The sequence below is a fragment of the Bacillus rossius genome, chromosome 8 (genome assembly GCF_032445375.1).
Source record: "Bacillus rossius redtenbacheri isolate Brsri chromosome 8, Brsri_v3, whole genome shotgun sequence".
Classification (NCBI taxonomy): Eukaryota; Metazoa; Arthropoda; class Insecta; order Phasmatodea; family Bacillidae; genus Bacillus; species Bacillus rossius.
The window spans coordinates 53,110,601-53,254,779 of record NC_086336.1 but is presented as its reverse complement, the minus strand read 5'-3'; the positions used below and the strand labels follow the sequence as shown (position 1 = coordinate 53,254,779).

The window sequence follows — 144,179 nt, the reverse complement described above, 5'->3', positions numbered from 1 at the left end:
TTTCCCCGACCGACGCGACGCGACGCGAAGCACTCGCCGATCACCCCGACGACGACTTGACTCGCTGTCCTGCCCCACCTCCTCCCACGTCAAGCCTTCCACCAACGTCCTCCAAAGAACCACTTCCCGGAGACGGAACGTACCGGATGCCAAGCCAGAAACTCTTCCCTTTTGCCTGCTCGCTTTGTGCGCCCGCCGTCTTCCTGTTGACTTTCTTTAAACCCTCTCCTCCTCCCTTCTTTCTTCCCCCGTCTCCCCCTACCCGAACCACGAGTTTGTGCGGAGGATGGGGAGAGGGGAGGGGGGTGGTTCAAAGTTCCCAGACGCGAAGCGACGGCTCTGTTTGAATTTTCCCGTTTTGCCGACGCTTGGGGAAAGAAAAAAAATTGCACGAATTTAATAAGATCGCTGCGTTTTCAAAGAGGAAGCCACGCCCGCACACGCGACTTCTTGTCTGAAGCCAAAGGGCGCGTTTAATTAACACACCGCAGTAGCTTCTACCTTCGGGGCGCGGCGAGTGGCGGTAACACAGACGATGTGTCTGTGTTGTGAGAATAGGTCCCTCCCTAGCCCGGACCCCTCCTACAAATTCACTTAGTTTTAGTTAGTTTAGGGGGAAAATAATTAATTATAGCTGTCGGTTGATTTCTCAATCCTGAATATGCCTGAAGTAACACGGAGCGAAATGTCGGTGCAATTTACCACTTCGACGTGCAACAACCTCGAAAGCCAATATAATTTAAATGAATCCTGGTTGGTTTATCTCAACGTTCCTATTTTCGGGTCAGGAGTAACTGGTCCTAGCTCATGCACATATTTCTGAAACACGTTTTACGTTAGTGATTTGTGATATGATAAGAGACCGGATAAATTCGCGTATTAATTTCGCGATAGGCTAAAATTCAAATACATATACCTTTGAGCTGCTTTTGCTATTGGCTCACTACTTATTTGAATGACTCTGGGCCAAAGAGAAAGCTAAACCAAAGGAAATGTTCAATCGCAGACAACCCAGTTGAGACTGCTCGCATGTCAGCAACCAACGAACCGGCTTTATTTGCCTGAGTGTACTGTGTAGTCCACTCTGAAAGTTATTAAATCCTAGAATTTTTTTCGAGTCTCTGTTTGTGATACATGATGCTTGTAATCGTAAACTACAGAATATTATTTCCATAACGCAAAGACCATTCGCCCTTCGAATGTCTTGCATCTCCTCGCTGTAGGACGAACGTAGGGGTGACTGTGTTGTGTTAATTAAACGTGCCATTTGGCTTCAAACAACCTCGAAAGCCAACATAGTTTAAAAGACAATGCCCGTGAAAGTCTGCGATCCACTTCCAGGATACATTTCAATCCCCAAATTGCGGAAGCCCTTGAGGTGTGTGTGTGAAAGAGAAAGATAAAAAAATGGCCAGTCATGGGGACTGTCAACAGAAGTGAAAACTTAAAACTTTGTTTTTAAATGTGTAATATGACATCAATTCTACGTCAAATTTACGTAAGAAAATGATTTTGGTATTATATCAGTACGATGTCAGCATGATATCATTTATCCTTACATCATTTTTTATTCACAACAGATGTCAGTGGTATGTAAAAATTACGTAAAAATTCATTACCTAGCTATGACTTAGCAGTGATGTCAGACCTAGGTCATGTATTCACGTGGTAAAATTAACTTCACGTACTGCTACTACAGCATGTCGGTGTTGCGAACTCACAAGATTTTACCCATCCAAAAAAGAGTCCAACAGGCACATGATACAGTCGAGTATATACAATGTATCAGTGTATACATGCGTATACATGTACACAGGCCGCTGCGATTCGCCAGTCTGGCGCAACACGTCACTAGCATGTCGGTGACGCGAACCCATAAGTTTTGCCCCTACCAAAAATCGCTCAACGCGGCTAAAGAAGTTTTCACTTCAAAAAGATATGGAATATTATGAACTGTTCGACAAGAAAGGCAACAAAGTTTTGTATTCTTAAATTGAACAAGTTTTTTGATATAATTTTAAAAAAAATGGCGATTCATGATTTGGAACCCGCCCTTTTCAAGTAAAAAATGGGGTTGTCCTACCTCTGTAATAAAATATGTCCAGCAAATTACTGCAAGAACTAATTGTGCATTATAAAACGTTATGGCCTAGTTTATAAAACAATCTTGGAGCGACTCTCTTGTTACAGTGGTCGAGAAAAATTCTTTTAATCTGATCGGAATGATAACAATGTGGTAACAAACGCAGTAATTTTTGTTTTAGTGGCATTTATTGTACCAAAATTGTACAAATATTCAGATATCTCACTTTACATTTGCCGGTTTATAAGCAGATTCATAGTAACTGTTCAAAATGTTATACTCATTGCAAGCGTTCACGCAGCGCGGTAGAAAGTGGCATATGCATGTGACATGTTTGTCTATTTCAATAACGTTAACAGTGTTGCACCCGAACATAATTTTGTTCAGTAGTCTCGACTTTTTCGTAGTAAAACACGTGCAATTATTTGTCGAACATATTCTTTTACAATTACAAATACAGGCGTACCACACCCCAAGTGTGTACATTATGAGAATGAGTAACACATACACCATCGCCATTTTTATCCGTTTTATTTCTTCTTTTCAGTATTTACTTATAAAAATACTTTTTTCTGTATTTTATCAAGTCTTCTGTAAATATCCAGGATATTACCCAAACTTCCATCACTTGTTTTTTCCCCAAACTGCAGGAATACGCGCCATAAATATTCTCGACAACAAAAAGTGTATGTACATACGTCCGTACATGTACTTATATATATATATGTGTGTGTGTGTGTGTGTGTTCCTATTACATAGCTGCCTTCCTGTGCACAAGTCACAGTTGAAGAACTTTGAGAGCTCCAGTTTGCTTTGAAATTCCAAAAACCATACATAACTTCGCAGCACACACAAAAAAAAATGCGAACAAAGAAGATACGACAAAGTTTTTTAACTAAAGACTCTTATTGTTTTTTATTTGTAAATAACTTTTAAATAAGGATTTTGTTGTGGAAGTGTGTGTGGTGTAAAATATGTGATTAATTTCTTTTCTTTTTCCCCTCAAGTAGCAGCTAAGTTAGTTAGTATCGTTAACGTCCTTGTCCATGAAGACTGCGAGTATTGTTCTGCGAACTTTGCGCGCGTGCAGTTACGACGCTGTTAGCGGATCAGTTTCCCGCATTGTCCAGGCTCTGGCTCGGACAAAGTTTGCGGACGAGGGTCGTCCGTCCCGGGCGCAATAGTCCTAAAAAACAAAAGGCGTTACTTCCGCCGCGCTAATTAAAGCTCTGAAGAATACCGGCATGCCGCTAGTGAAAGGGGGAGGGGGGAGGGAAAACAAATTGGGTAAATTTTAAGCTGAGTAATACCCCCCCCCCCCCCCCCCCCCCCCGTGCGCGTCATCCCGCTTAACGAGGAAATCTCATAAAACAAAACTGGGAACGTGTGCGAGGCGCCGTAAATTCCTGTTTTTTTTTTTTCTTTTCTTTTCTCCGGTGCGTTTTTATTACACGCGCCCGCTATCTCCGGCCACTTACAGAAGAGCCGCTCCAGCACGATACATTATGCAAGAAACAGAAGCCTTTTAGTAACGAGCTTTCTTTTGCGCGAGGGGTTTTATTGTCTTTCTCCTCTTCTTTTCCCTAAGTGGTGACACACGAATAACCCCTTTGCCTTTTGTGTCGCGCGCCCCGTGCGTGGGATAGCGCCGCTGAACACGAAACGGAACGATTCTCAGCTCTCGTGGTCGAGCCACGAGCGAACAGAATGAAACAACTTTAACAGTCCGGCCTTCTCTCTCTCTCTCTCTCTCTTTCTTTCTCCTCTCTCTTTCTTTCTCTCTCTCTCTTTCTTTCTCTCTCTCTCTCTCTCCATTTTCTCCGCGAGCTCGTTTCTCGGATAGAGCATTAGCGAGAGAGAGAGAGAAAAAAAAAACCCAGGTGCACGATAGAAACAAACAAAAAAAATAATGAACAAAATGTTTTTTGGAGAGTAGACGAATAAATCACACCAGGCAGTGTTGCCAGACTGTAGAAGCTGCAAACACGCGATATTTAAAAGAAAGTCTTTTAAGTTCCCATGCGGCTAGGCGTGCTCATCCTTATGTGAAATCGCGATTCACCTAGAGGTAAAAAAGAAAAATGCCCAACGCCTGTGAATTTCAAGCCGTTGAAATTCTCTACGATTATGACTAAACGAGTGACGCAGTTCAGAATGGTTGCTTGTCGATTTATTTAGATAACAGGCCCACGCATAGCCAAAGGCTTTTATGGGGGAAAAAAAATTTTTACCTACTATTAGAGCTAAATTGGCTAGAAGGACATTTGCTCAGTGTATGTCGAATATATAATTATTTTTTTTAATAAAACTTGTAATTTGAGTTATTGAGAGCCTACCTGTTAAAGCTTAAATGAAAGCAATTTTCAGCTATGCGGATTAGCCTTCATGGTGTCACATTATTTAGTTTAAAAACGCACTATGTTATTGCAAAATCGTTCACTTTTTATTCGGATTTTATCTTGATGCACATTAGTAGTCATTAAGGTCAAAGTTTCAAAATTTTACGAATGTTACATGGTATCATAAGTATGAAAATTCTTTAAAGACTACTAAAAAAAATTAAGATGTGAATACGCCTAAATTAAGAGCTGTAAAACCTTAAATATCAGTCCTTTATTTAAAACCTATCAAAAATTATCTCGTCGAATATGTCTTAGAATATCTCATAAAAAATTGTAAAAGAACCTATACGTTTGTCATTTGTTTTTATACTCACCATAATGTATTTGCGTCAATGTTGATATTGCTGTAACAAATATTTAAAAAAAATACTTTTTGGTAAAATAAATTATATACGTAAAATAAATAATTTTTTTCATTAGTCGCAAGCAATAAAAAGTGCACTCATATTCTAGTACTCATTATACTTTATATTCATCACGGTAGTTGCAATTACCGGAGTTAAAGGATTGATATGGAATTCCAAATTCTCTTGACATAGGTAAAAAAACATTTCAGTTATTTTTACTGCAGCCACATTCCTCACAGCCGTTTGTTTTCATGAAATTTAATTTACATTTACGATACTTTTTACTATACCACTCGCGACGTGAAACAATGAAAGTGGAGTAAGAACCAGTTTTGTATTCTTACGTTTACATTGACACGAAAATCGTTATGTCCAATAATTATTTTGAGCGTTACTGTCACATTCAGCGTTTATAACTTTGTGCAAAAGAGTAATGGTTTGAATCCAGCCCGTGCGACGTTATTTTAGCTCTGATCACCAGAAATAAGTGGCTGTAATACGTCTTGAGACCCCGAGTCGTATAATTATAAAGTTCGAGTTGGACTGTGAGATCGCTGTTTGATAAACGTCCTGGTAGCGTGCCAGAAGACTTAAGAAAATTATATGAAATGTAACTTTTGACACTCTGTGTAAAATTGGAACTGAAGTTAAGAATCCGTAGGCTTCTCTGAGGGGTAGTAATTCAGACTCTTGCAGCTTTCGCTTCCATCGTTACTTAATATATTTCTGAAACTCATTCACGAAAATATTTACGTTATTTTATTTTTTGATGTTACGGTTTACTTTCTTTCTTTTTAGCTTTTTCTAGATAACAATGGTAATATTGTTCTCATAATAAAATGTTTATTGTCATTTTCACGCTATGAAATTTCATGAGAGATGATTCCTATTGTAAAAGATTACAGTTGCTCGTCAAAGTTGCCAATATTTCATCAATCGTCATGAGTTAACGTTTTGGTGACGCCGTTTGCGTGAACCTATCGAAGTCGATCGTAATCACATCAATTTGCTTCCGTAAATTTTTTTTTTTACTCGATCGTGCAAATTAAATTATTATTTCGAAGTTGTTTTACAATTAATTATATTTGGATAGAATAATGGTCAGAGGTGCATAGCATTACACCTCTAAAACTTATCGTCGTTGCCAAATCGCTTTGCTACTGATACACAAGATGCTCATAAGCTTAATGCGTTGTTTGAATTTGCACTGAATTTTTTTTTTGACAAAACGTTCACGTTTCCTCAACGTAAGACGTTTATTATAACGTATTTCATAAATTCCTTTTTTATTATTGTAAGGGCCGGTTTTACGATCTCCCGTTAAAGCTGAAGGATATCCAACCGACATCCAAGCTAACCTCCGGTTGAAAAACGAGTGGTGTTTTACGACCCATGTTTAGCCGGAGGATGACGAAGCATGTGGTGTAATATTGGATGTGTTGGTAATAAAAATGAACCAGAATTTGGTTGCATTTGTTTTTTAAGTGTTTCAAGACATCTCTCGTAGTTTGATAGTCAGCTGTTTGAATTTTTTTTTTTTGATTTATTGTAAATTTCGGTATCGTAATTATGACGGCTGCAAAAAAATATGTTGTAAACTTTATCTGGCAAAAGAGTTGTATAAAATGTAACAAAATTTCTGTGACATCTAAATTGCTTTGCATTCTGGGTAACATTGTCCGGTTTCTTGTATTCAACGATACTCTTGTATTTCAAAGCATTGTTAGGTTATGATAGGTTAATTTAAGACAAAGCAAGCGGAAATAAGTCTTCTACAATGATGGTGACAGTGACTCTGAAGCTTTTGACAAAAGCAAAGACTTTGATGTAGCACCTAAAGCTGGTAAGATCGAAAGCTGTGTTGAACCCCTGAGACCGAAACGATGGAAACAGCGTGTTAAAATAAAATATTCTGGTCAAGCTTACGATGAACACTGGGATGATAGTGATATAAATATTAATAACAGACATTCCAGGAAGATGATGATAGCAGAAGAGGTTGATTATTCTTCATGGGAAGATCCTAACATATTGTTTGGTCCCCTGAGACTATTGGTTGCATCTGTTCGTAGAGGAAACTACTCGCACATCGACGAAGTAGCCTGCATACTTAAAGAACTGAGGGAAGCTGGCTGCGTACAGTGATCACTTGCATAATATTGAAAAATTAATCAATTATTTAGATTTCAAAAAATTTTTTGTTTTATTTCTTGTAATCTGATAGCTACGACTAAGTTGTCATACTACCGTTTTTTTTTTTTTTTTTTACTGTGCTTCCAAATGCGCTCCTTTCGTTGATTTTGCTTCCTCTGTGTCGAATGTGCTTCCTTTTTTTATTGTTCTTCCTTCTCGTTGATTATGCTTTCGATTGTGCTTCCTTTTTGTTGATTGTTTCCAATTGTGGTTCCTTTTCTATGATTGTGCTTACATTTCGTTGAATGTGCTTACTTTTCGTTGATTGTGCTTCCTTTTCGTTGATTGTGTTTCCGATTGTACTTCCTTTTTGATTGTTCCAAATGTGTTTCCTTGTGGATAGTTGAGTCTGTACTCAGGACATGATTGGTTTCGTGGTTCGTGGACGCTTGGTCTATACACCTAACATTGACAATATCTGGTTGGAATGTATTACAAAGAATCGAAAAATTAGACGTCCATGGTAGGCACAGCGACAACGTATTTTATTCGTCCGACAGTTTTCTTGTATAAAGTCTTTTTCGTAGAGTGAATGATTAATAAACTCCACGAAAGGTAATGAGAAACATAATTTCAAATTTATTTTAAGCTTTAGTTACTTTTATCACTGGCCGAGAATCAAACCTAGGACGAAAATCTATCTAGTCAATCTTACATTAAAAGACAATTTTTTTTAATAATTGTTAGAATTTTTCCGAATTCCTAGATCAAATATTGCAAATTTTCAAGATGGCGGCGAATTTGTCAACCAAGGCTTGCTGGAGGCTGGTATACTAGGAAACTAATCTTCTGTTAGGAATTTCCACCAAATTTATTGACATTAATATTTTGTTTACACAAAATGAAATATTTTGCATCGATCCAAGTATCGAGCCAAGGATAAAAATTGATTAACCAATTAGTATATTAATTTCAGATTTTTTAATGAGTATTGGAATAGCTTAATAATTACGAATGTCCAAGATGGCGCCAAATTTCAAGATGGCGGGTGCCACCGAAATAAATTATTATTGCACTCTAGCGAGTAATAATTGAACTAGTATGGTGGTAGTGGCCTCTAGCAAACAAAATCAATATGGCGGACGTGACGTCATATTAGCTGGTGATATATATAGGCCTATCTACTACTAGCAAACCCGGCGAACTCCGTTTCGCCACCAAATGGCTTCGTTTTATGTAACATTTCGTTTGGTGATTAAAAGATGAAGAAAATTTTTTTTTGTTTTATATTTGAAAAGGAAAATTTTTATTTCATTTCACAACAGTAATGAATTCATTTCGATTACAAAAATGAAGTGTTATTTAGTTGAACTTCTCTAAGTAAATGAAAGTGAATCCAAAGTAAATACTGAATCGAAGCGTTATACGAGTCCGCAAATTATCCGTTTCATTGAAGTGCTCTTTGGTAAACCACATTTTTTGTTTTTTGGTCTGACGTTAACACAAACAAAGCGGATGGTTTCCCAACTCGTGAACACGCAACGTATAACTGCCCATGTGAAAAACAATGATTTTCTAAATTTATTCCGCAAACACTAAGCGATTGGCCTTGCGACTTGTTAATTGTCATTGCGAACGGGTTTTCCTTCCTGACGCTATAACTCCAGAACGCACGAACCGATTTCCACGGTTTTGCAGTCGTTGGAAAGGTCTCGGGCTCCGTGAGGTTTATAGCAAAGAAAATTCAGGAAAAATTCAGGACAAACCAACATTTTAAGTAGATGGCGCCGGTGCGTGATACATTGTTTGACAGCTACTCATTGTTCTCTGCTCAGTTAATTTCATGTGACAAACCGGTATTGTGTTCACTGTGAAATTGTGAAAAAAAAGAAAAAAAAATAAGTTATTCGTTTCCTAACATTTCAATTGGAAACCATCAAATCAACTACTTATTGTTCTCTGCTCAGTTAATTTCATGTGACAAACCGGTATTGTGTTTACTGTGAAATTGTGAAAAAAAAGAAAAAAATTAGTTATTCGTTTCCTAACATTTCAATTGGAAACCATCAAATCAACTACTCATTGTTCTCTGCTCAGTTAATTTCATGTGGCAAACCGGTATTGTGTTTACTGTGAAATTGTGAAAAAAAAGTAAAAAAAAAACATATAACGTACTAGCAAACCCGGCGAACTCCGTTTCGCCACCAAAGGAAAAATTTTATTTCATTTCACAACATTAATGAATGAACAGTATTGCATCGCTTGCGCATTCAAACGAATAATCCTGACATCCAAATAACCGATGAAATCTACAATGAAGGATTGATTCTGATTGAGGATCAATGCTTGATTATTGCAAACAAGCTACTGATTGAAGTAGGAATGATTGCGCCAAATCGATCGATGCACGATGCATTCAACCAAGAATTAAATCGAGAGCTGCAATACAATGTTGATACATTGCAGGAATTCGTTCGAAATAATGTGCCGTTGCTGAATGAACAGCAAAAACAAGTATACGAAACATTAATGCAAGCGGTGGACAATAATACTGGTGGTCTATTCTTCCTGGACGCGCCTGGAGGAACAGGGAAAACATTTGTCATTTCATTGATTTTGGCCACTATTCGATCAAGATGTGACATAGCTTTGGCGTTAGCATCATCTGGAATTGCGGCGACTCTTCTAGATGGCGGTCGTACTGCACATTCTGCGCTTAAGTTGCCACTCAATTTAAACACAATTGATACTCCAACATGCAATATTTCCCGATCCAGTGCAATGGGAAAATTGTTGATGCAATGCAAGCTCATTGTTTGGGATGAGTGCACAATGGCACATAAGAAATCACTTGAAGCACTTAACTTCACACTGAAGGATCTTCGTCGAAATAACAACATCTTTTGCGGCTTGATGATATTGTTGGCAGGCGATTTCAGGCAGACGTTGCCAGTAATTCCCCGTGGAACGCCTGCAGATGAATTGAATGCTTGCCTGAAGGCATCACCTTTATGGAATAACGTAAAAACATTATCGCTAACCACTAATATGAGAGTTCAACTTCAAAATTATCAAAGTGCTGCACAATTTTCCAAACAATTGTTAGATGTTGGAAATGGAAAAGTCCCAGTTGATGCGACATCTGGATTAATTACTCTTACCAACGACTTTTGCCGATTTGTAGACTCTCAATTAGCTCTTATTGAAAATGTTTTCCCAAACATTAGTGAGAATTATCAGAATTATGCTTGGTTAAGTCAACGAGCAATTCTTGCTGCAAATAATAATGATGTACACGCACTGAATTTCACCATTCAATCAAAAATTTCTGGCGATTTGGTGACATACAAATCCGTTGATTCCATAACAAATCCCGATGATGTAGTAAATTATCCAACGGAGTTTTTGAACTCTCTGGAGTTACCAGGATTTCCACCACATAACTTGCTACTCAAAGTTGGTACAGTTATTATGATATTGCGTAATTTGAATCGACCGCGACTTTGCAACGGTACTCGACTTTCGGTAAAAAGACTTATGCCGAATTTGATTGAGGCAACCATTATTAACGGAAAGTACGCAGGTGAAAATGTATGTATTCCTCGAATACCAATGATTCCGACTGATCTTCCGTTTGACTTCAAACGATTGCAATTTCCAGTTCGCCTTGCGTTCGCAATGACAATTAACAAGTCGCAAGGCCAATCGCTTAGTGTTTGCGGAATAAATTTAGAAAATCATTGTTTTTCACATGGGCAGTTATAGGACGTTGCGTGTTCACGAGTTGGGAAACCATCCGCTTTGTTTGTGTTAACGTCAGACCAAAAAACAAAAAATGTGGTTTACCAAAGAGCACTTCAATGAAACGGATAATTTGCGGACTCGTATAACGCTTCGATTCAGTATTTACTTTGGATTCACTTTCATTTACTTAGAGAAGTTCAACTAAATAACACTTCATTTTTGTAATCGAAATGAATTCATTACTGTTGTGAAATGAAATAAAATTTTTCCTTTTCAAATATAAAAAAAAAAAATTTTCTTCATCTTTTAATCACCAAACGAAATGTTACATAAAACGAAGCCATTTGGTGGCGAAACGGAGTTCGCCGGGTTTGCTAGTATATATATATATATATATATATATATATATATATATATATATATATATATATATATACACACCTTGTAATTAGTGGTGGGAGGTCAGTCTGCCAGTGGCTGACGTGGAGGAATGATCTGTCGCTATTTTTATTTTCACCCTTACCGGGTTCTAGTCGAAGACTCCATGGCGTAAGTGCGTTTTTTAATTAAAATTTTTTTAGTTAGATTTTATTAAATTTATTATTTTTTCGATTTATTTTAATGGAAATTTCGAATGTTAAAGGTGCCGGACGTGATGTCATCGAAGATAAAGTGCTTTTATTAAAATTTAATTAATTATTTTTTTTATTATTAGGGGTGCAAGCGCATAGGTTGAGGAAATGGGTTGTGATTGTGCCGTTGGATTTTGTTCGGCATTTGTTTTATGTTCTGGCAGCGCAGTTGAGTTGCAGAGCCGTGAAATCCTATGAAATGAGCCTCATGTGGCTCGCGAACCGCGGTCTGACAACCCCTGGGTTATCGTAACTAAAACAAAAGGTTTGTTAGGTTAGGTTAGAGTTATTTAGAATACTCTTATGATCGTAAAATATACAAATATTTTGCAATATCGTGGAGGTATTAGTCTACGTACGTAGTGTGTGTCTGTTCTGAAGTTGAAGTCAACTGGTTAGCAAATAAATAGCAAAACAAATCGTACCTGTATAAAAGCTAATATGATATAAATTTGTTTAATAGCTTGAAAATAACTCGCTAGGAAGAATCGTTAAGAAGCCATCGTGTTGTGAATATTGCTATAAAAAAAACCAACACATTTGCAAGAAATTAATGTTAAAGTTCATTATGAAGGGCAAGGGGTCGTTCTCATAAATTTTTTTTACTTAAAAGTATTACATGGCCAAGATTGTACACACCAACCTTTTACTTCTTACCTCCATGTGGTGTTTTTTTAAAGAGCGATCGGAAAACTTCGGAGAAGTTCGGAACTGTTCGGGTGAGGCTCTCGTCCCTGTGAACTGTAGGCTTTCTCCACCCCTTCCCCGACCCCCCCCCCCCCCCCCGCCCCAAATAATCCTTTTTTGTAAGCTTTTTCCCAGAACCTGCGGGCGAACAGATGAAGCGCGCGAGGAGGAATCGATGAGTGAACAAAAGACGGGCGATAACGTCACTCCTGGATGCTGGCGCAGCCACGCGGATCTCGTTCGAAACTTCTCCCCCGCTAGAAAGAAGAAGAAGAAGAAGAAGAAGAAGAAGAAGAAGAAGAAGAAAATAAAGATTAGGCTGTTTGAACAAAATACGACAATTAACAATCGTGTCAGTTGGATTCCGCTGCCGTGTTGGATTTTTCTCTTTTTTTCTGAAATTTCATGAAAAAAATATATATGTTTTTGAAACATGGGACTACAAACTTGTATTGATAAGGTACTCGGCAAATAGCACAACAAATAGCAGCTACCGCGAAGAAAATATCTGACGACAAAATTTCCAACAAAACATAAAATAAAGTTCTTATACAGTAGAAAGTCTGTATCAACTGTCATGAATAAAAATTATGAAATGTAAATGCAATCAATACGGCGGTAATCTTGGTGTCTTCAAAGTTTTGCTATAATTTATTAATTTTTTTCTAACTTTTCATCAAAATTATTGAAATGACGGGGTAAAGAAATTTTGTTTTAATTTAATGTTTGAATGTTTTACTCTGATAAACATAGACTTCTTCATACAACCAACCGGTGAGAGTAAAACTGATTATTTTCACTGGGTTATAGTTACACAAGTCCATGAAAGCTACCTCGAAACGAGTTTCCACATCTAGATCCTGTGGTTACGTTAGTCGTAAAATTAAATTACTAATCCGCACAGCAATCCGTGTGACTAGTATTTAAAAAAAAAATCAATAACTTCTTGAAAAGAAGTATCTTGGTTTCTGGGCTGTAGCCGTGTCCTTGGCGAATAATTCACCGACGTTTCGGTCGACATTACAGTCGCCATCATCAGGGAGCATTTTTCCTACTGAGGTTCTTACCGCCGATCCATTATACAGCCATCCGGGGGCATTTAGTGTGTGCGATACCAGAAACCGAGGTTTCTATGACTCGCTCGGTGCATAGTATATCAAGATGCACCCCACACTTGTGTTAGAATCACTTGGATCAACGGGCGGGGTGCGTGTCTTGAGGGATAGGTCTGACACACGGGTCTGTGTAGTGTAATGCTAGAGAAGTCACGTGTACCTGTCGTCGGCGGGGGAGTGAGAAGCTCCCCACCAGTCAGATCGGCCAACTGGCGTGATGTAGTGTCGTGTTGCTGTGCATTAGAGGCTTGTAAGTGTGCCTGAAATGTCAAGTGGCCTAGTTAAACTCGGGTGTGGCGTGTAGTGCAGAGCTGCGCGAGCCGCTCCAACGCGACCCCTGGAACACAGGACATGGGTGAGTGGTTAGCCCATATATGTGCAAGTCACGGGTGTCTCAGGCCGACATTCGCACAGGCCGGGGACGCACCACAACGCCGAAATACCACAACGCCGACAGCTAGAAAACTGCTGTGTACCACAACGCCGAATTACTACAACGCCGAATTACCACAACGCCGAAATACACTAATTCCGAAAAATGTCATTGCAGGATTGCCACAAAGGTTAGGTTAGGTTAGACTAGGTTAGGTTAGACTAGGTTAGGTTAGGCTAGGTTAGGTTGGACTAGGTTAGGTTAGGCTAGGCTAGGATAGGCTAGGTTAAGTTAGGTTAGGTTATATCACGTTAGGTTAGGTAAGGTTAGGTTTGATTGTGGTTTTTCGGCGTTAAGGTACATTTAAGAAACACACAGAAATTCATTCAGTTGTTATTTCGGCGTTGTGGTACACAGCAGTTTTCTAGTTGTCGTCGTTGTGGTCAATTTTGACATTCGGCGTTATGGTATTTCTGCGGTGTGGTAACGACCCGCACATGCGTATCATCGTGTAGTCGTGTTGGTGAACGGTAAATAAATTCACATGGGTTATTACACTTCTGGCTGCCTTATGGACGGAACTGTTGCGTTCCAAAAACAGTTTCGGACAAAAGTTGGCCAAGCCAGTTGCTGCGTAGAGAGCCCTGAGGGCTGTTGTCACCTTATTCCTAGAACAAAAGGATCCATGTTATTTGTTATCCTTGTACAGGTCGCAAATTGTAATTCAGGAAAAAAGCCTTCGTACATTATTTTTTTATTTTAATATATTATATATATTATTTTTTTATTATTTATATTTTATATATATTTTTTATTATTATCTATTTCCTTAACCTAACTGTACAATCCCCCAGAGCCCTGCCCTGACAGGTATGCATGCCTCTCGGCCTGGATCCCCAGTGGGGGTTTGGGGCAGAGCCCTCTACCAGTTTTCCTGCATGGCCCTGCCCTGACAGGGTGCGAAACGTGTGTGTTTGGGAGAGGAGGTTGTACGCTCCACACGCATGTTAGCGCGTCGGGACTGCCAACCAGGTTTGTTTGGAGGGGGTCGCGCTGTGATTGGCCGGCAGGCTACTCGGCCAATCGCGTGTCAGGACGGTGTTTGCTCGTTGTGGATGAAGTGATCGTGGCCCCGGGGAAGGGAATATTTAGATTTTAAAAAAATGGTTGTCTGTAAAGTCGGTTTACGGACGATAGTTTAACGTGACAACGTCATAACAAAACATTGATGAAATGATTGATCCAGAAGAAAAGGAAATATCATATTCTGCCTGAGACTGAGTCGTAATAGGTTTTTTGCAACCAAACTATTTAGGCATTAAAAATATTATATTCTTTGAGGAAGAATTTTTTTTAATTTTTCTATCTTTTGTATGATAAAATCTACCTCTGCATATTTTTATGAATAAAATTGAATCATTGTTATTGAATTATCACTATTTTGTATGGATACAAAGGAGTGAAATGTAATGTACAATTTAATTAATAAATTTACTTTTATTTGCATTCATTATTCAAATATATTTATTACTTTTGCAATGTTACGTGCGCCGTATTTATTTTGAAAAGTCAAATCGATGGTCGTTCCAATCGAGTGGAAGAGAGATGCCACGCATGCGTACAATGAGCAAACAGGACACATCCGTAGTGGGACATCCGTAGTGGGACACTTTTTCGTGCGTGCAGCCGGCGTTCATCGATTTATTAGACGTCACGTCAAAAAGAATTAAATATTGGTGGCTTTGCTGAAATTTTTAGAAGTTTAGGCTTATAATTCAAAATCCCATGCCTTTCCGAAACGTAACCGGCGCCAGACAGGCGGGCCACTCCCTTCAGACATAGAGAGTCAGCCTTAACACAACAAGCAGAGAACCCGAGGGGGCCGATCATACACCTGCGTGTTTCGGACCATTTTGAATTTCTTAAACAGGGTGGTATAGTTGATGGAAAATGTTTAAAGCAGAGTCGCTTCCGTTTTAAATTTTAATTTAATCTAGGTTTTTTTTTTGTTTTCGTTGTTCGGACGGGTCATAAATCGCTATTGAATTTATTAAGATGTTTTCATGTTGCGGTAGATCAAGGTAAAATTTGTTATTATTATTTGTGGTTACTTCTTTAATGTACGGAATTTTGAGTGCATTTTGTATGGCTTCATTGCTGGTGTGTCGGGTGCAGTTTAAGATAGCTCTTAAGAAGTTATTTTGTATTACCTGGAGTCGTTTGATATACGACTGGGCAGCTATGCCCCACGCTGCAGGCGTACGATTTGGGTGTAAAGTTGGAGCTTTTTCCGGCGTGGTAAATTTTGAGCTTTAAGCATCGGGTATAGATTCCTTAAATTTCCTGTTGCTATATTGGTTGATTATTTAATTTGTTTATTCAATTGCAGAAATCTGTCTAGTATAAGGCCCAGGTATTTGGCCTCGGTGACATTGGGAATAGTCTATTGAAAGATTTGCAGTTCCCTGTCGGCTCTGCCTCTGCGTTTTGTTATTATTAGTGTTGATGATTTGGTTGCGTTTATTTTGATTCGCCAGCGAGTGTAGTAGTGTTCCAGAGTTGTTAACTGTTGCTGAACACATATCATGGCATATTTTAAATTACCAGATTGCTTAATAATTGCTGTGTCGTCCGCGTACATTTGCACATAGGCGTTTTCGTGCGGGATGTCAGCTGTGTATATATTATAAAAGAAGGGGAAGAGTGGAGAGCCCTGAGGTACCCCAGCAGTTAGGTCTCGTGTGGTCGATTTAGCCCCGTCCAGAGCAACATAGAATTTGCGATGCCATAAATAGTGGGCTACCAGGTAAATGTATGTGTCGGGAAAATGTAAAGTTATGAGTTTTTGTAATAAACCTGGGATCCACACCTTGTCGAAAGCTTTTTTTCCTCATCTAGCATGGTCATTACTGTGTATTATTTTGAACGATCATTTAAACCGTCAGTGGTGTCTTCAATTATTTTTATTAGAGGGTATTGTGGATTGGCCTTTTCTAAATCCAAACTGGATGTCAGGAATTATGTTATTTTCCTCTGCATGTTCTTTTTTAAACGCGATAAAAGTTCTTTTTCAAAAATTTTACTCGTGCTATTTAAAAGACTAACAGGGCGTCTGTTTTCTGGGAGTCCAGGGCTCTTCCCTGGTTTGGGTATAGTTATTATTTTTGCGAGTTTCAAGTATTCTGGGTACGTTTTATGAGTGAGAATAGCATTGAATATCGCTAGTAAATATTCAAGCGCTTCTAGCGTAAGTTTTTTGAGAGCTTCGTAGTTTATCTTGTCGGTTCCTCCTGATTTATTATTAGGACTGGCTTTTATTAGTTTAAGTAGTTCCCTTAATTCAATGGGTTCTGTGGCAGATTGCGTGCCTGTTTGTAAGTAATTATTTACAGCCTGTGCTGCCGTGAGTGTAAACTGCCTGTCATTTACATCGGTGTTTGGAGAGAATTGTTTTTCCAGCATGTCTGCGATTGCATTAGCTTTGTCCTCGACTGTGCATTTTGCCCCAGTAGCTGTTATGATAGCCGGGGTTGAAATGAATTTAATTTTTACTGCGGAGTCTGCGAGTTAACCGCCACATCTCCTGTGGTTTTGTAGCTACTTCGGTGATCAGGTTCCCAAGTTGATTAATTTTTTTTTTTTTTATTTTGAGTATTACTAGATTATTAAGTCGGTTGTATTCAGCTTTAGCTGCGGGAGTGCGGATCCTTTGTGCTCTGTTTCTAGCCTGTCGTATGAGAGTTATGCGAAAGTCTAAATCAGGGTAGTTTATCCTAGTGAAATGTCTCTTTGTAACAAAGCGGGAAGTGTTTATGTATTGCGTTGTTTACTGTATCGGTGAAAATTTTTTACTTGTGGGTTTATGTCTCCGGGGTAATTTATTTCTGGGGGCTGATTTAATGTGTTTATTAACTCCTCTTTAAAGCCACCCCAGTCGGTAATTTTCAAGTTATTATTAAAAATCTGTATATTGTGGATGGCATTTAATTTTAGTTGTGTTAGTATTGGCAGATGATCTGAATTTATTTCATTAATAAATACCTATAAAAATGTTGTTGTTACAATTGGTCGTGTTGTATTGAAGGTGGCGGGTGTCGGTCTCCAGTGTGCTCGACCAAAGGCTCTGGGAGTCTGGGGATCGACGGTCGTTGAGCTTCGTGTCCCAAGCTTCCCGCCTCGTCGGGACTCGGGCGTCTCCGGGCGTCTCCGGGCGTCTCCGGGCGTCTCGACGGCGACCGAGGCCCGCGCGAGAGAAGTGTGAGCGCCGGGATCGACTCACTGTGACGTCACGCACGATCACGTCTGCCGGGGCCCCGCGCATGTTCACACCGCTCTGCAAACGGAACAGGAACATTCATGAAGAATTTAAAGATATTCGTAAAATTTTTACATTTACGCGGAAACAACACTGCATCACTACAAGATAGCGTTCGCAGTAATACGGATGGGTTTGGTTTCTTACCCGGGAATTTACGCTTCGTGTTGTCCCAGTGCCTCCAATCAGGGGCGCAACAACAGGGGGGGGGGGGCAGCAAGGGTATTTTGCCCCCCCTCTGAAACCTTGAAGTGGGGGCAAACGGGGGCAAAGAAAGTGCTGGTAATCAATTTTTAGATAATAAAACTACTTAAATAGCACAATTTTCCACCTTCAAATACAAATTTTCCCGGGGGAGGACCCCTGGACCCCCCGCTTCAATAGGGGGGATCGATGATTCTTTATAAAAAGGTATATTGCCCCCCCCCCCCTTTGGAAATTTAGTTGTTGCGCCCCTGCCTCCAATGGTTAAAAGTTGTTTGTAAACAGTTCCCTGATTAGCTTTACAGTATCAACTGCACACATAATAAGCATGAAACAACAAAATAGTCGAATAGTTGACTATTCGGTTAGGTTTTCCATGGTAAAGAAATTATGCCTGAATGAAACCTCAATGAAATATAAAATTAAGTGTCATTTTTAGTAAGAAATGCTTAGTATTATCTCGAAAAAAACGTATTTAATATACGCAAAAATAACCATAGCCATGTTTTGTAGACAGGCACGATAGTATTACAAACTAGTTCTTGACAACTGGTTTCGAAAGGAATCTTTTGTAAAAAAAAAAAAAAATTCTGTGTTAAAGCTAATTTTTTTTTTTTTGGCAGGTGGGAAATGTGGCGGACTTTGTCTTGAGCCGGTGATTTTATTTTCTTCGTGGCTCTTTTCAACCCTGCCTGTAGTCGGTCAATGCTCCATTTCCATCACATAACCCTTTTATAATCTCCAACGAACCCAATGCCAACGGTACGTAAAGTTATAACGCCTTCATTCATTGCAGGTACCCAGGTAGAGGTACTTATGAACTTTGAATTTGATAGCGTCCAACTGGGCGACCCAGGTAGTCTTTCTCCAGGAAATGTTTGAAAATGAGCTTATTAAAATAGTGTTTTAATGCAAATATAACACTAAATTAACCAGGCAAATATGGCGATTTAAGGACACTTTCAGTAATTTAAATAAAACAGAAATATGCCTACTACCAAATATGGCTGCAAATACCACAAATCCACGAAAATTCATTTTGTCAGAAAACATAAGAGAAGATTAAATGGTAAAAAATGATAACATACTTGAATAATAATAAAAAAAATATTTGTAACAGAGTAAATGAATACTAGTGGTGCTGCCGTTGTGATGTTCGTACTCTTGATGTACCTTATTGAGTGGTAGCCGGATAAAACGTTTAGATTTTGTATTTATTTTTACTCATCTCCCCTCCGTACGTCTTCCATTGGGCGGCCACAGTGTCAGCGGAGGTTACATTCGCTCGCTGCTCACTCCTCCAAATGCAAAGCGAATATCTTGGGTAACTTAAAAAAAAAAAAGAGTAAATAAATGGAAGAAGAAAAAAACAACGCAAACTGCATCACTCGCGGATCAAAGGCTCGCGACGACGCGCTATCAGCCCGCGAACCCGAGTGGCGCTACCCCAGCCGGCGGCGACTTACAGACGGCAGCGACCTGCTGTCCAAGGTCATCTGAATACGGCGCTCCTTCACCGGCGACTACTGCTGTGTTAGGGGAGGGGAGGGGACAGGCGAACGGCTGAAGCTGCTCCAGGGATGCTCTCTCCCCAATTGGCGACGGAGGGGTGTGGGTAAGAGGAAAGAAGGGCCAGCCCTATGGGTGGAGGGATGGAGGGAGGTGGGGGAAAGATGCAGGAGGTATAGAGTAAAGCAGAGTGCTTTCAGCAGAAGTCCGCGGGGCTTTCAGAGACATGTCGCCGGGTAAATCTTTAAACACGGGGCCCCGGAAGGAGGAGTAGGGAGGAAAAGGAGGGGAATCCGGGTGTAAGGGGCCGAAGAGTTGCCCTCGGTAATGATTTGCAAACAAAGTTTATTTCTCCTTCCCCCGTCGACGATGGCCTTTGGCGAGGGTGGGGGGTTGCAAACTCGCAAAAACTAATCGAGTGCCATGGCACGTTCGCTAAACACGGCCGCGAAGACAGAAGAAATATATATATATAACGGTGGCAGGAAACTTTAAATGGTGCTTTCTTTTTTACCCCCCTCCCCTTCCCAAGGGAGAAGCTGATTCCCGTTCTTGTTGATTCAGACGATTATTGTCTAAATGAATATATAATTTTTCTTTTTGTTACTTCGTACGCACACAATCTTGGGGGTTTTTTTTTCCAGCCACGGAAATCTTATCTCCAAACACAGGATCGCGAGGTGAGTTTTTTTATTTTTTTATTTATTTTTTGAATCAGATTATTTCCAACAACGCCGAGACACGAACTGCTTTCCCAAGTACTTTCTGGAATGGTTCCCTGATATCTTCGCACAGACACACTTGAGACTAAGGATTCTAGGTGGACTCTTTAAATTGCCGCGATCGCAAACCAACGAACTCTACGAGTCGTGTCAATTAAAATTATAATATCACTCGTATTCTTGTATGATATTTCAGGATAAATGTCAGGATGTAAACCATTTTAAGATACGGAAATTTAAGAAGGTAAATATTTGTCCTGGACTTTACATGCCACCAATCGTCCTAATTCTCGTCAAATTAATATAAAGCCAGCAATTAACTATAAAACCATATGCAAATATAAATACTCAAACAAAGGATTATGGGTTTCTCCTTAAGTTTTAGGCATTACTGATGAACAACCTGAATTTGGAAAATAAATTATTAGTAACACTCAAATTTTAACATTATCAAGGATAATTATATAGTTGATGTAGACGATAAGCTAAGAGATAAGTAATAACTGTTATTTGATGAACTTAACGTGGTGTAAATGACATGTTAGTTCATGTTATTTCCAAGTAGCTCCCCAAATGAAATATGTATTACATGTGAAAGGGTGTTGAGTGATCCCCCAACAAATGATGGTGTTATACTATTTATTATATGTTCACACCACTTGGCTATAGCGTTACTAACCACGCTGTTGCCTTTGTTGTAGGCCGGAGTAGGGATGGTAGCATGTCAAACACAGCCACGTTGTAGCCCGCAACTCATAGTTTTATATCTACGGTTGGTTCACTTCACGTTCTTTGTTATTTTTAATTTGTGAAATAATTCAACATAACGTATTTACCAGCATTTTTCTTAATTTTCTTGGTATTTATAAAATGGTCATTACTATAATTTTATCACATCACTAAGATCTCTTGAATTTTACGTTTTGTTTTAAAATTGGTACCAGATATTTTATCAATAGTGGTAAAATATTACCCAAGTGTTGTTGATTATGTTAACTTGGAGTAGTAATACTCTACCACTCGCAAATAGCGTTCGGTAAATATCTGGTGACAAAATCTGAAACAAAACGTAAACTGCAATGGAGTTATCGTGATGAATGTAAGAATTAGCATTTAAGAAGTGTAAATTACCAGAAAACGAAATAATTAACACGGCGTTTGTGACCGAGCATTGACCACATAAGCCATTTGTAAACGTTCGCCTTGCACGAATTTTCTTGATTTAGTAAGGCCAAAATATGGTATTCAATATTATGGAGTCAGACATTCATTGAAACACACGTTTGTTCATTTATAAATACGTATTTGTTTACAAAAAAAAAAGTGTTTACTGTTAAAACAAATTATTGTGTTGATCCAACAAAATCTAGTGTGTAAAAAATTAATTTCCCAAATAAGCCATTGGCTCAACACAACGTTAACAAAAGCAGAATATAAGTTTAAATGAACTCTTTGTGTTCATTTTGTCATATACAAACAATATTGTACAAAAAAACTTTCTGTCAGAGTATCTTGAAGCTAAAAAGTTTTCTGTAGACTCTTGCCTTCATCTGCCTGAATACATCATTGCGCTTTACGGTTGGGAACTTTTTCTTAAAGAGTAGTTTGAAATGCTGATTGCTTGCCACCAGTAAGAAAAAAAGAGAGGAATTGTCATTTTCATTTAAAATGCAAATTGATTCACGAATAAAAACACTTGCGATAAGCTCCCGACGAAGGAAAAAGAAACGAAGTTAAGGATTCCGTACAAATTCTAAAACTTTTGATGAGCACAATTTATGTCAAAAGTTCTGCAGATTCTTTACTGTAAAAGTAGAATTTAGTCATGTTTGACACCGATGATCCTGTAAACTTCCAACTGAAACAGCAGTAGATAACTACGCCAAGCACCCAAATCACGTAACTTCTCATAGGTTCTATATCCATGGCAAAACATGGAAGTGAGTAGTAAACTTTGTAGGGTTCGTGGAAATGTGTTTCCGAAAGTATAATATTTCGGTTGGTTATTTCGGCAACTAGCAGCCTATTCAAAATATTCCTTTGTAAAATATTGAATTATTATTTGGGGAGGGGGGGAAGGGGCAGGAAAGTGATTTATCACTTACCTGTGAAATTTACGAGACGGTCGTCTAGAAATCGGAAGAGACATCCACAGTTTCACAGTTTCATTTCACAGTCCAATTGTTTGACATTCGTTTATCTTTTTCATAGTTTAATAAACTTAAGCTTGAATGAAACATCGATTAAAATATAAAATAATGCGCCGATTTTCTTAACATATACCCAGTATTATCTCGCAAAAACGTATTTCATATATGCAAAAATAACCATAGCCATGTGCTGTAAAAAGTTACAATGTCTTTCTTGTAGTGTAAAAAAAAAAATTCTCGACAACTGGTTTCTCAAGGAATCTTTTGTAAAAGTGCAAAAAATGTTCTGTGCGTGGGAACCAGGTTTTACGCAGCGAACGGGTGGGGAAGGTGGGAGAGGTACCATGTCGTTGTAAGCAACGACCGAGTTCATCTCTTCTTCGTCCATTGACTGGTAAGCTTCACATCCTTTTCCCTCGAGACATGTGCGGTTGTTTCTCTCAGTTCCAAGCTCTGTGCAGCCGCGTGAGGGAAATAGGCATTCAAGTATCGCCCGAAAATTCTACACATACTTCAAGAAAATTGAAAACGTCCGGCTACCATTCCCTTTCAGCAGGCCTGACACCTTAATTATCCAAATTCAAGTTTTACCAGAAATATTTAAGCCATATTTTGAGCTGACGGGTGTTTTATCAGCGAAGGCGAATCGATGTCATTTCATGCTTCACTACTTGCGACATATGAATTTTCGTGGCGGGGGAGGGGAGGGGGAACAAATGTTTGCTTTCGGAACCCGCTGCGAAAATGTTTGCATTCGGAACGTATTTCTCTCGCTGCAGACGGAACTCCTCGGTGTTTTGTATGACAACAGCGTCCGGCATTCGAGCCCGTCCACGCGAGAGCCATTAAAGATGGCGGAAGATAGATTACTTCCTCGCGTTGTTATTTCAAAAATGGGACGCGCCAACCGCTACGTTTATTTAGCGCATCATTTTGATCAGTTTTTTATGGTCGTGCGCTTGTTTTTACTGTTAAAAAAAAAAGGGTTTCCGGAAACGAAACATCAACACTTGTCACTCAGTATGCGTCGTCAGCAAAATGTGATGATGGATGTAACGAAAACTGTCGCTTCATAAAATGAATTCAATATAAATAACTCTGTTCGGTCGTATTCTTAGATGTTATTTTTCATAACGTCAAATATGATATTCTAAGAATGCGAATACATGTCATAATATTAATAAAACTAGCTATTTATCCCAGGCCAAATAGTTTCGTTCCTAGTTCCAAAAGCAAGGTTGTCTGTTAGACGTTGAGTGCTTGCGCTACAAGTTATATGTTTTAAGAGCAGTTAAACAACTTTTTATAAAGCTTGTTTCATGTTGCACTGCAGAATGTACATTTAGGCGAATTAATTATTAAAAATTATACTGTAAATTAAAATTATATATTCCGTTATCAAAAGGTAAATTCCAGAAGTTTCCAGTTCTGTCATGTTCAGCATACTAATATTCTATCATTAAGACCGTGGGTATGAGTCTCACAAGGCATGAGTGTGCTTAGTATTAGTTTGTTAGTCACCTCCAACATAGCTCTTGGCTTATGATGCCGATGTTTGATACATACTTAATATAAGAGACCATGTGAGTTTGTTTGTTTATTTTTTTCTATGATGAACACACAAAAACTACTAGACCGATTAAAAAATATATATATATTTCAGAATTATAGAGCTAGATTATACCAAATGGACATAGTCAATATTTTATTTTATTTAAATTAATGTTTCTTAAAATATAGCAATATAAGTACCAAGAACCTGAAAAAATAAAATTAAAAAATTACTGTAATATTGGCTTAGGTTGAGTAAACCTTCAAGATATGTGATAGACATAACGGCGAAACGGGATACAATAACGATAAGAATAAGGATAAGCCAACTAACTACCTGTGCTTCGTTACGCACGGCCAGCATAAAGAATATTTCCAAAACAAATAAATGTAAGCATGTATAGGTACCTAGTGTTGTGTATTAATGAGTCTTTGCACGAATGAGGAATAGCGTTGTCAGATAACAATGTTTAGAAACCACAGTATTCTCACAGACGTGCTCGGAAAAATAATTTTCATTCTTTTAATCGTCTAAATATAGTTAATAATAAATGTATTTATATTTGCCAGGATATTTTTTTGTTAAAACTATTTTCAAAATGATTATTTTGTATAACTTATCACGTGCTATAATTTTATTTATGAGCTACTGTACGGAACAAATGTTGTAAAACTGCAATTATAATAGTTAATAACTTTCTGGCCCTCGGATTCGTTTCAAAAATGATGTATGGCCCTCAGAAATACTGAAGTTGGCCATCGCTGGGATAGATTATCTGATAATGGCTGGTGGCAAAACTAAATTGTTATAACATGCAAATTAAAGAAATTTCCATAATAAATTAAAGAAATTTCCATAATCTGGTCACCTTTTCTTGTTCATCTGTTAGTCATAAGTATTTTAATTCAGAGGGAGAGGGGTTCTTATTTCTTAAGTGTTTCCCAGCTTTGGTTCATTTTATTGTGTTCCAATTGCCCAACTTTGCTGGTTGTCTTGAATGACACGTGGATTATTCAGGAAAATTTGCGCAACACCTTCGCCGGATGAAAAATAATATTAATAATAATATTCCCCCAACATTGACGAAGGAACGCGTTCCAGAGAGTTTTTTCCCCCCTTCTTCCGTGTTTCATTTATTTTCCCCCTCCCTCACCGACAGCCCTGTGAATATTTCAGCGCGCGTCCAGACATGATGAATTTCCCCAACAGCCCCCCTCACCCGCGGCACGCCTAGTCTGGGGGATTTATCCCCCCGGCTGTTTTGCAGTAATAAAAAGAAATACTAAGTGCGCACGCGTCCATGGGATGGTTGTAAGGGGATGTAGGAGGGGGGTTGAATCGTAAAATCCATCTTGCCGAGCTGTGGAACGACGAGACGAGATGTCCGCCGGAGTATTCGCCCTGTCGCAGAAGAATGGCTTTCTGTATTTATCGGCCTCGCTACACGGGAGGAAAAAAAATCATATTTCCCGGAAATTAGAGACGGTCTTTCTGTCTCTCTCTCTCTCTCTCAAAAAAAAAAGAATATTGCATGAGTGTGTGCAACGTGCGAGGCACCCATCTATCCAGACGTTTCTACTTACATTTGCCCAACCTGCAAAGATAAAAATTCCGTTCGGCTAGGAAACTTCACTTACAATTACACTTAATAATTATGTTCAATATAATTTTTCCTTCGAGGGCTTGAATCAAAACGTATGTGTTTTTCTGAAGACTTAAGAAGAAACTACTTTATTTAAATAGGTTTTGTTGTATTTAAACACTTATATTCACGTATATGCAATAACAAAATAATTTTAGGGGTAGAAAATATACAGAATAAATAAAAAAACAAATCAATAAGTGTCCTTTTATTTACTCATTTGTGTTTTTTTTATAACGAAAGTAGCGAATGTGAGAAAAAAATTCTCGCGCGCGACCAATGGTCTAACATTGTAACTCGCAACCAATGACGGGTTGAAAGCTTTTGTCGCATAAGTCATCCACAATATTTTTAAAAAGTAAATAATGGTTGATTTTATTTCGAATTGTTATCAATAGTAGGGTTATTCAAGATTTCGTTGTAGATTTTTAGTCAAGGTTTCTAAAAATTTGGTACACGGTGAGGATTTAACTTTTGAAAACTTGAAAACTAAGACACTTTTTTATTCAGATTCGTTATTAATTCGTCTATCAACTGTTCTCAATTTAAAATTGAGTTCTGGTACATTCTATATAAATGTGTATAGATACTAAAAAAATTACATAAAGGACGTTACATAATGCCTTTTTTATTTTTCGAGATTTTAAAACCTACTGGTCACTATAGCAACATATTTTATCTTTAAAAACAATTATCCAACGAACAGCTGATAGGCTGCTATTTCCACCTTTACAGAAAACCTTATACAGAAAAATTACAAAGAATTAAAAAAAAAACTTGCAAGGAAACTGTCTGTGGTCTGTTAAAAAGTTGCGTGGAAAATTGCATACCAGCTGCCTTGATATCTTCCAAGGAAATTTTCCTCGTGGCATACCTGATTTATCGATGATTCAAACACGCATAAACAAGAAGACGTAAGTGAGAAAACTTTCTCTTGCACGCGATACGTACCAAATATTGATCTCACCGTCCTGCGGCGTAAAAAAAATGGCAGCGATAGCTCGACAGTATTAAAAGCGACCCCATTCTCGCCGAAGATGCTGCAATCTACGAGCATATTCCATCCGTGTGCGTCTTCGCCGGTGTTGCGGGCGCCAGCCGGCGCATGCTAATGAGGTTTGTTTATGCAAGTTTTAGCGCGAGGGGGCTGGCGCGCGGCGTGACCTCATTTAGACCCACTAAATCCCACCGAGGAGCGACAGCTAATTTAGAAGCAGCGCTGTAGTTCCGCCTTCCTGCGCGAGGCAACGAGGGGCGCTGCCGTCGCGAGAGCTCGCTCTTCGCGTCTTGAGCTGTGTTAGCCGTTCCGTGCACCAGCAATGGCCTACATCGCTCTTTCCGAGGACCAGACATCATTGTTGAAACTATTCCGAGCACCAGACATCATTGTTCAAACTACTGCGAGGACCAGACATCATTGTTGAAACTACTCCGAGGACCATACATCATTGTTAAAACTACTGCGAGGACCAGACATCATTGTTGAAACTATTCCGAGCACCAGACATCATTGTTCAAACTACTGCGAGGACCAGACATCATTGTTGAAACTACTCCGAGGACCAGACATCATTGTTCAAACTACTGCGAGGACCAGACATCATTGTTGAAACTACTCCGAGGACCAAACATCATTGTTGAAACTACTCCGAGGATCAGACATCATTGTTGAAACTACTCCGAGGGCCAGACGTCATTGTTGAAACTACTCCGAAGACCAGACATCATTGTTCAAACTACTGCGAGGACCAGACATCATTGTTCAAACTACTCCGAGGACCAGACATCATTGTTGAAACTACTCCGAGGACCAGACATCATTGTTGAAACTACTCCGAGGACCAGACATCATTGTTGAAACTACTGCGAGGGCCAGACATCATTGTTCAAACTATGTACTCCGAGAGACGTATATCATTGTTGAAACTACTCCGAGGGCTAGACATCATTGTTGAAACTACTCCGAGGACCAGACATCATTGTTGAAACTACTCCGAGGACCAGACATCATTGTTCAAACTACTCCGAGGATCAGACATCATTGTTGAAACTACTCCGAGGGCCAGACCTCATTGTTGAAACTACTCCGAGGACCAGACATCATTGTTCAAACTACTGCGAGGACCAGACATCATTGTTCAAACTACTCCGAGGACCAGACATCATTGTTGAAACTACTCCGAGGATCAGACATCATTGTTGAAACTACTCCGAGGGCCAGACCTCATTGTTGAAACTACTCCGAGGACCAGACATCATTGTTCAAACTACTGCGAGGACCAGACATCATTGTTCAAACTACTCCGAGGACCAGACATCATTGTTGAAACTACTCCGAGGGCCAGAATCATTGTTGAAACTACTCCGAGGACCAGACATCTTTGTTAAACTACTCCGAGGGCCAGACATCATTGTTCAAACTATGTACTCCGAGAGACGTATATCATTGTTGAAACTAATTCGAGGGACACGTGCATATTAAATAATTAATACTGCACTTTTACAAAAAAATGTATTTAATGTTATGCATAGTGCGGCATGTAATAAATAAAATAAAAAACAAGTCTCAAAATATATCATTCAGAAAATCTAAAAACCTTAAAATATTAAACCAATTATTAGTGAACAAAATACAGATTACATGGATAGATATATTTTTAAGTAATTCTGTGAGAATGCTGTGACTCATAAACACTTATTTTTATTCTTCATACATGCACACGAATATAACACATGATAGGTATACACGATAGTATTTCTTTGTTGAAGATTTCTTATAACGGGCCGGGTGAAGCGATGTCGCAGGACTTAACGTCTTGACGGCAGTTATTTAATTGTGGTTATATGGTTTCATTGCAAATCGCTTTACACTTTTAATAATGTTACTTGATTACTATTATATCTAAATAAATTTAAAAACTTTTGCAGTACTTTACACTTGCGTGCGAAAAAAGGAAATTTTAACATTCGTGCCTTTGAATTTGTTGTATCTTAGTCATGTACATTTACTGATAACTTTAAAAATATTCGGTCTTTGGGTTTTTTTTTATACGAATGTAAAACTTTTAACAATATCGTAGACTGATAGTTATATGCAGATGTAGATATAGTACTAATTATTTTAAGAAATTGTTGTTAGCAATGTTGACAAACTGGAACTCTTGTTAAGCAATAGTGATGACCTCTAAGGAAAACTTCGTTAACATCCGCTAGAAACAACCGTCAGTTTCTAATGGTAGAATGAAATTTGAAACTACGTGAGTTGTAAAATATTGTGACTCTGTGTTCTATAAAAAAAAATACGTATAGTCTTATTCACCATAACTAGTTAAAATATTTTTTCCCATAGCAAGGGACTTGGCGCAATGAACTTGGGTTCGGGGCGGCTTGGGTTTGAATCCCGACTGGCGCATCATGATTTTGATCTGCCGTTATTATTTTGGAATCCCTCCAGACGAATTTTTAGATCGTCTCCTCTCGTCTCCTAAATTATTTTGCTTCTAATAGTTCATGGTTTGCGCATAATTTTAAATAATTCGAAAACCGCATTTAAGTCTTTATATTATGGTTTATATGAAATTAAAGCCAGAAAGGTTTTTTGGCTGGACAGTTCGTATGTAGCCTTATTCTTAATACTTTATTTTTTATTTTTAGTACATCATTTATTAAATCAATCAAAATTATGTTTCTCATAACACTGAAAAACTCAGATTTCTGTGGTTACGGGAAACCCTTTTTTTATTGTTATGAGATTTTTTAAGAAAACAGCTACATACTTCGAGGGGTTAATACAAAACTGTACACTACATTATTTCATGCTTTCAATACATTCTGACATTTAAAATATATAAATTTAAGTTCATAAACACCATTAAATAAGGATTTGCTTAGTAGAAGAAAAATAGCTTTTTTCTCAAATTTAATATGGTTATGAATTGATTTAAAGTAATGTGCAAAAACACGAAATTTTAGAAGTAATCGCGTTGACTTGTGTATCAATCTCTAATGACCTAGATGTTGAAGAAAAGTAAAGACTATAAAAAAATATCGGACGAGCTCAATCGATTTATTTAATTGAAACATTTTTTTTAACGAAGTGTTTGCTTCATTATACTACCATTTTTTTTTTTCAAAAGCGATGATGCTCTACCCCCTCCCCATCACAAAACACCGCCTAGTTAAAGTGGCGACGGTCTCTGCAAACAGCGCAGTCCATTAGGGGCACAAACAAGAGGGAATGAGAAAAAAAAAATCTTTTCGCGTCTCCAGACGGCCGCCTCTCTCGTATTTTGGTAATCACTGCTTTTCCCGCGGTTCCATTTCTGGCAGGTGATGAATTACATTTTCTCTGTGGACACTCGGAGATTTGTTTGGTTCAATTAAATATATTTTTCAATGGTCGTCACCAAATTATAGTCGTCGTTACCAAGGGCGTATCCAACTCAAAAAGGAAAATGGAATGGCCTCTTTACATTGTTTGTAAAACTTATAACTTTTTATCAATAACTTTTGTCTGAAACCATTTTTGATAATACAAACCATTGTTGCAAGAGGTAGAAAATAACAGTGGTTGAAAGTGAAAAAATTAATAACTCCTTTAATACGCACACTATTAAATCCGTTCAAATTGCTTGTAAACAGTATAAATATTAGCTAAAACTTTCTGCTAAAATAATTTTCCATACTACCAACCATAACTTCAAGGTGTGTAAAAATCAAAGATTGGAAGTAAAAAAAAAATTTAACTCCCTTAGTAAGAAGATTCCGTTAAAATTGTTTGTAAATATTATAATTTTTATCTATGATTTTTGTCTGGAACAATTTTTGATAAGATGAGCCATTCTTAGGGGAGTAAAAAAAAGGGGTAGAATTTGAAGAAAAAAATCATAAGTTACGTACCACGTACACTATAAAATTCGTTCTGATTTATTGTAAAACCTTTAATTATTATGTACAACTTTTGTCTGAAAAATTTTTATACGACCTACAATGACTGCAAAGGGTGGAAAAAAAACTGGAACACACTATTAAATCCGTGCCAATTGTTTGTAAATGTTATAATTTATATTTTAAACTTTTGTCTGAAACAATTTTGATAATACAAATCATTATTGCAAGGGGTTGAAAAAACCTGGGGCTGGAATGAGAAAATAAGTAAAACTTCCCCACCCGTTTCACTATCGAATTCATTCTTATTTTTGTTTAACTGTCTAAATATTGACTAAAACTATTTTTAACATAGTATTTATTTTTAACCAACCATTAATGCAATGGTTGGAAATAACCAGGTTTGAAAGAAAAAAAAATACAACGTCTAATAAATCGATGAACGCCGGCTGCACGCACGAAAAAGTGTCCCGTTACGCACATTGTCCCTTTACGCACATTGTCCCGTTAAGCTGTGTCCCGTTACGCTTATTGTACGCTTGCACCGCATCTATCTCTCTTTCACTCGATTGGAACAACCATCGATTTGACTTTTTCGAGGCACATTAAACTTCAAACACTCCCAATCGTTTCCTATCATCGTCCTATCCTTAACAGAATAACACAGATTGCAAGAAGAAACATGTATAAAAGTTATATTTAAAATAATCTGTTCGTTAAAGTAATAAACATATTTGAATTAATCAGTGCAAATAAAAGAAAATTTATCAATTAAATTGTAGATTTAATTTCACTCCTTCTTTATATCCATACAAAATAGTGATAAATCAATAAAAATTATTCAATTTTATTCATAAAAGTATGCAATCATTTTATCAATGTTTTGTAATGACGTCACGTTAAAGTATCGTCCGTAAACCGACTTTACAGACAACTATTTTTTTACATAAATGTATTATCCAATCCGTTATAATGTATTTGTATAAATCCTAAACGTCATCTAAAACTTTGGCTGAAACATTTTTTTTGATGATACGAATTATTACCGTAAAAAACAAAGGTTAAAATTTAACAAAAAAATCAAAATTTCTTATAATCAAATTCGTTTGAATTTATTTATTAAAACCGTCTTAATATATTATTAACCCTTGGTGCAAAGCAAATTTTTATACGACCACGTTATTAGTGCAAGAGATGAAAAATAGTGTTTGAAGGTTAAAACCCATAATTACCTTATTTGGCATATAATATGAAATTCCTTCTAAGTTATTCAATGGTGGATACATTGAGTTAAAAATAGTCGTAATATTCTTGCTGCATGGAAAACGAGCAAATATTTAATAGATATTTTTTTTTAATATCGGAGAACATATATATGTTATGTACATTATGTTCTTAAAATTTTAAAGAAGTTTATAGATGTTTCCAAAATATTTCCAGAATAAATGGGTACTTATAAATCTACCTACGCGTGTATGCTGTGCAAGAAGGGATATATTTTTTTTTTAATTTTTTAATAGCCTAAGGTGGAGTAGCACTTATTGTAAAACAAAACAAAAAATCATTGTAGTTTCTGCAAATCCCAAAAATTATATATATATATATATATATATATATAAAATAGGGATTTTGTTTGATGGGCGGGAACCTAGAGTGAAAGGGGACCTATCGTCTTCTGTTTATTCGCCTCTGCGGGCATGATTGGGAGGAGTGGCCAATGAACACAACAGAAGAGCAACCCGCGCACATGGTAGTCAGGGAAGAAGCCGGTGAAAGGGGGTTGGGAGGAGGGGATAAAAAGGTAGGGAGGGGGGGGGGGCGGTATCAACTGGAGCGTGAAGAGCAAAGATAAGAGGGCGAGGCAAAACGTTTTCGCATGAAGCGGCGGAGGGGGAAGAGGGAACATACGGTTTGTGAATGTAATCTGCCCCCGCTTGTCTACTGTCTCGCCACTTTGTGCCGTGGAAGTTGAAAGGGGGGGAGGGGGACGTATCGCGGCTCCGACAACACCCGCTACAGGCAGGCGCCCGCACGGTGTGTCTTCCTGTGCCCGTCACGTGTTCAACATCCCCCCCCCCTCCTGCAACACTCTCCCTTCTCCAGGGGCAACTCCACAGGCGGGCGTGGCCGCTAGAATAACTGCGCGCTTCATGAATGCCAACATCAGAAATTTAAGTTTTTTAATATGAGGAAAACATAGAAATTTCTGAAACTCAACACTAAAAAAATATATATATTAACGAATATTATTAGTTCAAAATTTAAGGAATTATTTTTGTAGCAATGTAATAACCATGTCTGAAAAATAAAATATTGTGCTCGTACGTTTTTTTTTTTTGCAATGGATTCTGAGGTTATGATTTCCAGCATTCAAACTTTGCTACTATGCAGGTTTTTTTTTAATGCTTGACACAAAAGATAAAGCATTTTAACATTGTTTTCTGGTTGTTGCGTATTGAAAAAAGAAATAAATCTTAAACGTAATACGTTCATATTTCCAGCAACGAACGACCACAATAAAAATATAGTATCAGGTTTGCAAATATTTAATTTCGAAAAGTTTACACCTTTCATGTTGTTAAGTTGCCACAAAATCCCACCCATTTCCCGGGTTTTCAAAGAAAATAAGAGCGTTAGTTATTGCATTGAGTTTCCACTATTTATCTTCCTTGCTTTGTGCTCCCTTCTACTTGTTACTGTTTCGATAAGACGGTTATCACAACCTTGCGGGGCAGCGGCCGAAAGTTCGCAAAACATTTAAATGCAGCCAGTGGCGCACACGAAACTTATTCTTAGGTGGGTTACGATGAAAAAGTAATCACGCAGAAGCGAAATTGCTCTATTAGCTGCGTCAGTGATCAGAACTCTTGGCTGATGAGTGAAGATGGTAATTACTCGCGTTAAAATTTGACTGTTTGGTCGGCTTCATGTACTCATAGGGGGCATGTATTTTCTATTTGGCTCTGATCGGCAAGCCAATGAAGACCATATATATTTCAACATCGGGGGGTTACCTTGCGTTAATTACTACACGGATATCGCGTGAAGTCAGTCCAGATAATGGTCCGCACCCATATCCAGTATAATCATTACATCATTTCTTATGGGTGTTTTTTTTAATAGAGTATTAAAAGAACATTTTCACACTAAATTCTCCGCAAACAGTAGACTTTTAGAACTCCAACATTACACGTATAAATTCAATTAATGATTTTGCTCAAAATTTTGGTTTTTATTTAACGAGTTTTGATACTTTTTCTTAAGTCAAATGTTTGATGCTTTCGTTAATACATACATGTAAATTTTATTTAATACGTGAAACTCACATATCAAGTTTGTATGAAAGACATGCTTACAGTAACATGTGTGTAAATCGGCATTAAATGTATAACCTTTTTGAAAACGCAATTCCTGCTGCTTCTGTGTACCAGGCGCGTTTGGCTAGATGTGGGAGGGAATGCATTTATTGCATTCCACTATAAGGATTAGATACAATTGAAACTCTCTGTAACCTTATGTAGCTGAGTTGCTGTAATTTTCGTAGTCTGTCTTCACTAGTATTTTTTATTTTTCTTTGAAATCCTGGAATGAAGGTGTCCGGGCCTCACGGACACTCCCCCCCCCCCCTTTCCCCCCCCCCATCCCCCCCCCCCCCCCCCCCCGCCAACTTGCTACTTCCCTGACGGTGGAAACAGTTTCAAAGGACTGTGTTTCGTGGTGGAAGTGGCTGTGTTCAACGACGGAGATTCTGATTCGACCTTATCGCCCTAATACCTGACCACCCGGACAGAAGGTAAAATGTTGTAGCAGCCGATCAACAAGAGACGCCGACTTCTTTGTGTACGGATGTGTGGAGTTGAGCCTCGTAACATGCACAAAAATGCAAATTTTTCAGGTTTCCAGGTATTAGTAGAGGCAGTTGTATTTCGTGGGAAAACTACTTTTTCCCTCTTGGCTTTTGTAAAAGTTATTCGCTCATTCCGCACTTGATTTAGCCAATAAAGGGATGTGGTTACTGTGCAGTAGAATACATGTGATTCGTCTGAAACACCTACGTACTAACAAATAAATATTCCACCAGATAGCGGAGAAAGAAGCCGCAGTTAATAATTGAATGTGTTTTTGTGTGTGTGTTTTTTTTTTTGTTGTTGTTTACTACTGTGATTTATTATTTCTGGTGCGAATTTTTAATTAAAATTTCAACGAAACAATATTTGCGGTGTACGTTCTTTCTTTGTACTGCTGCCAAAAGTTTATTTCAGTCATTCAGTTCGAAGCAATGATAGTCGTCGCAAAAAAAAAAAAAGAAATCAAGTTGTAGTCGATGTGAAGTCATCTTGTTTGAAAGCTTCAAGTGGGAAGATAGAGTTAGGTGCGGGTAGTCGGGCGGAAGTTGCGCGGGAAGTATTGTTTGTTTTCTTTCGCTGCATTGCGGGTGCGTGAACCGAAAGGTTCTTTTTTTTTCTTCTTTCCTCTCGAGCACCGAACTCCTTCTTCGACCTGCTTCGTCAGAGCGCGCATTGTGAGCGTATCGGCGCGCCAGGGCGTGTGCGGAAACATCTCTGAGAGAGAGAGAGAGAGAGAGAGAGAGAGAGAGAGTACAGCTCCTCCGCCCTGCGAAACAGGAGGGGAAAAGAGAAACACCACTTCTTTTCATTTTTTTTTTTTTTTTTCGCATCGAGATCCAAAGCCAACCATCTCACCCATTGTCCAACCGTCTTCGAGACTTGCTTCCAACACACAAACCAGACTAGTATCCGATGACTTCCCCCCACTTTATACATACTGTATAGTTACTTGTCTCTTGTAAACGGAACAGAAAAATAATCGATTAAAACTACAGACGTTTTGTAAATTAGTGCGTTTAAATGAAAACAAATTACTCGCCTAAAAAAAAAAAATAGTGTTCGGATTCTTAATCGGGCATTCATGCTTTGTGTTGTCCCAATAGTTAAATTTTATTTGCAAACCGTTCCCTGAATAGCTTTCCAGCATTGACTGCGCACATTAAGAAGCATAGTAAAACAAATTAAAGTAAATTTGTTTTAATATTCTATTATATTTTTATGAAGTTTCAAAAAAATTGTACTTGAATGAAAAATCAATTAAAATTTAAAATTATGTACCATTTTTTCGTAAAACATACTGAGTATTATCTTGAAAAAACGTATTTCATAAATGAAATAATAGCCATAGCTTTGTGTTGTACAAAGTTACGAGATCTCTCTTGTAGTATTACAAAATATTTCTTGGCAACTGGTTTCCAAAGGAATCTTTTGTAAAATTACAGTTTTTTTTTTTTCTGTGAGTCGTGAGTCGGATAGAGGCTTCCTGGCGATATATAAAGTAATTTCTATGGAGTCCTGCAAAGTTCGCATTATCATTTGGAGAGAAAGGCTAGTACGTATACTATTTTGGATTTTTTTAAAAAAAGTTGTATCATGGGTAGTTCAACACGCCATGAAAGACAGAAACCCAGAAGAAGATAACTAATTCCATATGATACAACCATACGCCACCTGGTCAAAAGGCATAATTTGGAAGCAGCGTAGTACCAGAAAAGAAGGTCCCAAATACAGGATCATCGATGATGACTGCCGAGATTGTAAACAAGTATTTTAAAATAATTTATTAAAGAATATACAGGTGTGGCGTCGTAAAATATTCGGAGAATTTTATAAAGTTTTAGATTTACCTTAGTGCACTTTTATATTGACGCCATTTGTAGCTCAGATGGTGTATGGACGGTATTTTATCTCCTGACACGTTATCCGAATAGTGTTCAGTTACAGCTGCTATTGCAGCGATCCTCTGTTCAGGTGCTGGATGTCCATTGTTTTCTCAGCGAACATCCTTTACGAACCAATTTGGATTCGTTTTAACAGTTACTCAATGAAATTCCTCTTTTTTTCAGTAATTTTATCTTCGATTCAAACTACTTTACAGCCAGTATTTTAAGCTTTATTTTTTTTTTTTCGCGAAAACATTTTCAGACACAGCTGTGTGTTAAAGCATTCTCTGTGTTAAGTGATTGGCTGGGTTTATTGCAGGCACGCATCTACCGTCAGCACACAAATAACGACCATCCGGTGGGGAAGCAAAAAATTCCCGAATCGCCCGGCCAAACAGGGCAATGGCATCTCTCGCAGACGGCCGCCAATCACAAGGAAACAATCGCTGGCGCTGGCATTACTTATTGATTGCAGTCTAATGAGCGATCATGTTTTCCTGCGAAAAAAAATACACGCCCCTACTTATTCTGCAGTGACCTCTTACCTTCGTTTATGGGCCAAAAGTAAATTTCAGAGCAAGTCACTTCAACATCAATGTAACTACTTCGATGTAACTGCTCGCCTTAGTGGTACGCTGGAAGTATTCAAGCGAAAGTGGTTTTTTTTTTTTTTTAATACTGGGCTGGTCTTGATTATTGATAACATTGAGATTTAGTTTTTAGTTTTCATTTTCCACACAGTTTAGATGTTTTCGAAACAAAAGGGTGTTGGTGGCCGTTATCGTTCACAAGTGACGCTCCCATATCCATTGTTAAAATATTTACCTTAATTTTACGAAGAACGTTGATCAAAAATTATCCAGGGATCATCGTAAATATACCGTAATCGTCGTAAATTTACAGATACTAATTTCACTTACTTTTAACATGAATCTATAACATACAACAGTATATTATCAAAATACTCAAAAGTACTCCTGCAAAAAAAAACTCATATTTCTTCCACGTCTGTTTTTACTCTCGAACCAAAACTCTGTTTAAATACGGTGTGTTTAAACGAAGATAGTTATTATAAATTACGAAGAGCTCTTCGCTTGCTTCGTTGAGAAATCCATAGATTTACTTTAAGTTCTAACAGCGTGGGTTTGACACCAACACCCCGAGAACGCTCCAGTTTGTAAGCATCGAGCCGGCACCCATGAGGTTCGGAGCCCATTATAATATCGCAGGTTCCGTCGGCTTCGCCTAAGTCTCTGTGCAAAACCGAGAGACATGAATTCCTATCAACTGAGATGTGACGCACGAACAAGCAAATTTAATTTTGTCGAACAGCGCGCAGCTTGAAGCAACCAAGGAGGTGAAATGTTAGGTTGTAGGTGTGAAATATTTGCCAAGAACTTGCCCATCTTTCCGATCTGGATAGCAAATCATGTATTTGTTATAGGTAGAGACCTGTAAAATTCGCGGATTCATTTCGCGATATGATAGTCAAAATACTTTTGACATTATTTTGCTTCAGTGATTGGGCCACAGTTTATCTGAAGAACTCTGGGCCAATGAAAAATCTTTAACAGAAGAATTAGCGAATCACGATCATTCCAGTCAACAGGTGTAACGATTCGGTAACCAATCAGCAGATGTAATTTGCACGAGTACATAAAGGATCATGGAGTCTATCCTTAAGGGATTTGAAATCGCGAATTTGACAGGTCTCTAGTTATAGGTAATGAAGTTTGTAAAAAATCTTTGTTTTGATGGCAATTTTACTCTTCTTCCCAGCGACTAACTTTCAAGTTGCATTTCTGTAAGTGAGGCGCGTTGATAAATTTAAGGGTGTAATGCAAGACCCTTGAGTGCTATCAATTATCTGTACTGGGTGTTTCGTGTCTAAATTTTTTTTTTTATGAAAATATGAGTTTTAGTCCTTTTTCACTTTCCTAAAAATTCATTTTTAAAACTAACTACGGAAGAATACGCATAGACACATTCTTAAATTGTTTTTCGCAAACAGACACCACTCGAAATTCTTGAGCATGTTTTCGAATCGCGTGGTTTTTCTTCTGAAGTTTCTGCGCTGCGTACGTGCGCCCGGGTAGCATCAGCTTTTATGCAGCTACGGTTTGTTTTGAAAACCAGTGTGACCGCAACTTTAGAATCGGGTTCCAACTCCGTGGTTATGCATGGTGGTGACCTTTGTTTTTTTTTACGTTATTTTTTTTACACCGGGGATTTACAACCAGCGGCTGTGATTGTGAACGAGTGTGACCGCGAGGAGGGAGTCCACCGCGGTAGAACCGCGGCGCCATCTGCGGCCATTGCGGTGTTTGGCGCGACCCCAGCGCTGGCCTGACCGCCACGTTCAGCCATAGAGTAAGTAATCTCACAGAAGCGAAACTGCGGGTTGGATCCTTTGATCCATGGAGTTATAAAATTGTCAGCAGACGGCATGCAGTGGCCTACAGTTCGTCGCCTGAGAATTGGAGTGTTCTATGTCCATTGAAGTCGTAACTGAGATATAAGCATTTGAAAGTTCAAATAACTATGAATATCATGACATAGAACAAAATAATATTGGTCTTAAATTAAGAACAAACATTTTTATGTGCGTAGACGTGTGTGGATATAGTACAAATGAATACTAATATTAATTTCGTGTCCATAGCATAAAAAACCTAAAAAGTGGACATAGAACACTCCAATACTCAGGCGGCGAGTTGATTTTTTTTTTTTTTAACCTTCACCACGCCATATTGTTCCGCCCAAAACACTGCGGTGCTTAACCACGTCTGACTAATTGGAATTCCCGTCATTGATCACATCCGAGTCGTTGAAAACTGTTTGCACAATGCAAACACTAATCTTCAGCCAGTGATTTTGGGTGTCTGACCAACATGGCGCAGACCATGAGCTGGCGGGGGAAAGAAATAAAAAAAAAAAAAAAAAAAAAAGCTTCACCCAGTAACCATGTAATCATGCAGACGAGGCCAGTCTCTGGTTTGATCAGTCCGACCTTTGAATATATATACTGTATAGAAGTCGCGAGTGGATAGGATTTACTCTACGTTTTTCATAAGCGTATAATGAGCAGCTTGGGAACTTCACCGCTGCAGTGCGCTGCCGTAACGCCCTGTATCGTCTTAGTTGTTATTTACCCGTTAGGGCGCAGCACTGTCGCCCGCTGTCATTCCCCGCACCCCTCAACCATCATTCACTGCAGCTCAACGTCGTTCAACAGGAGGGGGAAGGGGTGTTTGAAGAGTACGACACTTGTCCGCTAGGGACCACCACAAGTCGATGCCCCTAGAGATGGTGGCGATTGCGGCGGTGAATTAACCAACTACCTCAAAACCGTATTAGAATTTTTAACCTGGGCTGGCGACTTCTATACAGTATATATATTCAAAGGTCCGACTGACTTGCAATGAAGAAGATTCATTTTAAGTTATTTTTTGGACATACACCATAACTTATTAAACTATATGCCATAGATAAAACCTCAATAACGGATTAAAAAAGGAATAAGTAATCAAACAGAAAAAAAGCCAAAATCAGCCGATTTCAAAATTGATATGCATAGATTGCACACAGAATTCCATGGAAGGAATTAGTTGGTAGAAAATAAAGTCACAACACAGACGAAAACAGTGGCCTGACAGCTGACACGACGAGGCAGTTGCAACAATAACAGTAAATTAACTCAAAAACCGACCTTGGCCCCCAACAACGACAAACAGACGAACACAACAATGAATCTAAACAGAACATCTGGACAACACTACGACAGCACTATGTTCGTCTGTGACGTGATATTATTTTTACTGACTTATTCCTCTGACTGTAATTGACTGTAAACAACAATGGTGTATGTCCAAAAAAAATATTTTAATCAATCTTCCCCATCGCAGAATCATTCAAAGAAGTGAAATTTTACTGAAAAAAAATTAAAAACTGCTTGGTAACGAATCAGATTGTAACAGTTTCATCAATTCCCCAGTGAAATTTCACTTTCATAAGTAGTAGTAGTTTTAACTAGTGAAGGGTTAAATCCCAATTTTCTCGAATAAAAATCTATAATTCGAATCCCAAAGAGTACCTCGAATATACCCTTCAGAAATTTAAGATATTAACTATGGTGTTGAAACGTACAACCCTTTAAATGTTTGTTTCACAAACTAAGTTTCCAGAATCAATACAAATTGTATTTTTATTTTTACGTTACACGTTAAAAGTACAATATATATTGGGGAATGGTAAACAGGATAGGTATGAAGAAAAAGACTGACCTAGTAAACTTCAGAGGTTTTCAGTGTTGGATTTATTTTTTCGATTTGCTTTTTATTTCCTTTAATATTTTTTTTTCGAATTTTCACCTCGAATACCGAATCCTTGGGATCTGGTGGTATTTGATTGCCCCATCCCTAGTTTCAGCAGTTTGATGCAACAAGTGTCACAGACTAACCGAAGCCCGGCGAGACATTGACTTCCTGCATGTTTGTAATTGTAGCCCTTGCGGTGAGACACGCTGGGAAACATTGCGGTGTGAACCCGAGTACCTCGGTGGTGCGCGGCCGATGACGCAACTTCACGGACAAACCCCCCCAACTAGCTCTACTGGAGCGCGAAGGCCCACATCAAAGGGTTGCGAACCACCTTAAGCCTCTCGGGAAAGAGATCCTCCCGCTGAAGAGGACACCGCTCGTGGACGGCAGTACTTTGCGGGCCCTGGCTTCCCGTGGACAGCGTGGAACGACGTCCGTTGACCTGCCGCTCACCACTCGTGACGCCATCTTGGTTATCGTCATACGACCTGCCACTCGTGACGCCATCTTGGTAATCGTCATTTGACCTGCCACTCGTGACGCCATCTTGGTTATCGTCATTTGACCTGCCACTCGTGATGCCATCTTGGTTATCGTCATTTGACCTGCCACTCGTGACGCCATCTTGGTTATCGTCATTTGACCTGCCACTCGTGACGCCATCTTGGTTATCGTCATTTGACCTGCCACTCGTGACGCCATCTTGGTTATCGTCATTTGACCTGCCACTCGTGACGCCATCTTGGTTATCGTCATTTGACCTGCCACTCGTGACGCCATCTTGGTTATCGTCATTTGACCTGCCACTCGTGACGCCATCTTGGTTATCGTCATTTGACCTGCCACTTGTGACGCCATCTTGGTTATCGTCATTTGACCTGCCACTCGTGACGCCATCTTGGTTATCGTCATTTGACCTGCCACTCGTGACGCCATCTTGTTTATCGTCATACGACCTGCCACTCGTGACGCCATCTTGGTTATCGTCATTTGACCTGCCACTTGTGACGCCATCTTGGTTATCGTCATTTGACCTGCCACTCGTGACGCCATCTTGGTTATCGTCATTTGACCTGCCACTCGTGACGCCATCTTGTTTATCGTCATACGACCTGCCACTCGTGACGCCATCTTGGTTATCGTCATTTGACCTGCCACTCGTGATGCCATCTTGGTTATCGTCATACGACCTGCCACTCGTGACGCCATCTTGGTTATCGTCATTTTACCTGCCACTCGTGATGCCATCTTGGTTATCGTCATACTACCTGTCACTCGTGACGCCATCTTGGTTGTTGTCATTCGACCTGCCACTCGTGACGCCATCTTGGTTATCGTCATTCGACCTGCCACTCGTGATGCCATCTTGGTTATCGTCATTTTACCTGCCACTTGTGACGCCATCTTGGTTATCGTCATACTACCTGTCACTCGTGACGCCATCTTGGTTATCGTTGTTCAACCTGCCACTCATGATGCCATCTTGGTTATCGTCATTTGACCTGCCGCTCGTGACGCCATCTTGGTTATTGTCATTTGACCAGCCACTCGTGACGCCATCTTGGTTATCGTCATTTGACCTGCCACTCGTGATTCCATCTTGTTTATCGTCATTTGATCTGCCACTTGTGACGCCATCTTGGTTATCTCATTTCCATTATTTTAGGGGAAATTTTGTACTTTTTTTCATTATAACTCTTATGCAGTTTTGTTTCTCGCCGCAAATTTCATCGCAAGAGATATTTACTAACCGTTATCTAACAGCAGGAGAGAAAAAGTCCAAGTGTGTGAAATATTTTCAGCTCGTGACAAAATTTGCGACCAAACAAAAAACAGTATAATGCGAAAGAGCTATAGTACTAAGTTCACAATAATAGCCCTTAAAATGATGGTTGGCAATAAAATAAATAATTAACATGGTTTGTGACCCGAGGAGTACATTGTAGTGAACATAATATTATACACAATGAGTTATGTAACTTATTTGAAATTTCACTGTACTAAAAAAAATAGTACAAAAAGTTTGTGTTGCGTATCGCCTTAGGTATACTGGTTTTTTTTTTCTTCTGTCAACTGTGTTAACAACTTCGTGTGGTTGTCAGTGTTCATAAACAAACATCACGTGACGCTTTGCAAGTGACGGTTGGTAAACGGACCTCAGAGATGCGCTTATTTGCTAGACTTGAAAAAAAAAATTTCAAAAAAGCCCCTCTAGTACGTTTCACAGGCTTAATGGTTTCGGCCGGGGGAAGTGTTTGCGTGCTACGCCACCGCGAGGCGCTGGAATCGGCGGCGGAGTGCTGAGGAAGAGACGAGTATCTGACAGTAACGCTGGCAGCCGAAGGGAAAAGCTGGCGAGTCACGGGCGTGTGCACTTCTCGCGACGGACCTGGTAGGGCTGTTCTCTCGAGAGAACAGTTTTCAACGACGCCTTGCTTCAAGTGTGGACGAGGCTGCGAGGACTTCCGCGCATCAGGCGTTACGGGTTTTCAGCTTGGCAATGCAGTGTGGGAACAGTGGCGTAGCGTGCCATCTCGGCGCCTGGGGCGGGAGACCCATTTTGCCGCCCCCATTCTATAGGTGCTTAATTAAAATTAAATTTCACATGCAATGAGATACCTTTTATTGAAGTTAAAATAGGATGAGCGGTTTTACAAGCGGATTCTACGGGCCTTATGAGCAGCGAAGTCAGAAATAACTTTGTCAAAATCAATATTAGCAGCCAATTCTTGTTCAATCGACAATATAGCCAAGTTTGATAGTCTAACGGAGCTCATAGAAGACCTGAGGTAATTTTTTATTAGCTTCAACTTCGAAAAACTTCTCTCACAACTTGCAACACTAATCGCCAAAGTCAAATATATACGAATCAAGATGACTATATTTGGAACCGAAATTCCGAGATTCAGTTTTTGAATGAACTGGAGGAGCTCCAGTGGTCCTTTACCACTTATATCTTCCTCTGATTCAGAACAGGCAACAACAACAAACTGCTGAAGACGCTTCCGCTCCATCTGAAACTCGTCCTTGTCGATGTCTTCTAATACATGGGAAAGATCACACTTGAACTTGCTGTCCAAAAGTTTCGCTGGCTGACTTGTCCGATATTTCTTGAATTTGCTGGAATCGAGTCGTCATTTCTTGAATGATCTTGTCGAATGATGCGATAATCTCTCGACGGATTTCCTGTTCGTGAGACAAAGCTGCATCTTCAGAAGATTCATCGCCATGCATGCGTTTTTTCCTGCGAATTCTTCTCGTTTTGAGTTCGATTCCGAGTTTTTCGCAGAGAGTCTTAGCAAAGTCAATTGCTTCTTGCACGAAACGGTCTCTACTTTCCACTAAGAGGGTTTTCAAAGCGCAGAGTTTCTGAGCACACTTATCCACACTTAGTCCTCGTTGCTGCAGGTAAATCTGTGCGTCATCTACTTCAGGTAGTACTGCAGCCCAAAAGCCAAGAAAAGTTAGGAAGTTAAATTACTGCATGGCTGTCAGGAGAAGAATGGCTCCCGATCTTGTTTCGGAAGTTTGAGATGAATCTGTTAATTGTTCCAGTACCTCAAGAACTACCTCAAACTTATTTTTAAGCATCTTGACAGCTACATGTCTAGCGCTCCAGCGCGTTTCAGTGACTCGTTTTACTGTTTGACCTGTGACGGCAACCAAAGCATTCCATCGAACAGTTGATGCGGAAAAGAAGGCAAACAGCTTTTCCAGAGGTCCAAAAAACGTCACGGAATCCACTGATTCAGAAGCAGTGTGTACCCCAGCCAATTTTAGTGAGTGGTTTGTGCATGCAACGAATATAGCTTTCGGATTCAGTGCTTTAATCCGGGCTTGAACTCCATTGTGGATCCCTGAAATTGTGTCAGCATTGTCATAAGCCTGTCCTCTCAGATTCTGTATGTCCAGTCCGTCTGATGTTATCTTCGCGATTATATCGTTGCTGAGATCTTCTGCATTTTTTCCTTTTGGTTCGAAGAAGTCAATGAAAGATTCTACCACGGCGACTTTTTCTCCTTCGATATGTATGTATCGCAGAACTTGGCTCATTTGGTCATTGTGGGAGATGTCTGGTGTACTGTCGAAGATTACGTAATAATATTTAGCTTCTTGAATACGACGGATGATGGTGGATCGAACTTGCTGTCCCAGTAAGTTTATAAATTCATTCTGGGTTTCTGGAGATAGATACGAAACTGAGACTCTTGCTCCCAGCTTTATCTTTGTCAGGTGTTCCATTAGAAGAGGGTCGTATTTAGCTAGGAGGTGCACTAACTCCAGAAAGTTCCCGCGATTGCCACAATCATCTCCTCGAATGTCTTCTCGATGTCCTCTGAAGGCCAGATTCTGTTTGGCTAAGAACTGGATAATATTCAGCAACCTGTACAGTACATCCCTCCACTTCTTCTCCTCACTTTCGAAAACTTCTTGTTGTTTCTGATCGATGGTTGCTTTACAGTTCAGGTGAACTTCCAACTCCTTCCATTTCAAGAAGCTCTGTTCATGGCCCAGGTTATTTTCATGGTCTCCTATTCTTTGATTTAGCTTCCACCATTTGTTGAATCCTTCTTCAGATGCGAAGTTAGAGCCGGAATTGCCAAACAGCTTGCAAGAAAAACAATACAAGGATTGCTTCAAAGGCGAGTACACCATCCATGTTCGGAGAACCTTTTCACCGTTAGATAATGGTTTGTAGAACCACTCTTTGGTTAGTTTTCGGGTACCGCCTTTCGTTAAAGTCCCTGAGCGAACAACATCGGCAAATTTGGAATCGATGTGCTGTACTGAGTCAGATCCGCGACGTACTAGAAGCGTTCTTACTTCGTCGGTCATAGGAGAAGGCCAGCAACCTACATCGTCGAGATTCACATCTTTGATTTCGGCAGGAGCAGAAGGCACGATTTCAATTATGTCTTCTTTGGTAACATTCACTTTTTCTGCAGGCTTATGACTAGATGCTTGAGGTACTTTTGATGAGTCGACTTGGTCTTGACCCTGCTCTGTGGTGGGACCAGAACTACTTCCAACTGCGACGGCAGGTACGTCTTCTTCTTGTACCTGTAAAATAAGTTATGTATTCCCATGAATATTGGCCGGAGGACACGTTCGAATTTCAAATAAGTATTTTATCTATCACAAAACAAAAGTGGTTTTGGTGACGGCGCGGTTTGCCGGGCTTATAGGAAAATTTACAAACAAAATTGATTTTGTATGGCAGCAACCTTTTTTAGAGTTTCCCGGTAAAAACTGACTGAGTAAGCCATGTTATAGATGTTATTAAAATATAAAATGACGAGAAATTTGAGAAAAATCGTTGGTACCATTTTTGAGCTAAATGAAAAATTATGTTTTCTTTGTATGACAGGTACCATAAATAATCAAGTTATCCAAAAACAAAAAAATATATATATTCCTAGACTACTACTAGATTTATAAAACATCTCCTATTGAAGTTTTAAATTCAAGTAGCAGGACAAAATTCAGTCGTAAACTTAAAAAGATGTACCTTAACTCAATGTAATTTATGTTAATATACTCCATACTTTTTAAACAATAATCAATGTTCAAACAGCTATTAGAGCAATTTTAAGTGAATAATATTTAATGAACGAGTGTGACTCCGTACTCGCAGACAAACCTAGGTCAGGGGTCGGCAACCTTTTGAGTCGGAAGAGCCAAAAATTACAATTTACAAAATTTCCAAGTTTTTAAAGAGCCACTAAAATTTTTCCTCCCAACAATAAATAGTAGATACTTGCATAAATAAAGTTTTTTGATAAAAAATTAATCTATTTATTCATAAGAAAAATTTATTAATATATAAGCCTATCTGTTGGGTGGGCCCGTAAGTACTAGTAAAACGAAAACCTCGGGCTGATGGATAGCTTTGCATTGATAATTTAACTGCTTGATGACATATTGTTTAGTAAAATATAACAAGCATGGAAAAAAAACCAGGCTTACTACTGGTTTGTAATAAAAAAGTATTTTCTGTATAAATGACCTGGTGATGCAGTATTTCTGGTACGGAACTAAAGAGCCGCAGCTTCACATCCAAAGAGCCGCAAGTGGCTCGCGAGCCGCAGGTTGCCGACCCCTGACCTAGGTGAATAGGTTTTGCGAGAATAATGTAAGAAATTTTTGTAACTTTTGTAAACAATAAATAAATAATAATAATAAATAACTGGGGTAATTCTAGGCCATGCATGATTCTAGATGGAGGAATCATATACCTACTTACACTGGAATCACTTCCGCTGCTGCAGGATGCCACCGAAGACGTTAACGTAGCTTTCGAACCAGAACTGGAACTAAAATATTTCAGTAATGCACCTTGAGACTTCTTCGCATCTGCTTCTTTCTTAGCCTTTTTTTTTTTTTTGCGGAATTCCGCACCGCTTTCTTTGACTCTTTTCATTTTCAAAAACTAGTTCAAAGATTGGGTAAAGTTCTAAATGTTTAGTTTTAGAAGATTCAACAGTATTTAAAAGATCGAAACACAATCAAAATGACTTTCGTTCCGTATCCGAAACCCTCGCGAAACAAACATACGAGTAAAGCGTGATTGCGTAACGGTACTTCACGATGCACTAAAACAAACAAAGATCAGTACTGTAGCATGTGTGCTACAGCTGCTACCTTTGATAATGTTTATGTTGGCAGAAATGGTTAACGTATTTTATTAATCTTTCGGATGCCCTGGTAATACGAGAAATTTTGGATTTAAGTTTGTTATATGTTGTTTTAAAAAAGAAATTTGTAATTCTTGTTTAGTCTTATTATTTTTAAGTTTAAGATTTTAAGTTATTAAATTGGTCTGGAAAGTTCGAGGACACTACCGGATATGTTGGTAATCGCTGCGCTAGACGGCGCGCGAGCAGAACAGCTGATTGTGTGACGTCAGGTGAGACGGGCGAGCGGAGTCGCCTGGTAGGCCCAGGCGGGCGCGCACGTGAAGTAAAACGCGGGTTGGCCATGGTGATGGTTCCACATCGAAGTAACTGGATACGTGTGTTCCTTTTTGAATATGAACGGGGTTTATTTATATAATTTAGAACGCTTTGGTACGATGAACGCGAGTGGTTGGTGAGGCGTGTGTGAATATCGCGAGGATTTTCCAAGGATGAATTATGTGCGCCGAAATAAACTCCAAGACGGTATGGCGAAGAATTCGTCATATCCGTACAATTACCTGCAGCTACGGTAACGTATAATGGCAAGGGTTTGCCATTAAAAACACTCGTGAGCAAACGAGTGTATTTGGTGACCAGACATCACGACGTCAAAAAGCAAGTAAGTGCCAGCCGTGCCACCGCCCCGTTGACCCCTTTGACCCCTGGTGCGAAACTATAATTTGTGGATTTTTGGGATTTAAATTAACGGACTAATAAAACTGAAACTGGGATTTTACGTTCAGCGTGTTTCACCCAATCCCTGCCAGACCTAGAAGAAAAAAGGCGTCGACCGTTAGAAAATGACTTAACTGAGAAGGGCTTGTAAACCCATAATTTGTAATTTGCTAAATTTTTGGTATATTTATTTGCATGTTAAGGTGTGTCAATTTTTTGCTAGATTTCGCCTATGTTAATTGGTATTTACAGCGGTGATACGCCCGGTGCGTATCTATATTTGTATTTGTATTAATATGTTCTTATATATTTTTAATGCCTTTTTATTATTATATAGCTATTTTTTTATAAGTAGTAATAGGGTATGTATTTTATGATGGATGCGCCGATTTGTGATGAAACGATTTTATTATATATATATATTAAATGTTGTCATATAAATTTTGCGTCTTTTTAACTTGCTGCCTCCTCTCACTGTTCGCAACCTTATTAGTATTTTTTAAGCGTGCTATTAGTTTGGGTTTTAATATTTTTTTGGGTTTACCTGCGCTCGCGGTACGGGGCAATATAGGAGTTTTACTGTGTCCCGGTTTGCGGAAGTTGTTGGTTTGCCCTGGGTTAAGGTCAAACTTTACAGTACAATGCGTAGTACTAAATTCAAAGAGAGGCATCGACACGGGCCGACGCGTGAAACAAAAGATTTTGTATGAGTAATTAACATAATGAGTGCCGCTGAACTCGGCTCGCGCGCGCCGGGCGGCGCGGCGTGATGCGATGTTGCCGTTCGTATGTAAACAAACAAACGTTATAAAGAGCTCTGTCAGTGATTTCGCAGTTTTTCTTTTAAATAAATATTAAAAAATAGTTGGTGCGCAAAATTTTAGATAAAAATGGAACATTATAGTGTGTCTGACACATGTAATGAATGAATCATAGATCAGATCTCAACCCGCTTCACCGGCGACCCGCCCCCGCGGGCTGCCGCCCGGGGCGGGCCGCCCCCTCCGCCCCACCCACGCTACGCCACTGTGTGGGAATGTTGTTTTTTGCATGCAAAACCCACACGCACACATTTGTACGCCTCTAGAGTGACATTGTAATAGCGGTGAAAGTACACCGACTTCAACAAGTTTAAATACAAGTAGTTTTGTAGTTAGTTTCTTGGCCCGTTCATATGGTAACTAGATATAAACTGTTTTAAATCACTGTGCCACGAACTTTATTATTTTATGGTGGCTAGTTTATATTGTAACAGTTTCAAGTTGTAATTTTAGACTATAATAATAGTATATATTTTTTTCTTTATATGATCGCGTTTGAGACTTGCTATGTAACATGTGGTCAAATATATTTTTTATTGTATTTGGGTATCTATTCTATCACTGATCAAAAGTTGTTGGTTGTACTTGGTAATTGCGCGTTCTCGGCGCTACCTGGCTTGCCTGTAAGCTATGTACGCAAGTCTTATACGCTTACAGCTACTAAGTTACGATATAAACAGTATTTTAAGTATAAAATCCAGTCAAGGACATGTGATTTTGTTTATTGGTCTTGTAATATTTTTCACTTTACACAAAATATTATTTTGAAAAGCTTTTTAGAAATTTGCGCCCTAGAATCACTCTTCTCTTTTGTAGATCTGCTTGTTGTTCATCAGGTTTTTGGGCTGTATTCTGGTCAGAATTTTTTAAAAGTTTAAGTTGTTTTAACTTTGATTTATTTAAGAAACCATTTGATTGCCATGTATATCCTGGTAGGGTATCGAACTTTGAATGGTTCCCAAGAGATATGTGTAAATTCCATTTCAGAACTGTTATTTGATTGAGACACGTAACATGACACATACTATAACTATACAGCTGTTGGTAATAAAGTACGTTACATCGACTGTTGAAAAGCTAGCTTTCTTGTCAGCTGTGTTACAGAACAGCCCATTTTCATCCATTTATGTCGCTTAAAGTAAAATAAAAATACATGATTAATATGTGAGCAATATTTATTACCCAGAACAACAATAAATACTACAGTTTATAGAGTAACTTATATGTTTATTTATCCTCAATAAAGTGTACAGCATTTTTGTTTACTTTATAAATCAAAATTAACTTCGGGAGTCTTGTCTCCTTCCTATTGAGTTGCTTCTGTCAATACCCACCGTGTTACATTAGAATTATACAACTCTCCCGTGACGTCTACATCAAGTGTAAAAAAGAAAATAGTTATTTACAACAGGAAAATAAAAACATTATTACTCAATTCAATATAAGTCGTGAAATATAAATTTGAACCTTTTTTTAGAAAAAAAAGTACATGTATTAATTAATAACACAATTGGGGCGTTTTGGGGGAGATAAACCTATACAGCTACGAACCTTTTCCCCGAGAATGTTTTGAATTTATAGCAATTTTTAATATTTGTGTACCAAATTTATTTCAAATTTCTTAATTTCAGAGTGCATAATTATTTATTCATCACTGCGTATGTGTCAATTCGTTAAAAAAAATCGTTTAAAAACAGAGAAATGAACATGTCATAATAATTGCGAAACAATAAATTTTTAATACATTTGAACACTTTAAAAATTAAATCAATCAAGGGATGTAATGGACGTTGTTATACAATCAGGAGACAGCAGTTATTTCTTAAATTTGGGATCTTGGTATAATATATATATTTTTTTTATAACCTGTCACTAACCACGTCTTTTCTTTTGGGTTGATGCCACGTCCACGGAAATGATGGTGCGCCCCGACGTTTCGGCACGCCGTGTCTGCAGCCATCTTTAAGGGTTGTTAATCCTCCTTGAAGATGGCTGGCTGGAATAAGCCATGGCAGAAACGTCGGTACACAATAGGACGTGGTCTCAAAACCCAGAAGCCAAGAAGAAGTTGGCGACCCTGGCCACGAAATCTAATCTGATTGCAGAACACAGGTGGCCTAATCGTGCGGCTGTGAGGCGAGTGTAAAATGTTACCTGCGACGCAGTGTCTGATCCAGCGAGGGGCACAGGGGGCAAGGAACCCCCCCCCCCCTCCCAACCACTCGCCCACCCAAACTCCGAAACATGATTTTTTTGGATTCCCAGCAGAATTGTACACATGTTTGAATTTCAGCCTATCACGAAATTAATACGCGAATTTTTCCGGTCTCTACTGATGGTGTATGAGGAAGACTATCGTTCAGACCAAACTGTCAGTTCGGAATGAGCAGTCCGAACTGGGATGCTGGACTGATCGTGTGTCGGGGGCCTTAAAGCTGCTTACAAACTACGCTGATTTTTTTTTTGTGTGTTAACACGTTATGTCAGAAAGCTGATGTTTCGTGTTAACGTTTCACGTCAGATCCCGGCAGTGTTCACATTGTTCTGTTCTTTCCTCGTGCCGTCAAATGTGTGGATACCATAGTTTTGTGAAATAGTTGAAGTGGCTGAAAGTGTCGTACTTCTAGACAAACTTGACGAAAAAGGAAGAATGTGACGTGTTGGCTCTTACACGGTGGAAATAAAAAAATATATGTCCTTCTAATTTCTCTAACGACTGCTTCCCAAGCTTCGGCCCTGGCCTGCTGGTTCCTGTGGTCTTTGCTCGAAATGTCGTAAAAAAATCTCGTAAGTCCGCACTAATTCAATCACTTGTTCCTCCATCGCTAGTCGCGTCTGGTGCACAACACGTCTGAGGAAAATTCAGAAGTCCATGAACTTCGCCCCGATGCGTGTTACGATTCGCCCCGGCATCAGCTGACGCAATAACGTGCGTTAACACTGGAAAGCCAGAACAATGTGATCACACCCGCGTGTATCTATCCTGTAGCACGTGTTGGCACGGTTCGCCTTCTCCGCCACATGGAGCGGGAGGAAGGAGGGGGAGAAATGTGACGTAGTGGCCAGTACCGAGTGCAGTCGCCGAGGAGATAGCTGACGTGGGCCGCGCAGGGGCGTAGCCAGGGGGGGTTTTAGGGGTTCAACCCCCCCCCCCCCCCTTAGCACCAAATATTGAATTAATTTCTTATTCATCACTTAAACAAATTATATATTAAAATAAATAAAAATTTTACCATTACAATATTTAAATTTAAGTACCGAAAACTGCTAAAATAGCACTATTTTACACCTTAAAATCCAAATTTTCCCGAGGAGGACTCCCGGACCCCGCGCTTTAATACGAGGGGGGGGGGGGGGGCATGCTTCTTAACACCCCACATACGCAAATCCTGGCTACGCCACTGGGGCCGCGTGTGCGGTATAAGCCGACCCGGGGGAAAGGCAGCACGAGCAACGACGTTGACACGCGGTAAGCGTTACGGAATCTTTTTTTTTTTTTAATTTTTGAACGCGAGAGTAGTCGAGACTGCCGGGTTGTGAAACCGGTGGGAGTGTGAGCGCGCGCGCTACCGGCGAGTCTACGAGCGTGGTGGTACGAGTGCAGCTTCGCGGCTCGCTGGCTGCTGCTGCTGCTGCTGCTGCTGCTGCTGCTGCTGCTGCTGCTGCTGCTGCTGCTGCTCTTCGCGCAGGCGGCGGTGCTCGCGCAGGCGGATGGCGTGCGTGTTGATGAAGCCCGTGGCGTCGGCGGGCCGGAAGTCGCCCTGCTCGTCCATGGACACCAGCGAGCGGTTGTACAGCGAGGAGGAAGGGCTGCCGCGCGCCGTGGCGAGAACTGCGCCCCGTCAACACGGGAGGACAGCGTTAACTGCGGCTCCAGCCAAGAGGTGGGTCGACGGGGTTGTGAAGGGGGAGGAGAAGGGGGAGGAGAAGGGAATAGAGAAGGGAATAGAGAAGGGGATGAGAAGGGCGGGGACGTTTTTTAAGCAAGAGTCTCTTTCAGTACTCGCCAGCGATGTGTAGCATATATCCCATCGCATCACAAACTATGTATTAATACAACACTTAAAAAAATATATTAAATTTATATTATATATTATACATTATTATTCCACAACGTAGTTATAACAGTCACGTGGTAATGCGGCGCGCTATACAATATTTCTCTCTCTCTCTCTAATTTCCCGTGGAAATTGTTTGCGCTCGCTGACAAAGCTACGGCACAAGCACCAATTGTACAGGCCGCACCGGAAAAAAAAAATTGAACGGCGCACCTTTCTCCTTGCTTCCCGTTACACATTTCCGTTCCTTGACTTCCGTCGAATCCACGAAATTATTCCTACCAAACGCCGCATACCGAGAGCCAAGATGTTACACATCATTAATGAGTAGGGACCGGAAAAATTCGCGGGTTCAATGACCTGCAGGTTGCAGGATGAACACCATAGTTCTACGTACACTCGGTCAAATGCCACCCACTCATTGGCTGCTGTCTTGTGAGACGTCCCAGCGTAGCAGTATGTGATTCGATAAAGCTTTGGTTGGGTGTATCTCATTGGCCCAGAATTATCCAGGTGAGTTGAGAGCCAATAGCAGAGGCAGCACTGAGGTATAACTATTTGAATTCTAGCCTATCGCGAAATGAATCCGCGAATTTTTCCGGTCTCTATTAATGAGATCCCACCCACTCCTTCACCCAAGATGGCATGGACGAATGTGTCTTGCGGGAAAAGTCTTGGAGCGTGTTGTTGAAGGAAGCGAAGCTATGGTCTGTGAAATGTAACAACTGGCCGGCGCCTGGAGTTTGAGTGATAATGGGGATTGTCGGCCGCCATCTTGGACTGGTACGTCATGGTGGCCATCTTGAATAAACTTGACCTTGAAAATTTGCCACAAATTGCCAAAAATGACAAAATTTAAAAACAGGCCAAAAATTCGCCAAAATTTCTAGTTTTATGGACAAAAAAATGCCATCAAAATATCTAAAAAAAAAAAATAGAAATATTAAAATTTCCCTACTTAGAGGAGAATTTTTCCGTTTAGAGGGGGAAAAAAATTCTGTTTTGGTTAAAAAAATTTCAGAGGCTTGAAAATTCCTAAAAGTTTCTTAAGACTCCTAAAAATACGCCGCCCTAAGCCACCGAGGTCACGACCTAGACTATTAGGATGTCATGGCCATCATTTTTAATTGTTTCGTAACCGTTGCAGTTATCGTTACGTTCGCCATCTTGAAAATCCGTGATTATTATCCAAAAAATAAAAAATAAAAATATTTAATTACAATTTTATAAAAATTTAATTAAAAAACACACTAGTTTTATGGGGTCCTCGTTCGAACTCGTGAGAGTAAGAATAAATGGCGACGGATCCTTCCTCCACGGAAGCCACCGACAGACTGGCCTCCCACCATTAATACAGATGTATATATTACGGCAGATAGTATGACGTCACGTCCACCACACACTCGCAGTGCTCATTCATCATACACGCCCCTACTCCTGGGTACGCCACTGCCGCGCCTCGAACAAAAAATTAATTAACCAAACCAAACCAAATTTTGAAAATCTACGTATAAAAAAATAGTTAGAACTATGATAAACGGGAATAAATATAAGCAGACGACACAAATTTAAATTCAAGTCTTCTAAGGGCCTGCAAATTCGTAATTATTTAACCAACAATACCGTGTCAATATGTTGGAAAAGATGATAATAATAATCACGGAAATATGATCCGAAAGTGAATGAGGCATGAACAATGCAAAAGCCGATCCCTGGGGATCATCAAGAAAATGTGAGCCAACTTGCTAAAAAGAAGAAAAAAATTAAAAAAACTCAAGGCCACACTGTCTCCGCGTTACGCAAGTTACAGACACAAACACACACTGTTTATATTAGATGTTTTATCGAAGCCAAATTGAGAATTTAAACGATAGAAAACGGTCATGGTGTTGAACAAACCTGTTTAAACCAAGATGGCGTGTTTCGGTTCCTCTACCACCTCCCTTGAAGTGGGTGGCTGTGTTCAGGGGCGCAACAACAAGGGGGGGGGGGGGGGAAGTGTATTTTGCTTACCCTCAGAAACCTAGAAGTGGGGGCAAACGGGGGCAAAGAAAGTGCTGTGTAATCCATTTTTAGATAATAAAACTGCTTAAATAGCACCACATTTTCCACCTTGAAATACAAATTTTCCCCGGACCCCCCGCTTCAATAAGGTGGATCGATGATTCTTTATAAAAAATATATATTGCCACCCCCCCCCCCCCCCTTTTTGGAAATTTAGTTGTTGCGCCCCTGGCTGTGGTAGTAGCACTATGTAACAAACTGGCAGAGAAAAGTTTCAGCACGCACCGACACGCGAAACCAGAACCGGCACCCAACCCTTCCCCCCTTCCCCCCTTCACCCTTTTCTACCCCCTGAAGCACCGCACAGAGCGGCGGTGGTGCCCCCTCCCACCCCCCACCATCCCTCTTCCCGGACAACCTTTTGATCTCGACGTCCGAGGGGGGGGGAGGGAGAAGGGGAGAGGACAGGCCTATTGAATTACGAGCTGCAGGAAGAGGACCGCACAGTCGCGCGATAACGCTGTTAGCACCCGGCCGGGCAAGGCCCCTGCTCGCTCGCCGGCGGCATTAGCTTTGATAACACGGCGAATGAGCGCCGAGAATAGCAGGAAGAAGTGTGAAGGGGGGAGGAAGCGTCATCTGTCTCCAGTCTCCACAACAATCTCGTTTCACTCCCGCGCGCGTCATTGCGGAAAGCTGTGTGATCCGACACACGCGTGTTTCTTTTCTTTTTTTCTTTTTTTTTCAGCCTTTTTCCCAAACCTCTGTTCGTCGTCCGACCTGACGGATAGCATCGAGTAATTTAACCCCGATTTAGAATGCATTCCAATTAGTTCCCGTGTCGGCTAGAAATTTCAAAAACACGACCGAGTTGATCGCTACAAACAACGGGTTCAGCTATAGCGTGTCTCGTCCTCGGATATCTCTGCATTGGCGCCTTTGTTTCAGAGTGTTCTCTTGCCAGATATACCAGAATGTACAAAAAATATATATATATATTTTAATGTGAAAATTTTGAATGAGAATTTTGGAAATAAGTTTCTTTGTTAAATTTCATCAAGATCATCATCTGATAATATTCAATTCTTAGTATTAAGAAAATGAAACGAAAATGGCACATATATATCATTTTTGTATATAATTTAATATTAAATAATTTGGATATGTTTGACCATTGTAAATAATTAGGGGAATGTATTGTTATTAATAGTGACTGACTGCTGTAAATTCTTTATGTAAAATAATAATTAATGTTGATAATTGATTTTTTTTTAGATTGATTTCGAAGAAATACTACCTATTGTAGCCATTACCATGATGTGACTTCCGGAAAATATTTGTATAGTTTTTTTTTTTTTTTTTCGTTTCATGGTCCATAGACTTCAAAACAATCATCAACTCAAAAGTTTATATAAGTATATATATATCACAATATTGTAGACAGATTAACTGCCATGATTGTTCACAAATCACTTCCAAACTGATACATAAAATAAAGGAAAATCTAGTGTCGAGTTTGTTAACGGGCAACATCCGACCAAAGGGGTAGAAATAGGGAAGGTATTTAATCAACAGAAAAATCACTATAACACCTATGATATAAGTTATCACATCCGTTTGGACATATTATAACACGTAGGATTAATACCAATAAATTTGTTTGAATAAAGTTTTGATACAACCAACAATATTTGCAAGGGGTTGAAAAAACAAGGGTTGGAGGACACAAAAAAAATTATTAAACTCTTTTTGTATGCACAACATGAAATTCCCTACAAACCGTTTGTTAATATTATAATTTTTATCTTAAACTTTTGTTTGAAACAATTTTTGATAAGATGAACCATTGTGCAGGGTTTTTAAAAAAATAAAGGGGATAGAATTTTAAAAAATTCATAAATTAAGTACCATGTACACTATTAAACCCATTCTGTTTTATTGTAAAACCTTTAATTATTATCTACAACCTTCGCCTGAAATAAATTTTTTATACTACCAACCATTACTGCCAGGGGTGGAATAAACAGGGGTAGAATGACAAAAAAATTCATAACTCTCTTAGTAGGCACACTGTCAAATCCATTCAAATTGTTTGTAAACCTTATAACAATTATCCAAACGTTTGTCTGAAATAATTTTTGATACAGCCAACCATTGCTGCAAGGGGTGGATAGAGGGGTTAAAATACAAAAATTTTTAATTCTTTTAGTAGGCATACAAACAATTACTGCAAGGGGTTGAAAAAACCTGGGGTTAAAATAAGAAGACAAATAAAACTTCCCTACAATGTACTATATTGAATTAATGTTTATTTTTATTTAACTTTTTAAATGTTGTTAAAAATTGTTGTCTAAATTTTATTTAACAAATCACTACTTCAAGGGGTGGAAATAACAAGGGTAGAAAGACAAAAGTCATTACTTTTTTTCATAGATATACTATCATAAACCCATTATCATTTATCGTAAAACTCTTAAACTTTATCTAAAACCTTTGGCTGAAACAATTTTTTATGCAACGAACTACAGCCATTAAAACAGGGGTTGAAATAAAAAAAAATTAAAACTTCCTTAATATCAAATTTGTAAAAATTTATTTATAACCATTTTAATATTACCTTAAAATTTTGTCCAAAAAAATTTTTATACTACCACATATTAGTGCAAGGGATGAAAAAAAGTGTTTGTGAAGATCAAAAATAATGGCATAACTACCTTAGTAGGCATAATATGGAATTCGTTACAACATTAAATGCTGGATGCATCGAGTTAAAAACATTCAAATTATTTTCCCTACATGGATAATGATAAAATGTTCAATCAATATTTTTTTTAATATTGATGTTATGTGTATTAAGTTTTTTTAAACATTCCAGGCATTTGTTTATATAAGTTTACAAAAAAATTCCAGAAGAAATAGGTTCTTCAAAATACCTCTAGGTTGTGCCGAAAGGGATTTTTTATTTCAGAATGTATACAGCTGTGTTAATCTGTTAAAATGCACTACGTGATGGTCTTGGAGAAATCAAAAAATTGTAAAATTGAACCTTATTGTAATTATTGATCATATACAAAACAAGTATTTTAATGTTAACAAGCCGGGTATTATCTATCTGGCGACAGTGGGCGCCATTCGCTCTTTACATCAATCCAAGCGTAAGAGAGACTGTAGTGCACATGTTTTTTTTTTTTTTCTGCGTGTGTTCTCTGCCAGTTTGGGAACTGCTGACGCGTGTAATCGTCGCTACAGCGAGCTGTCGTCATTTAAAATTAAAAAAACTGCGTGTTCTTTTTTATCCCCGCCTCTTGGCACCCTTCGGGATTTTTTTTTTTTTTTCGTGAAGGGATGTACTACTCATTATCTAGCAAATTGCTACCCTGCAAATTCTATTAATGTGAAGCGGGCCTCCTATGTAGAAAATGCGTGAAGTTACTCAGTTTCAGTGTAGAATATAACATTTGGTTAGCAAAAAAAAACTTATTGCAGTGTAATCACCAGTCAAATCCGTACTTTTTTTTATGATAATGATGTTAAAGTAATGAAGATCAAAGTTCTTAAAACACAAAAAAACAATAATGATGGAAAATTATATCTGGGATGAATTTAAAGATATAATGCAAACAGTTGGGCTGATAAATATCATACAGATCCCACCAAAAGTTTAAAGACCATTAGTAGATTAAAGATTATATTTTAGTTATAAAGTTCTGGTAGTTATTACTTATTTATTTTTATAGTCTTCAAATGCTAGTGGTATAAATTATAACGTATCTAATTAACAATTACTAATTTTGAAGAAATTTTACAGCAGTAAAATTGCTTTTTTTTTTCAAGGTTTTTGAAATAATGGAATTTTTATAACTTGTATATTCTGACAATCTTTATATAACATAAACTAAACCCTCGCAAATATATGGTAATTTTTTTCAAAAAAATTCAAAATTAGTGAATTAAATTTAAGTAAATGAATAGCAGTTAATAGAAAAATATTTTATTGCTTTCATTTTTCTTTTTTATAAAAACTCTGTTAACTAGGCTTCAAAACCCATTAAATAGTAAAATTTTTTTGCAATTTTATTGCCGGTACGAAGCATAAAACTTTAGAACAAAAAATTGTTATGTTAGATGTTATAATTGTTTTAAATGTTTTGGAGGACCTTTACCAGTTAGTGGATTCCAACAAAGCAGAATATCGACCTATTATTATAATACACATATATACAAGCAAAATACCACTCACTGACTCATCATCAGTTCTCCGGAATTATAAAACCTAAAAACATAAAAATTGGCGCTAAATGAGCATCCACTAAGATCTGATTTCACGGAAATCAACCTCCCAGGGGGTGAACGGGGGTTACGTAATGACGGCCTCCGAAGGGGCGGGACTGCCGGGGGTCCGTGCTACTCCCGGCTGTAGCCCTGGCCTGCCCAGCACAACAGAGCCATCGAACCCCTCCCCTACAAGGTAACTCATTTCTATGCTTTCACCCCCCCCCTCCCTTTTCCCAAACACCCCTAAAGAGACTCGACACGAACACTCGCCCTAGAGCTGTTCAGAGCCAAGGCGCTGGACCTCACCTACGCTAGACTAAACACACCACACAACTCATCTCCCCCTGGGACCCCACAGACTCACTGCACGCACCTCCGCCAACACCGAACACACACACCAGACAAACAGAGGTGATGGGCGGCATCCTGCGAGCCTCCCAGCCTCAGCCACAAGGACAGGGAGGCTAGCAACGGCGGTGACGTCTCATCACAGTTGGTGACGACGCACAAGTCCGCACAAGCAACTGATCCGAAACCCCAAAGAGAGTATAAACGAGGGTGGTTTGGTGCACGTTTCAAAATTCTATTCAGTTTTTTTTTTACATATGTAACATCTTAGCTTTCGGTATACAGCATTTGGTGGGAGTAAATTCCGTGAATGGAACGGAAGTCGAATGGAATGGAAATGTGTAACCGCGGTCCATACGTGGTTTCTAATCGAAGTTTACAAAGCCAAAGGGAAACTTCATATGTAGTATAAACTTTTTAGTGTATATTAACAAGTTGAGCAGTGTTATAATCAAAATCTTTGTCTAAAATCAAGCATAAACCCGGGGTTTTGGTATTATTTTTATTCAAGTTTTTTTAAGTCTTTTCGGTTTCATCGGTGCCATTTTGTCTAAATCAAATGATTCAATAGTCAACGTAGCTGCTCCAGCAGCAAATTCCAGCAGCGGGCGCAGAAACTAATAATGTACTAGTTGGAAACACAAATTTGCGTATGTATTCATCACACTCGGAATTGTACATTAAATTAGGCGTCCAAGTTCGTAATATAAGTGTATTTGCAGCATGAGAACACATTAATTTGCTGGTTACGAGGTTGGGTGTTGCTACGCATCACTAGCGAGTACTGAAAGATCCGCTCACATGTGGCTAGGGGCGCAACAACTAAATTTTCAAAAGGGGGGGGGGGGAATATATCTTTTAATAAAGAGTCATCAATCCCCCCCTATTGAAGCGGGGGATCCGGGGGTCCTCCCCCCGGGAAAATTTGTATTTCAAGGCGGAAAATGGTGCTATTTAAGCAGTTTTATTATCTAAAAATTGATTACACAGCACTTTCTTTGCCCCCGTTTGCCCCCACTTCAAGGTTTCAGAGAGGGGGGGGCAAAATACCCTTGCCCCCCCCCCTGTTGTTGCGCCCCTGCATGTGGCGAAGCACGAGAGATCGTCCACTTCGTTGTTGTTTGGTGAGCTCGGCGGGACGGGGGGGCACGCCTCACCTGAGCCCTTGTAGAGCTGCACGTGCACCCAGCCGGTCACGTGGGCCTGGGCCAGGGCGATGCTGGCGCGTGCGAACTGGCACTCGGGGCTGAACCAGAACCCTGCAACACGCCGGGGCCGCAACTTCCGGGCGGTAAGCCACGACAAACGAGCGAGAACTGGTAATACCAAGCCAGAAAAAAAGCAGGACTCGTTCGGCTCTTAGGGTGATGGAAATCGCCAACGAACCAACCATACACTAAAAAAATTTGTTGTCTGTAAAGTCGGTTTACGGACGATAGTTTAACGTGACGTCATAACAAAACATTGATTAAATGATTGCATACTTTTATGAATAAAAATTGAATAATTTTTATTGAATTATCACTATTTTGTATGGATACAAAGGAGTGAAATGAAATCTACGATTTAATTGATAAATTTACTTTTTTTTTTGCAATCATTGATTCAAATATGTTTATTACTTTAACGAACAGATTATTTTAACTATAACTTTTATACACGTTTGCTATTTAACTTCTTCCAATCTGTGTTATTCTGTTAATGATAGGACGATGATAGGAAAAGTAGGAAACGAATGGGAGTGTTTCAAGTTTAATGTGCCTCGAAAAAGTCAAATCGATGGTTGTTCCAATCGAGTGGAGGAGAGATAGATGCGGCGCAAGAGTACAATGAGCGTAACGGGACAAAGCGTAAAGGGGACAATGTGCGTAATGGGACAATGAGTCATTCTTTTATCGTGCGTGCAGCCGGCGTTATTCGATTTATTAGACGTCCCGTTAAAAAAAATTTTTGTTCTTTTTATGAGGACAATCGTCGGAAACCCAATTGCCAAAAGAATATCACTTGTAAAAATGAAAAGGCAAAGCTTGTAAAAATTGCCAAATGGTACAAAGCTCTGCCTCGCACTTCCACCGAGAGCGGGACCGGCGGGATCCTCCACCGGGTGGGAACGTGCAGGAAAGGTCACCACAGCGCGCTCACCGTTGTAGACGTAGTCAGCCATCCTGTGTGCGAGGTAGGTCTTGAGCCGCAGCACCTCGCGGTCCAGGCAGAAGGTCTCCAGGTCGACGTGTGCAGCGTGCAGCACGGAGCAGCCCGGGGTCTCGTACACGCCGCGGGACTGCCGACAGCCGGCACATCGCGTCAATCCCCGGGTCGCTACTGTCTCACCGTGCGGCGTTCGCCCTCGCGACCCGACGGGAACAAAAAAATTGTGTATGTCTGTACCTCGGAGGCATAATACATGGGCGCCCATGCCTGGGGGGGGCTAGCCTTCCCCTCTCCCCTCTCTTCCCAGCTCTAGCTTTCAGTGAAAGGAAAAAAAATATAGTGTAGTCAGGTGTTTCTATTATTCTATTATAAACCACAATATACCATTTCTATAAATAAAGACAATGTATGAAAATAAAAACAATAAAACCGTAATTACGTGTTTTAAAAACAAAATTGACCTGAATATTAAACCATAAAATATTCAATTATTAGTTGGACATTTATTTTTATTACATGTGAAAATTCATCCCGTGCTTTGATATCTATGCATAGTATTTTTTTTTTTTTTTTTGTAATTTAATTAATATTTTGTAACCTTGAAATGCAATCTCATTGGTTGCCATTTGTAACGCTTCCATGCATTGCGAAAGCAGCAGACGTGATGTTTCCGTGCCATTGCAGAACGGGCCTTATCCGTTGTTTCCGTGGTGCGACGCAGAACATCGCGGCGACGTGGAAGCGGAGCCTCGCGAACGAGCGGAGCGGACCTGGGGAGACCCACCTTGAGCCCTATGAACCGGTTCTCGACGATGTCGACGCGGCCGACGCCGTGCTGTCCGCCGATCTTGTTGAGGAAGGTCAGCACCTGGACGGGGTCCGTCAGCGGGGGGGCTGCGTCCTCGCCGATCACCCACACGCTGGCCGGCACGCCTGGCCGACAACAGCGAGGTCACACGCCGCACTGTGGCACACGCTCTACTTGCTTCCGCGCAGTTTGGAGAACACTCCGAGGGGTCCCCGCCCTGCTGACGAGTGGAAGTGTTGAGCTGCTTAAGCTCGGGTACTAGCCTGCTGAGCTAGTAGAGGTCGGATAGGCCTCAGCTGGATCACGAGTAACTGGGTGACCAAGGGGTCCCAGGGATGTGAGAGGTATGGTTCCGTGACGGTTCTACTCAGATCCCACAGAGGGGGCTGGCTCTGTAGTTGGTCTGGGGGTTCACGGCGGAGCTGGGGGCCGGGTCGGTGGGGCCGATGTTGGGATGGGTCTCCTCAACCTCTCGACCTAGCCACGCGCTCTCCAGTAACATGACGCGATTGGAAACGGCGAATCTATTTCCCGGTTCTAGGAACCCATGCTGGACACTGGCAACAGCGTCAGGCATGTAAAAGACCCATCTTTCTCCTAACCAGGACCACGCCCTAACGGGATCAGCTGCCTGGGGGAGTATCGATGTTTAATTTGAGGTGTGAACCTAATGTACATGCTTCTGCGCAGTGGTGGACACAGGAGTTTATCTCAGGACTCGAGAGAAAAAAAATGTGAGCGAGTTTTTAAGTACTCACCAGTGATGTGCAGACATCTAACCTCGGTAATGAGCAAATTCATGTGTTCTCACATTGCATATACAGGATATATATATATATATATATATATATATATATATATATATATATATATATATAAATACAAAACTCTGACACAAAGTATAAAGTAATGCCGAGAGTGATCAAGAAACGAAACTTGTGTTTTCAATTACATTTCTTGATGCGAATTACGCATAGTTTCCATAGAATTTGCTGCCGGAGCAACTGCATTGAATATCAAATCAGATTTGCAGAGCAAAAGGTTAAACTGTATAATGAAACGGCTCTGATAAAAGAGAAAAAAGTCTAACATGAAAACATACTAAACCCTTTCTTTGGACCTGATTTTCAACAAGGAATATTATAAATATATGGCCCATTTTGTAAATTTCATTAGAAGCTAATATTATAAAGTTTCCCTTTGTTTTCCCTTATTTGCGCCCCCACTGATGCTACAATCACATGGGGAAATAAATAAATTGTCTGAAACCTCAATCATTGAGTTTAATGATTTAATGTCATTATTGTAGGGAGGAATTTTGAAAACGGACTCATTGACGCTACACTCACAGGCGAACCAACTTGGAGGAGGGGGGCCTGGAAATTCCCTCTTCCCACCCCACTTCATCTGATTCCAAAGTTGGAGTTCTCGCACAGAATAAAATAACTTTATTTTGAACACAGTAACCTCCCACTTATATTATTTTATTTCGTGAGCTTTTGTATTCACGACTGGCTACAACCATGGAAGTTGTAAAGTTTTAAAGTTAATGCAGTATTTAGTAACACTGAATACTTAGGTTCATAAAACTCATGTTGAACAAACATACACACATACATAAAGTTAGCAAGAAAGTCGCCCCCATGACATTACACGAAAACGTAACACAAGAATCGTATCAAAGTGGTAAACGTGGCAAATGTTGCCGTTTGTGCAAGGATGCTCGTTTTACCTTCCAACGATGCTTTCCATCATTGCATTCATTCACATAATTTATAATCTAGGCATATTAGCGCTCAGCTTGCAAGACTTCTGGTTTCATGTGTTATCATACCCAGCCTCCTTATGTAAAAGCTGTTTCCGGCCTCGTCAAAAAATATTAGTTTTTTTTTTCCCCCTCAAATATCTTGTTCCATTGAATATACAGATATTTTCACTCTTTAATTTTGTGTATAGGACTGAATTACCTAAACATTTGTACCCTTAAAACATTCTTACAGCTCTAGTTGCTGCGTAAATCCAGAGCCATGAAAGTTGGTAAAGTACTGTGGACATTATGGTTTATCAAAAATCCAGTAAAACACCATTTATTGAAACAAAAAAAAAATTACTGTCGTCTTAAATAACTTTGTTATCAAAGAGATGTTGAAACATAATTCATTTTTTCATAATCAATACAATAGGATTTTTTTTTTAATTTCTGGTGTGGGAAACTTGAATCAAGAGGCATAGCCAGGATGCATCCCCTCCCAAAATTCTGAGAAAAAAACTTTTTTTTTGCAGTCACCCTTTAAATGCTCGTTTTTTTTTTTGTTTTTTTTTTGTCTTAGATTATATGTTAAATTGGAATTCTCGGACTGACAATAGGTGTGAAAAAACAATTTAGGTAGCTGCACGGCTTGGAGTACGAGCGCTATAAGAGCGCGTGGGTGCTAACGGCGACAGTGGCTCACGCATCACATGCCTCCACGCGCCAGGCACAGAACTGGATTGCAGTCTTCCTCGATAACACGCCTCTATGGAGCTTTATGCAGTGAATCTGTAATTTTATGCTGCAATATTAAATATTACATCTTCCTGCACTTCCCTATACCATTTACAATACTAGGTTTAGTGTTTTTCCAATTCCAAAAAAAAAAACTTGTTTTAGACGAAACCATGGAACAAAACTTGTACAGACAAGTGTAATGGCTCTTAAATGCTATTCAAATTCATTCAAATGTGTGTATTTTTATATACCTATGTCACACCTGTGACAGGTAAAAAGAGAGCTAAAAATATAGATAGGTAAAACATATATTTTAAATATTTTCATTTCTACTGAGTGACATATATCAATATATAGAGATATATGAGGATATAGGTACATAGAGGAGAGTGACCAAGAGAAATATAGAGGGAGATAATATAAATATAGATGGAGATATACAGATAGTGATATATACATGGGAGGTATAGAGAATTAGAGAGAGGGACAGAGATTCTTTGAATATGTGTAGCTACTTCAAACAAACAACAACAACAAAACTGATCGAGGCATCGCAACGCATGCCGAGCTAGTTTTAAACTAGATGATGAGCGGTCTGCAAATGGCATGGAGCTCTGTACGCCTCTCGGAGACCCGGTCGGCCGCACATACCTGGCAGACAGCGCTGGGCTGAATGAGACCTTGTTACGCTGCTGATGCACGCTGATACTGATTGATTACCTTTCTGGAACTTGATCTCCAGTCTGGCGGGGGAGTCCGGGGCCTGCCGCGGGTCGGTCGTCATTTGGAATATGTTCTGGGGGGCCGGGTGGGCGGGATCCTCCAGCACCCCAGACTCGTAGCTGCAACAGTGACACCGGCCTCCCGTCACCACGGGTACTTCCCCTTAAGCTCAAATGGACGGTCTCCGGGTAAAAGGTAACAAGTCACATTTTGGTGATTTTTAGTCAACAAGTCACTTAAACTCTTAAGTATACTTAGAATATGTAATGCATTTTTAATCATTGGCAACTATGTTGGTAAACATGTTGGTAAATAAAATAATAATGCAAGAAAAATTTAAGTATGTATTTAAATTCAATTTTTATCTAAGAGTTTTTTTTTTGTTTCTCCTCCAAAAAGTGAATTCTTGACTTGTTACCTTTTACCCGGAGACCATCCAAAATCATTTCCCCAGTCCATCGTGCTCGATGCATTCTGTATTCCGCCACTACAGCGCAAGCGGCCCTCTTTCTTCCACATTTTTCTAGCTATGGTCTCTGTCATTTTAACTTGTCTCAAATATGGCAGTTTTTTTGACATGAAAGTCTTTAAAATCTCACCGAAACATAAAGGGTACCAGAACAGAAATTTGTACCATAACGAAAAGATCCATGTCATCTTGCCTTAATAATTCCCTAACTGTTAGTCTTAGAGACGTAAGTGCGGTGAAATTATTTAACGTATATAGTCAGCTCCCTGATTTGACCTTGAGTTTGTCTCACGCATGGGCAAGTAGGCGGGTTAGTGGGGAAGGGGAATTGCGCAGATTGGTAAAAATCAGTTCTCTTGCTCCTTTCTACTCAGTGTAGCTCACGACTCAAACGTGATAGCGCGGTGATTGGTGTGTTTGTGTGAAGAGTTTATTTAGATTGATATATTTAATCAAAAAAAGTGTATTTTTGGAAAATATTTACATGTAAAACTGTAAAGTAAGCCTATAAAAAGGTATTAAAATACAATATGTCATCCTCAGCCAGTGCAAGAGCCAGTCGAAAATATAAATCAAGCCTATCATGGCTGTGGGCCACGCATAGGTACCCCAATGTCCTTTGCAAAATGAGTGGAAGCGTAGCAAAGCTGCTATGGCACGCTCAGTGAATATTGCTGACTCCGCAAATTACCGTTGAATATTAATCAAAATAAATAATTATGTACCATTCAGTGTCTGTTTTGTATTAAAAGTTTAAGTGCGCAGTCAATGTCTCGTTTTCATTTCAATCCATTACACTAAGAGCAACTCACTTGACACAGACATTTTACATTAAACTAACGGCCATGTGTCCCGACACGGACCCACCCAATTTTTTTTTTTAATAAGTATCGATTGTCTACGTATCCAGAGTTTATAAACAACCTCAAACATGTGTTGCTTTTGTAATAACAGTTTGTAAATAAGGTACCATGGGTAATACTTTTGAGAGCCATTGAGTGTGAGACAAGTTACATGAGACAGGGGTATTTTTAAAAAAAAATGTACTTGCAGAGCTGTGTACCATCTAACCTCGGTAACGAGCAAATTCATGTGTTCTCATGTTGCAGATACACTTATAATATGAAAATCGGAAACGAAATGCAAAATAGAGTACTTTAAAATAATGCTTAGTGTAATATATACATATATAGTGTTTTCAAATACATTTCTTGTCTCCAAATCAAACAGTGTCCGCTCCTGTTGGTAGAATTCGCTGCCGGAGCAGCTACGCCGAATATTGAATCATTCGATTTTAAACTCTATAAAAAAAATGGCACTAATAAAAGAGAATAATACTTGAAAAACATATTAAAATCCGTGGCTTTGGACTTGATTATCGACAAGGAATTTTATTAATACACTATACCCATCTTTATAAAATCCATTAAACAGTTAATACTATAACATTTCCCTTTGTCTTTGAGAACTTTGGTTCGCGTCATCCACTACAGATGGCAGCACAGCACCGTGGTTACACATTTCCGTTCTATGCAACTTCCACTCCTCTCACTAAATTAGGTACTCCTACCAAATGCCGTATACAGAGAGCTAAGATGTTAGACATCAAAAATAAGATTTTTTTTTTTAATTCGAAATAACTTGCATCAACAATGAGGGGTTGTTCAGTTACATTATAATTCTCAACATGCAATACTGCATTTGTGGTTTGTGATTCCAGGTGTTGTATAGTTAATACTTGCATCACCTAAAATAACCTCCAGCCTTCATCGATATCTCGTATATATTTTTAATAACTTCAGGGAAAGGGGGGGGGTGTTGCTTCTGCCACTGTGCCCACACTTGCATCATGGTTGTACAGAAAGACTCTATGTACATGCTGAGGCGAAGTTAAGGATCAGTCTCACAAGCCATGTAGATTTTTTTTTTTTTCCATTTTTTCATCTTTACCTTTTTTTCCAGGGCTATTTCTAACATTTTTAACTCGATACCTCCTTTGCATGTGTTGTGCTGTCAGACATTTTCAATATCATGGATGTAAAATGGTGTGGAGGTCTTTGTGACTTTTCACACCCATGATATTACACTATGTGAATATCTGTTGAAAATATTTGTGGGAGGTACTGAGTGTTAATTTTATAAATAGCACATAAATAGTAGTGACGAAAAAAACTAAAAATTCAACATGGCATCTGAGACCTTGAAGGGCTACATGCACTGGAATAAATAATGCTTTTAGGGGAGAATCTGAGGGGGTGGGGACATTAAAAATTAACTAAAAATACCTACTGGTTATTAATATCCAGGTATATTCGTATGTTTACCGATATCTTTGTAAATTTACGAGTAAAGAGTTAAATTACTTTGAATATGAATACACAAAAATAGTGTCGTTAAAATAACCAAACATTCAAACACTTGTTTAGTCTACAGCATAAAAAATACACTTCATCCTCCCACATGCTGTTTCCCCTGAAATAAAAATTAACACAAAATTCTGAGGTCGGAATCCATCTTACTTTCTACGAAGATCCAGTTATTTGAAACTACGAAGAACCCTACATTTGTTTGAGGCACTGAAAATTTTTTTTGCTAATGGGTAATGGAACATAAATATTCATGTAAAATTACAGATATTTGTCGATTTGTACATTTAAATCAAAACAACTGTATCACTACAAAATAATAATGTTCGCAGTAATACTGGGTTCAGATTATTACACTAGAATTTTTATGCTTTGTGCTGTCACAGTACCTCCCCAATAGTTGAAGTTATTCGTAAACCGTTCCCTAAATAGCTTGCCAGTACTAACTGCGCGCATGATGAGCATTATACCATAAAGTTAAGTCAAACTGTTGAATATTCTATCATCTTTCCCGTGTTTTAAAACTGTGTATTATCTGGATAGCTTAAAGCCATGTGTTGTAGGAAGCTACAATGTCCCGCACCTGATGTGCATGAGGTTGGCGTCCATGCTCCAGGGCTCCTGGGGGGTGACGGGCACCGGGACGCCGTGGCTGGAGGCGTACTGCAAGAGGTCCTGGCGGCCGCGGAACCTGCTGGTGAACTCCTCCAGCCGCCACGGAGCGAGCATCTGGCGGGCAGAGAGCGGCGCAGGTCCGGCTTACAAACTACACCTTGAATTTACCAACAAAGCTGGTTACAAATCACCGGTGACCTTCGTTAATTTGCGATTATCTTTACGGGAACTGCACTGTACGTGAATCCACAGTGCTTGCAGAAACATTCATAAACTTTCCGAGTCAACAGCTAGAACGCCATTTTCCCTTGCACTTGACTGTTTACAGAGGGCGTGAATCCGTAGAATCACACAAGGGGATCCGCGAAAATTCGCAGGGGGATCGTGTATTGCGTACTGACATTTTTTTTTTTTTAGGCCAATATGCGTACAATAAGCAGACATCTTTAAAATATACAGAAAGCCTTCCATGAAACATGGTTTGGATGTTTAGGGTCATAAACCCCGTTTCACAGTAACAATTTTGCAAGCGCAAGCTGGCTCCACTCAGTGAGGGACTTCTTCATTCCAGCCCCCCTCCCCCCTCCCCTTCCCGATCCCCGGGATCTACACCCATGACTGTTTACCCAGTTCACAGCGGAGCACGAAACTAAGAAGTCAAAATACTCCATAGTTTTTAAGAAGATTCGTCTATCTGAAATTACAAAGAACTCTTACTTTATTTGAGGTAATTTCTTCATTAAAAAATCAGTAACTTTACTGTATTTTCTAACTGTGTACATAAGAAAAACCAAGAGACAAAAAGTATTCTGCAACCACATTTTAAAGTAGCGGTTTATAAACTGCACACGGCCCAATAACGCAATGCAACTTCCAACTTTTTTTTGGCGTTTAAAATGCCATGTTGGAAGTAAAGTGTACCGAGAACTTTTAAAAACATTAAGTTCATAGAAGGTCACGATGTTGTTTTTATTGTAAACGTGATGTTTTCACTTGTTAAACTTCCGTACAGTGAACGAAATAACACATAAATCAAATAATGTAAATTTCATACATTTTTATGATAAACATGAATGAATGAAAGAACCTCGGGGAAGAGAAGCATTGTCTGAAGTTTTACATTAAATGACCATGATTTTCTTGCGCTGATTGAGTGTGGCGTTATTACGTTATTGCATTCCTTTCGTAGTTTATAAACCCTACCTTAAGGAGCCATCTTAGTAGGGGGTGTATACTTGTTAGTGAGGCGGGATGATAAATGCAACGCTCACTGGTGTTTCTAGCACGGATAATAATTAAATTGAATGCCTTATTGTTTTTAATAGTGACCAGCTGCTACTAATAGTTTCTGCTGTGAAATAATAACTGTTGTTTGGCCCTGAATTATTATATTCTTCTTTCAGAAAGACTACAACTGTCAAAAGACACTATTTTATGTTCTTGAAAAAATTAACAAATAGCAAAATTTAAAAAAAAAAAAAGTAAAACTTATTAAAATTAACGATGGTAACCAAAATAATAATTTTAATGTTAACAAGTTGGGTTGTATCAATCTGGCAACAGAGGGCGCCATTTGCTCTGTACTGCAATGTAAGCATGGGACGTCATATAGCTTCAGCTTTTAAGTACCTAGTTAAAGCTTGTAGCACACAATGGATGGTTTCATATAGGCTGCAGTAAAATATAGAAGATATCATGCGTACAATGTAGTTTATAACTAGCTAAGGGAGATATTATAAATGTCTTGACATGCCAAAAATGGGGATACATTTTAAAAAAAATTTGAATTATAGCAAAAAAGATGTAAAAAAAAAAGTGTTGCGTGGGGTCCACGCCTGACAAAAGTGAAACTTCTTGCTTATTATATAATTAGGTATGTAGGAAACGCAATTCCCTTTCACTGAGGTTGCAGATAAAAAATATATACATTTATGTTAGCGACAAATTATGCGATTGTGAAAGTATGTGATTGTGCTGTTATGCAATTGTGCTGTTATGCAATTGTTCAAGTATGCAATTGTTCAAGTAATGCAATTGATCAAGTATGCAATTGTTCAAGTATGCAATTGTTCAAGTATGCAATTGTTCAAGTATGCAATTGTTCAAGTATGCAATTGTTCAAGTATGTAATTGTTCAAGTATGCAATTGTTCAAGTATGCAATTGTTCAAGTATGCAATTGTTCAAGTATGAAATTTTTCAAGTATGAAATTGTTCAAGTATGCAATTGGTCAAGTATGCAATTGTTCAAGTATGCAATTGGTCAAGTATGAAATTGTTCAAGTATGAAATTGTTCAAGTATGCAATTGTTCAAGTATGCGATTGTTCAAGTATGCGATTGTTCAAGTATGCGATTGTCCAAGTATGCAATTGTTCGAGTATGCAATTGGTCAAGTATGCAATTGGTCAAGTATGCAATTGGTCAAGTATGCAATTGGTCAAGTATGCAATTGGTCAAGTATGCAATTGTTCAAGTATGCAATTGTTCAAGTATGCAATTGTTCAAGTAATGCAATTGATCAAGTATGCAATTGTTCAAGTATGCAATTGTTCAAGTAATGCAATTGATCAAGTATGCAATTGTTCAAGTATGCAATTGTTCAAGTATGCAATTGTTCAAGTATGCAATTGTTCAAGTATGCAATTGTTCAAGTATGTAATTGTTCAAGTATGCAATTGTTCAAGTATGCAATTGTTCAAGTATGCAATTGTTCAAGTATGAAATTTTTCAAGTATGAAATTGTTCAAGTATGCAATTGGTCAAGTATGCAATTGTTCAAGTATGCAATTGGTCAAGTATGCAATTGTTCAAGTATGCAATTGTTCAAGTATGAAATTGTTCAAGTATGCAATTGTTCAAGTATGCAATTGTTCAAGTATGCGATTGTCCAAGTATGCGATTGTCCAAGTATGCAATTGTTCGAGTATGCAATTGGTCAAGTATGGAATTGGTCAAGTATGGAATTGGTCAAGTATGCAATTGGTCAAGTATGCAATTGGTCAAGTATGCAATTGTTCAAGTATGCAATTGTTCAAGTATGCAATTGTTCAAGTATGCAATTGTTCAAGTATGCAATTGTTCAAGTATGAAATTTTTCAAGTATGAAATTGTTCAAGTATGCAATTGTTCAAGTATGCAATTGGTCAAGTATGCAATTGTTCAAGTATGCAATTGTTCAAGTATGCAATTGTTCAAGTATGCGATTGTTCAAGTATGCGATTGTCCAAGTATGCGATTGTTCGAGTATGCAATTGGTCGAGTATGCAATTGGTCAAGTATGCAATTGGTCAAGTATGCAATTGGTCAAGTATGCAATTGGTCAAGTATGCAATTGGTCAAGTATGCAATTGTTCGATAATACAATTTGTCAAGTATGAAATTTTTCAAGTATGAAATTGTTCAAGTATGAAATTTTTCAAGTATGCAATTGTTCAAGTATGCAATTGTTCAAGTATGCAATTGTTCAAGTATGCAATTGTTCAAGTATGCAATTGTTCAAGTATGCAATTGGTCAAGTATGCAATTGTTCAAGTATGCGATTGTTCAAGTATGCGATTGTCCAAGTATGCAATTGTTCGAGTATGCAATTGTTCAAGTATGCAATTGTTCGAGTATGCAATTGTTCAAGTATGCACATATTCTGCATCATTTCTACCTCTCCCCTGCCATCTTTCCCTCTATCGGTTCCACCACCATAAACCTAACTATTCTCCTTTTCTAACTGTTCCTCCACCAGGTACCGAACTATTCCCCTCATGCGATCGGAATCTTCGTAAAGCTCAAACTCAGCTAATAAGTTTCACGATGGCCCTGGAGGCTTGCTGGCCAGACGAGGGCACAGACCTGCACCCGCGGCAGCAGCGAGCAGCAGCTGAGCTCGAAGCGTATCTGGTCGTTGCCCTTGCCCGTGGCGCCGTGCGCGATGTAGGCGGCGCCCTCGGCCTGCGCCAGGCGCGCCAGGCCCTCGGCGATGCAGGGCCGCGCCAGCGCCGTGCCCAGCAGGTAGCGCGACTCGTACACCAGGCCCGCGCCCACCGCCGTCCACACGTACTGCTCCACGAAGCGCCGCCTCACGTCCTCCACCACCACCTGCCGGGCATATTTGACGTGCGACATCCCGGCTCTCGGTACGAGTGTTTCCCTGACTGCGATGGAAGCTGAATGATTGGAAATATGCAACCCACGGTGCCAGGGCCGGCACGTCCGTACAGGCGAACTAGGCAACCGCCCAGGGCACCAAGTAGCTGGGAGCGGCGCAGCACGACACGTAACACCTCATATAACATGTTTAACCATTATTGAAACTAGATGAAAATTGATTTTTGTAACAGTTTGGAATGTTTATATTGATATAAGTAATTATTTAAAGTCCACGGTGACCTGTTTATGATTTGTAATAAGTAAAAAAGTAAAAAAAAAAAACACAAGCCTACTTACATTTGACGGTTGACAAAATCTTAGGTTTACGTGATGTAATTTGAGGCAAGGAAAAAATTTTTTGGGGTGTCCGGTGGTGGGGGGGATTAAGGTTTTTCGCCTAGGGCGCCAATTTACTTTGCACCGGCCCTGCACGGTGCCAAAGTCATCAAGATGGCGGACCCACGCGTAGCAACACAAATCCGTGTGTAGTCACTTTCGTAAACATTAGACATATACCAAACGTATTGGTGTGCCAAATGAAACTTTATGATAGCGAAACTATCCTGGAATGTATTTGGTAAACTAAAATAGTCACGGCAGAAAGAAATTACTTACAAGTTTTAAAATACGTAAGAAAATAGTATTACAATGAGTAAAATTCGTATCCTCCTTGCAAAATCATTATAGGCTCAGAGCACAGCAGTAGAGTGCCCACTTATAAAACTCAAGGGCAAATTTTTGACGTGGTTCAAACCTCTTCACTAGAAAAAAAAATAATTTTTTTAATAATATAATATTATATTATAATAATATTTCATCAGCTCATTAAGGTTGTTTGTTTGTAGGAAAATATTCTACTTAGGCCATAGAATTATAACAACCAAAGTGTGGGGAAACTTTATATAATTAACAGTTTAGTGAATTTTAACAAGATGTACTATATTTTAGTACGATTTCTTGTCAAAAATCAGGTCCAAAGCCATCTCTTTTTGCCAAGGTTAGATGCTACTCATCTCTGGTGATGTAATGTGAACTTATTCCATCGAATTTTATAAAAATAACACACGGTTATTTCAGGAAACCATCGTCTAATATAAGTTCCAGGTTGGCTTAACAAGTGGTTTTAAGGAGATTATTTTTCAACCCTCCTTTTCCCTGAGGTCTATTCCATAACCATGCCCTTCCTCCCCAATAATGCCCATCTCCCCAAATTATGTGGGCCCTGCAAATGTAAATGGGCCAGGGCCACACCCTCTGGACTCAAGACCTCCTTTCTAAACGGAGAGAGGCGTGTGACGACAGCAGGAGTGGTCCTAGCCATATTTACAATCATTCACCCCTTAAGAAGTAGAATTTCAGGAAGTAGTAAAAGAGTTGGAGGATCATACATGATCATAAATCATACTGCATTAATTACATCACTTAATTAGCTTCAGAGATACTACTTTCATAATAAAAAAAACCAAACTGACCACCTTTTCCCACATTTTGGGGTTGACTATATAAAACTTGTGTACAAAACATGCTATTAAATAATATAATCACCCTCAAATACCTTTTAAAGTTCAATTTTACAGCAAACTGTGGCATGTTAGGATTGTAAGCTATTTTAATAAATCAGCCAATAATAGCAATCAGCTTTGAGTCATATACGAATATGATGCTTACTACACACAAATTGCAAACAGGCAGTTTCACGAGACGTGAATTTCTTTAACTTCCCTTTTTTTCAATCCTGGTTCTCTCATATACTATCTACAATATCATCCATTTCTTAGTATCATGCTTAATTATAAACAGTTTAATGTTCCCAACTGTGTAAATGTAACACAAAATAATTTTAGATGTGCATACTATTTGCTAATTAGATAACTAACCTTTTTTGCTCCAATTTTAGTCGCCTTCTGTCTGGCTTTGTCAAAATCTTCATCTTGACCGATATCAGCCTGAAAAATATAAACTATTCTTTCTGTAGTGTTCCTTATACATAAAAAGTTGTAATGCTGTATGAATGAAATTCACCTTGAGTAACAAATTTTAGAAATGAAAATCAGCCCATTTGTTACTGATAAACTAATTTCTGTTAAATTTTAACTTATGTTAGTTTGTCAATGAAACCATATCCCAAGCTGGGGGTAAAACTGAATATGAGGAAGCAAAAGTCTCAGGAAACTTGACGACAGTCGTCGTACCCTCCCAGATACAGAGGCCGTACCTGGCCACCGACGCGGGCCTGAGGGGGCCTGTTTTCCCCCCCAGTGAACCCCAGTGTGTGCGACGGCCAGGGACGCACCCGCGTGCGCCCTAGCATGCCAACGAGTGTTTTTTCTATGTGACTTTATCTTTTATTTCAGTGTGTATATATTTGTAAACGATTAAGGGATTTGAATGTGTGTAATTAACTTATTTTATTTATTATTCATTGTGCAAGTTCGCTGTGTAATTAATGTCTCGTGTATGTCTTTGTAAATAATTCAATAACTTTTTCTGAAGTGTTTCGCCGTAGTATGTAATTGCAGCCTGGCGCGCCGCGGGACGGAGCTCTCTCCCACGCCGGCCGATTTTCCCCTCCCTCCCCGCCACCCGCGGGCGCCGGCCCGCGGGCGAGCGGGGAGAGGCAGTCGCGTCCTGGTCTCGAGCGGAGACAGACGTGTTCGTTGCTCCGCGAGCCGCGCACGTTGCGCTCGGGATTGAACGTTCGCTCAGTCCGCAGTCGGTCACGGCAGCTGAGCTGCCACCGCGGATCAGCTTAGCATTGTTAACTTACGAGTCATCGGGAGACGTGTCTAGCGGGCAGTTTCTACAACGCGAACGTGGTGCTACGAGTCTCTGAACTTTTCGCCGTCCACGGAACATTACGTAACGGGCCGCGTATGTACAGCGTTCCGTCTTCGGGCCCTTTCTCACTGGGTCAGCCTAGCATTAATAAACTTTACGATTCGCGCCGAAACGTATTTGAGAACCGCCCCGTCATCAGGGAGTCCGTGTCGCCGTGGTAGGGCACTTGTTCCGCGACGGTTCCGCCAGGCTGCGGCAGGACTTTATAAGCGTTAATAAAAGACGGCTCGTGAAATTCGTTAATGCCGTGTTCTGCTTGCGACAACCTACCAACATTCCTCGCAATCACTTCACTCTCCCTCCAGGTCCCGCCTTTCCCGGTCCCGGCCACGTTGGCCTGGACCCACACCTCTCCGACGAGGGCAGTACGGGCATAACAGGACATTTATTTCAACGGGAAAACGGGGACCTGAAGCCGAGGGACGTCATTTGGCGCCCAACTAGTGTGGCCGTAAGCATACGCAAGCGCACGCAAGCGCACGCAAGCGCACGCAAGCGCGCAGGTGCAGGACAGAACGGAAGCAGGTGCGGCTGCGCGGCGTGGGAGCGGCTCGAATTCGAGACGTCGCGCCGGCGCGCCGGCGGGAGATAACGCAGCGCGGGAACGGCGCGAACACGAGACGTTTCGGCGAGAGATAGCGCGTCGTGGGGGACAGAAATACAAGACGGCGGTGCAGCGGTATCCCGGACTGAAGATAACGCGCTGGGGAGGATCGTATTGTATTACTGGGGGAGATTGTGTTCACGATCCGCGGATCAGTAGCACAGGAGGACAGGATGGCGTGGAAACAGGCGGGACAAGAAAGATACGATCTAATCAGTTTCGAAACGGACTTGGGTGAGGAGGGAGACTCCGCGAAAATGGACGTAAAAAACGAGGTGTGCGGGTCCGGCGGCGCGGCCGAGAGCGCGAACAGCACGGACAGCACAGTTGAGGACAGTAATCGGGAACAGGGGGACAGGCACGCGGACGCAGATGGGCCGGTAGTGCGGTACGTGAGCGCGCAGTTTGAGTTGCCAGAGTTTGCGGGGAGAGACAACGAGGACCCGCGGGAGTTTTTGCGGGAGTGTGAACACGTCCTAAAACTGTACGAAGTGCGACGGGCGGAGTGGACGCCGCGAGTGGCGGGACAGCTCCGCGGTGAGGCAAGGAACTGGTGGTCAATGGCCGGGAGTTTTGATACCGAGTGGGGACATTTTGTACGCCAAGTCAAAACTAGGTTTGATAACGATCAGGCGCGGGCAATGTGTTTGCGGACATTTTATTGCCGAAACCAGGAGGAGGACGAGAGTGCAGAACAGTTCATTTACGAGAAGTTACGCATGTTCCGCCGATTGGGGACAAGTGGGGACGTGAGTGCGGCGTTGCCAACCATTGTCGAACAATTGCTGCCAGAGTTTCGCCCCTTCATGAGGACGGCTGCTGGTCGTGACACGGAGGAGTTCGTGGCCCTCGCCCGCGTGATCGAACGTGACATGTCGCAGTGGAGGACGGCACTCAGGGGCGCGAGAGCTCCCCGTGCTCGCTCGGGGCCGCGAGGGGTCACCGTCACAGAGGTCACGGACAGTGACTTGACCGTGGTGAGCTACGCCGGCGGCGCGGGACCGCGCAGGACAACAGACCGCGGTGGCACCAGGGAACGCCCGGAACCAGCTGCGACAGGAGGAGGACGTCACGAGCGGACAGATACGAGAGAGAGGGACGAACGTCCGCCGCGATGCCGTTTTTGCCCGGACGCGTACCATTGGCATCGCCTCTGCCCCACCAGAGCCGCGTGGGAGGAGGCGCGCGAAGGCAACACGTCGCAGGCGGGAAACGCAGGACCGGGGGCGGAGGGACAACTGGGTGCCGCTCCCCGGCCCGCCAGCCACCGGCAGTCCCAGTAACTGACAGAACACGTCGACCACCACCGGCGCCTACCGCACTAACGTCCTGTATGCCGCCGGGAAGCAGGGGACAACGGGACTACTCCTCATCAGCTGTCCCCATGCCGAGGCAACTGCGGGGACAGCTGACTGCCGGCGCCACCACCGCGGCCCTGAGGCCGGGTATACCAGGGCCGGACCAGCCGCCTCGTCGACACGCCGTCGACGGGGTGGACAACCAGAGCGTCAGCGCAGGCATCCCGCCGGCCATCTCCGTGCAGGGACAGCTGACTGCCGGCGCCACCACCGCGGCCCTGAGGCCGGTTATACCAGGGCCGGACCAGCCGCCTCGTCGACACGCCGTCGACGGGGTGGACAATCAGAGCATCAGCGCAGGCGTCCCGCCGGCCATCTCCGGGCAGGGACAGCTGACTGCCGGCGCCACCACCGCAGCCCTGAGGCCGGGTGTACCAGGGCCGGACCAGCCGCCTCGTCGACACGCCGTCGACGGGGTGGACAATCAGAGCATCAGCGCAGGCATCCCGCCGACCATCTCCGGGCAGGGACAGCTGACTGCCGGCGCCACCACCGCGGCCCTGAGGCCGGGTATACCAGGGCCGGACCAGCCGCCTCGTCGATACGCCGTCGACGGGGCGGACAACCAGAGCATCAGCGCAGGCATCCCGCCGGCCATCTCCGTGCAGGGACAGCTGACTGCCGGCGCCACCGCCGCGGCCCTGAGGCCGGTTATACCAGGGCCGGACCAGCCGCCTCGTCGACCTGTCGTCGACGAGGTGGACCACCGGAACGTCAACACGTCGGCGCCGGAGCGAGCCGCGGACCTCGCCGCGAGTTCCCCACGCCCGGACGGCCAGGTGGCCGGGGGCGGTGGGGAACAGACGACTGCACAGCTGGGGCAGGTCGGCCCCGAGGAGCCGGAGCTGCTGCGAATTCCTGTCCGCGCTAACGGGCGGGAGATGCTGGCCCTGGTGGACACCGCCGCCAGCCGAACCTACATCGCGGCCCACCTGGTGGGAGCGGAGGCAGTGACACCGCGGAGGGAGCTGGTGCAGCTGGCCACCAGGGATGCCGTCGTTGCAGCAGGGGGCATCACTCAGGTAACAATGAGCATCGTTGGTCACGTTAGCCACGTCGAGGCCTGGGTGGTCCCCGAGCTCCGCGAGGGGCTGATTCTGGGGGTCCCATGGCTGCACGAGGTCGACGCCACCGTGGAAGTACGAGCTGGCCGGATGCACTTCGGCACCCAGGGGCGCTGGACGGTGTACGGCGTGCACCAGGTTCCCCCCAGTCCCCCTCAGTCAGTCATTCGCCTAGAAGACCTTCAGCACGGTGTTCCAGAGGAGTACGTCGATGTCATCAACCATGTCCTCACCTCTCAGGCACAGGTATTTGCGGCCGCGGACCGGCTACGACGGACAAACGTGACGGAGCACCGGATACCGATGGTACCGCACCGCCCTCCCTTTGAGAAGGTATACGGATTTGGCATCCGGGAACGGGAGGCCATACAGACTCAAATTGACGAGATGTTACGTGACGGGGTAGTGGAACCCAGCACCTCCCCGTATAACTCACGGGTGGTGCTGGCCACCAAGAAAGACGGAAGTCTACGCTTTTGCGTAAACTTCAAGGCGATAAACAAACTGACCATTCCCGCCCCGCCCCCGCAGATCAATATCACAGACGCACTGGCAGGACTGGGGGACGCCACTATTTTCACGACACTAGACTTAAAATCAGGCTACTGGCAGGTGCCGGTATGTCTGGAGGACCGCCCTAAGACGGCATTTACGGCACCAGACGGTCGACGTTACCAGTTCTGCGCCATGCCGTTTGGTCTCATGGACGCCCCTGCCACGTTCCAGGCCCTGATGGTACGTGTTCTGGATGGGTACATTGGTGAGTTCGCCAGTGCCTATCTGGACGACGTTATCATCTGGTCCAGGACGTGGGAGGAACACGCGCACCATCTGGCATTGGTGCTAGAACGTATGGCCAGACACGGACTGACGTGCGCCCCAAAGAAATGCCACATTGGGGCCACGGAAATAGAGTTCCTAGGACACATAGTGACGGCGGAGGGGTGCCGCCCCCGACCTGAGCAGTTGGAGTTAATAGAGGGAAAGGGGGCACCGAAGACCAGGAAGCAGCTCCAGAAGCTGCTGGGGCTGCTCAACTGGCTGCGGTCCTTCGTCCCCGACTTCGCCACGGTGACGGCCCCGATGACGGACCTACTGTCGCCGAAGACTAAGTTCCGGTGGACCCCCGCCGCGGACGAGGCCTTGCGACAGGTGAAGCGCCGGTTCAGGAACTGTCACACGCTCTCACGCCTGGTGCCCAGCCGCCCCATCTTCATCCAGACGGATGCGAGTCAGGAGGGGATGGGGGCGGTGTTGTACCAGATGGATGACCGGGGCGAGAGGCGCGTGATCGAGTACGCCAGCGCCAAGTTTGGGCAGGCTGAGCGGAAGTATCACGTGAATGAGCAAGAGTGCCTTGCGGTGGTCTGGGCCCTACAGAGGTACCGTCACCACGTCGAGGGCCGCTCATTCACGCTGAGAACCGACAGCCAATGCCTCCGCTGGTTGGACTCCGCTCAGGGCCGGAAGTCTAAGTTCACTCGGTGGGCCATGCTGATCCAGGAATTCTCGTTCACGGTCGAGCACATTCCTGGACGTGAAAATCAGTTGGCCGACGAGTTGTCCCGGAATCCGGACCCTGAGAATGAGTTCCACGACGACCAGGGCTGGGAGGAAGTGCTCCTCCCTGAGCGTGAGCGCGGGGTAGAGGACTCGGTGCCGCGACCGTGCGCGTTGTACGCGCTGACAAGCCCCACTGCTCCTGCACCTGACGCGCGACCCGAGACTATGACTGACCTGCTGGCGTGGGTCCACGCGGCGCAACTCCGGGACCCCGACACCCGGACCCGACTGACAGAGTGTGGGGAGGGGGTGATACCGGGCTGCCGGAGCCTGAACGGGGTGCTCCAGACCAGGGGGGCTCACAGGTCGAGCGGGTGGCGGACCCACGTGCCGCCCGAGGCCAGGCGCTGGGTCCTGAGCTACCTGCATGACCACCCCCTGGCGGGACACCCGGGCGCGGAGCAGACGCTGCGTGAGGTCAGACGGACGTTCCGCTGGCCTGGCGACGCGGCAGAAGTAAGACGCTACGTGCGGGCCTGCCTGCGTTGCCAGGAGCGGAAGTCCAGGCGACCCGACGGCAAGGAGCAGCAGGTCCCACGACGGCCCCGGAATCCCTTCCACACTGTGGCGGTGGATATTATGGGGCCGTATCCTCGCACGTCCCGTGGTCGGCGATTCATTGTTGTGGTCACGGATGTCTTCACCCGCTGGGCGGAGGCGTTCGCAGTACCAAACGTGAGGGCCGGCACCGTGATTGCCCTGCTCGAGCGCGAGTTCTTCCCGCGATACGGGTACCCCGCGGTCCTGCTGACGGACAACGGGGTGCAGTTCACGGGGAGAAGCTGGCGAGTGTCCTGCGCGGGTTGGGGGGTGGAGCATCACACGACGCCCACCTACCATCCGCGCGCGAATCCGACCGAAAGGCGGAATCAGGACATTAAAACTCAGCTGCGCATCCGGTTGGACGAGGACCACACCAAGTGGGACCTGCACCTGCCGACGCTGCTGTTTTGCCTGCGCCGTCGGACGAACGCGGTCACGGGCCATTCCCCCGCTGAACTGGTGCAGGGCCGGAACCTCGCCCTGCCCGGGGAAGCGCGCGCAACCCCCGACTTGCACAACATGACCACGGACGATCTGCGCGAAGACGCCCGACGTCGCCAAGCTGACTACCTGACTAGACGTACGCCGCAGACGCACCAGCCCCCAGCACGACTAGAGCCTGGCCAGCAGGTGTTTGTTAAGTGTCATCACCTGTCGGCTGGCGAGCGGGGCTTTTGCGCCAGTCTGGCTCCTAAGTGGGCGGGGCCACAGGAGATCGTAGACAGACTGGGCACCACCTCGTACCTCGTGCGTCGCGCCGACGGACGGACAACTAAGGTGCACAGGGACGACATTCGACTGATAGGCGACCCGCACGACGAGTACGACCACGACGACAGCGGACCAGTGGACGGTGACGAGGCCGAGGATGACGTCACCGAAGGTGTACTGGCCGACCTCGGCGCCCCTGTGGTGGTACCGCCGGAGCCGGACCTGGGACGTCGACGGGGACACGCCCACCCCAGGTCACTGCGGGGGGTTGGCAGGGACGTTGACAGGGACGACGACACACGGGACGGGACCGATGACAACGTCGCAGTAGGAGTCCTGGTCGACCTCGATGACCCCGTGGTGACGCCACCGGAGCCGGATCAGGGACGTCGACGGGGACACGCCCACCCCAGGTCACTGCGGGGGGTGGGCAGGAACGTTGACAGGGACGACGACACACGGGACAGGACCGATGACAACGTCGCAGTAGGGGTCCTGGTCGACCTCGGTGACCCCGTGGTGACGCCACCGGAGCCGGATCAGGGACGTCGACGGGGACACGCCCACCCCAGGTCACTGCGGGGGGTGGGCAGGAACGTTGACAGGGACGACGACACACGGGACAGGACCGATGACAACGTCGCAGTAGGAGTCCTGGTCGACCTCGGTGACCCCGTGGTGACGCCACCGGAGCCGGATCAGGGACGTCGACGAGGACACGCCCACCCCAGGTCACTGCGGGGGGTGGGCAGGAACGTTGACAGGGACGACGACACACGGGACAGGACCGATGACAACGTCGCAGTAGGAGTCCTGGTCGACCTCGGTGACCCCGTGGTGACGCCACCGGAGCCGGATCAGGGACGTCGACGAGGACACGCCCACCCCAAGTCACTGCGGGGGGTTGGCAGGAACGTTGACAGGGACGACGACACCTGGGGCACGACACATGGACGGGCCCCCACGACGACACCGACTCAGCCTCCTACGGGGGGACAGCAAAAGGGGAACGGTGGTTGGCAACTGGCAAGAGGGGGCGGGGAACGGACGCCCGTCAGAAGGGGCGGAAGGGGTCCGCGTGGCGCAAGCATGGCAGAGCTGGAGCGCTTTGTGGACCGGGTGCTCCCGCCTGATGACGTCAGCGCCTACGCCAACGACACTGATGGACCGCTCATCGAGGACGTAACACATGACAACACTGCTCAGGGCGACCTGGTCGACCTGAGTGAACCAGTGGTGACGTTGCCGGAGCCTACCCAGAGACGTGGACGGAGGTACGTCCACTCCTGGGAACGGCGGGTGACGGGGACGGACGTGAGCAAGGACGTGACAGACGGGGTAACGGTCCGGCTCCTCAGTGGGGAGGGCGATGTCGACAGGGCCCAGCAGGTGGTCCTGGACTTGCCTTCCGGGGAGCCGAGGATGACCGCTCACGCGGGGAGGGGACCGGCGTTGCGCCGGTCCACGCGTGAGAAGACGGCCCCCCACTACCTCCGGGACTACGAGTGGGGGAGTCAGCGCAAACCCCGCGACGTAAGACAAACGACCGACGGGGGGTTACGCTGCAGCGTGATGCAGCTCCTGCCCCAGTTTGCCCGACCCGGACGGAATGACGTGACGAGCTCCGACGACCAGACAAGTGGCCGGACGCGGACGCGGCTGCCGGTCTAGGTCGGCGTCGGGGGCCAGGACGGCCTCGGGAGAGGGGGGGCATATGACGACAGTCGTCGTACCCTCCCAGATACAGAGGCCGTACCTGGCCACCGACGCGGGCCTGAGGGGGCCTGTTTTCCCCCCCAGTGAACCCCAGTGTGTGCGACGGCCAGGGACGCACCCGCGTGCGCCCTAGCATGCCAACGAGTGTTTTTTCTATGTGACTTTATCTTTTATTTCAGTGTGTATATATTTGTAAACGATTAAGGGATTTGAATGTGTGTAATTAACTTATTTTATTTATTATTCATTGTGCAAGTTCGCTGTGTAATTAATGTCTCGTGTATGTCTTTGTAAATAATTCAATAACTTTTTCTGAAGTGTTTCGCCGTAGTATGTAATTGCAGCCTGGCGCGCCGCGGGACGGAGCTCTCTCCCACGCCGGCCGATTTTCCCCTCCCTCCCCGCCACCCGCGGGCGCCGGCCCGCGGGCGAGCGGGGAGAGGCAGTCGCGTCCTGGTCTCGAGCGGAGACAGACGTGTTCGTTGCTCCGCGAGCCGCGCACGTTGCGCTCGGGATTGAACGTTCGCTCAGTCCGCAGTCGGTCACGGCAGCTGAGCTGCCACCGCGGATCAGCTTAGCATTGTTAACTTACGAGTCATCGGGAGACGTGTCTAGCGGGCAGTTTCTACAACGCGAACGTGGTGCTACGAGTCTCTGAACTTTTCGCCGTCCACGGAACATTACGTAACGGGCCGCGTATGTACAGCGTTCCGTCTTCGGGCCCTTTCTCACTGGGTCAGCCTAGCATTAATAAACTTTACGATTCGCGCCGAAACGTATTTGAGAACCGCCCCGTCATCAGGGAGTCCGTGTCGCCGTGGTAGGGCACTTGTTCCGCGACGGTTCCGCCAGGCTGCGGCAGGACTTTATAAGCGTTAATAAAAGACGGCTCGTGAAATTCGTTAATGCCGTGTTCTGCTTGCGACAACCTACCAACATTCCTCGCAATCACTTCACTCTCCCTCCAGGTCCCGCCTTTCCCGGTCCCGGCCACGTTGGCCTGGACCCACACCTCTCCGACGAGGGCAGTACGGGCATAACAGGACATTTATTTCAACGGGAAAACGGGGACCTGAAGCCGAGGGACGTCAAACTTTTTGTTCAAAAATTTCAGTAATTTATAATCAATTTTACAGCGGAAATTGGAAGCCAGTAGGTTGGCATAGCGCATAATTTCTTGGTTGCGAAGATTCTCGCAAGGAAAATGTGAAAAGGTACTTCCATTAAAGTATTTCAAGGTCTCTGATCAGTGTTCTGGAGCTGATGCAACTCTGTGCCTCACCTCATTTAGTTTTCAGGCTCGGTTGAATGGTTGAGAAAATGTGTGGAGTGGCCAGATATGTCTCCAAGTTATAAAGACGGCCAACGTCACCTTGTATAGTCCTACCTGGCCTCTTATCTCATTTTGGTCCAAGTCAGTGGCGTAGCCAGGATTTGTGTATGGGGGGGTGTTAAGAAGCATGCCACCCCTCCACCCCCCGTATTAAAGCGGGGGGTCCGGGGGTCCTCCCCCGGAAAAATTTGGATTTTAAGGTGTAAAATAGTGCCATTTTAGCAGTTTTCGGTACATAAATTTAAATATAGTAATGTTAAAATTTTTATTAATTTTAATACGAAATTGGTTGAGTGATGAATAAGAAATTAATTAAATATTTGGTGCTAAGGGGGGGGGTTTGAACCCCTAAAACCCCCCCCTGGCTACGCCCCTGGTCCAAGTTGACCTTTTACCAGAAGCACTCAATCTTACAAGTGAATTTTACAGTCTATTATACAAGACACTGACAGATGTTGCAGAAAAATTTTCTAATGAATATGCATGTCCACACTGGATCATGTCTCTCATTTCACATGTAAACCTATAAGTATTAGACACATCTTCCATTTAATAAAAAAAAAGTTTTAAAATCATGATTATGGATGTGTTCTGATAAACTTTGAATTATCCCTAAAATTTTAAATTAAGGCAGAATTGTTTATCCTCACATTTCTCATGAAAACTGCAATTCAATAATGAATCAAAATAAAGGCTACAGGGAACACCTGCATAAATAATAGGCACGTTAATTACTTCATAATCAAAAATCAGTGGCTACAACTTAAAAGTTCAACCACAGCATCTAGATGAAAAATGCAAGAACGGACTGTAAAATGTGATAACTTGTTGCGGGGATGGCATTATTATTGGTAGTAATGGTAGTGTGCATTTAGACTACGATTTAGAGATAATTTTCATTCTTGTATTGCCACTGTTTACGTGTTCATTTCATTGTCAAAAATTAACAGTGGCTTTTGGTTGGTAAAGTGAAATAAAAGATGGTTTATTACAGATATAAACTTCAATTACTTACCATGTACGCAATCACGTCGTAACCTTGCTCCTTTAGCCATAACAGAATGCATGACGTGTCCAGACCGCCGCTGTAGGCTAGCACAACTGTTTCTTTCCCCATGCTGCCAAAAACAAACACAACAAAAAAATAGCCCACCATTTACTGTCCAAGGTCCATGACTACTTCAATGCAGACCTCCACAGCTGAAAGTGGATATTAGAGTCTACTGAGAGGGCATTTTGGGATGGGGGAGGAAAGTGGGATGATAAAGGACTTTGCTCGCTGGGGCTTCTAGTGCAGTGTCACCTCTAGGCACAAGGCTCTGACAAGTATTCAGGGGTGGACACAGGGGAGTTTTTTGTTTTGGGCAGCAAGTGGGTGGATGACTAGAGGGTTTTTGGTGATAGGTACAGAATACTTCTCAGTTAAATGGGGAGTAAGAATTTTTAAAAAGTAATAGCCTCTTATGCTATTTTAATGCATTTCTGACATCTTGAAAACAAATTTTATCTCAGTTATTTTTAGTTCTAGAAATATGTTTGAGAATGGGGGGAGGGAAGGTTCGTCTCCTACACCCCTCCCATTGAACCGCCACTGCAAGCAGTCTTTCATCGCGCAATGAAGCAACTTTGATACTTAGCGGTAACCCAAACATTTTAAGGCACAGGAATAAAGATAAAGGTATAATGTAATACCCTGTTATTTTGAAAACATCCTTTTCACCACACTCTCTCTCTCAAAAAAAAAATATATTTTCGAGATGAATTAAAAGCACAAATATGTAATTCAGTCCTAAACATTTTCTTGGATGATTTTCATAAGCAGGCCTCTCAACTCGTGTTCTAAAACTTCGCACAAAGTTTGGCAACATGGAAACATGGGGTCCTTTGATGTTTTTCTCAGAATGGTTTAACGCGGTTGGCAAAGCTAACTCACTCAGTAAGAAAAAAAAGTATCTAATGTAATTCAGATAAAAATCTGTGTACCATGTATTTTTTTTTTCATGACATTTCACAAACTAACATAACTACACATGTTCTATTTAGGCCATATATCACTAGCCTTCAAAGGCGACATGGGTCAATTTCCCTGGTGGAGTCACACCCGGATTTTCCGCATTTGGGAAACACCTGGCGGAAATTGCCATGAGCCTATGGATTTTCTGTGTTTCCCCCACCAATACACTCTTCGTACCCTCCCACCTTACGCATTCTTCACGCTGGCCGAAAGGAAAGGCACGGCAGCCCGCTCCTTAATGTGTCGGCCACATTCTATCCACGTAGACTCGTGCCCTTGGTGGGACACTTCACGTGACATTTCCTTAAACATTTTGCCGGGTTATCGGCAAAAGATGGCTCAAGTCCAGTGATTGAAATCTGGTGTTTTATAACAACCAGGCCCAGAATTCAGAATGTGCTAAGCATATGGATGTTTCTGACATGAAAAGTGGCAAGTACAATTTTGCGTCATCGACAGCAAGAAATACTTGTAAGTGTTTCTGGTTTCTGCAATTCCATCTTTTCCCATAAACCCCTTGATGCATGCTACCTGAAAAGGGAAAGGGATAAGTGCAGACGGAGTTTGGCTCGCTTCTAGCTCAAAATTGGCTCGTGCATGTGTAGGGGGGAGTGAGTTGGGCTCGGGTTTCAAACACGCCAGGCACAGTAGTCTGTGCGTTTAAGAGCCCTGACTTTATTGCTGAATTTTTAGACGATTTTAGACATTTACCGGTTTTGAGACGGGTCACAGGATATAGCATTTTGCATCCCAATGTCTTGTTTTAACATTATTGAAGTTAATTTTTGGAGCACATACTGAAAATTCTAGTGGCATTTAAAAATAGTATTTGTAGTCATTAGGAGTGTCAGCTGTGATGAAGTTACTTAAATTTTAAGTGAGTGCATCTGGTTCTTCGTGGCAACCACTTCTTAACCCGAACTTCATATTTATTTTTCTCTTTTCAGTTCGAGAACACACTACATTTGTCTAGGACAATCACTGCAACTTGCATCAACAAATTTAAATAATTTCATTTTAAAAAATGAAACCTTAAAAGTCACTCAATACATGCAGTATTCCCCAAGGTCCTTAGTTTCTCTCGACGCCCTGCTTCCAACTACTTTTGGTGTGTTAGTAATCTATTCCTTCTTAGCAATAGACATCTTAATTTAGAACACCTAGTGTTGGCAAGTTATAGAATGAGTAATGAGATCTTTATTCTTAAATACAAAAAATTTTATACCACAAGTCTCTTTCATTTGAGATTCAATTTAATTTACTACGTTAAACTAAACTGTACAATAAAGTAAAAAAATATATATTCATATATTTACATAAGAATAATGTATTTGACTGAAAACTAAATATAATAAAATGTTTTACTGTAAATACTGTATCCTGCGACCATGTCCTGAATGTTAACTGCAATTATCAAAAATACAACTGATACTCACATGTCTAGCAACCAGGATGAAATCAACAACAAATCTACAGCTACTTCAGTACAGACCACTGGGTTGTGTGTTGTTTTTTTGACCTGTAGTTCATTGCTCTTTTAATCTCTTGTCAAGGTCAAGTTCACTTAACGGTTCACTCATTAACCACGAATCTGACCACGTGGCAAGTAGCAAGAAGCAAACGTTTTAGCTGGAAATGTACCATTTTTTGTGTTTGATCTGGTACCAAATTAACAAATCAAGCAAATTTGTCACACGAGTTGGGTAAGACACATGCAGCACTGGGTTGAACATCTGAACACCCAATATTAATCAATTTACCAGAAATTAAGATTATGATGCATCATGTATTCTTTTTATGTACAATTTAAATTCAATTTATAAATTGTGTGTAACTTAACATAAATTTGTAACCTTTGATATGTCCACTTATTCTAGAAACGACTACTAAATGAATTGCTAACACTCACTGATACATAGTTAATCGTAAATTATTTTGCTACTCTCTCATATCTTGTCACATATGGGAAAGTAAAACTAAACATAAATATTCATTGCAATTCATTCACCTTCAGATTTTTATAACATTTACTAGCCACCTAAGTTCAGAAATGGAAAAATTTCTTGATTAACAGTGTAAAATATTAATTATGTACAGAAAAACAAACAAAAAATTTCACTGATGCAAAAAGCAAGAGCATTCATTAAAAAATTTAAACTAATGGATGGATTCTTTGGGAAGAAACAGAGAAAATTAGGGGTGAATAGACACAGAGGTACGAAATGTTAAAGATAATGGTTTTCTGTTACAAATAAAATTAATAAAAGATCTTAGTTTTTTTTGCAGTAATATTTTCTAAATGAGTTACATATATAATACATAAAGTATAAATACAAAGTGATAACTACAATTCAAAATCCATTCTTCTTTCAAAAAAAAAATTACATTATGTTTTTTCTGAACATGATAATACACATACAGAGAATATTGTCTGGCTTCATGTGAAATGACTAATTTTCTTTGAAATTTGTAACTGTCAGTGAATACAAAATGAGATCAATGTTTGCCATGGAGGAACTTTACAAAACATTACAAATTTTAAGACATGTTTACACAGTGTTTTGAAAAACTTTGAGAAAAAATGTTTATCAGTTAATTCGGTAAATAAAGCACAAATGAGATTCCTTAGAGCTTTCACTATCAATCATGGATAAAAGTCACTTCCGCTAACAAATTTGTAATGGTAAAACCATATTTTTGTTTCCAAAATGTCTCATTACTTAATGCATTCAACTACCATTTGTGTGGTTGGTATCACACAATGTTCATCCAATATGAATTTTCCTTACCTTACACTTTCCAGCACTTTTTCCTCTGGTTCCTTGGTAAGTGTAAAAATCAAGGTGGTTTCATTGTGGTCTACTTATGCGAAGATTCCTCATACTTTATGACTTGGAACTTACACACTTCATTGTACCCCAACATTGAATCCACATTCATAAATATCAAAATTACACTGGGAATTATGTCATATTTAATTATATATTCCAAAAGACTTAAGTACTTTAATCTAAAGCTGAAACCAGGAAGGTAAAATGCATCAAAGGATAAAAAAAAAAAAAATAATTTTTGTCTGCAATGTGTGTTTCTTTATAATTGCAACTGTTCCAAGACAAAAAAAAATTAAATATTTTCTAGTGCACAAACATCCCATTTATGCTACTTAGTATTTATAACTTTAAGCCATTTGAAAGGTATAATTTTAACAAGTTTAATTCTCTTCATTTTAATGAAATTAGCCTTGACAACATTTTACCAAATGATTAAAAGTAATTATTATTACATCATTAGGTATAAATATTTATGTTTAATATGTGAAAAAATAAATTTAATATATATTTAATAGGATTTCAAAATAAAAACTAATGAACCATCAAAATCCTTTGGCATATTATATATTTTTCTATAAAAAAAAAGGTGACAAAAGCTTCAAAGAAAGATTTATTCAAAATAATGTTTTTAATTATTTTTTTAATACATTTATAACAGATTATTACTTCCATTTAAATATTTAATCTCAATAAAAATTTCTGCATGTTTAGTCACGTTAACCTTACATGTTTGAAGAATTGAAATTCAAGGTTATAAAATTTAGCACCAAAAGAGAAACTTTAGTCACTTTTTCCTTCACAGATAACAAGCAAGACATGAAAAAAAAAAAATCTGACCATTAAACTTATTTTGCATATACATAATAGGTATTAAAATTTGCAACAGCTACATGATGATACAAACACGAATTAAAAAATAACACATTAGGTAGTGGCAGAAAGCATTTATAAAACACCAAGTCATTATCTAACCTACTTAAAAACAGAAGTTAGATTTGTATGTGCGCGTGCAAAATTACTTTGAAATCGAACAGATATATTTTTTTAAATATTTGACAACATTTATCCCTTAGTTTCAGAAAACAACAGATTAAATTTCTTTTTTTAAATCTACCTAGTCTTTAACTTCAACTTTTTAGCTCTTTGTTGCTAACACATCCTATATCCATTACCAGCAGCTGAACACATTCTAGCCTTTACCTGTGGTCATTGTCAAGAGAGTTGTAACTAAAACAAGCTAATTTTTTGAGACTTATATTAAAAAGAAATACACATAAAATATAATTCATGAAACTCTAAGGATTAAAAATATTTGAATCGTGAATTCACAAACTGTGTACCAATCACAAATTTAGGAGCAAAACATTCAAAATAAACCTAATCAGTACTATTAAAAAGCAATAATAATTACTTACAGATATTGTAAATTTCTAATTAAATTTTAAGACTTTCCAGTGATCTCTTAATTCTTACACCAAAAAATTCATGTCGGACTAATGCCATATGGTGACCATTATGCAAACTTTATACATACGGAAGCTGGAAAACCAATAGTATTCTGCCTTCTGCAGCTATATAGTAGAGTTTTGAAGCTAATTACAAGATATCTTGGATATGGTAATACATACTCTTTGTCTTTAAGTACCATCATAAAACTAAAATTTGATAAATCTTAACTGAACACTGACAAAAATGACTATTTATTTTATGTTGTAAATATGTATCACCAAAACTATACATATGCATACATAAAAATTCCTTTACACACAATAAATGAAAACACATCCAATTCAGTAACTCCATGATCTCAATTTATACAAGCAATAATTAAAAACTCACCTTCTTGATTGGCACGTGATTGATAAGTTATTAGAACTTAGGATTACACAAAATCAGAAAAATAATGCTATCAAAACTAAAAATAGGACAAGTATAAAAGCAGCAAAATATTTCTTTCAAAAGCCACTTCAAGGTAGTATGTAGGCAGAACCATGCCTTCATAGGTTTGTTTCTAGTGTACCCATCAGTCGACAGTCAAGAAAACGTATTTTAAAAAAACATATATGTACTCATTATTATATCAAAAAATCTCTAGAAAAGTTTTCAAGATTTATCAAGGGTAAAGCTGAAAATGTTTAAACTCTGGATTGATGTTCTAAACAAAAACCAAAACAACTGTTGCAAACAAGCGCATATTCATTCAATGTACGTCGTCAGTGCTGAGGTTTGTCGCTTGCTTATCTACCTGCAGTTTACTATTTATAAGACCGTTACACATGAATACTTGTTGAGTATGTAAGCATATACACAACAAGATATGGCTAAAATACTTTCTATCCTAATGCCATCCCCATACTAATCAAAACGCAGGTACAACACTGCAAAATTTATTTATTTAGACAACACTACACTAGAGTTAAATTTTAATTTACAGTACTGTACAATAACAATTCAATAAACCTTTGAAAACAAATATCATCACCAAAAGTACATGACCTTGTATTTATATATAATACATTAAAAATACAAAACCACAAGATAAACATACATAAAAAACTAAATACAAGCACAACTACATTCTTAACAGCAGCAGACCCACAAAATGCAGTTTACAGTCCTATAAAACAGCACAGAATTAGACTAAAATTGAAAGTAAGTTTTTGTTCAAATTTTGAAGGCAAAATTGGACATACGTAGTGAGTGTTGCTAACATAGCTTTTCATCTATAATCTAAATATCATTATAAAATGACGCGCACACATTCACACACCGACATACACAAACATTTACCCTCTCACACGCATACTATTTATTGGTGCAGCCAAGTCTAGCTGAAATGACTAGATAATGTATGTACCTCTACGCATCCCACATTTACAAAAAAAAAATGTTAACTTAAGTAAAATTTCCATTTTCAAGATATTTAATACTGTTATATATTTAATTATTGCCACAAAAGCATTTACGATTTTCAACTGTCAAGTGAAATGTGTTATGTACGCTGGCTACCATCCAAATTAAGAGAATAATAAAACACTGATATTTGTTAATTCTTGAACCATCTTGCCAGTTGCATTCAACACATGAATACTGAAAAAAAAAAAAATTAACTTAATTATCTTGACAATCAGTAACAGATAACTAAGATGACATCTACAAAAACTTACACACAATGAAAAAAATCTTTATTCCTTGCTAAAGGAGAACGAGCCATTGTTAAATTTAACAGTGAAACTATGACCACACAGAGGTTTGAAACAAAACAAAAAAAAATTTGTGAATGAAAAATCAGCATACAAATTTTGGTTAAAGTAACTAAAACAGCTTTTATAATTATTTAAACAGAGGTTGAACCTTCGTATGTTGAATATGAGCTAAAGAACTTGCTACTGACAGGATTATGAAGCTAAATAAAAATAATATATTGTTATTATTACTACATACCTTAGTGGAGATAAAATGTGTTGTAGAGTGGAAAAACAAGTTTTACTTATTTAGTTTTTTACAAATTGCTCAGGTTTGACAGATTGCTAAGGAAGTCTTCTGGCGTGAGAATGTGAGATGAACCTGAAAAAAAAAATCTGATTCAAGGCAACTATTTAACATTCATAAGAAACAATACATATGCACATACTTGAATTTATAAATATGGCTGTATGATATTTTCTTGTATATAAACACACAGTATAAGATATAAGACAAAACAAAAATTAATTGAAGTAAATTACAACCTCAAGATCAACTGCAGTTACAGTAACTGAAAATTATTTAATAATACATACTGAAACCCTACATAATTTTAGCTAATGTTTTTATATAGTTATAAGTAAAGATGGATAGTCCAAACATTTTTGAGCCAAGTCGAGTCGACTTTGCTATAATACTGTTGACTTTTATTTTTGGTAGAGTCCTTAAAAATTTAGTTGCGCTCAAGAAATTGAATTTTTTCTTTGAGGTGTAATAAAACAAAGAGTATTATAACGTAATATGTTACAATACTAAGGGTCATATTAAATAATCCATGCAGGAACTTACTAATGAAGATCATTATTAAAACATGGAAATTTATTTAGATATATGATATTATTAAATAATTTAAGTTAATATACATTATATTTTAATTAGGGGTGTGCGAATATTCGTAAACACGAATAGTTGCGAATAGTAACTGACGAACTATTCGCATTCGTAAGTCGAATAGCAAAATTTAAAATTGTGAATACCGTATGCCCGAATATAAGGCGACCTGCAGTTTCAGGAGGCCAAACAAATGTAAAAATAATTTTGGTAAAAATCAATGTGAAAATTCATTAGACATACATTTTGTGTTGATAAATCCTTTTTGCATTTATGTATACCGCATTTAACTTTCCGTTTCACAGCTACGTATTACTATTTAGTAGTGTGGTAAACGTAACAAAGCAAACAAAGAATGCAGCTTGCCGGAACAAAACAAGTGGCTAGCTGCCATGGTGAAGCATACGGCCATGAATAACTTCGGTGACGTGACCGCGAATATTTTTCCATATTACTCTCTGACAGAGAGTCTCGTCCTATGAATTTTAAAGAATAATCTAAGATAATTATGTTGTTTGAGAGGTTTTTACATAAATAAAGAGTGGATTACTGTGAAATTATTAAAATAGCTTTTGAAGCAACGTACCAAATTCCTGTAAATATGGCGTCTTCGTGCGTGTTCGGCAATGTTCGTTTTACAACAAAGAAATATTGTGGAAAGACAGTTAGCAGCCATGAATTTCCAAACATTACTCCCGAAATGTTTTGTAAACGTAAACAATCGCTCTGAAAATAGCTGTGATATTTTAGTACAAATTTTCCGTTAAAAATCTGAAATTAAATTAACGTAAATGTTAACACGCGATTGTACACAAAGTACAAATATGATATGTGTAATAAAATTTTTCCATTTTGAGATGCTTCAACATTCGCATTTTTACTTAAGAACAAATATTTTAATTTTCAACGTTAAACAATTTTGAATTACTGCAATATTGGGTGGATTTATCGTTTTCCCCGTGTGAGCTAACGAAGTTCTTGTTAATATAAAAATCGTGAACATTTTGTTTAAAAATGTTTCTACTGTAGCTTTCAGCTTGGAACTAATGTTTGCGGTGCTGACGTCTTGGGTGCGTAAATAAGGCGACTTCCAATTTTCTCATTTCTCGTTTATGTAAAAATGGTCGCCTTATATTCGGACCAATATTTGCATCAAATATAAAATAGATAACAATTATTAAATATTATTATATATGAAATAAAAATTCATGTCCTCAATAACTCTTAAATGTGGTTTCATTCACAGAAAATATCTTGTATAAACTAAATATATAAAAACCCGTCATTGTTCAGTGTAGTAACATTATATATATATATATATATATATATATATATATATATATATATATTACAACTATTCGACTTCGAAACTATTCGCATTCTATTCGAAAATTTTACTATTCGATTCGAAATTATTCGACCATCAAAATCCACTATTCGCACACCCCTAATTTTAATATTTATAATTCTTTCAGTGGTGCTGGGTACAATCATGCATAACAATAACAGTTGGCAACACATAGTAGCGAAACAAATTGGTGAACTTTAAACTTAAACCTTCCTAGAAACCAGAGATTAATCCAACACATAAAATTCACTCTGAATCATTATTTCTGGTTGAATAATTATCTATCAGTTAACTAGTGTGTTTATACTTTTATAACTAATTTTTGTTAGCACTTTGAAATTAAAATAGTACTTGAGAAAATAAAAACAAGTACAAACTCATTTTATATCAATACCAAACAAGAAAAATATAAATACTGTTAAAAATTCTCTTTGGTATAAGATAAATTATTTGATCAGAATCAAATTATCCAGTTTAATTATGTTTAGTGTAGTAAGACATTTTTATTACAATTTTTCCTAATGTAATTTTGGATCGGAAGCAAATTATCCAGTTTAATTATATTTATTGTGTTAAGGTATTTTTATTACAATTTTTCCTAATGTAATTTCAATTTGTAATGTTATTATAATGGCTGTTTTGATTTGCAGCATGGCCATAACACTGTATTATCTTTTCTATTTCCTCCGCCACATTCTGGTGAAAGATTTTCCCCACTTCAAAAATGAAAATACTTGGACTTTTTCAAACACCATGTCACACATTCAAAAAAAAATTGTGTTAAAATGTTTAAGTCTTTTTCCCTATATACCTGTTAGGTTACAATAATTCTCATTTTTATTATTCCAATTCAACATTTGTATTCAAGAATAATGTTGTATTCCATTTGATTCCAATTTTAAAAAAAATTATATTTACACAGGCCTAAAACTAAACTATACTCAAGAAAACTGCATAAATTGTAGGAAAACAAAGAAAACTTTGCAAAAAAAAAAGTGTTAAGTGAATTTATCCTTGTATGCATTTATGCTAATATGAAAATGAGAGAATTATATAGTGGATAAAACTTATATTGAACCATAATAGTGTGATGTAAAATGCAAGAAAAGGAAAAATGTGGAAATACATTTTCTTAGACAAGTGAGATTTTCAGTTTGAAAATGTTGTTCCAACTTGAAAATAAGTCTTGACGATTTCATTCATAATCAATCACAGATTATTTGTTATATTAAAAAGCATGTAAATACTACGTTGCAGAATTTCTGAATAAATCTTCTTGACTTCATACACGTTAAACACTCTTTTCTTTTTAATAATTTTTTTGTGAACAAGTCCCGCTTGCCGTATCCATCACTAACTAATTATAAAATTAATTCATTTTAAATATCTAATCAAATATCTAATTATTCAATTTGACTTTGAAATTTCTGAATACTCACAAATCCCTAACATTAATTATTCCCCCCCCCCCCCCCCCACGTATTAAAGCGGGGGGTTGGGGGGGTCCTCCCCCGGGAAAATTTGGATTTTAAGGTGTAAAATAGTGCTATTTCAGCAGTTTTCGGTACTTAAATTTAAATATTGTAATGGTAAAAATTAGAGATGTACGAAACTGCAAATTTTTAAGTCGAGTCGAGTCGAGTCGAATTTTACAATAATTAGTTCGAGTCGATTCGAGTCGAGTTTGTAGATCATAAATTCAAGTCGAGTCGATTCGAGTCTGAATTTTTATTTGAATCTTTGACACTTAAGTCGAGCTTGAATATTTGCACTTTATTGCTAAGAGTCCTTAGATGGTTGTCTTGTTATATCATGGCCCACTTAATCAAATATATTTAAAATACAAGTACTTATTAATACAAATAATTCATTTAGGTTAAATTCTTAACTGATATAATACAATTCAATAATTGAGGTATAGAGCATAGAATAAAAGTATTTTCGAAATTTTTAAAATTTATTTAACAAATATCGCCCAACTGTGAAAATTAAAAAATTCGATATCTCCTAAAGTATTTGAAATTTCTTATATTCGCCGGCTTTAATGAAAAGAGGAATTTAAAGAGCATGTAATAAAAGTATTTTCAGATTTTTAACATTTTTGTTTCGCAAATACCGCTCTTACCTTATTTTGAACCGAACGAGTTAGCTGCGGCCTGTAGCATTCACGAGTCAATAAAAAACATTGAATATAATTTAGGCTTGTTGGCGCGAAGGTTAGGGTAACATTCACACAATCATTAGAACATATTTGAAAACTTTCACTTATGGGAAGTGTAAGGCCGTGCTACAATTGGCGCAACATTACAATAAACGTTCCCATAACAAATATAATACATTTAAAGATTATTGCTACAACACTAACGCCGTTACGTTGCCGGCCAATCGCAAGCTGGCACTTCCAAAAAATACATGCTTTTGTATTTGTATTGAATAGTTACACTTTATAAAATACTTTATACTTCATAATTAATTTTAACTTGCCACTTTAACTTGGATAGCAAACAATTATACAAAACGCAATCTCGCCGAACGTAATAGTGTAAACAAACACGGAAAAAAAATTCATGTTCGCCAACCTATACTTCCTAAAATTAGTGGAGCAAAGTTTTTTTTAAATGCCATTTCGTGATTGGTGGCGTATCAGTCGCAAACATGCGCATAAATATAACGCTACCGTTAATTTATTATTGTAACGTTGCGCCGATTGTAGTACGGATTTACTAAAAAAAAAAAAGTAATATTTCTGCCGATATTGTGATTATAAAATTTAATTCGTGTTTTGTTTATTAAAAATGTTTTCGTCTTCTTTGCTATGTGGTCACACCTGTTAAGTTGGCAATATGTAAAACTAAAATATAAATAATATGGCCGATTGTCGTCATTGTTTGTAAGTACGTGTTTCGGTCTTACGTACGTAATTTTTAGTGTCAGCCGAAGTCACGTAAGGAGATATTAAGAATTTATTGTAATTCAATTTTATTTTATTTTATCATAGAGTTTTACCCGAATTTCCTTTCGAGTTTCGCCCCGTCGAGTCAAATAAACTCGAATGCCGAGCCGAGCCGAGCTGATGCTACTCGCTCGACTCGACTCGAATTTTCGAGTCTCGGCCCATCACTAGTAAAAATTGTATTAATATGAAATTTGTTTGAGTGATGAATAAGAAATTAATTAAAGATTTGGTGCTGGGGGGGGGGGGGGTTAAACCCCTAACACACACCCCCCCCGGCTCGCCCCTGGTTGGGATTGGATATCATTTTTACCAAACCTGTGTGCTACACTACTTCAGTACTTGGCACTCACCGATGATCACCTCCCAGTTCTTGACAGCGTTGGTGACCTCGTAGGCACAGCGTATCTCCGAGAAGCACACCCCTCCCACGATGAACACCAGCAGTCTCGGCACGTTCTTCACCGTCTGCTGGCCCTTGTCCTTGTGCCAGTGGCCGTACCTCACACTGCCAGCATACACACACACACATTTACTGAATCTTTAGTCATACTCATACCGCAGAAACTATGAAAAGACAAAGTTCTTTACGACACGTATCAATCCTGTAACTTTTTCCCCCCACTTTCAACTAGTAGTTTATTAGCAATATTCAAAACTTGAATTATTCCACAAGTTTGGATAGGAAATTTTTTTTTAACTGGAAACTTAAAACAAGATGTCTAACCATAAATAACTGACAGCTTTTCATAATTTCCTTAGAATAGTGCCATGTGAGCTAACATGCAGTTTAACAATTAATGTGGGTTTCCAGCAGAGGTTGAAAATTCTGACTTCATTTAAGTCAACGCTCTCTGTGAACTCAATATTTAAAAAAAAAGGGGGGGGGGGGTTCATGTACTTATGTATGCATGTTAGAAGTTACACTAATTGGTGTAATAAAACACTAACTATAATTTTGAATGCAAATAATTCTATAAATAAAATAATAAAATGACTGTAGTGAAACAATGTTGTAAGGTATAAATGAAATCACATTAAAAATTTTTAATAAACTTTCAGTATTCAATATTAATATAAACACATGTATAAAATTAATTATTTAATCTTGTAAAATAATAAAATTAATTATAATTATTTATTAATACTAATGTAATAATTTAAAATGCACATTAATTTTACATGCGGGAACATAACCTCACTTATATAAATACACTTGATAAAAATTCTAAACACAATTTCTATCACTAATATTCACAATAAATAAATGTTTTTAATGATATGGACCAGTATTCAATGTAGAAAAAGCACCGAAAAGGATGTAGAATGGCAAAGCTCCAGGGATGAATGAGCTGACTGTAGAAATGATAAGAGCAGCATGAGAAGTAGGAATTCATTGGCTGTATAGTGTGATGCGTATTTGGAAAGAAAAATGAATACCAGAGACCTGGAGTAAAGGGGTAATAGTGCCAGTGTTTAAGAAAGGCAACAGGTAAAGATGTGAAAATTCTAGGATGACCACTTTGATGCGCCACTTTGCAAAGGTGTATGAGAAGATCTTGAAAAAGACGTTAATTAAGGGCATTGCAAGCAAATAGCATGAAGAACAGCATGGATTTGAAGAAAGGTCTACTGTAGATCTGATTTTTGCCATACAACTGATGGAGAGAAAATACGAATTTGGGAAAGATCTAGAAATGATACTCCTGGATGTGGAGAAGGCATACGACAGTGTGAAAAGACGGTGTGTTTGGTGGGCTATGGAAGAAGCTGGGATTAAGAAAGAGTTGATAAGTAGAATGAAGAGTACGTATAAGCGAAACAGCAGCAGTGTGAGAACTGAAAGAGGGATGACGAAGTGGTTTAAACAAGCCTACGGAGTAAAGCAGGGTAGTGCATTGTTTCCATTGATATTTATTATAGTGATGGAGAGAATAATGAAGAGAGTGGAGGACAAGATAGGAGAAGGATTTGGTGATTTGATGATTTGGGGAAAAAGGAGATGTAGTGCAAGAGCAGTTGAAGGCATGGAGTGAGGAAGTGGGGAAATGTGGTATGTGATTCAGCACTAAATACAGTGATGTGATGGGCATGACGAGAAACCAAAATGAAGTTAGAAGATGCACTGAAGAATGAGTAATGGTGGAAGGACAGAGGAAGATAGAGGCATTTTACTTGGTTGACCGGCCACAGGCTGGAAACAGTTGATGATGATGATGATGATTCAATAGCAATCGCTAAAGTATAAGATTTAAAAGCGCACATATAATTTTTGTTTATATGAAGCTTTTATTCATCCCTTAAAAATTTTGTTGTATGGTGCACACTCAACGTAAAATTTCACTTTCATAATTTTTTTCATAAAGTGCATTAAGAAGTATAACTTCTAAAAAATTAGGTACTAGGCTTAACACAAAAAAACTAGTCCCTAAAGGTTCATTAATTAGCGAGAAGTTCATGCAGTAAAACAGTGACGTGTTGGCAACGGCAAACACCAACTGAAACGCCGCCTACCTCGTGGGAGCGTGATAGCCCGAGGTGGCAGCTCTGCCTGCGAGGAAGGGAAAGTGTTTCAAGTCCAACTTGTCTTCGATGGCTTCCTCCATCACGTCCTTAATGATGGGAGTCCAGCGCGACATCTGGTAGGTCTGCTCCGTTATCCGCTCCTTGCGAGGCACCTGGTAGATCTTCTTGCGGTTGCCCTGAATCACCATCGGACAACTGTCGTGCAAGCCGGTCCGCATCCACTTTTCACATTCATTCTCATCAAAAAAAAAATGCACAAAATTAAAATTTAAAAAAAACACACAAAACTTTAAATTTAAATTAAACATGTCCCAACTCACAGTATATCAGGACAAGTAGTTATGTAATGTTTCAATTAATTCTTGACGTTACACACTTAAAGAGTCGAACCTGAGTACCTATTCAGATTAGTTGAGATGCACTATATTAATCATTTCCAAAATTCAGCAGTATTTTTGTAGCAGGAACCACGATACTTTCACGATTACATCTTTGAACTATCCAATCCAATCTATTCAGAAATAGAAGAAATATCAATGTGGTATTTGTTCAAAGTCTCTGTGTACCTAGTTAGTAGTTCCATGGCCGCATTGCAAAGACCTTTTATGTGGCAATGGTTGTGTGTAAATAACACACAAGCTAATATGAGTAGTATTTTTTTATCAATAACGATGAATTTGATTAGTGAAAATAATGGAAAAATTTAGTGCTTCAAACTACATATTTCAGTAGATAAACATATTGGTACCCAAGTTTATCTGGCAAATAAATGTCTATTCCCATCAGCACATTAAAAAAAATTATCAAGAACAGCGAAATAATCGCATAAATTTCTGCACAGCGTGAGCCAAGTGTGAAAAAACTTAACTGAACGAGTCAAAGTTCAAAAAGTTTTCCCTCAATTTACAATTCCCTGAAAAGTGTATTTAAAAGGTTTTGTGTTAGTCATAGCACAGTCATATACACCACTGACTAAACCTTCTTCAGGCTGCCATTTTGTACGCATGCACATGTTACTATACTCCTGATAAAGACCACCACCATGTAGTTGAAAAATTTTTTTTCATTATTGTCATTTTTGTTGAATTTTCTTTTACCCCCCCAAATTCTATTTTAAAATTATGAATAACAGCTAAGCATCTTGCCAGCAATGGGATCTTTAGAGAAAAAAAATGGGGTGATAATGAGAATGTACCTTTTAACAGAATTAAATGATGGGGGGAAACGGGAGTACACTGGGAAAACCCACTGGCTTATGGAACCTCCACCAACGATTCCCACAGGATTTACCCGGCCGGGAATCAAACCCACAACTTCCCCCAATCTCTGAGCAGAAGATAAAAAAGGAAAACTGCACGCAAAGGCAAAGGCAAAAGGGTGGCTCACGTCGACGACGACGTTCAACCCCAGGTGGGCCAGGTTGATGATGGCCTGCTTCTCCTCCGTCTTGATCTGCGCGTGCTGGACCAGCTTGGTGAGGCTCTCCTCGCTGATGCCGTTCTTCGAGATGATGTACAGGGCGATGATGCGCATCTTGTTGTAGTTGCTGATGGTCTGGTCCAGCAGGATGGGCACGATGTTGCGCATGTGGTCCTTGATGCGCTCCCCTTCAGCGTCTGTCCCCATGGCAAGGTCCTTCAACCCACCACCACGTTTCAACTACAACACTTGCTTCCTACTTCATACGTCTTAAATACACAGAAATAAAACAGGAGGTAAACACAAATTTAAGTTTATATGATCTCTAGTACCTTACATTCATACATATGCCTAGCCTAAATATTGAGGCTGCAGTATGAAAAAGAAATCTTGGTTATGATTAAGAGTGACTCAGTATTATATTTTTTTTTTTATGACGCCAGCAACCCAAACTTGGCCCACCCCATGGAATATTTTTTTTTAAAAGTAGCTGATGAAAATTTTCTGCACCCCTGGGAAACAATACCCAGCACCTTTCCTCATTCTCTGTTATTACTGTCACAAAACAATAAAATGTACGCTCGATGACCCACATTAACACTGAACGTGGCATCCTAACCTACTCAGCTATAGAAAGGGGATCACATAAATAAGACATGGTTCTATTCTCACCCAAATAGCAAATACTGCCATGTAGATGAGCTATCTGCTCCTGGCTACATCTTGACAAACAAAACTAGTCATCACCAGAAGAAGATTCTACAAGCACTAATATGCTTCCTTCTAATGATGCCAGTAATAGCAACATTAAGGTCACCAACCACCTGATGCACATGCACTAAGGCACAAATGAATTTTCTGTAATCTAGGTACGTAACTGTAAAATATCAAGAAAACAAAACAAAGTTCCTTATAACATGTTGGGTACAACCAAAATAGGTAATAAAATTTCATAATTTAATTATGAAAGCTGTAAATACATGAAAGAATGAAGTATTTTTGAGGACACAAATGGACAAAAATTAAAAGAAAAAGCGCAAGGACACGTTGCAATATAAAAGCTGGAGGAAAACACCCAAGACAGTAACCATAAGAGATAGAAAGGAAGCAGTACAAAGGAGGAAACTGTTAAGGGGGCCGCCTCATCACGGGTGTACGTGTGTGAGGCCGGATGATAAGCGTGACGCTCGCAGGTGCTTCTAGCGCGGTATAACCTCTAAGTGCAAGGCTCTGAACTGCCGCGCAGTCTTCTAGTCGTCACAGGATAACTGTGAAATTTGAGCGGTGACCGTAACATTATATTGCGGGGGAAATGAAGATAAAGGTGTAATGCAAGTCCTTAAGTGCTTTCATGAATCTGTACTAGTTGTTTTACGCCTAAAAATTACTCTGAAAACATGCATTTTAGCAATTTTAACTCTTCTCAAACTACAGTTTAAAAACTTAATCCGAAATCAAAAATACTCTTCGGCCCTCAGCAAACTCTTAAATGCTTTTTGTAAACAGACCCCACTCGGAAATCTTGAGTAGTTTTGAAGTCGCGTTGTTTTTCCTGAAGCTCTGCGCACCGTGTGTGTGCCCACGTAGGCGGGGCCCGTAAGAACTAAATGAAGCAACGTTAATCACAAACTGATCACCTGTTCCACTTTGCAGAGCTTGTCCACGTAGGCCTGGTACACCTTCATGCAGTCCTCCGCCAGGTGCAGCTGAGTCGAGTACTTGCTCAGCTCCTTCTGGTACTGCGGCATTTTCTTGATCATTTGCGAGAGGTCTCGCATGGACTGCTTGTCCGTCGCTGGCATGCGTTTCGACTCGATGAATTTTTTCAGGTTCTTGGTGACATTCCTGGGGTCATATGAATATTTAAGTATGTAATAATGGTTACGTACTTTCTACAGCCATTAATACTGAGAGAGGAAATACAGGTGCACCATCCTTTATCCGAAATTCCAAAATCCGAACAGCTCTAAAATCCGAAATTTTTTTCAAAACTTCAACGTCCGCGATATTGTTCGCAGTTGTGTGGCAAACTCAAGTCGCGATCGCGTGACTAGTGCGAGCGAGTGACTTGGCAGCACTGCGTCAGCAAGGCAGCATGCAATTTGGCAACGCCGAGGCGCTGTGTTTACCGTTTGTCCGGCAAACTAGCGCCAGTTACAGCTTTCTGCTTGGCTACGATAGGAGTTGTTTAATCGCGTTTAGTAGTTAACCGTGTTGTTACGCGAACGTGTTGCCATATTTGAAGACGGCAATGGCAAAAAGGCATTCCGATATGAAGATGGGTGGTAGCGAAAAAAAAAAACGAAAACACTTAACATTATCAATAACTCAGAAGGTGGAATTATTGTGGGAACTAAACCAAAACAAGTGACACTTCAAAGAGGCATTTAAAAATGCCATCATTTGTGCTGCTTCATCTCAGGAGAAGGAAAATCCTGCTCTCGGCCGATCACGAGACGTACAAGTTGACGGCGACATCGGCGGCGATGACGACGCACCATAAACATTCTCCAGATGTTTTACAGTATCAGTTGTTAAAAACAAATTATTTTGGCGATTGTTTCAGGTATTTATTTATGCTGCAGTGTTTATTTACGTTATGTACTTTTTTGTTTTTTGTACTATGTTGCTTGAAATCCTTTATACATCTGACATAACCTAACTTGGCTTTACTAGGCCTCCTGTATTAAAATTCCGAAATCCGAAAAATTCCGAAATTCGGAATGCTGCTGGTCCCGACCATTTCGGATAAAGGATTGTGCTCCTGTAATAGCATTATTCACCATTTACACCACAAAAAACTATCGCCACTGAAATTAAATACACCTGCACTGAATTTAATGCAGTAACAAGTAACAAGGTATCTCACATAGAAAGTACAGTGAAAAGTCTTTAATCCGGCATGTTCAGGACCACAGCCATGCCGGATTAGTGATTATTCCGGATTATCGAACATCAGTGTTGTTTTAATGGGAATACCACGTGTGAAAATGTGAAATGTCACCCGATAGAAAATGGGAAACACTGTACTGAAATGAAAACTAGGCCTGCGCGAAGCTTCGACTGAGCGAAACAAATCAAAGCTCTTTTAAATATTCAATATGACTTCGCCCGTAAATTTGATGATTGTTTTATTTGAAGCTTCGAATGTGATGCAAAGTTTTGTGACTTTTGTGAAGCTTCGCATTTGTTGCAAAACTTTAAAACACTGGATGCCTAAGAATCACTGCTTCTCAGTTATAAGCCAGATTTGTGTATTTTGAAATTTAATTTCACAAGTGCAGATGATCATAACTAAAATAAAGAGTTGTTTGGTTGGTATGATCATTTATACAAGGAAAACTATATACATTATATTTTTTTTACATTTTCCAGTAATAATCATGGTTTTTTGAAGGTACATTTTAATTACTGTTAAACATTCCCGAAAATATACTTCACAGTAGACATTGATGCAATCTGGCAGAGGTCAACAGCTGGAATCTACCAGCAAAAATCTGAACGCGAGCGGCTAGATTGGTGCCAGACTACATAAAACACCGCATTTAAGTCCTTCCACTGTGCTGCTTGACCACTTCTCTAAACTATTAGAAGATTACAAACATAATAACGAACAACACTAAATGACGTAGTAGAAACTGACTCACTGAGAAACAACTGCAATGTGCTGATGGCGAAGACCTGCCCACAACTCATCGTTTTCATCCAACAATACTTCCTTCTCCGGGGCACCTGAAGTGGCTTCGTACCTGCAATATTAAATAATTAACAAAAGTCACTGCAAAAATTAACTTTAGAAACTCCAAAATACTTTGGAAATTTAAATGGGGCAGACAACCACCAACATGCCTCAGCTGTTCATTTTCCACAAGACTTAGCACCACCTGTGAATATGTATTATGTTAGTTTTAATTATGTAAATAATTTTACAATGCAGATTTTCTCAAAACTGAAAGTAAAATCCTATATGTAGATGTATACCATACAACTAGGTAGTTTCATTTGAATTTCAAGAATTAAACCACACCCGACATCACTGATCTCTGACCTGCCAAGCTCCCACAGTAATTTTTTTAGATTTGAATGCCATCATACAAATAAAATAAGTAAACAAAAAATCACAAAAATAAATTTTTGCATATCAATTGTTCATAAAAAAAAACAGATACAAATGGAGATTGAGAAAATAAACACCTTCTAGAAACTTATAAATAAATACAATACTTTAGATTTTAGAATTGAAAACAAAAAACTTTTAAAGGGGGAGGGTACTCGGTTATCTTACGAAACAGTGGCTCAGTAACTTGCTAAAATGGGTTTACTCAATTCACCATTCACAAATACATTCTCAACTAAATTTTTGTGTTTTTTACTTCAACCAATGCTGTGAGATAGTACTGTGGTAACACACTGGGCTCACATCCCAGAGGACGCTGGTTTGAGTCTCACCCCAGCCATACTGATCCCGCCTTTTCATGGCTCCCCAAAATCACTTCAGGCGAATCTTTTAACAGATATTGGTCGATTCCTGTCCCGATACACCTGGCTTGTGTCGTGTGTTACTGTCTGTGACGAACTCACAGTCAACGTGAAGCCCAAAAAAGTGTAAATAAATTTGACTCATTAAAAATAATACAGAATAATGTTAATAATAAACACTTATAAAAATAATAATGGAATATTTCTAGAGAATCTACAGAGAAATCCTGCACAGCAACCAATTGCCATCACTCCTTAGCAAACAATTTATGTAGCTGGTAAGAAATGAGGTTTATGCTACATTCTGGAACATGGCCATGCCGAGCCAGCAATAGTAAATAGTTTAGCGAGAATAACATGTGTAAAAATTGTTACATGTGAAATATAACAAGCTTGAAAGCAGGTAATACTATACTGAAACTAAAACAAGACAGTAAGAACTACAAACACCGGCAGCACGGTAAAGCTACCAGGCGGCCAGGGTCAGCAGCCGGAATCCTCCAAAAAATAAAATCTGGACGCAATCGGCTGGACCGGTGCCAGCAGACCACAGGACGTGCGGAACCTCGGAATACTTTCCGCCGTAGTCACAAAGCCCGCGAGACTCACTTGTACACGTCGTTCTCGATGGGCAGGAGGTCGTAGGCCATGGCCTGCAGCGTCAGCTCGTGGAGCAGCGGGGAGACGCAGTCGAAGCCCCGGTCCAGGATCAGCAGCTGGGAGCGGGCCTTCTCGGGGCCCTCCCCCATCGTCGGCTCGTCCGCCTTGTACGCGTCCAGCTTCTGCTGGATCATCTGGGCCAGCTCCACGTTGCGGTCAAAGTCGCTGCGACAGGGCAGACCTCTGATAGTAGAGCCGTACGCAGGGGGAGAGGTGATGGGGATATATCACACACACACACACACACACACACACACCCTCCCCCCAGAAATCCCAAAAATATATGTAATTTCCACCAATAAACGTAAATATTTTGAAATCAAACATCAGGGAAAGATGGTTCTATCCTCTCCCCCCTTCAAAAAATGAAATTTTGCATGTGCACCTGCCTGATAGCCACACACAACACACACAACATACACACACACTCGCATCATACAAAATATAAATTACCGTTTTTTTAATCATCGTGAAAATGTTACAAAAATCCTTCATTAAGGCTCTGTCTAACATACCATGGAGGTTATTTCATTATCTTGTCAATAATATTATTTAATAATTAAATTAATAATGTTTTCTGGTACTATTGATAGTCACACATTTTATCCATTCAATAAAAATAACTAAAACATAGAAGACCTATATGGACTTTAATATAATGTTAATGGTACATTGACACTAACACAAATTGTATTAATAAAATTGTTCCCATTCTTTTTCAATTACTCAATCTTTCAGCTCGATTTTAAAGGACTCTGGTCATCTAAATAAAAATCAGTGGATTCAACTCGACTCTAAGGTATTATTACTGAGCTTAGCTCAAACCAAAAATTTGCAGACTCATGCATCTCTATGTTTATGTTTCACCACATATTTAATAACTGTTATTTGAAAGCTGTAAAAAGTCATGCAACTGTTCATAGTTATAATCACCTTCATAACAACTTACAGCCTGTAAGTAATGGAAGACTCTCTTCCTCATCTATTTCATTAACAACTTAACTGGATAAAATATAGCTTTCCAACCGGAAAAATAAATTATGAACACTCCTTTATGTCACTGTTTGTGAATATATAAAAAAAAGTTTCAAGTTATTCTCTATGTTTATGTACTTATACATAGGGGCCGGAAAAATTCGCAATTTGCGATAGATGCGATTTTTTTGCGAATTTTGAGGTTAGATGCGATTTTTTACTAATTGTTGTTATAAATGCTATATTTGCGAAATCGCGGTAAAATTGCCATTATCGGGCGAAAAACCACTATAGAATGCAACAAAATGGCTTGAACACACATTCCTCAAAGTATTTTTTTTGAAAATAGCCACCATAACACAATTACCGTAAACAATAGCTTCTGACAAGGCTTGTTGAAGGAATAAAATCCGAATCCTAACCTTTATTTATAAAACATTCCTTAACCAAATATCACGCATGATAGTATAGAATAAGTAATTTTGTAAATTTATTCTTTACGATTTACTCAAGATACCGTTGAATGTTGTTTAGAAAAGAATGTTCACACTACTTATCGACGCAGTTATTTTGTTTTGTTAGATCACATCACGTTCGCCTACGTTCGCCATTGCATCGTGTGTTGCCTGTTCATGAAGAGTATCTAACCTAACAAAACAAAATTTCCCGGGAAGCGCATCACGGAAACCAACAACCTAGAAAATATCTAGGTCGTTGACGGGATCGTAGTGAACTTGCAAAGATAAAAATGAAAATATTTTAAATGCTGAAAACTACTACAAATATTTTAGTACGCGGTTTTTTACATTCGTTGATAATCACTTTAGTCTTCAAATTTTTTTTCTGATCAATATTTTACATAGGGACAAATCATACATTTTGTGGTGCACATTTAGCGTACTGAAGTTGGTCAACTCGAATCGTCAGTTTGTTTCCATCTGAAATTACTAGTGGTCAAACGTTTGTTTACAAATACCGTTTAATGATTTTGGTTTGTGTTAAAATTCGTCATAATGGGTATAAACACTATTACAACTTCTTGTATTGTTATGTAACTTTAATATCTTATGCAAATTTCTCAAAAATAGATGCTAATTTCTGGAAAATAGATGCTAATTTTCAACATCATAAATGCTAATTATGTAATAAATAGATGCTAATTTTTCCAGGCCCTACCTTATACATAATTAACATTTCAAATTGTGACAAATTTTAAAATTTGGATGCTTATATTCTGATTTTTTGAGAATAATACAAACCAAACAAACTTTTATTTGGCACTCAAGCATTCATTCACGTTGAACATTAAATACCCTCTTTTATCGCATAATTGTCGCACTCGCATAATCGTCGCACCTTTATTTTAGGCCATCAAAATTGGAATAAAAAAACTTCTCTCTTAAAAGTCGCATGATGTTTTTGGTCCCGCTATTAGATGCCGAGCGCTTTTTGTAGGTATTTTTAAAGACTTATTAAAAGTTAATTCCTTTATCTAATCGTCTGCATCGCCGCGGTGTTCCGGTGTAGGTATCTTTGTCGTATAAAACAATGTATTTTAAAGTAAAAATCTAATATTTATTCGGACATTACCACTTACTTATTTAATTAAGGGAAATACGAAGCTGTCTGACGTGTAAATTTTCTTTTAAAGATGTTTTTTAACGTTATTTCCTTTATCTGACCGTCTGCGTCACCGCGGTGTACCGCTTATAAACATGTAGCCAGCACTAATTGGCATCATTCATGTTTGGTTATGTTGCCTCCCATATAGAGCGCGTGCACGTAGTCGAATATCGATATCTCGCCGATTGCATGCAACGTGCACACTCTGTCGAGTGCCAAGTTAACTACATTTGATGGCCCGCATTCTTTCGTGGCAAGTGTGTACTGCGACATGTTAGTTCACGTCAGATTCAAGTGGCTTGCGTTCGCATTAGAGCTTTGGTTTTTCTATTTAAAGTTGAAGAAAGGTTTTGTTTAATGAATTATTATTATAAATTGTTTGCTCTTGTATACTCCACCTTTTTTTAATAAACGTACTTTCCATGGACAGGTTTTGTTTTCATGAATAACTTTACCTAACAAATTTTTTTTTCCCTGCATAATTGTCACACCCCTACATTTCAAACTTGATTTTAGAATAAAATGTGCGACGATTATGCCAGAAAACACAGTATGTTATGACTTTTGTTATACATATTAAAATCAAAAGGAAATTTTTATATTTTAGCGATACTGATAAAGATAATGCATACTCGCACGACCCTTTCAAAGAGTGTTACCAGTGCTTGCTACTCACCAGCGATAACGCACGGAAGGGTACTCCCCTAGCGTCGCGCACAGCGTAGCTATCTGCTCCGCAATGCGCTCCATGTTCGCAGTGCGGCTGCTGGCAAACGAGGGGTTGTAGTAGCACTGGAATGTTTCTGGAGAATCCAGGGAGAAAACCTGCACAGAAACACATTTCTGTCAATACACAGTGTGATCATGAACTAATAAAAATTAACATTTTCACTACACTTTAGCGCTCCTGTCGAATATTTTTGATTCAATCCAGTAGAAGATGCAAGTTGGGGCTTGAACGAAACTAACTGTGTTTTAACAAAAAAACAATGTTTACCTCTGGCTTTCAAAAACTTACGTAGAACTACAATTCTAAAGCAACTATGCTTCTGTCACGATTATATTTATAATAAGGCTAACATGGAATACTCCACATTTTCTAAAGCCAGAAAAGACATAAAATTACAGAAAAAGAACTGTATGCATATTATATTATAGTACAGGCTGTCAATTAAATTATTTGTGTTAACAACACTGATTTAGGAGACCCAGCAGTTATAGCTTTACAACCACTTTTCCATTTAAATTGCCAAAACCATTCTGCAACACATTAGAGCCAAAAGCTACCACATTCCCCAGAGGGTCAACTTCACGCTACATTAGCACAAACACAGCTGACAATTCATCTATGAAGTACAATAACACTAACAGTATTCATGAAGTCTAGAAAATATACGTATGCCTCAAGCATTAACAAGCAGAGAGGAAGAAACAGAAAGTAAAGTGAAATAATCCAACACACCACCCTTTTATTTTTAGTTACTCAAACTTCAAGTTTAAATTGTTTAATTTGAATAAGCACTACATAATACACAAATTAAATGCATTATATTAAAAAAAAGTTTTTATTTTAATGATTTTACCTGAAAATCTTTTTCCCTACCTTAAAAAAAAGGTGGTGGTTTTTTTTTCAATCAATATCACAAATACATATGAACAAGACTACACAAACGATACTAAAAAAAGCCATGCAAAATTATGTTACAACAGACTGTACATTCATACATGCTTGTAGACACTCCTGCACTCAAAATGTAACAGTTGTGCTACAGCTTACTATTCTGGCTAGGCTACGATTGTGGATGTTTAGATATGAATTCATCATACTATATTGAACATAAACCACATGTACTTTCACAGGTAGTTTTTAATGCTAGACCCACTAATGAAAGTCATCATAAAACTTTCTTGCCATTCTGTGTCATATTACTTGTATAAAAACCTAAAAGAACATCTTGCAAAATGTCAAAGTCATTGGTAAAAACAAATTTTTGTTTGTATTTGCAACATGGTTAGTTTATATTTTAAAATCATTTTAAGAGCAATTAAATTTGATAATGCAAAACATTTACTGACTGTATTAGCAAGCTAATAATATTCAATAACTCAAACAACTTTAATGCTCACTCAGCCAAAAATAACATTTATTTAAATATTTTGACAAAATACAGATACTGTCAAATGAGTTTCTTTTCTGGTACACTGAAAATTGAAACAACTAAATTTCACTGCACAGTACATGTTGGCTTAGCTAGCACGACTCTACATCAATATACTGGTTCAGAGATCAAGAGCAGTGAAGAGTTCAACATACCACTACATGATATATATGCACATGTGGAAAAACACTTTCGCAATCTCACAAACCTGGCTTTCGTACGGCAGGAAAGCAATGTTGATCTCTTTCAACGTCTTTATCTTTTTCGCAGCAAATGATTTGCACAGCTCATTGAAAAGTTCCTCTGCGCAGACTGTTAATGAAAGATGTCACACAATTAGAATGGCAAACACCTACTTAGCTGGTTACATATAAATAATTTCATGACTGCATATTATCTTCAAAAGATATACTTAACATGTTCTTTAAATAATACAAAATTTCATTCACAAAAGTAACATTGAATTACACAAAAGTAATTCAACACACTATAATCACAAACAAAAACAGTATGAACTAAAATAAGACTCAATATTCCAGTAAAATACTCTTTCACAGCAAAAAAAAAAATTTCATTGTTTAGTTCCTGCATTCACAGACAATATAAATACTAATTTTTTATTAACAAAAACCGCAAGCTATGCATGCCGTGTTGCTGGTATCCCCCCCCCCCCCCCCTTCCATGTAATAGGTTCACAACAGTAATACAAAATATACTCTGTTAAGATGTGGGTTATTTCCTATGCTTCCAGTTAGTTCCAGAACTTATACAAGATATGCAACAAAAGAGTTATGATAAATAAAATATGTATTAAGGTATTAGTAATTATATGCACAAAATCAACTTCAGGTTAGAGAGCCATATGATACCAGTTAAGACTTCAAGAAAACACATGCCATTTGTTTGCTAAAGCATATAGGTCACTAAAATATTCCCAATATTAAACTATTTTGAGATTCTGAAACATATTGCTTTTAAAATAATTTAAAAAAATTATATTGCTAGATTCATGTAGCACTAGACCATTTACTTTTGCAGGGCCTCAATATTTAGCGAAAGAGCCTTACTGAGGAAATTGGAATAGCCCCCCAGAAAAAAAGTGTTTCGGGGGTCCTACCCCAAAACTTTTGAAGAATAAACTCTTTAAAAAAAATTTTTTGAGCAAAATACTAACTTAAATTTAGACTCTGGTTTTGCTAATTTATTTAAATGTTAAAAGTATAACATAAATTAAAATAACAAACAAAATTGTTTAGTGTTATTAAAAATAGTATAAACTAAATTTGCATCAGCGGGGTCTTCAATTCAACTACTAATATTTTAAATGGCAGGTGCGTCTGCATTAAAAGGTCTGGGGTTGCAGTTGCCCTGCTTGCCCAGTCCTGGAGCTGCTCAAGATAATACGTTATTTTGTTAATAATATAGCAATACTTATGTGTCAAAGTCCGAATGAATGTAGCTGTAGAACCTGTCAACCTGTCAAGAACTTTGTTATAACTTGCTGCTGTCAAAGATTAATAAAAATTATGCTAAAAAAAAAGTCAAAAATGTTTTAAATTAGTTCATATTATGTAGAATTTGTTCACAATCACTGGATTACCACTTTCACACACAAATAATTTTTGAAACATTACATCACTTCCTTTATTATGCCTTTTCAAGGCCCTCATGTATTTGCAAATAATCGATAAACACACTAAATGCAACAGTATCTTAAACAGGAAATATTAACCCATGTAAAGGCTTCTGCACTGCACACCCGTCACCACACACAAACCACAGAATGTTGAAAACCATGCTCCATCAGCACAATGTAATCTGGACTAGTAATCACAGCTGCAAAGAACAGGTCATCACATCAGTCAAGCGAAAGCAACTGAGCAGAGGCCACTTTCACCATCACGTGCTAGAAGTGAGTCGAGCGCACAGTCTAACATCACAGTGAACTTGTTACCTGCTCTTCGTATGCTATGAAGGCAATATTAATCTCCTTCAGGGTCTTAATATACTTTGCAACTGGTGCCAGACACAATTTATTAAACAATTCTTCCGGGCATGCTGAAACAAGAATATTTGATGCTTAACACCTATTACCATTCCAAACCTAATTTACAGGATAATATGAAAAAATATTTTGATAAAATAAAATACGAGATGATTACATTATATTTAACCTTGATATGGATACATACTCTGCCATTCTACAAGCAAATATAAGTAAAAAAAAATAAATTCCTGTTCCAAACTGTTAAAAAACACCTGAAGTGATTATTGTAAAATACAACCCACTATAAAACTGGAAAAACAGTATTGAAACTAAAACTGACAATAACGAAATACTCAGAACAAACTAAAATCGTAGGCAGCACAGTAATGCCACCTAAGAGATAAAGCTAAACATCTGGATTCCAGCTGAAAAAATCTAGATATGAGCGGCTCGATTGGTGCAGGATTACAAAATACAAATATGGCAAAAACTTTACAATCTAAGGTGGTGTGGTTGTCATTGGTAAAAGCCCAAAACAATGATGAAGTAATTTTATCATCGTTCTGAGAACGGAGTCCTTCAGCTTTGCACTGTAAATTGTAAGCAACCATTATGGGATTAACTTGCGAACAGTAAATAATTATTTTCATCTTTCGATACCTTGTTTAAAATATTTAACATAATGGAAATCACATAATTCTATGTACATATGTACTACTGGAAAATAATTCCTTCACAGGTATGCTTTGCAGGTTTGCAGAGTGATTAGAAAATGCATTATCAAATTTTTATTTGCTTTTTTTTTTTTTTAGATCACTCCTCTCCTAGATAATTTGGTAATGATGTAATATAACAAAATGATCCATCATTATTTCACAATAAATAAAACAATTAGAACAGAATAATATTTTTAGTAAAATATTTAGTGATGATCATGTCCCATGTAAGTATTTCATACAAGTAGGCTAAACAAACAAAAAAAATGTTTCTCGAGCTTGTTAATGTCACAAGAGCAAAACAGACATACTCAATCATCACTTTATCAGAGAGACTGAAAGCTATTTCAATATACGGAAGAGTGAGAGAATATTCACAATAAAATTTTTTTTTTCTACATCATCTTCCTTCCCACATAAATTAAAAATTGTATAACACCTCAAAAACCTTTTAAATCTTCAGAAGCATGGGTAAATAAAAAAAAAACACTTGCAGTACCTTCTCAACGGTTACGAATCAAGCACGCAGTTTGAAGGGGAAATGTTGTTGATCACAGACCTTCAGTGAAGTAGACGTGTGCGCCGCGGTACATGGCTCTGTTCGGGCTGCTGAAGTCCTGCATGAGGGAGTGCACACTCTTCTCGCTGGGCGTGATCAGGTACACTGCCTCCATCGTGGGCAGCGGCTCTCGCTTCTTGTGAATGTCCTCCACGACTGCAGGCAAAACATCATTCAGCACGCTGGCCGCAAACTGCTCCGGAAGGAGCCCCAATCAAATGTTGGGGGAAAATTGTAAGGTGGCTGCTTTTCCATTAAAAAAAAAAATTTTTTGAACACTACAGATGTTCCTCTACTTACCCTGAAAACAGTGTTATAAAATTCCTACTGGTTTCTGAGAAATTACCATTTTTATTTTGTTATATGTGTGCATTCACTCTGCTGCGGCCATTGTGCTTCAACAGTTTAGCTGAGACTGTTTCTCCACGAGAGACTGGCCTGATTGTTGTCGCCACTATACTGTTCTCTTGATACTAGTTGGTTAAGTTTTGTGTTTTATCACGTAATTTTCTTTTGTATTTTTTTTTTTTTTTACGATGGTTACTTGTTTGAAAGCTGGCTGATGCAGTAGTTTGTGAGTTACTTAAACACTGGAGAGAACCAGATACTTGAGCGTGAGGAAAGACACTTTATTTGGTTAAAATGATGTTGCCATGCAACAGTATTGGCTTGTATATTTTTCTGTGCATTTTTACAATAGGAAATTACGTCACATGAGAGCCAAGGGCGGCCATGGAAGCAGTCACAGTCTGTGCGAGGTACCGAGAGGTCGCGTGTCCGGCGGTGGCTCACAATATAATCATGTAGAGGAAGAGACAATTTTGCAGCTGTGGCTGAGGCGACACCTAACTTTATTCCTTTTTGAACTTTTTTAATTAGAATTTGTTCAACCACAGTCATTGGTAAAAGCCCAAAACAATGATGAAGTAATTTTATCATCGTTCTGAGGACGGAGTCCTTCAGCTTTGCACTGTAAATTGCAAGCAAACATTATGGGATTAACTTGCGAACAGTAAATAATTATTTTCATCTTTCGATACCTTCTAACAATAAATTTTTGTTTTTACATCAAAACAGATGTTTTGTGTGACCCGTTTGTAGTTTTGACATTTATTTGTTTTTGCAGTGGGAAAAATGGCGGCCACTGTGATGTATGAATTTTTGTAAAGAATAAATCTGTAAAAATCTGTTTGTGTCAGCGAGACATTATTTCAGTAATTAATCAACAACAGTAATTTTTATTTAGGGAATATAATTTTTTTTCAACATTCAATAAAATTTTTAAAGTGTTTATGTAAGTGCACTCTAGAATAAATGTCAACTAGCCGGAGGTCCAAAGTGTGTGACTTAATGAAAATTGTTCTTTGTCACACACCCTCTTTCTATGGTAATATAATCAACCTTCGTTGTCTGCTGTGCCTTCTATTGCAAAATGTGTGTTCATAACCACCCCACACAGGCGTTTCCGGGGTTAAGGGATTCCATAATACATCCTTTCCCTCTTTCAACAAGTAACTCTGCAAAAGAGAGATAGCCCACTTTTTGTTCCAGCAGTCTAAATTAAAATAGGTAATTTCCTATTGTCTTAGATTACCAGTAAAAAGAAGAAAAAAAAGTTGAATAATAAAATGCAACTATAAATTTTTAGCAGATTATGGCTGTTTCTGAATACCTCCTTAAAGGCCTAAAAAGGCATTTACGAAAAGTAACCAGGTTGGCAGTTTACAGTAAAACATTTACACTGCTCATTCTAAAACTTATTGATCAGAAACAGATTAGTCATGTAAGAAAAAACTATTAATTCATGATCAAGCTAACTCTGTCAACTCTGGGCTAACCCTGCGTGAAGTAGGGAATGTTGGCTGTACCAGACAATGCATGCAAAAATGGCGCTAAATTTTGCCAATGTCAGCAAAACAAATAATTTAAGTTGCAAACTGTGGTTTATAAATGTATTTACACATATTTTTTTATCATAAAAGTTTAATAAAAATTCCAACTTCATTACCTAACATAGGTATTCTTTTAAACAAACGCCAAGAAATATTCTTGCTTTCTATCGTAAATAAACAGCCATCTTACTAACTTAAACTATTTCACAAGCTTTTCAGCTAAAGACAAATTTTTTAGTACGATATATTAATAATTATTCATCATTTTAAAAATAATCATCTAACAACAGAAAAAATATCATTTTTAATTTTTTTCAAAGTTTAAATTTTGAAATACCACCATGTACAAATTTTAATGGCTAGAGTAAACATTGTCACTTGAGAGAGTAAACATAGTTAACTCATGCCACTCACATTTCTTTAAAGCCTGTGATTCCTTAAAAAATTGCACCTTAAATGATGTCAGCCATTTTTGTGATAGTGTATGAATGGTCAGTAAGGTTAGGTTAGCTACATTAAAAATACTTTTAAAAATTGTGGATTATTGATTACTATTTGAAGTATTTTTAATATAGCTTGAACATTCTGTATTATATGCTACTGACGTAGAACGAGTAAGCAGTAAATTTTGTGAATTTTTGAACTGTTCGGGCCTTGGAATCGACTGGTGTGAAACTTAGGTTTTCTCAAGTTACTACACTAAAACACAATGGTGGCGGCCACAACATTACACAGGCTACCTAGAATGTAAACCCATAAACGGCAATTTATCTAAACCAGTTGGAATTTGCGAATGCTGTTTTAAAGGTAAATTGAGGAACATCTGTAGTACTGAAAATTAAAGTCTTCTGAATTTTTATTCACGGAAAAGCTGCAGCGTAATAAATTTCCTATTTTTAGTCAGCCACTGCCTCTCCCCACTTGCCACAACAAAATTAAATCGGACTGGCTACTCCCCCTGACAGACACACGATTAACAGATACGTAATACGTACTTGTGATTCCCTCGGCAGAGATATCATGCATCTTGCAGCAAGCAGACACCATCCGCATGGCCAGCTGGTCAACCACCAACACCCTCCACTCCATCCCCTGCCCCGGCTTGCGCTTGTTCTTGATCACCTCGTTCATTATCTCTGGACAGACATACCTGGCGGTCTGAGCCTGTTCCACCACACGTTATCTACAACTTTAACAAAAAATACTCAAGGGTTTCAAAAACTGAGATACAAACACAACTCCCTAATGACACGGTGGAGGAATGGTCGTCATTACACTCCCATTAGGTTCACCTGGGTTCAAGTCTTGGCGAAGTCGAATGCATATTTTTTTGCAAGTGCTATACGTGGCGGATGGTCACGTGCGACAGTGGATTTTCTCAGGGTATTTCAAGTTCCCACAACCCATTAAATATAATACAAACCTTTTCAGTCGGAATTTTTGTTTAAAAAACAAGATGTTTGCTGTTCAATCAAGTTCAAAAGAAACCAATTTCATTCCTTTTTAATACGATTCCAAAAAAGCCCCTAAACTCCACAATTACCCAAAATTTTGGTTGTAGCCAATTAATGAGCCCAACTAGGAGATCTGAATATTATTACGTTACATAATGTATATTTCCAGTAACTAGAGGAATGGTTATTTATTTGACATTTCTCCTTTCGGAGATGAAGCTCCGAGCTAATCGATCAACCCGCCCACTTATGATTCACCATCGCATCGTGATCAACTAAAGCAACGTCGTATTTACATTAGTCTTACATATAAACTGCAATTGAAATACTGTAGCAATTTTTTAAACTCACTTTGCCCAACAACGTTTTTCAATGCCATTTTAGACTACCAGAATACACAATTTTAAATCTCTATTGCGTTAAAAGTACAAGTGTCAAAACGTCAAACCACTCTACTTCATAGACTACACAAAACCATTACAGAAGTGAACATAGAATTCTGAATCAATTTTCTAGCAAGAACTAATAGTAGCGATTATTGTGGTGGAAGTTTAAAGTTAGAAATCCAGATACCAATTCAGTAACATTTTTATTAATTTTAATGATAAATTTAGCTTTATTGACGTACAACTCATATTAAAATAAAATTCTGAATCCAACAGACTTGACCTCCCTTAGATATTTCAAATATCTGTGGTAAATAAACTACTGTAAAAATGAAAGTAAGAACTAGTGAACATGACTAACATTTCAAAGGTCACTGGTTTGATTCCAGGCCAAACATCCAGATTTCTATTTATTTATTTTTGACCTTATGAAGTGTAATAAAATATACAAATTGATGTATAGTGGGGCTACTTCTCTATTACTTTTTAGACCATTTAGGATCATCACCACTTAATCAGAGTGAGCAGGCCAATAAACGATGAGGGTCCAACAAATCATTAAATTTGACAGCAAAAGCTGTAAAAAAAATTATTCGAAAGCATGTATTAATAAACTGCATCAACTGAGTAATACTCTTGAAACGAGTTTTAAGAACATATTTAGTATAATGGTCATGATGCAGCCTTCCTGTGTAGTGAAAGCATAGCAGACATCTACGATCAAGAAATTGTGATTAAGGTGAAAGCTGCCCAGTGCCACCTCAGTGTTGTGCATTCCTACATAGGTGGGTTGGAGTCGTAGCCCATTCGGCCCAGATGGTGATCAAAGAAGCTGACATAGATTTTGTTGACAGTTTGACGAGAAAATTATGAGAAAACCCTGTTTCAACCACCATGATGTTGCCTGGGAGCATGCCGCTCAATCAACGAAATAGCAGCCATTAAGATAGTTATAAATAAGAACACAGAGCCAATATTGTAGTAGGACAATATGGAAAAGTCGTCGAAAAAACGGGAGACACGTTACACAGTGTATTCTAGCGGCAGTGCCTAATCCTACAGCATTAGCCCATTTACGATAGGGGTATGTTGGCAATTTGGAATGTATGTTTTTTTAGAAGAGTCTAGCGGCAGCAATGCTACCTTCCTGCAACTGGTAACTGGCAACTGGCTCGTTCCGGGGCCGGCGTCACGATCATATGTAATCTGAAACTTTCATTTGTCGAATATAGCCTCGTGACTGAGCGCTCAGCGGCGCTATCATCTAATCATAAGGTTGACGGTTAGAATCCCAGCAAGTGCGAAAAAATTTTTGTACTTGTAAAAATAAATACGAGCACGTATAATTTCAAAAGTAATAAATATATTGGAATAATGAATGCAAATAAAAGTAAATTTATTAATTAAATTGTAATTTTCAGGTAAGGCCATGATAACTAATGGTCAATTAAGTAGGTTAGGTTAGCTACATTATAAATACTTTAAAACTTTGTGGACGGTTGATTTGGTTAGGATAGTTACATTAAAGATACTTGGAAATCATGTAAACGGTTTCCTAGCGCTGGATAGCTACATATTAAAAAGTTATTTGCTAAGCAACCATAAAATGATTTTACAGTATTTTTAATGTGGCTATACTTACCTAATATAACCAACCATCCACTAAACAGTCTATGTGGCATTTTTATACTGGAGAGAAAAAACGCGCGCGTAAAAATAAAAAAAAATCCAGGGGGTAGGCGCTCCCGATCGGCCAACTTCGGAGAGGATCGGCATTTGCAGCCAGTTGCAGGAAGGTAGCATCGCTGCCGCTAGACTCTTGTGTTTTTTTCCCCTAGTTATATGCAGTTGTAATTATTTTGTATGGCTGGAGTCTATATAGGTATATCTGATTCTATATAGGTCCTCCACCGTAGTTTGCGATCCATCTGAACACCGAGGTATTTCGCAATGTCCTTATGGGAATGTGTTCTCCAAACGATGTTACTTACATCTTTTGATTCATTGGCGTAAATATCACCATATAAACAATCAAAATAATTAATAGCAGATTCTTTAGTAACTTTTGACACGTAAATTCCATCATCATTCAATACAGTCATTAAAGCACTGCTATTTCTAATACATATTTACTTTCGCGCTCTTGTAAAATTATTAAACAGAACTAAAATCTAATATAAGCCGACAAAAAACTGATCTAAAATAAGGTGCGAGATCAAGAAAACTACCTCAGCACTATCTAGCGTGTATGATTTCCAAACTCCACGGTTTCCATCTTTTCTACATGTTTCTAATCTATGGTAATAAAATAAAACAAAGTAAGAAAAAAAATTATCGAGTATTGCATCATTTTGTCATTAGTGTGTGTTGTGTGGTTAATATTATCAAAGATGAGCTTGTATAACTTCATGAAAAGGTTTTTTGGGTTTCCGGATCATCAAGATCAACAGTTTAACAGGTTTTTGTAAATGTTATTTGAAAATATAACTTTTAAGTTATTGGCCTATACAAATAATATAATATTAAGTAGGCCGGCTCCGTATGGTGCCCCATAAATTATAATTGAACGAAGTTTTACAGAAAAATTTAGGGCGCGGTTACACGGGACCCTGAACTACTTCAGGTGAACATGTTCAGCTGTTGAGTGCGGTTACACACAGTCTGAACATGTTTCGTTCGAAGCCATTTCCCATTTAACTTAAACAGGTTGGCAAAGTAGTTCAGATCGACATATCTTCTACATTAGCCTCTGATTGGCTGTTTAGAATATAAACAGTCCTTTCCAGAAATTCAAGATGGAAAGTGTTCCTGGCAGAATTTAGAGTAATATTTTACCGAATGCAACAAAAATAAAATCAACAGGTATACTTTTTTTAAATTGATCCTGACCTTGATTATCTTAAAACTTAAAACTCTCGCTCAAACAATAATAAAAAAATAAGTTTAAAATTTTTTACTGTGCATGTTGTTTGAATTCCAGATTTGTAAAAAAGTATTGAGCAATATGAAAACACATTCCATTTCTGCTGATAATACTGTATAAACAAGTGAGAAAATCCCGCGTTTTCTGGATACAAAATAGAGAAGATCAACAGCACAGTCATTCGTTGACAGTAGACAATCGGTTTTAGAGCTGAACACATTTTTCAGCAACTACCGTGTAACCGTACACTTTCGCTTTTGTAAACGTGTTTACTTAAACATGTTCACCTGAAGTAGTTCAGGGTCCCGTGTAACCGCGCCCTTAGTGATGGACTTGTATTTAAGTGTATACACATCAAACAAATTTGGAGACAGTGTACATTAACAAGGGGCTTGGAACGTCTATACTGACAAACGGAACAGCTGGCCGATGCAGTTGGACTTGCTCCTAATGAAAAGCAATCTGCAATTTATTTTTGTTTCACGTTGTTTGACATACCTATCCAACATTCTTCATCTGCATTAACACATCTATTTATAATTCATTCCTCTCATGACCATCATTTCTATGATTGATTTTCTCTCACCTTGTTCTTCTCATTGTCTAAACCACTTAGGAATTAGCTGTCCTACATTTATACAGTATCAGATCCCTTCCTTCTCATTCCCAGTTGTGTCTACCTGATATTCCCATTTGTCTCCCGTCTCAAGTCTTTAATAACTGTTGACATCTAATTAAACTTCTCTGTTACATATCCTACCCTTACCTTTCTTTCTTTGTTCTGGAAATTCTTCTTCTTCTTGGATATTGATGCTTTAGAATCCCAGCAAAGAATGCTCTAGCATGGGTTGCACCATGGGGTGGGCACTTTATGTTTTTGGTTCATTTGGTTTACGATTGTTCATATGTATAAATTATTTATTAAAGAAGCTATTTTTCTTCTCAGGCATTATGCACATGTAGGGAAAGGTTGAGGGTTAAACCCAACTGAGGCATAACTCATTCGTGAGCTCAGAGATGTTTACCAAGTGTTTTTGGAGGCGTTTATAATCACCATCACTTAGGGCCTCTTTCCATATCTGTGCAATTATCTTTACTGTTTGTGTCAGTATTTTCTGAGTTATTGCAGTAACAGAAGTGCAAGATGCATTTACTTTGAAAATAATTTATAACTGTATTGTATTCTATTACTCCTTGAAAAAGACTTGTGTTAGGTAGGTAAGTAGTGGCTGGTCAAAAATCACAAGTTACTTATTAAAATGTAGTATATTTTTATTTAAATGTAACTTTGTTTTTTAACAACTTTTTTTTTCTTTTTCATAATTGTTTTTGTGTTTTTTTAGAGGGAATTTAAATGACAATGAGCCTGTGAATAAATTTCGTAAACCGTGGGAAGACGACGACGAAGATGATGACGACGGTTTAGACTACAGGTAAAATAATTTTGTAAATATTGTTGTGATTTTGGTAAATCTGTATTGTACGGATTAGCGCCAAAAAAAATCGTACAAATATGAAATAACTTTCATTATATGCTCTTTTACGTCCTCTTTTCAAAACCGCCTGCGGAGATTAAAAATTCCAATTACTTTTGGAGATATCGCCGTTCTTATTTTGCAATACAAGCCCTATGTAATCATTCAACAGACGCCATTTTATATTTTGCCGTGTGTGCGTGAATGCCTAAATAACAGAAATTTTCCATTAGGTAAGGTTAGTTACATGATAAATACTTCAAAATAAACGGAAATTAAAAATAATATTAATTAATTTTACTTGTATAGTTTTAAGTATTTATAATGTAACTGACCTGACCTAACAAAACGGGACAAAGGTAGATTAGGTCAGGTCAGCTACAGTATAAATACTTTGAAACTGAACGGACATTAAAAATAATAAAATTAATTTTAATGGTTGTTTACTTTTAAAGTATTTATAATGTAGCTGACCTGACCTAACAAACCGGGAAAAAGGATGAACAGTAGGAACTCACGTAATTTTCTTTTTACGTGATGTAGTCGTTCAACTACGTCGCGAAAAAAAAAAAATCATACTTGTAAACAAGCAACAATGGTGGAACGCGGGAAGCCTACGATTCACTCATCCTTCTGGACATACCCGAATACTCACGTTGGCAAGCCTTCTATCAACAGACGAGAGGCAAACGCCCGATCGTGAATCTTCGGTTTTTTTTTTTTTTTGTTTATTGTAAATAAATATGCAACTCATGAAAACTAATGGTCAATTAGGTTATGTTAGCTACATTATAAATACTTCAAAACATTGTGGATAGTTGATTTGGTTAGGATAGCTACATTAAAAATACTGTGAAATCATGTAAACGGTTTTCTAGCGCTGGGTAGCTACATATTAAAAAGTTATTTGCTAAGCAACCATAAAATGATTTTACAGTTTTTTTAATGTAGCTATACTTACCTAATATAACCAACCATCCACAGTGTTTTAAAGTATTTTTAATTACTTCTTGCTAATTTTAAGAAAAGAAGGCTTGCCAACGTGAGTATTCGGGTATGTCCAGAAGGATGTGTGAATCGTAGGCTTCCCGTTATACGTCGCATCAGTGCACATCACGAAAATTAAAAAATTCCATATCTCCTAAAGTATTTGGAATTTCTGATCTCCGCCGGGTTTAATGAAAAGAGGAAGTTAAAGAGCACAGAATAAAGGTATTTTCGGATTTTTAAAATTTTTTTTAAAAAAATCGCCAAAAAATGAATATTAAAAAATTCGATATCTCCAAAAGTAATTGGAATTTTTAATCTCCGCAGGCGGTTCTGAAAAGAGGACGTAAGATAGCATATAATGAAAGTTATTTCATATTTGTACGATTTTTTTTGGCGCTAATCCGTACAATACAGATTTACCGTGATTTTTTAATTTCCTCTTTATATTGGTTGTTCTAATTTTAAATACATAGTACATTGTAGTGTGAGTTGTATATTTATATGTTCCTTTTAACTGAAATGTGGTAAGTGGGTTTTAAAAATCAGCTAATGTGTTAAATATCAGCTAGCATGTGTTGAAACTCTGCAAAACTAGTTTAGTGAGCATTGCACCACCTCGCTCCAAAAAAAAATTTTCACTTCATTTTGCTCTAAATTCAGCCTCTAATTTCATATTATGGGAGTAGTATTTGAACAACATTCATTCGAGGAATGTACCTGGGATAAATTTTCAGCCCTCTATAACTATTAACATGTTTTACATTCCATTGTAAGCTTTTAGAACGCTTGCATGATTGATTTTACTTGTTTGATTTATTTTTGCATTTATTATTGTGCTCACGTCTAATGTTGTTCTATTATATTTAAATGTGTTGAGTTAGTAATCCAGCCATAATGTAGCTAGAATTCTTACAGTTTCATTGTTGTACTCATATGTATTATAGTTTTATTACGTGACTGCACGAGATATAGTTTTGTAGTTGATTTCACTGCTTTTCAATAGCTTCCAAGTTGAAATAGTGGTTGAAAACTATCCTCTTTATATTTAGTTCTCCTTGGGTGCTTAGCAGGATGAAATTTGGAATATTCTTAAAACAAAGGGATTGGAGCTCTAGCTAGTCTGTGAGGTAAGACGGTTTCTGTGCAAGGGGCAGTCTTAAACCCTTAGAGACCCCACACCCGGTCTGGCATGCAGGGTGTGCACACTGCTACACTACGAGAACTGTCAAGGTAAAGCTCCGACCTGTAGTACGTTTTCATGCCTTGAAGATAAAATTTTGTTTGAGCAGAACGATTTGTGGAAGAAATACTGGTTGTGGATTTTAGCACTTGTTAAGTACTGTTTTTTGTGACAGTGACTAGTGTGCCCGTGTCCATTATGAACCTGAAATATTTGAAGTTCGGTTAGACACTGGTTCTTTGGCGTGCATAAAATATTCTGCAGTTGCATGTTGCAATGTAAACATTTTCAATTACGAACTTTGCTGTTGGTTATTTAGTTTGTCAGCTGACATATTTTTGTAACACACATTTTCAGCGATGTCAACACCGAGCCTTACTTGACTGGAAGAATGGCCCGCGTAACAGCTGTTACAACTGCGTGCTACCTGTGAACCTTTTTGTGCGGATTAGTTTTGGTTTTTACAAATTTGGCCTCAGCAGGACATTGCTTTTTATAGACTTTAAAATTTTGGGAAGAAAAATAATTGTAATTGCATTTATAGCATATGTAATGAGTATGGTGCGTACATATATTTATATGGTATTATTTTATAATTTTTGTATTGTTATTTTACATAAAGCAATTTATCATAATAGTCGTGCTATTATAATATATTGGTGCATATTTATATAACGGCCCTCAGAGTGTTTATTAAGAGAAAATTAGCTGATAACATTTTCTGCAATTTATTTATATGATGTAAGTAACTGCCGTAATTGCCTTAATGAGTATTACACTTTTGAAGAAAACGTTAAAGCTTTTATCACTATGGATTTTTACGTTAGTGAAATAGATAAGTTAAAAACTGTACCTTTTTTCTTTTTTTCTTTTCTTTCTTTCTTCCCACGCAACTGCCAAAGTAAGGTTTTAAACTTTGTACTCTGCATTTTAGAACACCTTTGCTTCATCCTTTGAGAAATGAAATTAACACTTATTGACACCTGCTATTTTCATAGTATGTAGGTACATGTCAGACAGCGCATTTATGTTTAAATGGTTATTACGTTTTATAGGTCCATCTCCTGTCAAGAATTTAACACATGTTCACTAAATGAATAGAAATAAATTCTAACAAAGGAATTGTGTTCTGAAAATAAAAATTACCCAAAAAAAAAAAAAGAATTTTAGTAGGTGAAGCATACCTATATGTGAATGACAAGCTAAAAAAAAGTTCAAATTATGTTAAACTTTTTTGATTGATAATGTTCATTTTTTTACAGGGCTCCTGCACCCTTTGGCTTCAGAGTGTTCAGCAATCCTGTTGAAATTCATAGATTCTTTGAACACCAGATGAATGAAATGTTGAAAATGTTTCAAGGACTGGATGGCTCGCCCATTTTCTCGCAAGAGGGATCAATGTTTGGTCACGACGATCCTATGTTTGGTGAGTGGTTTTTAATTGGTGCATTTAATTTATCACTCCTACGTGTTTATAATGTGATGTTCATAAACTGGTTACTAGTCTCTTATAGTTTCCAAAGTACCAGCTAGCCAATTTTTTCAATTTTTTTTTAAATGATGGAAGAATATTCAGTTACAAAAAATTATGACAAAGTTATCCATCAAGTAAGTTCCTTCATTCATAGGATATAAACTTTTTTTTTTACTTTTTCAATTAAATAATTAATCCGTTGGACTAGACTTACAGCGTACACAGGTCCCTTGGACCACCTGTTTAAAACCACAGCAGTTTGACATTATGAATTACTCTGTTCTACATCAGACTCGAGGCAGCGTGGGAATTATTGTGTGTGTGTGTGTTCCGTGTTGTGGTCGCAGGGATGCCGGCGCTGCCACCTCCCTTCGCCCCAGAAGGCAGCGACGTGGAGGGGGGCAAGCCCGGGGCAGGCAGGTCGCTGCGAGACCTCTACCTGAAACCAGGGTACGACGCGCGGCCAGGTCTGCGCGCACGCCGGGACAGGCGAGACTCGGACCTGGACGACAGGTACCGTCGCTCTCTCTGCCGCGTCCGAACAAGGGTGTATCTGTGTTGGTGAGGCGGGGTGATTGGAGCGACGCTCGCTGGTGCCGCCGGCGCGGTTATCACCTCCGAGGCGAGGGTAACTATCAGTTCTGCGGTAACCACAACATCATATGGCGGAGAAGTGAAGATAAAGGAATAATGCAAGACCCTTAAGTGCTTTCAAGAATCTGTACCAAGAGTTCTTGCCTGGAAATTATTCTGAAAACACGAGTTTTACCCATTTTCACTCATAAAAAAAATACAGTTGTGAAACACAGTATGGAAACACAACCACTCATCCACCCGCACTGTATGCTTGAATGTATTTTATAAACAGACACTAGTCGTATGTCTCGTCTCAAACAATTTTCAGATCTTGAGGTTTTTCCTGATGCTCTGCATGCTTTGTTTGTGACCAGGTAGGTGAGGACTTTAATTTCACCGTCAAGCTGGGCTTCTGACATCTTTATAATCATCCATCTTGTGCGATCGGACTGGCTTTATATTAGTTAGTTTAGGGAAACCTCTGGCCAGTGACAAACAGTTTATTGGGCACTAGAGTTTTGTGTGGACTGACCAAAATATATGTACATCTTAAGTACGTTCATGATTACCCTCTTTTATTGCATAATCGTCGCACTCGCATAATCGTCGCACCTTTATTTTAGGCCATCATAATTCGGATAAAAAAACTTCTCGCGTAAACTCGCATGATGTTTTTGGCCTCGCTAGTAGATCCTGAGCGCTTTGTGTAGGTATCTTTTCAGTATAAAACGATGTATTTTAAAGTAGAAATCTAATATTTATTTGGTCATTACCACTTACTTATTTAATTAACGGAAATACGAAGTTGTCCGACGAGTAAATTTTCTTTTAAAGACGTTTTTAAACGTTATTTCCTTTATCTGATCGTCTGCCTCCGCGGTGTACTGGTGTAGGTATCTTTTTCGTAAAAACGATGTATTTTAAAGTAGAATGTAAAATTTAATTCGGTCATACCTTTTACATATTTATTTAACGGAAATACGAAGTTTGTTGACGTGTAAATTTTCTTTTAAATACTCTTTAAACGTTATTTCCTTTATCTGATCGTCTGCGTTGCAGCGGCGTACCACTTATTAAAATGTAGCCAGCGCATCATTCAAGTTTGGTTATGTTGCTTCCCGTATAGAGCGCGCGCACGTAGTCGAATATCGATATCTCGCCGATTGCATGCAGCGCACACTCTGTCGAGTGCCGAGTTAACTACATTTGATGGCCCGCATTCTTTCGTGGCAAGTGTGTACTACGACATGTTAGTTCACGTCAGATTCAAGTGGCTTGCGTTCGCATTAGAGCTTTGGTTTTTCTATTTAAAGTTGAAGAAAGGTTTTTGTTTAATGAATTATTAATATAAGTTGTTTGGCGTGCTCTTGTATACTCCACCTTTTTTTAAATAAACATACTTTGCATGAACATATTTTGTTTTTATGAATAACTTTACCTAACAAAAAAAATTTTTACTGCATAATCGTCGCACCCCTACTTTTCAAACTTGATTTTAGAATAAAATGTGCGAAAATTATGCGAGAAAACACGGTATGATTTCCTTTATAAAATATAGACAACTTAAAACTAACGTCATACTTACAAATTTTCATTCCAGACCTATTAGGTAATTTATGTTGCACAAATTAAGTTCTACATCTGGAATCTCAAACAAAACATAAATTTATTAATAATCATATCTTAAAGAAAGTCCAATGCAATGTTTGTGTGTGTGCTATCCTCACCAAAATAGACTAAGAATAAACTCAATTGCAGTATCTCACAGACTTACTAAATTTGTAGTACAAATGCAAGAGCATTTTATTTAAGATGTTTTTTTTGGACATACACCTTTGCTATTTACACTGTATGTTTTAAGAAACCTCGGTAATAAACGAAAAAAATTAATATGCTAATACACAGAAAACAAGCCCAAATCAGCCAATTTGAAAATTTTAAATCATAGGCTGCACAGAAAATTCTGATGATGAAACAGTTAAAGAAGAGTAAATTAAGACAGAGACAAAAAATCCCTTTTGGCATGGTCTACAGGCGTAGATGGATTTTGAGATTTTTTTAAGCAGACATAACATCTTATATGTTTGTTAATATTTTAAAAAAATTAACTGATTTAATGTTTTTCATATTCAATGCAGCAAAAATAATTTGAAAGTTTATCTTAATGCAACCAGCATTGAATGTCTTAACAAATTTCATAATACGCATGCCTAGTCAGGTAGTCATGCAAGTATTTTTGATCTTTAAACACTATATTTCATCCCTTGCACTAATACGTGGTTGTATACATTTTTTTGGACAAAGGTTTTAGGTAATATTAAGATAGTTAATAATGTAACAAATTTAAATAAATAAATAAATAAAATTAATTCAGATGAATTTGATACTAAAAAAGTTTTTTTTAATTTCAACCCTTTTTTACAGTATTAAAAAATAGTGCCATCCAAAGGTTTTAGATAAAATTTAGTCATTTTAAAATAAATTGTAAAGGAAATAAAATCAAAACTTTAAAAAAAAGTAATGATTTTTGTTTTTCTACCCTTGTTATTTCCACTCCTTGCAATAATGGTTTGTATGATCAAAAATTGTTTCAGACAAAAGTTTTGGATAAAAATTATAAAATTAATAAAAATTGCACGAATTTGATGTTGTGCCTATAAAGAGAGTTATGACTTTTTGTCCTCCAACCCTTGTTTTTTTTTTTTTTTTTCTCTCCCAACCCCTTGCAGTTATGGTTGGTCATATCAAATACTTATTCAGACTTTTTACTTTGGTATCACTCCTACACGTTATAATTAAAATGGATGTGATATTTTCCATATTTTAGGAGTTAGTGATTTTTCTGTTTTTAAAAAACCTCCATTTCTACCAAAAAGGTCGGACATTGCCCATTATCGAACTAGACCGAGATTTTCCACTACTTGATTTTATGTATCAGTTTGGAAGTAATTTGAGATAAAATGTGACAATTATCGTGTTCACAATATTGTGATGTATATCTATATAGATATATAAATGTATATATAAACTTTTTAGTTGACAATGCTTTTGGGGGTAACGGACCAGGAAACAAAAAACTATGTGAAAATTTTTCCGGAAGTCGCACCATCGTTATGGCTACAACAAGTATTATTTCATTGAAATCTACCTAAAATGAACAAGGAGGAACTTCGACAACACAACAACGAACAGACGTACCTGATGATTATACCGAACAGATATTCTGGACACCGCAACGATGTGTAGTGTAACAAACAGTGACATATTTCCAAAAAAAAAAAAACCATCTTAAATCAATCTTCCCCACATTGCCAGAATTATTTCCAGAAGAGCATTTTTTTTTTTTGTTTTCATTTGATATAAGTTTCGTAAATTTTCATGGGCTACATTTTCTTGATGTGTTGTCGTGGGTGGCGTAGGATCAAGAACGGTGAACTGGGCCCCATAATAGAGAGCCTGCCAGGTTCTTCGGACCCACAGCCCGGCGGGCACAAGTCCGGGCGGTACCGCAGCATCATCACCTTCAGCACCACCAGGCCTGACGGAGTGAGTAGCGTGCTCAGGTTTGCAGTAAAACCCTGTTTCAGAAGTTTCTCAGCAACATTTAACAGGGAACACTCATTAAAAGGCTATAATTATAGGTATAGACCTGTAAAATTCGCGGATTCATTCGGTGATAGGCTAGAAGTCAAACACACATACCTCTTAGATAATTTTGCTATTGGCTTACTGTTCATCTGGACGAATCTCAACCAGTTATAAACCCTCAACCAAAGAAGGATCGAATCAGACAAATAAGCTGAGACGACTTACAAGTCGGCAGCCAATGAACTTGCGTTTTTTGCCCGAGTGTAAAGGGGTATGTGCAGTCTATCCTGAAGGCCATCGAAACCGCGAATTTTGCAGGTCTCTAATTATAGGTATTGTAGGTCGTGCTGATTACCTATTTAAACTTATTATGTAGGAAATTTAGTTTAAGAGGGTTTCACTGTGGTGCGTATGGTGAGTAACAATGGTAAACTTGTTTTTTTGTTTTTTACCAATAAAAATATTATAATTTTTTTTTTTAACTAACTCAGCATGCATTACCTAAGTTGTAACTATGTATAATCCAAAAAGGTTATTGAATAAGGCCTGTGCAGATTTTTTTTTATTGAATTTGAATGCAAATATTGTATCATTCTCGAAAATGAGTGTTGAATTGGAATGATAAGAATGGCGCCAATTTTTTCTTGCAACGTTTTTTATTAACAGTTTTAAATTTTGTATTTTAACTAATAATTGTACATACATGGTTACAAATACTCATTCAATGAAGTATGCCGTAGAAATTACAGGGATATTATTGTACATTTTTGAAAAGCTTTTTATGTACTTGCCTTGTTCAGCTTGTCAAAAATTTCGGAATATAAATCCGTCTCCCAGTCAGTACTTCAGGAGTTTGCTATTCACCGTGCACTTGTTGATATGATCTCTGCATTGTTATTGTGGGCTTGTAAATATATTGAAACTGGGATGCTCCCATTTATATTATACAATAATGACTCTTAACCTCACTGTTGATCGTTGCTCAAATGTTATATTTCAACAGCTCCAGTACATTTCAAATGCAAAAAAAATATTTATCTCATGGTAAGTATTCAAAATCCAATCTAAAATGAATATTTAATTATTCATTTTGGTGTTAAGTGCGAGTTTCCGTGTTTTTTTGCAGGGTGTAGAGGAACGTAGAACTATCGATAATGGCAATGGGAAGGAAGAAACCATTACACGAAGAATCGGTGATAAGACGTATTCTGTTACAACTACAACGGACAGCAACGGAATCCAAACACGCACTGAGAGACTCATAAACGTGGATAAAGGTCAATTATTTTTTTTATTTAAATCATCATCTATGAGCACATTGTCATTCTCACAATATTTGTTGGGGGGAGAGGGGGGGGTTTGGATTTCTGTGTTCTTTAAGCAATATCACATTTCATAGTAAGCAGTGCATGTTCTTGTCAGGAGCAATTTGTGGGTTTCAAACTGTTAAAATATTTATATTTTGTTACCAAAAAAAGTATCTTAGTTTTTTTATATTCATCAATTAAAAAAGCAATTCTGTTTTGTCAGGTACCAGTGCTAGGTAAAGTAGTGGGCAGTGCTTATTTGACTTAATTTTGATTAGTAAAAAAACTCTGTTATAATTTTAATATAACATGTTGACTTTCGCGCTACATTTCTAAATTAGTGCAATATATTCACCCTAAACATTTAAATAGTGATGATTGAACTTGCATCTGTGAAAACTGAAAAACCTTTGTCACATTTTACGAAAAAATAAATTTTCATCTCATGTATATTTTTTGTTTTACAAATTTTTCAGGTACCTAGTTATGTAAGCACTGCAAAGCTTTGAAGTTGAAATACTATTTTCTAATTTTTAATTTATTTTTTGCACTAACACTTAAAAAGACTCTCTCATTTTATTTACATTTTCACAATTTCTCCTCAAAACCAGTGCATCATAGAGAAAAAATTGCATTAAATAAAATTTTTTTGCAAATTAATGTACGGAAAAAAAATATCTTTGCTTAATTTTTTGTCCCTAGCGGTTTTGCAGTTTTACTGGCAAATCTATGCATGCATGACCTGCCGTTCCAGTGTTTTGAACTAGGTACTTCTGTTCCAACTCTCTGAAGTATATACCTTACACTCTAATGGGCTGTAAAGTACGGGAAGACCTCAATTGGTAAAACTACGTGCTCTGCCTCTAAACTGCATCACTTGTGCCACTTTTGACTGCCACTTGAACAGGCACAGGGATGAGTGATGAAGACAGTATAATGCTTGTGGAATTTGTGAGAGGGAGAGAGAGTGCTAATATGTAGAGCAGGTCCCTCACACTTCCTTTCACCATTTCCTTTCTTCACTTTTATTTTTTTGTTTGCTTTCTGAACGATGGCTTGTGTACTGCAGTGGAAAATCTCCATTTTTTTTTAACGTTTTCCACTCTCTGTGTTAAAAGAGGCTAAATGAATCATTCTTAAATATGCAAGTGGCACCAAAATATCTCTCAGAAATACCGCAAAACCAACCAATGTTAAAGTGCTCATTATGCTTTTCTTTATGACTAAATTTAATATTGATTAGAATTTTTCTTGCACCTTAAGTATTAAATACAGAAACATAAGACATTTTCAAATTATTATTATTATTTTAATTCTAAGCCACCAAATAAAATTGCACATAAAATAAAATAACTTCTCTTTGTTGAAAATTAAGTAAAAAAAAAAAGTACCACTTTTAAGAAAAAATAGCCTTTCTTTTTCAGATCTTGAGTGGTGGTTCAGAACTTTACCAGGGTTTCACATTCTGGAAAGTCATGGAAATTCTTCAGTAATAGTAATTTGAAAGGGAAATGTCATGCTCCAGTATGCCATCACCCAGACTTTCAACAATTTTTTTTTCTCCCAAGATGATATTTTAGTGTATAGTGACACACACTGTAAAATTGCATGTGTTAGGTTCTATTTGAACTAGTACAGCTATTGGGACGGTGTAGGCTGAATTTGAATTGTCTTTCTTTCAGAAAATTGCAAAATAGTAGGCCTTTGCGAAGCTTTGACTAAGTGAATCAATTGAAGCTCTTTTTAATATTCGATTTGACTTTGTCATGGAAAAGTTAGGAATTTTTTTTTACAGATTTGTGTAGCCACCCTAATTAGGTTGATTAATGGTATGATTATAATGGCTGCTTTTAGTATGTAACAGTGACAATTGCTTGCATTTTTTGTTCGACTAGGTCAGAGGTCGAGTGAGATAAGTCAATTATTAAGTAAACAGATTCTCCAAATGTTTAGAGCCACAACATCTATTTTCTCTGTGTCTACGTGAATTTTTAAGATTAAAAAAAAAGATATAAAATCAAAAAAAAAAATTCACAAATTCAACATAAAGTCTTAAAAATAAAGGCTACTTAGGAAACAAATACGTAAATAAAAAAATATGGTAGACATTAGTAGAGCTCTACTGATAAAACAAGAAAACCTAGATTATTTTAACTAATTATAAAAATAAAAAAAGCACCTAGGTTTGTGAAATTTACTACTTAGTTGGAATGGTAACCTTGCATCAATTTCTAAAGCTTAGCTATGTCTGGCAAGTAACTGCTCATTTTCTATTTTAAGCTTTATTATAAGTTGTCGTATGTTAATTTTTATCTTAATTTGTTCTTTTATTTGATTCGTTGAAGAGAATGTTTGTTCACATGAATAGATAGAGCCAAAGATTGTTATAATAGCAAATGCTTGTTTTTTTTCTTTCTTGTGTCTTAGGTTCAGAAAGACTATTCCACATATCAAAAAATGTGATGTACCTTATTTTAGGCATTTGTTTAGCAGACGTCCACTTATGGTGTGATGTCAGATTTATTTTCTCTCTTTCGTACTCTTCCAAGCTGTGTGTGAGTGTGTGTGCTGTGGCAGTGCATTTGTAATAGGTGGGGGCCTATTAGGGTTGGAGGGAGACCAGAACCTGGCTATGACTGGACTGGACTGAACAACAGGTCAGCTACTGCTGACAACCAAGCCTGACAAAGTCAACCAGTAGAAGAAGGCCCTTAACATGGCCGCAGCTGAATTTATAAACTCGCGCCGCAGCGCGCGCATGCGCACATTGAAAGGGTGGGGGAACGAGTACAAATTGAACAAACACTAGGAGTGGGGGAAAAGGAGGGAGAAGGATGAGGGGAGCGGAGTGCCGGAGGCCCGCGATGACGCGCGCAGTTCAAATTTAGCGGGCCTAAACGCTACACATTGAGTTGTAGAGCCATAAAATCTTACGAAAAGAGTCGCATGTGGCTCGTGAGCTTCTGTCTTCTGATCCCTGAACTTGGTCAGCTGCTTTATTGTATTCTGAGATCGTGGAAAGGAGATGATTTTTTTTAATAAGTTCTTAATTTACAACCTCATCATTGGCACTCTCAATTGAAAGTTTCATCATCAGTATTTTATATAAAACAAAAATATTTCTAATAATGTTAAGATTGTTGTGGATTTGTTTCAGACAACCTGAATGATTTTGAGAAGAATTGGCACGGCGGTAGTGCCCCAGGATCGGAGTCAACTTCATCTACTTGGTTCCCATTCGACAAGCTGTTTAAGTGAATCACTCGTTCATTACATTTACAAACCAAGATTTTATTTCCCTTTGCTTTCGTGTTAACAAAAGTTGTTTAATGTTGGCTGTGGAAAAACTTTTTTTTCTTCTTTTTTTCTTTTCCATCCCATCCCATAAATTTGAGCATGCAAAGTCCAGTTGTGGGCCGTGATGATTGACGAAAGTTGGTTACAAAACTTTTAGTTTAGTGCAGTCCTGTAAGCTATATAAATATTGTACCTTAGAAGTTTTAATTTCTTCAGATAATTGTGCGACCATGGGACTATTAAGTCCTTGAAACAAATTTAAGCATGGATTTATGTATTGGCTATGATATATGTATATACTGTATTTATTACCTATTAAACATGTTGTAATGTTTTCAGTTCTGTTTTTCTCTATTATGGTTATGTCTCCAACTGAGTTTGCCAGGTTATTCTGGACCACCCAGTATGAGAAAATATTGCATAACAACCCATAAGTTCTATAAAACTTGTTAGTTGTGGAAAGTGGTTCTTTTTACTACAGTATGCCAAATCAAAAAGAGTTAATAAAGTGTATTTAACAAGATGAATCCCAAGTTTAAAATTCAAAATCAATGATAATTTTTTTGGGACTACAGGATGTTCATATTTAGTGCAAGGAATATCTTAAAGATTAACTCTTATGTAGACCAGCAATGGCCGATTGGCCGCCCATCAAAAGAATCTTTCAACAAAGAAATATGTCTATTGTGTAGTAACCATCTTTGTTTGCCATGCGTGTAGAATATGTTCTCAGCGGACACTTTTATGAAGCCATACCGTTCTCACAGAAATATTCAAAAATATTATTTATATATTTGTAACACTTCTTACATTGCTTCATAGCCCTGCTTAAATTCAAAGTTTTTTTTTATAAATGCTATTTTTAAGAGAATTATTTTTCTTTTCATCACCACATCACATTTATGTACTGTATGGAATAACACACAAAGTACACAATAAAACTAAGTGTATAAATGGGAACTTGACGGGTTGTGACTTTCAAAGTGTACAAAAGTGTGTACCTAATTAATATACGTATTTAAATATCAGTAGTGCAGTTAACCAGGCAAATTATGTCACACACATTGAGCACAAAATAAACTCAATATACAGCATAGTCAAACACAGAAGCCAAATTTGTGCAAAATTATATATTTTACTAGTTACAAATTTAAATAGCAACAACAAACATATTTTCTCAGTTCAAGCAAACCATACCACTATGATCAAAACAATACATTTTGCTTAAAAAACTACACATTTCTTTACACTGTCAAAACTATAAGAAATGTATGATGGTGCAAGAGTTACAATCTACGTAATAGGCTGTTAACATGATTGTACAGATGAAGAATGGCTTATTTAAGTAACAAGTCATAACTCATATTTCAGTCAGCTGAAAGTGTATAGCAAGGCACATTAAAGGATGTTCCTGCTATTTCTTCCTCTGCCAGGTGGCAGGTGTTGAAAAACATACATTGCTGACATGTTAAGTGTAATCAGAACTGATTAAGAGATAAAGTTACAAAATTACTTCCAGTTGGAATGAACAAGTGTAAGCTATGTGTTTGTACATATATATGCGTGTACAGACACACTTAAAACTCAACACACACTCAAACTCGGTTTAATTACATTTGTTCAGATGAGCTTTAAAAAAAAAATCACCATAGCTATACAACACAGCAGTGTACCGTATACATTTGGTAGTTGCTTGTTGCCATAAACAAAGGTTATCGCAACAGAATTGGTAAATATGTCAAACATTTACCTTTATTTTCTGCTCTAACAACAGTGCTTTGTCCAGATGATGTTTTATCACTGATCATTTCCAAGTGTCCCTACGTAAATAATCATCATACATTGTCAAACTCACTCAAGAATTATGTGTTACCATTCAAAATCATTGTCTCTACAAACCATTAAAGGGCTTTTCAAGACCTTTAGATAAATTTATCAAACAACTTTTTAATATCAGCATCATTAATTGTATAGAAAATACACAAGGAATCAATACAAATTAGACCTACTATTCGCATGAACATGTCAATTTTTTTAAATTACAAACTTGAAACCATATCTGATATAATTTCCACGTGGATAAGTAAACAGTCTCCAAATATTTATGTGCAACTATAAAATGAAGTGAAGCACCCAAAAATAAATAAACAAGAAATGTATGATAGTGCAAGAGTTACATACTAGTAGGCTGTTAAATTAAAATTTAATTTTATTTACTGTTTATTTTAGGACTTTCATGACCAGTCCTATGTGACCTGTAATACCCATAACTAGGGACAAGATTATATGGTGAATTGCGATAAAACCCAAATAACACCGTGAATCATGTCAAAAAAAAGCATAACATTGAAATGCAAGTTATATGAAGAAATAAGTAGCATTTAACCAAAACTTAATTCAAATCGTAAAAATAGGCGATCTTTTAATGTTTGAAATTCAAGGAATTTCATTATTTCCAGACAAAAATTTTTACCAACGTGCATGGATTAGAAAAATTAAGTTGTTTTATTGTGCATGTACTATTGAATCACTTTAAAACCACAAATGTTTGCTAATTTATTTTTATTATTCTGAATGTATCTGTTATAGACCAATTAATTAGAAATTATTTTATCGCAAAAATGCAGCACATAAATTTTACCACTATTTTGGTGGAGTAAGTATTGTCAAACAGCTTTCATAAAAATAATACTACCAAAATCCTTTATTTTAAAAACAAACTTGAACTAAAGAAAATCCAAAATCTTATCTCTACAGATAACACACTAAAGCTTTTGTTTCTTTCAAAGATTTTGATTTCTTGCTATGTTTTACTGTACAGCTATAGTCTACTGAATTTCTTGCAAAAGAAATGGAATCTTATACATCTGCTGAAAATCCTCTAGAAATAAAACAAGAGAAGTCTGTTTGTGACATCATCACCTTTGCTTGCGAGTCCACAGGTCAATTTATTTCATTCATATAGGTAGATGTATTCAGTTTAATGGACCTTTTTTCAGTAACCATTACTTGATACATGCTTCATTTCGCTTCCAGTTTAGTACTCAAGCCAAACCTTACGGTTTCTTATACTTTAATGGATTGTTTTTAGTTCAATCAGTGACTATCACCTTTTGTCCATAATTCGAAAGCTGTTAAAAAAAAATTTGTACAGTGGTAAAATTAAAATTAGATATAAATTAAGAAAGACACAACATGGGACTTAACATTGGTTGGTTTAGTAAGAAATTAGGGATGATGATCATGGAAATAAGTTGCTAGGAAAACACGAGGACAGCGAAACAACTATGAATTTCATCTCACGTGATTATTTAATGACACTAAATCAGAAGCACTTTCACTGAGGAGCACTATGGTAAGTGAAAGAGATAGGGCGGTGCGGCCCTAGGGAAAGTGCCCTGCAGGAAAGTGAGGACAGAGCGAGAGAAGTTGGAGATGAAGCACGGGAAATAGTCTGGATGGACTGAATGAAAAAGGGACGCCAGGGATGAAGGTTCAGGTGTAAAAGCTAGTTGACAATTAAAAGAATTGGGCAAATGGCGCCTGAGGCGGGATTGGTGCTTCATTGGTCCGCTTTCAGGTCCGACTGGCTGCATCATCGTGATCTGATTCTGTGTCTGAGCTGACGCCAAAAAAGCTTCTGCCGGCTGCTGGTCAGTGGCATCGTGGAGGCAATAATAGTAGAGACGCTGCCATTGGACAAGCGGTTGGTTTGCTTTTCGGGATGTCTACTAGCCATTCTTGTCGAGCAACGAGCCAAAATCTCCAAAAGTCACTACTGGCACCTGATGATGGCCAATCGGGAGGCAAGTAGACAATTGGTCGTAGCAACAGCCAATAAAAGAAAAAGTAGTCCTATGGTTGGCGAACGAGGGTCAAATGCTGGTTGGTTGACAAAGCCAATCAGATGAAAAGTCTCTTAGGAATGGCTGGTGGTCATAGGCAATAAGAATTAGACTTTCAGGGGTTGGCAGTCAATATGAAAAGAGCCAATGAACAACCGAAATGGGGAGTCATGACATCCCGATCTGAAAGTGAGCTGTATGATTGTCACCATTTACATGCTGCAGAACTGCTTGATGAATAAGCAAGGAGAAATGACCGCTCCTGATGCAAACTTACAACAGGCTTTGCATGTGCACAAAGTGCACATTACCCAATGAATGACTCCGAACTCTTGATGAATTAATACAACTGTACATACACTTGCTAAAAGTACCAACACTATGTCACACAAGTGATTTTATAAACATGTTTTCTACTGTAAATATTTCTAAAACATACTCAGAATATTGCAATTCCTCCTTTCCAAATTCACAACACTGCTCCAATGAAAAATTAACTTGCAAACAGTTTGATTCTTTAGCATTCTCCAATTATAAATAAATTCCATCATTTAAAACTTTTCATTTCAAAATCTTTAAAAGCTCCTTATTTTGTTCTTGTAAGTAAGTTATTATTTCCATCTTCTTGCACAAGAAATTAGATGAATATTTCTTTAATACTTGCTGTGACTGCAACAATTTTTGACTGCTGTCTTCTTGACTAGACATAAAATGGCTACTTAAATCTGAAGTCACTGATGTATCTTTTGAATACGAGCGTTCTGTGTTATTTATATCCATGTGTGGATGTGAACGTACAGACATTTCTTTTTTAGAATGTTTACGTGCAACTTGTACATCTACTTGAATAGACATTGGATGATTGGTTATGTTTTTACTCACTGATGTATCTTTTGAATTATATAATGGTTCTAAATTGCTACTACTTGTTTGTGAAAATGTTTTGTCATATGTTCTCTTTGCATGTTTATGTACATTTTGTAAGTCTACTTGAATGGACATGTAACGGCTAGTTGTACTTTTACTTTCCGTTTCAGATGAGTTTTTTGATTCAGGTTTTTCTGTGTTATTACTACTTAATTTTGAAACTGAATTATTCCACATATTCTTTTCAGGACGATTATGTTTATCTTGAATAATTTCTTGTATAAATGACGGAGACCCAGGAAAAATAGTAGGCGCGGAATTCGGAAGCAGTCTCCTGTTTTTTGTTGAAATACTAAAACATTCATTTCTAAAATGAAGACTACAAACAACTGATCTCAATGAAGGCTGCCATTCACCAGTAACACTATTTGAATTTCCCTTTCGGGAAATGTTTCTAAGCCATTTTCTACACAAATCAGGATTTGATGGAAACTGATGAAATGAAATATCAGACACTACTGTACAAGAACCGCTTTTACAAAAAGGAACACAACAATAAACCATCGTTTGGTCGCAAAGTCATCACGCTTTGAAAAATAAATCCTTTCACATTTCATTGACTAACAAAACATTTATTTCTGCTTTATTAGCAAACAAAAAAAATTTCCTATTTATTTCTAAAACAGATTAAAATACTTTCAAAACGTTAAAGTTTAAATGCAACTAATGATAAAAATACATAGAAAAGGTACAAAAAAGAGATTCTATAGACCAGCAATTTCAATGTTGACAACTGTAGTTTTGTTTTACTCACCATCTCTCGTGTTCCTTAGGTGTAGAAGAGTTGCAAGAATTGGTAGCAGATTGGAGTGAGGTCAAAAAATGGGGTGTGAGCCGTGTGTTGTACGTGAATACGTGTACGAAACAGGTATTTTTTTCGATACAAAATATAAAATACACTATTTTATGAATGTTATAATCATGTTTGAACAATAAGAAGTCATGTATACGCCGACAATATGTAATTTTTTTTCTTATATTTTAACAATAGATATAATCACTGTAACTATTTTATACTAATGTTTTATGTATGCAATCGAGAGATTTTAACAATAGCTGACGACTGAAACTCAAACGAACGTCGTGGTTTCTCCGAGTCAAAAGTTATACTAAATGAAAATCTCTAAAAACAGCAAACTGACCTCAAAATGACGGCGCTTCCCCTCCCCCTCCCAGGCAAACAAACAAACCGGGCATTCGCGATGTGTCTACGTCCTCCCTTAGTGTAACGAATTCTTTGATCCTTAGCTATCCAGTGATGTAATTCAATTTTGGATAGAGATGATAGATTGACGTCGACCCAAGTGTCTGCCCGGCTCCTTCAGGCCGTTATGCCTCGCCAGCGCCATCTGTTGCGTGTTTAGAGCGACGCAAGTGTAGGTGATGAGCGACGTGTTATTTCTTTACAGGATTTGACATCTTATTTTATTGTAAATATATTTTTGTTTTACGTTTTTGTATATATTTTGTTTATATTATTGACGTCGTCCCAAGTGCTCCTCCGGCTCGCTGAGGCCATTATTGCCCGTCGCTGCTTCAGGCTTGCGTGTGCGCCGGCGCCCGTGCGCAAAAGTGTAACAGGTTTTGTTTATGTAATTATGTAAGGGTGTGAATATCTATTTGTCTTGTTGTGTTGATATTGTGTTGAGTTCAAAACGGATAAAATGTGTTTCCCGGGCGACTGAGTCGCGTCTCCCCGCCTGTGACCATGTGGCTCCACGCACTCGCACACGAAGGAAAGAGGGGAGATTCATGTGCACGCGGCAAGGGGGGAGGCCGCTGAGACGTCGCGGAGCGTGGGTGGAGTCAGTCGCCGAAGTGGCATGAGAGAGCGCGGTCGCGAAGGTCACGTCACCGTCAGTCGTTCGCGTCGTCAGTTACGTCACCGTCAATCACGTCACCGGGAGTCACGTCACCGTCGTTCGCGTCGGCAGTTACGTCAGTCTTTCCTGTCATCGTCAATCGCGTCACTGCCAGTCACGTCACCGTCATCCACGCCACTGTCAGTCGCGTCACTGTCGTGTCACCGCCAGTCAGGTCACTGGTAGTGTCGTGTCGCGCTCAAGGTGCGTGGAGCCGGGCCTCGCCCTGATGGACTGTCACAGAGGGGAGCCGTGACAGCCCATGTACAGTGTGACGTGTGCATTAAACACACCTTAACGTCAAAACTCTTTTATTCCACCTAAGTTAGGGTAGTTCCCTTGCCACGTGGCACGTACCCTCTCTACCGGAGCAGCTGGGCAGCGACTCCGAACCACGGGAACGGCCCTAACGTCGTCATTATATTGTAATTAATTTTTTATTGTAGATTTATGTTGACGCCGTCCCCGCTACCTCCTATGATTTTTATGTGATTTTTGTTTGGGTTCGAGATCTCAGGGAGGATTCGGCCTTGTGGCTAAAGGTAGGGGTTAACGCAGTAGGGCCCCCCGAGCTGTTATGGCCACTCGAGATGCCTGAAGAAGAACACAAAGTTACTGGTGGATACTTGACGAATTTAATACGGCACAGCCCTATACATAGTGCTGCCCGTTCTGGCCGTAACGGTTGTCCCGAATCGAATAGTCACACGCGCAGCCCACTTCCTCAGTGGCGGCTCAAGATTTTACTGCGCGTGAAGGACGTACTATTGCACACCATGCGGCGATCACAAAATAAACTCTAACATGACAATTTATACCTTGACGAACAAAACACTTCACTATTACACGATACTTATTATACTGGGCTGTTGGCACGTAGGCCCGTATCTCCGGCGACTCTACGTGATTCCTAGACGTGTCCCAGGGACTGATTCGTTAGTACATTGGGTAGCACAATACCGTGCGGCGGTCACAATTAAACTCTAACATGACAAATTATACTTCGACGAATAAAACACTTCACTATTTCACAATACTTTGACGCCGTCCCCGCTGCCTGATTTGAATTTACGTGAATTAGAAATGTTTTGATTAATTTTGATCTCAAGGGCGGGGTTCCTGGCCTCGTGGCTGCAGGCAGGGACGCGTCGGCTGTTATGCTCCCGGGGCTGTTATGGCCTCCCAGGACGCCATATTAGTAAAAACACACACGTACTTTTAACTGGTTTATTTTGTCGCACACATTACACTTGACACTCTCACGCGACTGGCCGCTTCATCGTCGACCTATGCTCCACCTACACCACCCTCTCTTGGCGGTACTTGTTACGGTCGCTCAGTGGCCCGGCGGGTAGTACATTAAGAGGGGTAGTTACCCGGCGAGAGGCGAGATGAATGCTCAGGTGAGCGGCAAGCCTGGTTGTGCGCCCGAGAAAGTCTGGGCGGGGCGAGATATGAAGTACGCCTACGGCGGGTTACACAAAGTTACTAACACAGAAACGATACACTAAAGTCACTAGGGCTAGTCCTGGGTTCGGACCAGGTCCGGGTGTCCCACTCAGGTGGTCACACAATGGCGGCTACTCCGCGTGGTGGCGAGGGCCACGATATGCTGGGTACGGGCACGGCGGAATCCGGCGGGATATCACGTCCGTGACCGTCGCACGTGCCAGTTGATGAATCGTCAGTAAACTTATTCTCGCGTATGGCGCAGTGCCGCCCCGCGTGGGCGATGAACTAATTCCCCGTGGGGTTTTTTGATAGCGTGAGGCGCAGGCACC

The 144,179-nt window shown here is 39.1% G+C and overlaps 3 protein-coding genes across 7 annotated transcripts; 1 reads left to right on the top strand and 2 right to left on the bottom strand.

Moving 5' to 3' along the window:
• Positions 1-52,093: 52,093 nt before the first annotated feature.
• Positions 52,094-89,977, bottom strand: LOC134534954 (argininosuccinate synthase). Of its 2 annotated transcripts, XM_063373704.1 has the most exons (10): positions 88,347-89,977; positions 85,912-86,014; positions 75,044-75,112; positions 72,870-73,115; positions 68,994-69,139; positions 65,573-65,694; positions 62,341-62,489; positions 61,548-61,686; positions 60,563-60,664; positions 52,094-52,552 (listed from the first exon to the last, which is right to left on the bottom strand). In XM_063373704.1, the coding sequence occupies exons 2-10, from the start codon at positions 86,011-86,013 to the stop codon at positions 52,299-52,301; spliced, it is 1,329 nt and encodes a 442-aa protein (XP_063229774.1). In that variant the 5' UTR covers position 86,014; positions 88,347-89,977; the 3' UTR covers positions 52,094-52,298. The 2 variants fall into 2 exon arrangements, with proteins under 2 accessions (XP_063229774.1, XP_063229773.1); XM_063373703.1 differs by having other exon boundaries at positions 85,912-89,977.
• A 2,138-nt stretch (positions 89,978-92,115) lies between these two features.
• LOC134534952 (protein ROP) lies at positions 92,116-119,056 on the bottom strand. Of its 3 annotated transcripts, none has more exons than XR_010075559.1 (13): positions 118,920-119,056; positions 118,110-118,250; positions 115,223-115,378; positions 112,169-112,272; positions 110,478-110,626; positions 107,153-107,368; positions 105,712-105,813; positions 103,702-103,909; positions 102,032-102,280; positions 100,634-100,821; positions 98,473-98,627; positions 93,186-93,308; positions 92,116-92,831 (listed from the first exon to the last, which is right to left on the bottom strand). XR_010075559.1 is itself a non-coding variant. In XM_063373702.1 (12 exons), the coding sequence occupies exons 1-12, from the start codon at positions 118,945-118,947 to the stop codon at positions 93,244-93,246; spliced, it is 1,761 nt and encodes a 586-aa protein (XP_063229772.1). In that variant the 5' UTR covers positions 118,948-119,055; the 3' UTR covers positions 92,116-93,243. The 3 variants fall into 3 exon arrangements, 1 of the variants encoding a protein (XP_063229772.1); XR_010075558.1 differs by lacking the exon at positions 112,169-112,272 and adding an exon at positions 113,915-114,018 and having other exon boundaries at positions 118,920-119,055; XM_063373702.1 differs by having other exon boundaries at positions 92,116-93,308; positions 118,920-119,055.
• Positions 119,057-121,246: 2,190 nt separating this feature from the next.
• On the top strand, positions 121,247-136,098 carry LOC134534951 (HCLS1-associated protein X-1-like). Of its 2 annotated transcripts, none has more exons than XM_063373701.1 (7): positions 121,247-121,412; positions 123,221-123,310; positions 126,785-126,948; positions 127,344-127,509; positions 130,992-131,118; positions 132,287-132,437; positions 135,625-136,098. In XM_063373701.1, exons 1-7 carry the CDS (start codon positions 121,345-121,347, stop codon positions 135,723-135,725), a joined length of 867 nt encoding a protein of 288 aa, XP_063229771.1. In that variant the 5' UTR covers positions 121,247-121,344; the 3' UTR covers positions 135,726-136,098. The 2 variants fall into 2 exon arrangements, with proteins under 2 accessions (XP_063229771.1, XP_063229770.1); XM_063373700.1 differs by having other exon boundaries at positions 121,247-121,418.
• The last annotated feature ends 8,081 nt before the right edge of the window (positions 136,099-144,179 follow it).

What these genes read in the sequence shown, in the direction of transcription:
- LOC134534954 (XM_063373703.1), bottom strand. Translation starts at nt 86,052, where the DNA reads ATGGTGGGCTATTTTTTTGTTGTGTTTGTTTTTGGCAGCATGGGGAAA. An exon ending in CGCTGCTGCCGCGGGTGCAG is followed by an intron (nt 69,140 to 72,869) that starts GTCTGTGCCCTC and finishes TCTGCCCGCCAG; the next exon opens with ATGCTCGCTCCGTGGCGGCT. An exon ending in GCAGCTCTACAAGGGCTCAG is followed by an intron (nt 52,553 to 60,562) that starts GTGAGGCGTGCC and finishes GACGGGGCGCAG; the next exon opens with TTCTCGCCACGGCGCGCGGC.
- LOC134534952 (XM_063373702.1), bottom strand. Translation starts at nt 118,947, where the DNA reads ATGGCATTGAAAAACGTTGTTGGGCAAA. An exon ending in TCCTGCCGTACGAAAGCCAG is followed by an intron (nt 110,627 to 112,168) that starts GTTTGTGAGATT and finishes GTTTCTGTGCAG; the next exon opens with GTTTTCTCCCTGGATTCTCC. An exon ending in GGCTATCACGCTCCCACGAG is followed by an intron (nt 98,628 to 100,633) that starts GTAGGCGGCGTT and finishes GTATGCTGGCAG; the next exon opens with TGTGAGGTACGGCCACTGGC.
- LOC134534951 (XM_063373700.1), top strand. Translation starts at nt 121,345, where the DNA reads ATGAGCTTGTATAACTTCATGAAAAGGTTTTTTGGGTTTCCGGATCAT. An exon ending in CAACAGTTTAACAGGTTTTT is followed by an intron (nt 121,419 to 123,220) that starts GTAAATGTTATT and finishes GTGTTTTTTTAG; the next exon opens with AGGGAATTTAAATGACAATG. An exon ending in GCACCACCAGGCCTGACGGA is followed by an intron (nt 131,119 to 132,286) that starts GTGAGTAGCGTG and finishes GTTTTTTTGCAG; the next exon opens with GGTGTAGAGGAACGTAGAAC.